This window comes from Sesamum indicum, linkage group LG4 (genome assembly GCF_026168435.1).
Source record: "Sesamum indicum cultivar Baizhima isolate 11 linkage group LG4, ASM2616843v1, whole genome shotgun sequence".
Lineage (NCBI taxonomy): Eukaryota > Viridiplantae > Streptophyta > Magnoliopsida > Lamiales > Pedaliaceae > Sesamum > Sesamum indicum.
Window position 1 is genome coordinate 21,111,386 of NC_142660.1, and position 107,234 is coordinate 21,218,619.

The 107,234-nt window shown below is 37.7% G+C and overlaps 10 protein-coding genes across 25 annotated transcripts; 5 read left to right on the forward strand and 5 right to left on the reverse strand.

Annotated features, from left to right (window-relative positions):
- Nucleotides 1-1,693: 1,693 nt before the first annotated feature.
- On the reverse strand, nt 1,694-6,031 carry CSLD4 (cellulose synthase like D4). The gene is made up of 5 exons (XM_011078881.3): nt 5,365-6,031; nt 3,951-5,157; nt 3,459-3,863; nt 2,988-3,322; nt 1,694-2,830 (listed from the first exon to the last, which is right to left on the reverse strand). The coding sequence occupies exons 1-5, from the start codon at nt 5,817-5,819 to the stop codon at nt 1,870-1,872; spliced, it is 3,363 nt and encodes a 1,120-aa protein (XP_011077183.1). The 5' UTR covers nt 5,820-6,031; the 3' UTR covers nt 1,694-1,869.
- A 6,007-nt stretch (nt 6,032-12,038) lies between these two features.
- Nucleotides 12,039-23,960, forward strand: LOC105161251 (zinc finger CCCH domain-containing protein ZFN-like). 11 transcript variants are annotated; one of them, XM_088879307.1, is made up of 11 exons: nt 12,040-12,435; nt 14,373-14,530; nt 14,957-15,019; nt 15,510-15,629; nt 16,287-16,556; nt 17,610-17,915; nt 19,308-19,768; nt 19,889-19,965; nt 20,931-21,084; nt 21,742-21,978; nt 23,409-23,960. In XM_088879307.1, exons 1-7 carry the CDS (start codon nt 12,381-12,383, stop codon nt 19,587-19,589), a joined length of 1,254 nt encoding a protein of 417 aa, XP_088735433.1. In that variant the 5' UTR covers nt 12,040-12,380; the 3' UTR covers nt 19,590-19,768; nt 19,889-19,965; nt 20,931-21,084; nt 21,742-21,978; nt 23,409-23,960. The 11 variants fall into 11 exon arrangements, with proteins under 11 accessions (XP_088735436.1, XP_088735433.1, XP_088735435.1 ...); XM_088879309.1 differs by having other exon boundaries at nt 19,889-19,947; XM_088879305.1 differs by adding an exon at nt 22,978-23,015 and having other exon boundaries at nt 19,308-21,084.
- Nucleotides 23,961-24,927: 967 nt separating this feature from the next.
- On the forward strand, nt 24,928-26,284 carry LOC105161253 (ubiquitin carboxyl-terminal hydrolase). Its single transcript, XM_011078887.3, has 2 exons — nt 24,928-25,379; nt 25,521-26,284. The coding sequence occupies exons 1-2, from the start codon at nt 25,293-25,295 to the stop codon at nt 25,776-25,778; spliced, it is 345 nt and encodes a 114-aa protein (XP_011077189.1). The 5' UTR covers nt 24,928-25,292; the 3' UTR covers nt 25,779-26,284.
- Nucleotides 26,285-27,043: 759 nt separating this feature from the next.
- On the reverse strand, nt 27,044-42,649 carry LOC105161254 (uncharacterized). The gene is made up of 17 exons (XM_088879312.1): nt 42,190-42,649; nt 40,957-41,526; nt 32,680-40,883; nt 32,254-32,376; nt 32,014-32,097; nt 31,624-31,713; nt 30,882-30,959; nt 30,681-30,799; nt 30,400-30,501; nt 29,823-29,939; nt 29,012-29,080; nt 28,737-28,803; nt 28,249-28,302; nt 28,071-28,154; nt 27,698-27,730; nt 27,560-27,598; nt 27,044-27,468 (listed from the first exon to the last, which is right to left on the reverse strand). The coding sequence occupies exons 4-17, from the start codon at nt 32,374-32,376 to the stop codon at nt 27,334-27,336; spliced, it is 1,194 nt and encodes a 397-aa protein (XP_088735438.1). The 5' UTR covers nt 32,680-40,883; nt 40,957-41,526; nt 42,190-42,649; the 3' UTR covers nt 27,044-27,333.
- Nucleotides 42,650-43,252: 603 nt separating this feature from the next.
- EMB1692 (Ubiquitin carboxyl-terminal hydrolase family protein) lies at nt 43,253-45,314 on the forward strand. Its single transcript, XM_011078891.3, has one exon. The coding sequence runs from the start codon at nt 43,681-43,683 to the stop codon at nt 45,148-45,150; it is 1,470 nt and encodes a 489-aa protein (XP_011077193.1). The 5' UTR covers nt 43,253-43,680; the 3' UTR covers nt 45,151-45,314.
- Nucleotides 45,315-45,404: 90 nt separating this feature from the next.
- On the reverse strand, nt 45,405-47,489 carry LOC105161255 (auxin efflux carrier component 5). Its single transcript, XM_011078890.3, has 5 exons — nt 46,434-47,489; nt 46,208-46,293; nt 45,983-46,140; nt 45,771-45,847; nt 45,405-45,694 (listed from the first exon to the last, which is right to left on the reverse strand). Exons 1-5 carry the CDS (start codon nt 47,291-47,293, stop codon nt 45,622-45,624), a joined length of 1,254 nt encoding a protein of 417 aa, XP_011077192.1. The 5' UTR covers nt 47,294-47,489; the 3' UTR covers nt 45,405-45,621.
- Nucleotides 47,490-57,028: 9,539 nt separating this feature from the next.
- On the reverse strand, nt 57,029-59,180 carry LOC105161257 (auxin efflux carrier component 5). The gene is made up of 4 exons (XM_011078892.3): nt 58,103-59,180; nt 57,855-57,940; nt 57,508-57,742; nt 57,029-57,356 (listed from the first exon to the last, which is right to left on the reverse strand). The coding sequence occupies exons 1-4, from the start codon at nt 58,891-58,893 to the stop codon at nt 57,284-57,286; spliced, it is 1,185 nt and encodes a 394-aa protein (XP_011077194.1). The 5' UTR covers nt 58,894-59,180; the 3' UTR covers nt 57,029-57,283.
- A 1,255-nt stretch (nt 59,181-60,435) lies between these two features.
- On the reverse strand, nt 60,436-65,356 carry CBSX6 (Cystathionine beta-synthase (CBS) family protein). 2 transcript variants are annotated; one of them, XM_020693268.2, is made up of 3 exons: nt 65,016-65,355; nt 64,614-64,929; nt 60,436-61,501 (listed from the first exon to the last, which is right to left on the reverse strand). In XM_020693268.2, exons 2-3 carry the CDS (start codon nt 64,790-64,792, stop codon nt 60,589-60,591), a joined length of 1,092 nt encoding a protein of 363 aa, XP_020548927.1. In that variant the 5' UTR covers nt 64,793-64,929; nt 65,016-65,355; the 3' UTR covers nt 60,436-60,588. The 2 variants fall into 2 exon arrangements, with proteins under 2 accessions (XP_020548927.1, XP_011077195.1); XM_011078893.3 differs by having other exon boundaries at nt 64,614-65,356.
- Nucleotides 65,357-81,088: 15,732 nt separating this feature from the next.
- Nucleotides 81,089-90,579, forward strand: FHY1 (Haloacid dehalogenase-like hydrolase (HAD) superfamily protein). 2 transcript variants are annotated; one of them, XM_011078894.3, is made up of 8 exons: nt 81,089-81,417; nt 82,719-82,794; nt 84,842-84,893; nt 86,371-86,485; nt 86,567-86,637; nt 87,443-87,530; nt 88,179-88,223; nt 90,300-90,579. In XM_011078894.3, exons 1-8 carry the CDS (start codon nt 81,158-81,160, stop codon nt 90,412-90,414), a joined length of 822 nt encoding a protein of 273 aa, XP_011077196.1. In that variant the 5' UTR covers nt 81,089-81,157; the 3' UTR covers nt 90,415-90,579. The 2 variants fall into 2 exon arrangements, with proteins under 2 accessions (XP_011077196.1, XP_011077197.1); XM_011078895.3 differs by lacking the exon at nt 88,179-88,223 and having other exon boundaries at nt 81,092-81,417.
- A 7,582-nt stretch (nt 90,580-98,161) lies between these two features.
- LOC105161261 (uncharacterized) lies at nt 98,162-103,441 on the forward strand. Of its 4 annotated transcripts, none has more exons than XM_011078897.3 (6): nt 98,163-98,395; nt 99,810-99,910; nt 100,466-100,543; nt 100,677-100,748; nt 101,481-101,575; nt 102,479-103,441. In XM_011078897.3, exons 1-6 carry the CDS (start codon nt 98,372-98,374, stop codon nt 103,057-103,059), a joined length of 951 nt encoding a protein of 316 aa, XP_011077199.1. In that variant the 5' UTR covers nt 98,163-98,371; the 3' UTR covers nt 103,060-103,441. The 4 variants fall into 4 exon arrangements, with proteins under 4 accessions (XP_011077200.1, XP_011077199.1, XP_088736300.1 ...); XM_088880173.1 differs by lacking the exon at nt 98,163-98,395 and adding an exon at nt 98,449-99,702; XM_011078898.3 differs by lacking the exon at nt 100,466-100,543 and having other exon boundaries at nt 98,162-98,395.
- Nucleotides 103,442-107,234: the final 3,793 nt, after the last annotated feature.

Genomic DNA, 107,234 nt, shown 5'->3' on the forward strand with positions numbered 1-107,234 from the left:
TTTTGTTCATTTATGATGTTTATAAATTTATATTGGATTAGTCACGTATTGATAAGATCAATATTAGTACTTTTGAATTATTTGTGTTTGTGCATTACACTAAATATAATTTTATAGATAAAAATATTGCAAATGATCATCGAGCCTATTATTAACTTTGGTGCCCAAATGTCAAGTGAGGTAGCTTGGGAGTTAATGAGGTGTATATTTTTTTGTTTTTCCATATAATAATAGTAATAATAATTAACTAAAAGACCAAATGGGTTCATCGCTCTATATATATATATATATATATATATATATATATATGATAGGGGTGCTACCTCCCCATAAGATAATTGGACAAAAATACCCTCTCAAGGAAGGAAAATAACAAAAATGACATAGGATCCGCGCACTTTTTATCGGCTCGGGTCATTGGACCGCCCCGCCCTATCTGACCTGAAGTTAAGACCCGAGATATCAACCGTTGGATCTTCCAGTAAGTCTTCTATGAGATATTGACAGGTGGACCTACTGTGTACAGACATTTGGATATATAAATATTGTTGTTTGAAAGCATTTATGGTATGTTGCATTTAATGCTTATTCGACTACATTAAAACCTTCTAGATCGCTTTCAACCTCATCTTATACTGACTTAAGCATTGGAGGGTCTTAATTGGGGACTTCCCAATAAGCCTAACAATCTTCTTTGTTCTTAGGTTCCACATTTCCAAGTGATTTGGGATCTCTTTCGACCGGATCTTTGGATGATGCAGTGCATGGCCCGACCTTACTTAAACGACCTAGATCAGTTTGGCGCCGTCTGTGGGAAAATCTTGAGAACTTATCGAACAATATAGAGGGAGCATTTAGGAGAGAGCACGAATATCAGGAGGAGAACCTTATATAGAGGAGGATCAAATTCTACATCTAACCCGAGCGGATATTCAACATATGATTGAGGAAGAAAGCAGGAAAGCTATTGTAGAATATGAAAGGAGAACAGTAAATCTTGCTCTAAAAGATAACATGAAAAGACAACTATTTAAAGTAAAAAAAAAAAGTAGAGGCTGAGCAGGATAGAGTCACACTTGAAGGACTTGACAAAGGTCATGAAAGAACAATGTCTAGTGAAGTAACTAGCAGAAGGGTGTTAACAAGACAGCCTGGTATTTCCAAGGCATAGGTTGACAACGACAATCTGCAGATTGAGAAGTTAGGCCAACAGATAGTGGAGCTAATGAAATAAGGGGAGATCGTGGCCCAAAATAGAAACTCACAATTTTCCAACAAATTCTGATGGAGCTCGTGGATCATAGCTTTATATTTCCATATTTGCCTAAGTATGATGGAACTAAGAATCTTAAGGAGCATGTGTCTACTTTCGAATTGGTTATGAATCTATATGAGCAGACAGATTCAATCAAGCCAAGATCATTGTGACTATATTTAAAAGGAAAGGCTCAAGAATGGTTTACAAATTTGTCAAGCAGACCAATAGAATCATTTGAGAAATTGGTTCAAAATTTTTCCTTTCACTTTGCTAGTAAGAAAAAAGTGAAAAGATCGGCTACTTACCTATTCACTATCAGACAAAGGGATAATGAGTCATTGAAAAGTTTTATGGGATGGTTTAATAATGAAATGTTAGAAGTGCAGGATCTTAGAATTGACATAATGGTCAATATATTGATTCAAGGCCTTAAGAAGGGACCATTTGCTTCTGCATTGGCCAGAGATCCACCTGAAGGAGTCGAAATTCATTACCCTGAGATACCTACTACCTACACCACTAATTTATTCTCTTCTTATATATATATATATATATAGTTACAAGAAGGAATTAAGCAAGAGAAAATAATGTGCATATATTTATATATTAAATTAAGGGAAAGTAAAACCAGTAGTGAGATTTGAATCCTGATTACTAGCTGGGTTGATAGCCACATACAGTAATGAGAGTGTAATGGCAATGAGTCCTGACCATACAAACACTATGGTCGGTGTCTTCCCCCTTCTCCCCATCAACCCTTTTGCAAACGGATACAGATGCGCCAGCACCCAGAAACTAAAGAATGCGCCTCCTATGAACTTGCTCCACTGTGGCACTTGTTCATATATTGTTCTTGAAAATGCCACCACTATTGCTATTATGTTTATCATCCCAATCACTATTGGTGGTATCATCAACGATGTCCATTTCACCAAGTACAAGTCTGCGTATATGTCATCGACGTCATCTCCAGCTGACTTTGATGTTAATGTGAACGATATCTCTATCCCTGCTATCACCTTCAGCAGTCCTTGTACCACTGCCGCCAAGTGTGCGCTCGTTCCCGAGATCAGCCAAAATTGCTCATTCCTCCACCACTCTTCTAGTCCCACACCTGACCATTTCACTTCCAGCAATGCTAATCCCACCAAGCAAAGCGATATTGTCAACAATAATGCCAGGAAAGCAACGTCCAGTGTTTGCACGATGAATTGTCCCGAGAAGAGTGAGAGAGCTGGTAGGAAACAGTAGACTATAAGGAATATTGATGTGAAGGGATAGATGCCGACGTTGAGATAAGCGAGGCGCTGCAGGACTTTGATCTTCGTAGAACCCAACAACGCGTTGTTTCTGGAGAAGAATATCTCAACAGACCCAGTAGCCCATCTAAGCACCTGGTGCAGCCTATCTGTGAGATTGATTGGAGCTGATCCACGGAACGCATCGCGCTTGGTCACGCAGTAGACGGAGCGCCATCCACGGTTATGCATACGGTACCCTGTCACCACATCTTCTGTCACCGAACCGTAAATCCAACCCACACGGTCACCCCATTCAGTCTTGTCTTCGTACCTAATTGTATTAATTTGTACATTCATCCATCCATCATTAATTAAATATTTGATATCCATAGTTTTTTTTTTTTTTCTTTTTTGAAGAGAACTAATATAGAATCATGAATACAAGTAGGAGATATATATATATATATATATATATATATAGGCCATACCAACAAGATATAACAGAGACAGCTTCAGCTACAGTAGTTGCATCCAGTGGTTCACGAGGGGCCCTAAGAATGCCTGGTGGTCTTCCATACTTGACTGCAGGATGATCCGCAATTGGACGAGCATGATATTCAGCTATGGGAATCGACTCAGCCAGCACTGTGGAGTTCCCAAATCTTTTGGGTAGTAAATTTACATCAAGATCTGGGTCGAAGTCAGTTGTCTTAAGAGCTTCGGTCTCCGAACCCTTTTCATTTATCTTGTCAGCTTTAGGAGGTTCAAACCCGTAAAGAGCAAATCTTCGAAACATGCAGCCTGTCCCGACATAAACTGGGCCCTAAAATCAATGATCACTATATATATAAGCTAGACATTTTTTTAATTCAGCCTCAAGACTAGTAATTAAGAGCATTAAAATATACACAGACATAATAGTATTGAAATTTGCAAGCAAGGTTTGAAATTATATGTACCTGGAGACCATCAAGTGCTCGCATATTACCGTCAAAGAAGACAGTATTGTGGTTCGCATAGCGGTCAGATGGATCAATGCCTTCAAATCTTTGAGGAAACTGAATGTAGCATATATCTTCACCGCCCCTATCCATCATAAAGCACATCCCTTCTCGAACTGCTTTGCAGTTAAAGATGTAATGGTCACAATCAAGGTTGAGCATAAATGGACCATTCGACAGCACAGCTGACGATCGCACAAGAGCGTTCATGGCACCAGCTTTCTTATTATGGTCGTAGCCTGGACGTTTTTCACGCGACATATACACAAACATGGGCAAACGTATGTCCACATCTGTGAAGTCTATAAGCTTGTCCTCAGTACTTCCCATCAATGGGTCACTACTTGGAGGTTTCAACATCACCTAATATTTTATTTATGTATATACACACACAATTAATATTAAGGGTCTCCAAATTAAATGAAATAAAATTATTAGTCATTCATTTACCTGGAGAATTCCTGCGTGGTCACCTTTGGCATGTTCACGGGACGGAGTTGCCCAGGTGCCCGGCCAATGGGTGCCATCAGCCATCCAAGTAGCCTTTTGGACTTTGATTGGCTCCAAAGTGTCAGCCCCACTCTCCCTCATGTGTTTCAACATTTTCATTTCCTCCCTGGCATTGAACGCATCAGATCTTCTCCTAATGGAATCAGGTAATCCATTTATCCTCACTTTGAATTCATCATATTCCCTCTTAAGTCTCCGTCTATCTTTGACAAAGTCTGGCCTGCTCTTGTTCTTGGTGGGATCACCCTTGAGTGCAAAGTAGCTTTCAGGATTACGGGGTTCTATATCGTGTTTCTTACAGAAGGGAACCCATAAATCAGCAAAGCTTGCTGCCTCAGCCATTGCTTCAAAAGTGAGAAGTGCACCCCCATCATCAGAAATGTAACAAGCCAATTTCTCCACAGGGTAGTCAACTGCTAGGATTGACAATATGGTGTTGGCTGTCACGAGGGGTGGTTCTTTCTCTGGATCAGCAGTGGACACAAATACGTCTACCCCTGGAAGGTCGGATCGCCCCGTAGGATTGGATGGCGATGGCATTTCAAATTTGTCACGAAGCACATCTAAGTAGGTCACTCGATTAATTGGATGCACTTTGGGAAGTTGATCAAGAATCCAAGAGAAAGCAAACCATATCTCACAAACAATTGACATCAACCAAAGCCATATGGCTTCATTATTTGGATGTCTTACTCTCCAGGTCAAGAAGAAGCCCAATACAACAAGCCTGACGACAATCAACAACCTGTAAGGGCTGATAATGCTAGCTGGAATATCTATAACTCGGGTAATAGGCCTCCAAGGTTTATCCCCTGATTCTAAGGCGCCTTTTTGAGCTCCCCCATCACCATCGTCCCCATACACATCATCTGGCGGCCAATAGGCATTGCCATATCCGTAAGTGCCTTGTGTTTCAAACAACCATTTGTTGTGGTCGAACTGCTCTCCATTTTGATTTCTCTTCGTCATGGACATATTGTTGTTGCGACCCCTCTTGGCGTCGTCTGGGCCGGGTAGAGAGAGAGCGCTATTGGAGTAGTTTGGTATTTCATCTTCGTAGTCACCAACTTTGTATGGCTCCTTGCATCCTGGACACAAACCAGTGTCCTTTTGGGCATCCATGTAGCAATCTCTGCAGATTTTGAACCTACGCCCGTGTACCATGCACCACCATAAATTAACCAAATATTCTTTTTTAATTCTATTTTTGTCGATTGTGTGTGTATAATTAATGTATGTATAAACTAGCAGCTGGTTACGTATCTTTCAAAATAAACTGAATGTATAAAATCAAAATTAATTATTTAAAGAAGGTGTAATATATGTATGTATACAGACACACAGACACACACACCTGCATTCACAGGGGATGACATCGTTTCCCCTCTCGTCTTTCATGACTTTTCCATCACAAGCGGGCATGGCGCATGAGGAGCCCTTGGATCCTGCCATCTGGGGGTGACTGACCTCAGAATCGATAACCTTGTCCATGAGATGAGCGCGGGTGACGCTGTTGAACCCCCCAGTGAAGAGAGAATTGGAGACGTATTGCTCCTCAGCTTTGGTAGCAACGGATGTATCCATGGGCTGATTATCGGGGGTGGGAGGGATGTGAACGGTGTAGTTCATGTAGTCACCGGAGAATTCTCCGGACATGTCAAGGTCTTCTCTGGAAAGGCTGACGTATCTGCCGCTGGAAGTTCTTCGAGCGAATTTCACAGTTTGGCCGACGGAGCCTTTGCTGGCCTGAGACCCACCGCCGGGGGCTTTCATTGATTTCTTGGATGACTGATTTGTCAAGCTCGCCATTTAATTTGGAATAGGATAACTAAATCCTATTTCTTTCGCTAGTTATAATTGTATGATAATAATAACTGAAAATGAATTATGATGATCATGATGAAGAATAAAATTGATTGATGATGAAGCATATCATGTGTTGTGATGATCAAAATATTAATTATTCCAGTTTTGTTGGATGAAGAGGAGAAATGTGGATGTACGTATGTTGATTCAACTCCTCTTCCTACTGCTGCGGATAAATGTATGAATCAAATTGGAGTTCTTTTACTTTTATTATACCCATTCCCTTCTTTTTCTGCCCACCCTTCTTATTTTCTGCTTACCATCTTATCTCCACACATTTATATAATTATATATTTTCTTCTTTTTTAAGTTCAATATTTTTTTTTCTATAATAATACATCTTTTTATGCACAATAAAATTTTTATTCATAGTACCAAGTTTTAAATAGATTAGATCGACTTTTATATATTATAAAAATAATTAATTAAATGAATTGTTTGTTTATATAATTCATCTTCCTCAAAAACTATATTAAAGTACATAATCTAAAATAATCTTTCTTATAAAAATTAAAATATAAAGTAAGAAAATAAAATACTATACGAAAGCTTAACGTGCCAACAAACGAATGTTTTCAAAAAGAAAACAGATGGAAAGAAAAACTATAATAATAAAAAAGTCTAAAATGCAAAATATGTTGAAATGTATAAATAGGCAATAACTGCTAAATTCTAATGGGGCAAAAAAAAAAAAAAAGGTCATAGTGATATGCTATAAGCTTATAACAACTTGCAAAGTATACTGTTCCCAGTTTAAATATTTAAGAACAATATGACAATATGAAGTATACATAGAGGTATATGATTCAAAGTGACTTTTGAAGGATAAAATATGAAACTTTATCTCCATGAAAACTCAAGTTAATTAATTACTGGCTCATGTTTTGAAGTGAATTAAAAGGTTGAAATGAGATAACTTATTAATTAATATGTAGATCATATTCCCTTTTTTTTTTTTTTAAATAAAGTGAATCCCAAAATAAAAATATTCTCGTTTATCAAAGATATGAGCAAATTCAAGTTAAAAAAATGAGAAATTACTATAATTCTCTTAATATATATACATACACATATATATTATATTTTAAAAAACCTTTTAAATTATCCTTAAATTTAAAATAAAATCATTTCTTCAAATTTTTATTTTCAACTATTAATTCTTGTCCTATTTTAGAATGAAAAACCCTTGCTTTCTTCATTAAAAAATCTCTTATTTATTAATTTTAAAATAAAAAATTAATTTTATTTTCACCATATTAATTTCAATGTAACAAAACTTTTACAATTTTCTTGAACTTTGAAAATTTTGTTTATTTAATTTACTTATTTTGTTTAGATTGACCAATTACAAAAGTAAAAGTGTTGATAACAATATTATTAAATAATGCAGAAAATTATTTTTTCTCCATAAAAAATTGCTTGTTAATTTTGATGAATTTTCATTTATAAAAAATTAAAAACATAAGAAATGATATTCTTTTGAATATTCCGGAATATATTGTATTAGAAGTGATGATTTAATTGTTTAATAGAATGAACTAAACAAAAAAATAAATAAATATCTCAAAGTTCAAAATTTGTTTTATAAAAATTTTACTAGACATAAATGAATGTAGTTAAAAATAAATCAATAATTTTTTTTGAATAAAATTAAACGGGACATGTACCTATTAATATTAAATAAATATGTTAAAAAACTAAATAAGTATGTCCCTTTTTTCTAGGTTGACCTCAATTCCTTTCTCCATAACCATGTATTTTAGGAACTTGCCACTTCACACTCTAAGTGCGCATTTGGCTGGATTTAGTTTCATGTGATATTTTCTTAATGTATCGAATGTCTCAACTAGATCAAGTGTTGGTCCATCCGCCTGCTATTTACCAGCATGTCATCAATGTATACCTCTACGTTATGTCCTAATTGTTCTCGAAATATGCGGTCCACTAAGTGTTGATACATAGCCTCTATATTTTTTAATCCAAAAGGCATAACAACATAGCAATAGGTTCCTCCTGATATGATAAAGCTAACTCGCTTTTGGCCATCAGGCTTGAGCATTATTTGGTGGTAACCCTGCTTAGCATCCTTTAAGCTCAATAATTCATGGCCAGAGGTGGAATCCACCAGTTGGTCTATGCAAGGTAAAGGGTAGAAATCTCTAGGGCATGCCTAGTTAACATCTGGAAAGTCAAGACACATGCGCTACTTGTTACCTGGTATGGGCACTAACACCACATTGGATAACCACTCCAAAAATTGAATTTTCGTGATATGCCCTGCTGACAACAACTTAACCTACCTCTTCCTGTAAAATTTTATCTTTCGCATGCCCGAAATGCCTCTTCTTTACTTTATTGGGAGGAAGGCTAGATCTAAGTTCAAGTTGTGTACAACTATGCTAGGATCAATACCTATGAGGTCACTGTTTGTCCAGGCAAAGACGTCAACATTCTACTATAAAATGATGATTAGTTGCCCTACTAGTGCGGGACTCAATTGGGAACCAACTTGGTAATTTTGCCTGGCTCTCCAGGCACCAGCTAGATGCTTAGTAGCTCTTCAATCAGATGGACACGAGCGGGAACGATATCCTTCTGGCCATCCTATTTGGATAGAACCTCGACTATTTTCCTTGTTAGGAGGTTCTACCTCTATCCTTCTATTGTTTCTCTTTATTGCTTCCACATAGCATTTTCGTGTTGTGTATTGATCGCCTTTCACTTCTTCCACCTTATCTCCAACAGGAAATTTCAGCTTCATATGTTACGTAAAGATAACTGCCTGGAAAGTGTTCAGAGTAGGTCATCAAAATCAGGTGGTATGTTGACGGCATATCCACAACAAGGAAGCGAATAGGACATCCACAGAGCTATCTGAATCCAAAAAGATACATTGAACAGTATAGTTAACCATTGTGGTATAAATAATAAGTACATCATTATGGGGTAAATGTACTCCCTAGGTGTCAGTAGGGCCAAAATGGATCATTGGTCTCCCTGCTGGTGCCTTGACGTCTATCTCTATAACGTTTCTGGCAACCCTTGCATGGGTACGTCTAGCTTATCCTGAGTCCCGTCCGTAGGTCCTCCTGGTATTATATAGATTATTCCTTTAGCAGGTACATTTTTCTGGGCTCATTTCTTAAGTTGGGGCTTCCTTCTTTTTATGTTCCCTTTTTTAAGGATCCTCGTATTGTTGCTCAGCTCTTTGGGAGCTCTGGTGATAGGAACATTTTTCCTTCTATTCACGCATTTTCTCTTATCTAGATAGCCCTTTAGGTAACCGACTTGAATGAGTCTTTCTACCTCTTGGTTGCGCTGACGGTAGTGAATGGTATCATACCCATACTCTCTATGGTACATGCAAAAATATTTAGATTTTGGGAGTTGAGGACCTTCCTCTAGGCCTTTAGGCTATTGCAAAACAAGAAGTCGGTCAATTTTCATAAGCATCCTTGCAGGACTAGTCCATTCTTCTTACCAACCAGGTGTCTTCCAAATTTATATATTTTTTTGCTTGAGCTAGTATGTTTAAAAAGTCAATAGCTGGTTCTTAGCTAATGATTCGAATATGGGCCCTCCACGAAGTCCCTGATTGAACGCACTGACTAGCACCTCTTGGTAGCTGTAGGGACCTCTAGTATGACTGTGTTTAACATTGCACGTATGCCCTTAGGGTTTTCTTCTCTTCCTACTTGATCTCGAAAAGGCTAATGGCTGATTTTTTTTATTTCTTACTGCTAGCGAATTGGTGTTGGAAGAGGGAGCTAAATTCTGCAAAAGATCTAACTGATCCAGCAGGAAGCTAGATGAACCACTGTTGGGCAAAGTTAGTTAGTGTAGTAGGTAAAACACGACATTTGATACCATTAGTATACCTGTGGAGCAAGGCTGCATTTTCAAACTTACGAATATGTTTAGCTGGATCAGTGGTACCGTCATAAGCTGGTAGATGTGAAGGTGCCCGGAAGTGAGTAGGATGTTCTTCCCCCATGATGTACTCGATGAAAGGAATGCCACGCTCAACAGGGATGGTTTTTTTTATCACCTACTAGTGGAGTTCTACCATCTCCTTCTTCAGAGACTGTCAGATACCAGGGGGTTGATGCCCAACTGCTTCGTTGCCCACAAAATCAGTAGGGGTGGATCTGTCCTACTGAAGCTCAGCAGGAATTTGGTCGTCCATACCTTGACTTTCTGGTGTTCGTCCTCTTTCCAGCTGGGAAGAGGGTCCCGCTCCGCTGGCTTGAGAACCATCAAAGGGTTGAGTTGATGGTTCCATGATGAATTGACGAAACTACTCGCAGAAGAGCGGATCCAAAACAATAGGTCCAGTTGCTTGGTCAAGAGCTGGGGCCGGGACTGGAGCATTAACTCCTACTGCTGGATGTGGACCAGGGATGTTAACATCTCCCAAAGTGGAGTCCACAGGTGGACAACAAGTCCAGATGTGGGAAGAGTCTCCCTCGTAAGATCCGTGGTCACCTCGATTGTTGGAATTTGTCATTTTTCATACCAAAGCTCAAGTGTTCCCACAGATGGCACCACTAGAAATTTGGTTACACCACAAGGGTCGAATGATCTTCAAGAAAATTTTAATATTATCGGGGATTAACTCTACAAATAAAAGTTAACACTCTGATGCTTAAGTCAGTTAACGAATTAAATAAGGAATTAAAAGAAAACCTTGAAATAAAGTGAAAATAATGGTAAAATATGATTAAAGATTACAATTATTCGTGGAGAGTAAAAATTATAAGCTGAGAATTGGTTCAAATCCAAGAGAGAGTAATGCAAGGAAGTAAGAGCTTGAGGATAAGAGAGATGTTACTGAATAATTCAAGGAAGTAAGAGCTTGAAGAATAAGAGAGATGTTACTAAATGACTGCACAAGCCCTTTATTTATAGACGTGTACAGAGCTGGATCTGAGGTAAATTACTGAATTCCATATGTCATTAGAAAGCTTTTCAAGTTGGTTATCGTCCAAAACCAACCGTTTACAATTTGGATAAATATTGACTAAGATCTACCAACTGGATGAAATCTTGGCAAATTTGCCTAAAAATCCGGGGGTCTGTTATTCGTAGATTTTCCAGCTCATTTGCTATCGGTTTAATTGCAACCACCTAAAAATATATTTTAGGGTGATGTGTAAAAATGTGTTGCAAGCTACATGACGTGTCCATCCAGCTATATGATGACGTGTCAAACTGAAATAGGCTTATTTCTTGGGCATACCAATTTAGTAAAGTGTCATGTAAGGTTGTGGGGCTTTCTTCCCTGCCGATGGACTTTACCTGTCCTATTAGCTGGCCCTTATCCATCCTGCTGGTGAGCCAACTAGGCTCTTAGCCGATTGAGCTAGTATGCCTAACTCGTGGGTTTGACTCAATTACTTTAGAGGGCATCAAATACTAAATTAAATATAAAAAAATTATATAAATAAATATTAAAAATTATAAACATATTAACACCAAATAAATTTATATCTTCCTCTACAAAAATTAAATCAAGCAATCATCATAAAAATCTAAAAGAACTAACACCATAAGAGAAATAAATATTAAAACTTAATAAAGAAAACATAGAAAAAGATAGAGATTATTACCTCAATAAATTTAAGTATATATCATGAAAAATAATATGTAAAAAATAAAAAAGTATTATGATAAATATCAAAATAATAGTCACCACACCGAGAATGAGTGTAAAATATAAATAAATATTAAAATTTAAGAAGGGTGGAGACTATTAATTAATTGAATAAGCATGAAAAAATATCATGAAAAAGTGTGATATGCCCATTGCAGCATACAAAAGCAATAAAAATTGAACGTATAGAGTGTTAAGTTTTAAAACTGTTTAACGGAGAAAATTGATAGAATTGAGTGTATCTAGAAAATGGAGAGATGCATAATAGGTTTCTTTCTATTTAAATACAAAATATGATGGAGACATGAGAATTAGGTAAATACTTAAGATAAATTCAAATTAAATTAGTATCATAATCTTATAGATAAAAAAGTAAAAAATAAATATTTAAAATAGATGATGTTTCTAACAAATTTAAAGAGTTTATTTAGTTTAAGGAAGGCTACTATTTAGTTTATGAAATAAAAGAAATATTGAATTGGGGATAAATGAGATGTATCAAACCATGGTTGAGTGGGTGTGGGTGTCGGTGTGGGTGTGGGTCATAGTGTGTGTGAAAATGGTGCTTCCCTCTCTCACTCTTCTCCATCTAATGTAATGTATTTGTCTTTGTGTGGGGAGTGGAGAGGACACAACGCCATATTTCATACCAATATAAGACATACCATTAACGCCCCTCAACCACCACCCCCACCGCCACCACCCTTTCTGCTTTTCCATAAAGTAGTATTGTAATAGGTGTTGCGGCGGCCCAACTCTGGCGTCATTGGAGCGGTGACTGATGGATTATTAGACGCTTAATTGCTTCTACTACTACTGAATCACTTGTGATATGTGGCTGCTTCCTTCCAATGTCGCTCATTGCCTTTGCTTCTTCCGCTTCCTCATCTTCCTCCTCCCATCAAGGTCTTCTTCTTCCCTTCTACTTTTTCATTTTTTGTTATCGCCTTTGCTCTTATGCAATTTCCTGCATCTGCTCCCCTTCCACTGCCCCGCCTCAATTTCCCTATCAATTTTTTTCTTTTTCACCTTTTATTTATCTAACACAATCAGATGTCTGCATGCTGCTGTTTTTTCCTTTACCCATTACTTAATTATATAATGCAACTACTTCCCCTTTTTTCTTGCTGCATTTTTTCTCTCTTCTTGTTTTCTTTTGCACGATCATTTCTTTGAACTAATTATATGTACTGTCTTTGATTTTTATTATCACCATGTGATCGTTACCACTCTTTCGTGCCTAAATTTGATGCTTTGTAAATGAAATTTCAAGGGTCACTTTCAGTTTCCCTGCTATTTCTTCTCTTCTGATTCTTGTTTGTTCAAACTGCTATTTTTTCTTCTCTTCTTGTTTTCTTATCCATCTAGCAGGCAATTAATGATTTTAGCATCTCAGTTCCTCTCTCCCCCACCAACTTAATTTTTGCATCATCCTTCTTTAGAATCTCTTGGATGGGATTATTTCAAGCGTGCAAGTCAAAGTGGATGGTGAAAATGTATAGGGGTTTTTGAAATATATGATCCTTTTGTATAAGCTCAAAATGTTAAACTGGTAAATGAAATTTTGAGACATGGGAGCCTCACCATGTAAGAGAATTGGAACTTTAGCTTGTGAACTTTTGGAGAATTTGGTGCTAAGATTTACAACTTTTTCCAAGTCTGGTACTTCTTTCCAGCTGTTTTATAAAAGGACAGCTTCATTTAGGAAATAAAACGCCAAATCAGTTAGGTCCTGAAAATACTCTTTTGGTGGTTTTGGTTCCGATGTAGACGCCAGGGTGGTGGTCGCACTTCATGATAAACTGCATTGGGGTTTCAAACTAATGTCAGCTGATAGTTTCATATGCTTTCTGCCATAAGAACTAAGATCAAGAAAATAAATAGATTTTGGGAGTTACTAAAATATTGATATTTTGGTTGGGTTTTTCTTCTTTTTTTGGTTTATGATGGAGCTTGCATTACAATTTTTTTCCCCCCAAGCATTAGCTTTCTTATCGGTTGTTGATGTCTGCATAATACCGCTGGTAATAACTCATGATGGTAAACTACCATCTATTTGTGAATTCATCCAAATCCTGAGCTATTCATAATCAGGTTTTCTTTTTTATGATCATTATTTGGAATTTCTTACAGCATATCACCATTTATGATCCTTATCCATTGATTCCATGCATAAATTTTGGCTTCATTGAATATCATAAATCAACTGTCTGGCTTTGTTTATTCTTCTTTAGGCTTTGTTTATTCTTCTTTAGGTTTTGTTAGCTCAGTTTTCCAGAGAAACACAAAGAGCCATTGTAGAGATACACACAGAGCATCTTTAATGCATTTTTACCTTTTTTCCCTTTCCCATTTCCTTTTTCAGGAAATTTACTAATTTTTAGCATCTCAAGATCTTCCAAGTCATTCTTCCAGCATGTAGGAGGAGAATTTCTGTGATGACGTCACAATTATAGTTTTTCACATATGCAATTGAAGTATAGGAGTTGGAATTGGAGGACTCAAATCCATCCTCCTAAATATGTTTGAAATCTTGACGAATTTTATTTGTTGAATAATATTATGGCCTTGAAGAATGGGAAAAGCGGACATCTCAATTTGTTAGCATTTTTTGTGTTATGAACCATTTATTTTGAGAATTTGGTTTATTTCCAAGTTGGACACTCTTCTTTCCAGCTGTTTTATAAAGGATAGAATTATTTCGAAAATCAAATATCAAATTCATGGGTCCTTGGCAAAAAATATATGGTAAGTAGGTTTGGTAAGTATGATAGAGACAGGCAATGATGGTTCACATTAAGTTACCTTGCCGTTCACAAACTGACGAGATATAATTCTTTCAGATGCTTTGTTGCAAATGAACATGAGACCAATGGAACAAATGGAGTCTGGACCTTATCCTGTGCGTGAAGGTGAACCAGATTGTTCTTACTACATTCGGACTGGTCTATGCAGATTTGGTGCTACATGCCGATTTAATCATCCACTCAACAGGACACTGGTAAGAGAGTACCGTTTTTACTTTCAGTGGCTGATGAATCTTTTTATCTAATGGACTTAAACAGAAATGTCTTTACATGTCCAATTTTATTTATGATAACTCTTTTAGTTGCTGAGCATGCTCTGCTCCTAACACCAATCTGATGGAAGGAGGGATAAAAAAAGGAAAAACACTTTCAAGTTTGCATCTCCTCAAATTGGAGTGTAGGTGGTTTGATCTGGAAATGGTGAATGATAAAACTAAATGAGTATTTACATCCATGTACCACCTGATATTGACCGGAACTTAAAACTAATGAAACAACTGAACTGGAAACCTACTGCATACTTGTTGAAGTAGATTTGCATCTTCAGGTTTTCCTTCACATGCTATTCTATTTAGATCTATCCAACTCAATTTGATAACTTTCTGGACTCTCAACTGTAGGCTATTGCCACAGCAAGGATGAAAAGCGAGTATCCAGAAAGAATAGGACAACCTGAATGTCAGGTATGCATCCATACTGCACTTGTCTCTGTTTTTGGTGCTACAGGAATCAGCTATATTCCGGCCGTCTATCGTCTAGGCTAACTCTTTTGATGTTTGTTTAGGTTTTCTAGTAAAAAGTCATTCTTGTTCCCTTGATGTTAAGAGTTCCTGGATGATAGCTTGCACGTCAAGGCATTTCTCATATATTCAACTCACCAAGATTTCATAAATACTGCTGCTACTCGCCCAAAATGCAAAATCTCATGCAGAGTCTAAAAAACTTGTTGCAATTCTCCTATCTGAATTGTCTATTACCAAGTCTGTTATCTACAGATTCAGTGTGTCATAAAATCCTTTTGCAGTCATGAATCTAATTTGGGCCTTGGAGGATTCACATTTTATGTATTGCTATCTTTTATTGCTTCAACTAAAGAATTTGACCGAGGGCTCTATTTGTTTCTGATCAGTTTCTTGTGTATTTTTCCAATTGAATATTTGATATCTTCTCCAGTACTACTTAAAAACGGGAACCTGCAAATTTGGAGCAACATGCAAATTTCATCATCCTAGGGACGAACTTGGTATTGCTGGAAGAGTTGCTCTAAATGTTTTGGGTTATCCACTTCGCCCGGTTCGGATATTTTGCTTTCTCTTAGTCATTTTTGTCAATTTTATTTCTATCCAGTTTTAGTTTTGGTCAACCATGACACATTCTGATTAAAGTCTTTCTTATTTTATATCTTATTTTCTTATAACATTATGCTTTGCTTTTCTAGATCATGTATTAGATAACCTTATGTTAGTTTATGTGTAATGTTGCTCCTTTGTGATTGAGTGATATCCAGGGAGATAACACTTTCTCGTAATATGTTGTAAAAAGAAATAATTCACAATGGTGAAAAGAGATTGTAGTTTTAGTCTATGGAATATGAACCAGGTACGGTTGCATTTCACAAACATTAGTCTGAAGCATGATAAAGAAAGCAATTTGAACAAATAACTCCTACAGACAAATGGTCCAGACATTGTGAGCTGGGTACTTTCCAGCCATGACTGTACCAGCGGAGGTGGGGAAGAAAGCGGAATATGTAAAGTACTAGGAAAATTAGGTTGTGCTTTGCCAAAGAATGTGTTTGCGTGAGGATACATTGTAGAGTTTGTAGGACATTTTTATTGTCTGCTTTAGATCACTGCAAGTATATCATTTTAAACAAACTTCACTTCATTGTATCATTGTTAGGTGAATTTGTAGTTATTAATTTTACTTTGCTTATGTGGTTCCGTACAGAATGAGATCAATTGTGCATATTATATTAGAAATGGACTCTGCAAATTTGGGAGGACTTGTAAATTCCACCATCCTCAGCCATCTAATAATATGATGGTCCCTTTACGTGATTCTGCTCTACATCCTCCTATTCAGTCTCCAACAACCGGTCAGCTGTCATTTCACAGAGCTCATTTATTGCCCAATCCACAGTGGCAAACCCCTTCAAGTTATGCACCTCTGTTTATGTCTCAGGGAGTAGCATCCGCTCCAGGATGGAACACATACAGTGTAATCTTTCTGATGTTTAATAATCCTCCTTATGCCTGTTGTTTCTTCATTTTTCCTAGAGTGTTTTGAGCACTGTCTTACAATAGATATCTTTCACTGATTAGTGGAGAGCTGAATGCATATCAGGGGCCAAACCCTGATATACTTGTCTTCATATGGGCAAACCAAAAGAAAAATGTGAATTATAAGAGCGAAGGCAGAGTCTGTGGACCAGAAGTCAGTGTAAAAAGAAGTTAGTCTGGAGAATCACGAGTAGAACGTGATGGTTGACAGGAAGGACATGCAGAGAACTATTACTTAAGAGGGAAGATGGTTAGAGGATAGTACTAGAGCATTATGGCCTATATAACCATGTGTAATGCAAGAGTATGAGCTTAGCTTGTTGTTCCTGTTTAGATGGCTTCATTCTAGAGTATGCATTCAGTTTGTCATTGTTCCATTAGGTATGGCTGTGATTTTGTCAAAATTCTATTGCTCTAGGGCATCTTCTTCTCTTGAGTGCCTCCAAAAGTTATTACAATTATTCCTTTGTTGCGGGTCGGTTGCCTATAAGATTCAGATCACATGGGCTGTGTGGTTGAGTAGGCATTTTTCCATATGCTTACCTTGCTAGAGTATGCTGTTAATTGGCAGCAAAGGTGTATTTGAGCAAAACCAAAGGTGTGATTGGTTGCATAATTTTGGCCTACATTGTGTTTGTACTGATGTCTCTCTCATACACTGGAAGCTGAGAGCTTTTTAAAGAGTGCAAGTTCCTTCCAAGTGGATTGTAGTGTGACTTGACATAGTGTGGCTGATGAATCTCACCTCTTTATAGCAGATTAAAGTTATTTCACATAGAAATGGGCAATTTTGTGTAGGATGGATGGCAGGAGAACTCTAATATTAGTTCAAAACTATCATGATGCAGTTAGATGTTCTTTCCATAGATATCCAGTTTGCTCACAATTCAATCTCCCTATTAGGACAACTCTAATGTGCTCTGACCTTACCTGGATTGATTAAACATATATCTGTGAAGTCTTAATTTGCTAGGAAATGGCTTTTTCCCAGGGCCAGGTTGAACCAGTTTCTCCTTCAGAAAATCAACAAGGAAACATCCAGAATGATGGCACATCATACCAGGTTGAAGGCTTAAATGTGGGATCACAATTCGGTTCTAATACTCTGCCCATTGGATATTACGCATTTAAGAGAGACAATGTGTTTCCTGAGAGACCAGGTCAGCCACAATGCCAGTTCTATATGAAGACCGGGGACTGCAAATTCGGAGCAGTATGCAAATTTCACCATCCCAGGGAAAGACTCATCCCTCTTCCTGACTGTGTGTTGAGTCCGATTGGACTCCCTTTAAGGCCGGTAAGTGAAGTTGGATTTTTGTCCTGAAAGTTAACTTCTTGTTTGCTCTATATGGACTGCAGCTGCACTTTTCCTACTTAAAATATCTTACTGCATACATGAGTTGTGCCTGCATTTTTAGTTGTTCTTTTTCTCCTTTTCTTGCTTTACTAGTTGGGTTATTGGCATTATTAGTGAAAGATCACCAGTTAACTTCAGTTTAGTTTCCTTGATTGTTTTTGTTTCTCAGGGTGCTTCATCTTTATCTATAATCTGACATCAATGTATATGAGTGGATTTGTGAGTCTTGTACTGATTTTCTCTGTGTTGTACTAAATCAGATCTTTTATAGACTGCAATATGGTAATAGCTATACTTTTAATACAGTCAACTTGAATTGTTTTTGGTGGTTATCCTTTTTGCGTTATTAAACTCTAGTCCCTGGAATGAATTAATAGAAGAATCTCATTTCAGGATATCAGATTCTTTATCGAGATCAAGTACACCCCTAATTTGCTACCTGAAGAAAATTATGGAAATGCAACCATCAATTTAAATTTACATATGACAAATTAGGAACTATCTATTAAAATTTTTACAGCACCTGCTAAATTGTAATTTCTTTGTTCTGGGTGATTTTGGTACTTTCGCCTTTCTTCCCGACATGTGATCGAGTATCACCAAGAAATAAATAGTTAAACTCATTTGCGAGGAAACTTTTCCTTGCTCTAGGTGAATTTGTTGAGTGCTTAGTCACTGGTTTAGGGAATCACATATTTCATCAGGTGCAATTTTTTGTCAACTGTTATCGTCTCTATTAGTTCATGCCCCAGTTCTCTCTTTTCTTTTTTATGTTTATTTGATCAAGTCTTCCCCATTCTTTACCCCATATAGAGCTCTCCAATGTTCTTTTGTTTCCTTCTATTTTTTTCGTCTTATTTATGGTTGTCTGGGTTGAGGATAGGGGTTTGAGGTGACGTGGACCAAGAGGAATCAAGAAACACGAATAACGTGCAGCTTTGAAAAAAGTTGTGTTTGGTTATGTTTAATTCTATGAAGATGATCTCTATGGCAAAGTATGACAAGATGAATGGTGAAAATGGTGAAAATAGATATAAACTTCATTTGTGTTGAAGGCTATTTTACTCTTTGATGATTCAGATGGACAATCTTTAAAATAATGTGATTCTGCGCTATGTAAAACAGAAATGTATCTCATACTGTGTCCATGGAGAGACAGAAATTGGAAAAAATAATGAGGCATGGAAATATGAAGAATAAGTTAAAAGAAACAACTAGAGGGCAGGAGAAAGAGGCCTGTTAGTTTCTTTATTTGTCTTGTTACTCGACCTATTTGACTATTTACAGGAATCAATTGAACAGCTCTTAGTCATATATTTTTCTTCGTTCTAGGGAGAGCCTCTTTGTGTTTTCTACTCCCGATATGGAATATGCAAGTTTGGTCCAAGCTGCAAGTTTGACCATCCAATGAGAGTTTTTGCACATAATGCTGCGGCATCAGCATCAACTGACGGCAATGCTGTTCGTGATTTTATAGCTCCATCACCAGGAACTCTTGCAATAAGTTTTTCTCCAGATGGGCTTGTGGGTGCTGGCTCCACAAACAATCAACGGTTATCTTTCTCAGAGTCTAGACAGAAACCCTCTGGCGATAATAACATCGTCACGGAGTGATGCAATATTCTTCCAGATGCTATTAAGTTATCACCTTTTTGAAACTTTTGGAAGATATGACATTTTCCTGTAAATTCATTTCCATGGCTGGAGATGTACTGGATTCAGTTCTAAGTAAATCTGCTCTTCTGAAGACGCAGTCCGGTCGACAAGATTGATTTCTTTAAACTTGCCGCGATGTATAAATCAGCAGATGTTTTCGCATTTGTTAGAGCCGATAGTGAACGTTTAATCTTTCCTGACCGCTTTCTGACTATTATCAATCACTTTGACACTTCTGAACATTTGTTTTCAAGCAGGGTTCATCTGGCTCGGTGTTGGTCTTCTCAAACACCAGGATTATTTCTCATCCGGACACGTATTTCTGATAACTATGGTTGATTTTCTGCTTGTCTGCCATGCGATGTTATTGTTCTGTTCTCATGGTCATCTTAGGATTTCTTTTCATATGAATCACTCTTTGTCATCAGTTTCTAATTCTTATCACATCATGACTGATTACTTGCTACTTCAGTTTGCTATTAGAAATCTGGAGGGATCTTCTTTATAAATTGCTTTATTTGGTCAAATTATTGGATCTCTTATTTATTTATTTATTTTTGTATAAATTGTAATATAATGTGCTATAGTTGAGTAATTAAGCAATAGAAATCTAGAGGGAGCTTCTTCATAAACTGATTCCTGTTTGGTTTAGGTTTCTTTGCCGCTTCTTGGTGTATGAACAAAATTAGAGAATCCCTACGAAATCAGCTGCCAGACATTAAGAAATATCAAAGTACCCTACAGATCCTACTATTAGTCTTTTCCTTCAACCAGAAAGCTGAATTTTATGAATCAGATCGGAACTGCATTCAACTTAAAACTGTAACATCATTTGCTACTTGTTGAAGATACGACCCAGCAGAAGTGTATTTTGTATCAGATGTTAGTTTGAAGCGTTTTCTTAGAGACTAGTAATTTCTGTTGAGAAATGTCTGAACGCATTACTATTTTGATCATAGAAATCTGGAGAAAAATTGAGATGTATATCTGACTATTATGCCACAGAGAAGGATTATAGTATGCAAGCTGTCCTGCAATTGAAGCGTACTAGAATCCTAAAATGACAAGACACATATTTGTCTCCGTAAGCTAATTATATATTTTTGGTCATTGGCGTCAGAAATCATAACTAATTTGGAAGGAAGAAATATATATTGTCGCATAATGAAATATATTGTCCGTCAGTTGAGCAAGCCGAAAAATAAATCAGATAATTAATTCCCTGGTGATTTTTTTATCTTTTTTCCGTTCTCTTTAATTGTTGATACCTTGGTACTCATCTCTATTTCAATTCTGTAGGTAGCACCATAGCACCATGTAGTAAAATTCAGCTTCTTTCTGCTGTTGAATGTGCCCTGGATTCTGAAAGAGAAATATTCACTTTAGCCAGGAAAGCTCAGTACGCCACATGTCACCTATACCTTGCAACAAGTACTCTGAGAGATTATGGCAGGTATGCTGTAGAACTGAGACAAATGGCTTTATGGTGAAATCAACCCTAATTATTTCTGTCTTCTAAAGGATCGTAGGAAGATAGAGTTCAACTTTGTATGTCATAAGTATGACAAATTTCAATTGTTGTGGGTCTTTGGTCTTATTTGTAACATAGGTGGAATTGAATCTCCGCAACAGGAAAATTGCAAATGAACTAAAGCTTCCAGTAACATAATTCAATTGGTTTTGAGTAGCTTCACGGTATCTGAAGCTAATAAGAGCTTGTTTGTCCATCTATATCGCCAATCTACTATTTACTCCTCCAGAAATGACTAATTCTTAAATGATTTGGAAAATTCATCATAGCTACAGAAGAACAAACTCAGAGGCAGATAGACTTCCAAATCTCTTTCTGTAATTAACGTGGATTGGGATCTCAAAGAAATTGTGGCTAGAAAGAAGCACATCTCTGAGTTCCTCTTCTCAAACCTTACCGAACCTCAACGAGAAGATGATACGTTCTTTATTTTTCATACAAGTTTTGCCGGGAGATCAGTGTTTTACTGAAGAATTCTATTATAAATGTCGTTTGTCTGTCTTTCCGCTTCTCTCCTTCCTCACCTAGAAGTGACCATGCTTCGTGGTAACAGTGCTGTCAATTGCCGTGCAAATTTAGGGTAGGAACTCGGAAGGGTATGGCGCGAAGATGCTTAAAGAGAGAGAATGATGCATGTCTACCTCCCTATGTACTGAGTATCTGCATCAAAAGTAGCTAATGAGGAAGCAAGTCTCTTTGTCTTGATGGAGCAAGAGTTATAATTATTTAAAAGCTCGTATAGTAGCTACTAACCGGAGAAGGGAATTAGACAAATTAAGTCTGGAGGCTGAACGCTCATTACCTGAAAGCTAAAAGGTACAATTTAGTTCTACAGATCTCTGATTAATTCTCCCTCCTTCCTAAACTTAGGGGGTTCGTATTTGACCCGGTTTCTGGTTTACATGAGTTGAATAAATTTCATATACATTTAGACAATTGCACTTAAAAGTAATGGTTGAGGGGTAGTGGTCTCATATCATGTCTTTGGTTCATACGATAGTTTCGGGAAAAAAAGGTTCCTTTTAGGAAATGGCATCTTATTCTGGAACATCCTAAAAGGGAAATGAGGACAATAAATTTGGGGGAGGGAAGATTTGGCTCTGACAATTGCATTTATTTCCATAGCATCACATGTAATTTATTTCATTGAATGTTGCATGCCCCAAAAAAAGGTATTAGTTTGTTTCCGTTTTACGTGAAAAAGTTGGTTTTGAGAATGATCTGTGCTGTTGAAAATGAATTTTTGGATTAGACTTTGGTGGAACTGGAGGCGACTTTGTTCGAATTAAGGAAAATATGTATGAGTTACCATTCTTTAAATGCAAATTTTCATTGGGATATATGAGAAAGTCTAATGTGAAATGACAGAACAACTTAAGAATACCTTTGAGATGTTCTAAAAACTGGGCCAATTTGTCCAATTGTTCCTGGAAACAAAAATAAAAATGAAAATTATTCGGTGAAGAAACATAGGATCTTCCATCTGACACTCCCCAGGCTAATTTATCTCATGCAAGCTTGTGGTACGAGCAGAGTGGGAAGTAATTAGTTTTAAATAAGTAAAGGAAGCAAGGTCGAGTCTTAGCCTTTTTGGCTTATTTCATTGGCTGTTTGAGTTATTTGCTGCTCTTATTCCAATAATCTCCTTGCATGGAAAACTTTATTGGTCTCTTAGAGTGAATGTAATGTTTATTCATGCACTTCGATTTTTGTTTAAGCTATATATGCCTTGCTGTTTGTAAAAGATAAACTTTTTACATTTCCATTTTTCCCTTGTGGTTGGAACTCATATTGGATTTTCTATTTCCTGAGCAGTTTATGCTGGCCTGCTGGGCACTTTAATTGCATTGATAGTACGTCTCATTTTTCATGATTCTTGTACTTACGATTTTATGTAGTGTATTGACTTACGAAGAAATTGTTTGACATTTGATTTAGCTCCACCTAACAAGATAATTATAGTCGTTCCACTGCTTATAACCATATACATATACTATCACTTTTCTTAGGTGTGGGGAAGTTCAGGAATACATATTAGTAATATATACCTTCTGGCATGGGATCGCGTAGCTGCTTTCTGGCCTTCTGTCAGTTAACTTATAGATTGCATGTGGTAGCCTAGGGTTTTTAAGTTTGAATTGCCTTATATTTTGGTCCTTTTTCCCTGTGACGTACTTTCCCTCTTTTGAATCTAATATTTGGTGTTCCACTACTCTAAACAACGTGTTTTTGTTGCTTTCTTTCAGATGTATATAATTTGTGGGTAACTCAAGTCCAGGAGCTCATTTTCTTCTGTCTTCGAGTCTCTGAAGTCTGCTATTTCCATGAACAAACTACCTGTAATCTACTGGAGAAGCTAATAAAGATGGGAACTGTGAATGCTGTAATCAATGGCAAAGCTGCAGAGATGGAAACTACAAATATGCAAAAAGGGGTTTGAGTGCATGGATTTGTCCTGCACCAACTTCTTTTGAGCAAATATGTGAATAACGGTGTTTATATCGTCCTCCCCACATCTAAGGGTACCTAATTGCATCTCAGGGTTTATCATGGTGTACCTGAAAACAAGTGACTTGTTTAAAAAATATGCGCGCTTGTTAGCTTCCAGTTTGCATCTATAGAAGTTGATATATTGTTATTTAAATATGTGGACTATGTCCAGTTAATTTTGAGTTCCTGTGGACTTAATTAAGAAATCAAGACGAGCCATGCTAGCAGGCTTTGTTTCTTGTTTGCTTTTCGAGTGATTAAAAACTATTGGTTGAGTTTTGGTATGATAATTGAACATTGTGAATCCAGCCTGACTGCTGTCCATATGATTTTCTGATATATGATGATTAGTTCATGTATTGGATGTTCGGAGTCTGAAATTTGTCGCTGTTTTGGGGAGCAGCTTATATACTGCAGTGGACATATTCTTGGAACATTTATTATACTCCCAGAGATGTAATGCGAGTGAGTGCCTCATGTTTTTGAACACACAAAATGCGAGGGCAATCAGTGCCTCTCAATGAATAAGCGCTTGCTAATGGCAATATGAATGCACGGTATAATGGAGCATAAGCGTAAAGATTACTGAAACTGAAAGCTATTATTAATTTAGAACTCCCGAATTTGTGGCAAATCAAATTAGCAGTATCAGGATTTGTCCAGAATAGATATAGAATCATCACATTAAATGAGCCATGGATTAGTATTTCTTGATCAAGATAAGATAATTAAAAAAATGGGAAAAAGGCATGTATTAGTAAGAGAAGAGTACAAGCTACAGCAAGCAGTGTGCACGTCAGAGCCAAGAATTAGGAGCAGCATGTGGCAATAGGACTCAAAAGAGAAGACTACACCTCTTCTGCCTCTGTCTGTCTGTATTATGTGTATAGCATCATCTTTCATTCACACACCACCACTACCACCACCACCCATGCATATTGCATATTGCATATATATACTTGATACTGCAATAACGCTCTCCTCCTAAGTCCTATCCTATTATCTTATTCTTCTTTTTTTAATTGCGCTATAAAGACACTGACTGCTGTCTCCTCCTACTCCTGCACTACACTACTATCCTTTTCCTTTTTTTTTTTTTATTTTTTGGTGCAAGGGCAATTTTGGCCCAGTTGCACTTCCCACCCCCACAGCCAACTTTTTCTCTTTTTCCTGTTTCCTATCTCCATTTTCTTCATTTTTCATCATCTAAGATAATTAAGAAAATAAACAAAAGCGGAGAAAAGGAAAATATAAAAGAAATTATAAGTGGAAATTAAATGCAGAATCCATTTCCAAAAATAAAAGAGCTTCTTCTTGACAGTTGAATTCCATTAAACCCCACCTTTCCTTCTTCCTATCCGTTCCAAACTACTTTATTTATTATTAGAGATAGATGGGTGGGTTGATGCTCACACTCACAGTAGCACTACTTAATTAACACACACACACACACACACACACACACACCTCTTTCATTCTAAAAATCTCACTTCCTCTCACCACATACCAGCTACTTTCTCACCTGCCCTTCCCTGCCCATCACCATTTCCCGGAATTTCTTGCAGATTATTTTTATTCTATTATTTTGGTTCATCTCTTCTCAGGGATCTTTGGAAAAGAAAATAGTTACAAGAAGAGAGATGCGTACAAGTGTTTGTGGGATTTTTTGGTCTATTTTGCTTGTGGGTTTGTTCACTTATAGTCTAAGTGGAGTTAGATTTTGCCTGGTGAGTTTCTTCCAATTCCTCACCCTCTACTTATATATTTTTTAGAACATAGATCCATGAATATTCTTGTGGAAAAAAGGAGTCTTGATTCCATTTGTTGCTGTGTTTTCATTCAAAACTTGGGTCTTGATGATTTTGCAGGCAACTGAGAATGTGGAGGAGATGGTGCCAGTAGTGGAGCCTGGAAAGGTGGAGATGATGGTGATGGTGAATGAGAGCAGGAGGAAACTGGGAAGCTTTCAGATTTGTGCTTTATGCACTTGCTGTGGAGGTGCAAGCAAAAGTTACTGTTTGGCATCTCCATGTTGCTACGCAATCAATTGCAACATCCCAAACAGGCCCTTTGGATTTTGTTCCTTCACTCCCAAGACTTGTAATTGCTTCGGATGCCATCTTTAGATTTTTCATTTGTTTTTATTTAAATAAAAAAAAAAAGGAAAAAAAGAAATCTCTTTTGATTTAGTTTGAGAGTTTGGGAGTGTGTGAAGGAAGGAAAGGAGGAAGAGAATATCTGTTTTTTCTAGCTGTAATGTAATAGTATTTGTTTATAATTGTTTAAGAGGGAAGGACAGCTATTTCCAGGTAAGCCTTTGGTAGTGAATTGACTTATGTCCCCCCCCTTTTTTTCTCTTGCTATCACTCTCCCTACATTTATGGCGGCATTGAAGAAAGCAAAGCTTAGTTAGAATATGGATTAATGGAAGCAGAAGCAGCAGCAGTCATGAACAAGTGCAGCTGATTAATGGAGATGAAGCATGACTGATTGATTGATTATGTGTCACTTATTAGTATTTTAGGTTGAGAGTAAGTCAGTATTTTTTGGTTAAAAATGTGTTGTTATTATCACATATAGATATATTAGATGGAATATAAACTAATGTGGCTTAGAAGTCACTTGTTGTTGATGTTGTTGTTATTATGGGTATGGGGGTAATGGGAGTGTGATTTTGGATTAAGATAATGGCCATTGTTTGTTTATTACGACAGTATTTGTTTATTGTGATATGTTGGATATAATTAAGATGGGAGGGGTAAGGTAATTACTCCATCATTCTTTCTAGTTCTAGTATAGATGTTGGTTGGGCCAAGGGCTGCAAACTGCAAACCATGGAGCTCATTAGGAAGGGGGAAATGAAATGGAACAAGCCCCACTCCTCTGGTGGTCCTTAAATTTATTTGACCTTTGAACACACCCCCACCCCCACACCCCTCCCCTACTACAGCTGTATTTTGTACTCTTTTTAACATTGGAGGAAAATTTGCCAAAATACAATTAACATTTTGTTTTCATGAACCCAAAAATGAATTTATTCACAACAATGGAAAGGTGAAGGTGGTGGGTCATGGCCCTCATGGCATGGGTGGCTGCTGTGCTTCAGCAGAGGAAGTTGTATAGAGCCCACACCTACCAATACCTTTACCATCTCCCACAACAATACAATCAATCAAATTCCATTTTGTGATTTGTTATGATTTATGATCATCCCATTGCTCTGCTCTTACCAATGCTCATCACTTGAAAGTCAGTCAGATTGACTCTTTATTGCTCGAAGCAATGCATTATTATTATTAGTATTCAGCTAAAGAATAATAATGCTTAGCAGACCTACGCTACCAGTAATTGAAATTCAAGATATATGTACGGCCGCGATCAGATAAATTCAATGAAATGATAACGGCATTAACAACGAGTAAACAAAAGTTGGTGCCTCCTACTGTGAATAATATCTCCATCCTTGACAGACAAACAGAAAGCCATATATAAAACTGAAGATGGAAAATAAAGAGAAGGGTGAAGGTTGGTTTTCAGTATCCACATATCACAGCCTCAGCTGAGACACCCTTGCGTTTCTCAACTCACTTTTTGTACAACAATGCCTCTATAATGTATGATTTAAGCTGCTGCATATCTTCTGTATAAACCCTCTGTTTTCATATATGGGAGTTGCCAAAATCACATGAGAGGCCAAAGAATGCTCTGCTTGAGTTCATCATCTGGATATAGATCAGTCCAACACTTGTCCATCTCCGCCGCTTTCTTCCATCTCCGTTTGAATACCTTGTACTCATTGTAAGACTGTCTCCTCACCTAACAAAATTTATGCATCTAAAATTACTTAACTCTTCTTTGCTTCAACCTATACACACAAGTAATTCAAACTTTTCTCATCACGACTTACTTCAAGTCTCTGGTTAATTGCATTGGGCTGGGCTGGTTCCTGCAACCATAGATTTTATACAACTTCTTAGTTAAGACCTTTAGTTAAACATGCATATATTTTCATGATTGATGACAAAGACGTCCCCTTGCTTGTCACCTTCTTTTCTTCTCTGCTGGATGCTAATTTGCCCTGCACAACACGGAATATGAAAATTCAAGTTCAAGAAACATGCATAACAACACGCACAAGAATCATAACATTCCTAGGAAAATTAATTAAATCTAGCATCTAAATTAGATAAACAAAGGGCTCATAAGTAACATAAAAGCACCAAAGAATTCTATCTCCATGTTTGCTTTGCCACCTTCTATGTTTCTGAATTTTTGTTTATCAGAAGACGCGTACTCTACTTTTTTTTTTTTTTCGAAGAAAGTGTGGAGGGATGATGTCATAAAGACCAAACTATTTAAAAGAAATCAACAAGATAGATCATAGAAATTAAAAGCAACACAAGGATTTTAAGAATGACCTTATCAGGTTCCCCTAGTGTTGGGAAGCCATAGTGAACAACGTATTCAGCATCCACTACTCCTATATTTTTTGTTCTATCTCCCTGTACAAGCAAGTGAAGCTGTTGGAATAATGCAGTGAAATAGAGAGAATCAAAGAGGAAACGCGCAACAAAGTAGAGGGAATTGCCTGCGCACCTGCGCACAATAACCAAGCCGCATGTCTAGTCCCCAAGCATGGATCAAATCATTCTGTAACAAATACAACATGAAAATTGTCATCCTAGAAATAAAAAACAACTAGTCCAGTGAGGCCAATTAAGTCATTGATGAAACAAGAAGGGGAAATGCATCTCAATGTTTTCCAACTGAGAGCTCATGTTCGCCAGATATTACAACTTGACCTTCTTGACGAGGCTAAAATGATATTATCTGATCTAGATGTGCAACAATGAAAGGTTACATTTTCCAAGATGCCAAGTGTGCTAACAACTAACAGAAATGCTTGTCTATATTGCACTATCTATCCAGATAAAACTTTCTCCTGTTTTCTCATGCGCAAAACTTCTTTAATGGATATTTGACAAAATTATTACAACAGTGAGATATATGTTGTAAACATGATGATACATTTGATGGCTTGTAGGCATTTTCTCACAATACCAATGCAGAATCAATGAGAATACCTGGATCATGTACCATACACAACGCCAGGCAGCTTTGGAGAATACAGGGGCCATCACTTCTATCCACCTGTAAAATAACTTTTGCATATCAATGTAGTCGTAAAATGAAGTAAATACCTTTTCAACCCGTGATGATAAAATACATCTAATTTGAATTTCTGATCAGCCTGACGCATCAGGGTCAAATTTCCCTTTACATCAGCAGATAAGTATCAATCTACAGCCCCGAATTAAATTAATAAGAAAGTTCAAGTTGTTTAACTGTAAAATTCTACCCTGTGCATGGAGGAGTGGAGCTTGTATTATCGCATCGAATGCCCTTACCATCAAGTTTATAAGCCCGTCTGCAATATGAAAAAAGAGTTGGTTTTATCTATAGAAACAACAGAAGAGTTTCTTAGTTGATAACTTAGCATGATACTTAATCATTCGAATAACTGAGTTTCTACACCAAAGAGGAGAAATAGGATGACTGTTGTATACTTACCTAGTCGTCATTGATATATTCAGAACAAAAAGTGGGGCCTGTAATTGAAGCTCAAATCGTGTTGGATATTTATATTTGAGGTTACTAATTCGAAAGGCAGCTCAGGTTAGAGACAAGAAATCAAAACAGTTCAAACAGCATAGTTTTGTAATTTTAGATTAGTTATTTGGTCCAGTAACAACTTGCCTCAGATGTATGATAAACCATGAATCCTGCAGAATTAACCTCAATTTCCAAATTCAAACATAGTCTGGCTCTTCTATCTATAGGCTGAACTGGCCTCAAAGGTATTTTCGGTTCCCTGTGTAACTGGTCATCCATAATATCAAATATATCATTTTCGTCTTTGTTACATTTGCTCTGGTCCATAGACATATTGAGCTCTAATTTAACTATTTCGACCATGTTCCAAGCCCATAAATATATTTTCAGGTTATCATTTCTCCTTGACTGCCCCTTCGAATGGGTATTCAATTTTGATACGAAAGTTCTGTATCCTTGTACGTCTCCATTAGAAAATCCAATGTCAGGTACTGCCTAGAAAGAGCTACTTCTGAATCCTGGTGGCACTATGAGTATGAACTATGATATGGACAAACCTGTGCACATTTGCTCTCCTCCACCGTGCAGTGATAAGATGATGCACCTCAGATTCTCCAATTTCGAGTGCTGGTTGTGATATCTCAAGCCCTTCATCTTTCACAATGGATAAGTATCTAAATAAAGCACACAGGTCGTGAGAGATGAAAAGTTAGTAGGGTACATCTGTTTACGTACAAATTGAGTCAATCTCTATTTGGAAGCAATTTTCATAAGGTAATATAACTTCCTTGGAAAAGTAGAAAATTTCAGTTTCATCCAATTCTTGGGAGGACATGACATATACTTGCTATAGGTATTTCGGGTTGTGGATGATTGAAATATATGAGAACGAAAGAGCAAGACTACGAAAACAAAAGAATGGGTGTTCAGGATAAACTCTGAGGCTCTATTGTAGCTGTTAAATCAAGCATTAATATACTCTATATTAGATGATCTCATCAATACCTTCTATTACGAATTAAATTAGGCCGAGCGCTGAAATGCAAAACCTGGTAATTTTTTGAGAAAACTAAAGTTCAGATCACCCTTTTCTCAGATTAACTCCTACTCTATGAACAATTCAGGTCCGCATACCGTTCAGGATGGAAGTTTTCAACACCAAGATCTTCATCCCACAAGAAAATATAATCGTATGCTGCTACAATATCTGGATGTAAGAATCTTTTTGCGAACCACCTAGTGAATGAGTACTCATCAGAAGCGTGGCAATAAATTGTTGTCTAAGTAGAGCAACCATCAAGAAAGAGGCTATTAATTAAGCTTTCACATATTCATCGAATAAGAACCAAATGATAACCAACTACTTATAAAAGAGAATATTAAAACAAACATAATACCATATCTATCATGCTCACCATTTAGTTTGATTATCAGCAGATACATGTATGACAGTACTGCTCCATTCAAAAGCCTTCCACTCATCAACAACACCATCATAATGGAAGAGCATCACAACAAAGTTGCTTCCTAGGAACTGAAATTTAATGTGGTAAATGTTATTAACATGAGAACGACTGAAGGTATCATTTTCATATAGTGAGCAGTAGAAACTTTACCTTTTGTACCATCTTATCTACATTTTCCTTCTGCTTGATTCCAACAGCAATAGCAAGTAGACTGGAAGTATTTGTCTTCTGCTTGCACAATTGTAAAGTCAATGGTTATGACCTGACTCTGTTAAACAGAGCTCAGTACTGAAGTATTAATGAAATATTTTTCCCATCATAAACTTTGAGCGTATGCCAAGGTTTACCAAGTTTGCACAAACCCCTCACTTTTGTAACGGGGCCTGATGGTCCAAAATTGCAACAATTTCACAGTCAAATTACTTTTAGCGAAGTGTTATATTGCAGGTTAAAGTCCTCACTTCTGTAAATGAGGACTGATAATCATTGGTCGTAACCTAACCAAAGGGAATTGTTCATCAGCCTGAGACAACATATATAAGGTGGGGAACTAATTTTCAACTAACTGTTTCCTACACTGCGATTTCTCTTCTAAACTGCCTTTTGCTTCCTGTTAAACAAGGAACAAGAAGTAGTTTAAAATGATTGGGACAAACTAATGATAACATTTTCTCAAACTACTGCTAGTAGTCCACAGTTAATTTTTCTAAGAAAGTAAATAACGGGAATCATGTAAGTTTATTTAATCAACTTTTGCTTGCTAACCAGTCAGCCAGAGAATTTTTCCACTTTTAGCAGTTAAAGAATTTTGAATCATGATGCTTATAACTCAAAGAAAAGAATAAAGAAGATAAGGCGTCATCTTTGAATATGCTATTTGACTCAGTAGTACCTTTGGTAAACCCCATAACGGTCGTCTTTCCAAGTTAGAGGTTTCGGCAACTATTCCTCTAGGTAGTGTCTCTCTTCCAGGAGGCCTCCGCTGGTTCCAGAAAAGATAACAGGAATTATGCGTTGAATAGTTGAGCATTATGTAGAATTTGTATCCACAAAAATATAGACTGTGCATCATATTAGTTGAATTTCAATAATAATCCTAAAGTGCTCTCCCAACTTCTAATTCTTTCATTGTTTAAGTGAAATTTACTCAGACTTCTGCTCTTCCACACATAATCAGAAGCATATCAGTTGAAAAGAAGGTTGAAATCATGAGAATGTCCAATGTGCTTAAACTGAAAAAGTAAGAAGAATAATCAGCAAAGAGTTCGAGAGGAACACATACCCGACAAGCAGTATTTTTGGAGGTGTTCCTTTCTAGACTCAAACTCCCTTTGAACTGTTTCTGCTGTAAAGGTCTAAGAGTTACCTATATGAAAATCCAATTATTTCATGTTTATCAGTGTAAATATCAATATTACAAAGGAAAATGAAGCTGTCAAAAGTGATCCAACACATAAAACTTGGGCAAAAGAAAATTCAGGTCCCAAGGTGCATATAATATATAATGGAGCATAACAACAACCTCTTTACTGGGTTGTGAGATTACTGGGCTCCATATAAAGAGTACTACAAAGAGTAGAGAAGCTGCAGGAAAGAGGGTACGGAAACATGTTCTCCAACCTTTACAATCTCTGGATATCGGCATCTGAGGAAGGCAATTCAAGGATTAAATATGTTGCATTGTACTTTGATTGATTATTAAAAAGAAAACTTTTTGCAGTTTTCATGCATGAGGTGCTGAAAAAGAAGAGTTAACATAAGTTATACATGATCAATTCTTTACTATGAGAGTTTAGCTTATTATCCAAGAGTAATAAGAATTCGTGAGAATTGTGTCACTACTCCCACCAGAGTGAGAGCCTCATAATGATGAGCAAAGCAAACAAAAAATCAATAATGATACAAGATTACGATATACATTTGGAAGAGAAGCTAGGCAGCTAATTACATTTCTTGATCTCCTCTTAGTCAATTAACTTTCCGTTTTTCGTATGACGACTGACAGATTGCATCCCCTTTTCATCCTGAAGCTAGATAAAGCAATGGAGATGATGTGTTGTTATTGAATGAATTAATGGCAATGAGGATCGAGAGAGCACAAGATGAGAACTGGATCATATATATATATATATATATAATCAGGAAAGACAAAGAGTACAACACCATGTATTGCATTCACAATGATCGTAAGTATGTATATGATGATGCAAGAAGTGATTGAAATGGGAATTATACAGAGGTGACGGGTTATATATATATACATATATATATATATATGCATTAGTGTTGCATGCACAATTAGAAATATATTATACATAAGTTAGATGAGCGCCCCATCATATCCTCCAAACAATTAATTAACGCTCATCAATATCACTATACAACTCATCACAAACTAATTAATTAATACCTTTTTCGGGGCGCCCTCCCCAAAACACCATCACACTACTGTTCCACAATTCATATCATATATATCTATCTCACTCTCTCTCCTTTTTTCCATCTGTAATATACACACATATATATATATATATATGGTATATGTGGATTATCACATTTTGCTTCTAATCAATAATTCTTCGACGTCAAACTAATAAATTAATTGACATGATTGTTTACGATGGAGGACGACGACATGCAAATTAAACATTAATGGCTTAAATTAACTATATATATTAATTAATAATAATGAGGAGGAGGAAAGACAGACATACACACATCCATCCATCCATCAATCCAACACATACATTCATAGATTGCCCGCCGACCACAAAAATGCAAAAAGAGAGAGAGAAGAGAAAGAGAAGAATAGAGAAGAAGAAGAATAAGAAGAGTAGCGAAGAAGATGGCCAATAATTGAACAAAATGCGTTTCCCACCACTCCCTTCCCATTTCCTCGAACTATATATATATATGGCCCTACTACTACCTTGTTATTCAAAAATAAAATATTCTTTTTATTAAATTATATTGTTGATTATATATCATGCAAATTCAGAATTTAATCCAATACAAGATAAATTTAATCACTTTCATGAAAAACAACAAGAACATTTACAAAAACATGAATCTATAAAATAGATGTAAATATATAGGTAAGTTCGAGTGGATTCAAATTTACTGTCACTTTTGGTTCGACAACGATGCCGTTTATTTGTATTTAATCCCAAAAATATTTACATTTAGATAATTATTTAAATAATAACTTAATTATATTAAATATTTATATAATTTGATCAATGACATATTTAATACGACCAATTTACTATCTAAATAATGTCACAAGCTATTAGATAATAACTTGATAATATTAAATATTTAAATAACTTGATTAACGACATATTTAATATAATTAAATTATTATTTAAATAATTGTCCAAAAATAAATATTTTCTGATGCATATGGCCCAAGGAGGTCTACCCCAAAGTACAATAAAGAGTTTAAGGCCACCCAATACCTTAATCCCAACGGCCCAATAAGCCAAATCGCCCATGAAGAAGGGTAGCAGCCCAAGATATCCATGGATTCAGCCCAAGAACATGGCCCGATAAAATTGACTTGCCCAAGGCCTACACTTAGTTACCTGCGTGGCATATGCTTGATCTGCCAAGTGTACCTCTTCGCCATCATGGAAGACATGGTTTAAGGGAAGTCCCCCCAAAATCCTGGACTCCCTGGTGATTATGACTCCTCTCGGCTAGGAGTACTCGCTAGTGAAGGGTCTCCAACAACTCGGACCCATGCTATTTCTGTATGCATCAATTGGCGGCGTCTATGGGAAACACAGAGTTGAAGAGGTGAGTAACAATGAAAACCCCCAGTAACACCGCAAGCAAGCTGAAAACCATGGAGGCATCTGGTAACACCCTGTCCTTGCAAGTTGTTGCAGGAGAGTCCCTAGCCCCCACCAGTGGAGTACCAGTTCCAACACCCTTGACACTACTACCACCACCTCCCAAACCTGTAGATCCCATGGCTGATCCTCCAAGATGCAGCACTTCTTCGAATACAACCTCGAGAGAGCTGTCTCAGCCCTCTTAGGAGCCATCCAACGGATGATTTCGATATCATTCTAGAACAGGTGGTCGTGTTGGTCCCCGCTTGCACAACCACTCCGTTTGATGTGGACACCACAGAAGAAGACGTTGAGGGAAGCATCCCTGCCCTTGCACCTCCGGCGCTAGGAGGACAGGAGCCTCCCCCATTAGCCCAACAGGAGGTTCTTCTACAATGGCTTGCGCATTTGGAATGCCTACAACAAGACCTCCAAGACGTCCAATACCAAATTGTAGGGACTTCCATAGAAGAGTAGCAGGGTGTCCCCTTCACAGAGGCGGTGATGGCAGATGAACTCCCAGCAAATTGCCGTACCCCAGTCATCGCTGAGTGCAATGGTACCACTGACCCTCAGGAGCATCTCTCGCCCTTTGAGAATGCAACCTTCCTACATAGATATACAGATGGGATCAAATGCTATGTCTTCATCACCACATTCACCAGGGAGACTCAACACTGGTTCAACCAATTGCCCTTGGGAGCAATAAGAAGTTTATAGGAGTTTCGATCTCTCTTTTTACACCAATTTTCCAACAGTTGAAAGCTTCAAAAGATAGAACTTAGCCTCTTTGTTGTGCGATAGAAGAAAAACGAACCTTTAAAGTAGTACCTACAAAGTTTCAATGCAGCACCACTGGAGGTGCCCTCAGCTATCCAGGAAGTAAAAGCTAGTGCTTTCTCTCACGAGTTCTCAGATGGAGACTTCTTTAAGTCTTTAGCTAAGAAGCCCATTTCCAAGTGATGCTCTTCTAGCCCGTGCTGCAAACTGCATCAATATGAGGACTCCTAGGCCTCCAAAAGGGATAGTCGTGGAGAGAAGATGAACGAAACAAAGGAAGAACCCCCTCCAAGAAACCCCGAACTGATTTCAGGACAAGAAACCACCCCACCCTTCCAGAAATTGAATGTGGTGTATACCCAGTTGACTGAGCCCATTTCTAAGTTCTCATGGTACTCGAGAGAAAAGGTCTGCTAGCTCGTCCAAGGTCGTGGAAGGATGGCTCTCATCGCCCCAAATCTGATAAGTCTGCTATTTTCACAATGACTATGGTCATACTACCGAGGAATGCTGACTCCTAAAGAATAAGATTGAATGACTTATCCAAAATGGATATATGCAATAATGCGTGTGTTGTGAAAAGGCGCAAGGGATAGGACCCTATCAAAAGCTAGAGGCTGATAAATCAAAGGAGACAAAAACTTCTAGTCCTGAATTTTTCCCGAGGAAAGGGCACAAGATTGTGTCCGGGGGTAGGGCCGAGACTAATGACCCCCCTGTAAAGGAGTCATACGAATGATAGCAGGAGGATCTATTGGAGGTAATTGTCACCACCCTAAAAAAACGCAAGTAAGAGAAGTATATGATGTAACTATGAGGGGGATATTAGATGTGGAGGCAATGGAGGACATCCCCCTCATCCAGTTCGGGCGAGCAGAACGATTGGGACCTAAAACTTTCCACAATGACGCTCTAGTCATCACTTCATTATTTGCCAACTATGAAGTAGGGCGAATTTTATAGATTCGGGAAGCTCAACGGATGTATTATTTGGAGAAGCCTATGACCAGATGCAGTTGGGGAACATACCCCTAGAAAAGGTGAATACCTCTCAGTATGGCTTTGCGGGAGAAGTAGTCCATGCTCGGGGAATGATCTCACTTCCCTTGACCTTGGGAACTAGGTCTACTTCAGAAACTTGCCTATTGAAATTCTTGGTGGTGGACATACCATCTGCTTACAACAACATCTTGGGGAGGTCCATCCTTAACGATTTCCAAGCTGTAATCTCTACATTTGAAGATAAAATTCCTTGCACCCAGTGGCGTAGGAGAGGTGCAGGGGGACCCCCAATAGTCACACAAATATTATATAGAAGTTGTGCGCAAAGGCCAAAAAAGGGATATGGATGAAGCATCTGGGAAGGTGCCCCCGAGTAAGCGAGGGAAAGACATCGAACTGGCGAAGGAGGCTAATGATGGAAAAGGGACACCCACCGAAGTTCAAGCAGCTGAAGAATTGTTGAATACTGAGCTTATACCTAAAAATCTAGATAAAGTTACTCGGATTGGTTCCCAAATGGAGGGTACTATTCGAAGAAATAAACTAATGCTTACGACACAATATAGATATCTTCGTCTAGAACCCATAAGATCTGGAGGGGATCGACCCAAATATTATTACTCATCACCTCGACATAGATCCTAACATCAAGCTGGTGAAGTAAAAGAAAAGATACTCTGAACATAAGAAAGACAAGATAATTAAAGCTGAGGTAGACAAACTGATGGAAGCAGGATACATCAAGGAGATACAGTTCCCTGAGTGTTTGTCCAACGTGGTCTGGGTAACTAAATCGGGAGGAAAGTGGAGAATGTGCCTTGACTTTAAGGATCTCAACAAAACATGTCCCAAGAATTTTTATGATTAACCTCGAACCAGTCAATTGGTTGATTCCACATTTGGATGTGAACTGTTGAGAATGTTTCGCAAGGATATAATCAGTTTATGCTGGCTCCTGAAAATCGGAAGAAGGTTAGTTTTATCAGTTATGTTGGCACATTCTGTTATGCCATTCGGACGCAGGAACCACGTACCAACGTCTGGTAGACTAAATATTTCGTCCACAGTTGAGAAGGAACATTGAAGTCTATGTGGATGACATGCTAGTAAAGAGTAAGAAAGTCGGATACCACATTGCAGAGCTGGAGGAAACGCTTTCCGTCTTGAGAAATTATCAACTCAAGCTCAATCCAGAAAAATGCGCATCCAAAGTACGGGGAGGGCGCTTCCTCAGATTCATGATAGCTCAAAAAGGAATTGAAGCTGACCCCCTTAAGATTAAAGCCATCTTCGACATGAAGGCACCAACTAATATTAACGAAGTACAACGGTTGACTGGGAGGATTGCCACACTTAGTCGCTTTTTTTTTTTTTTTGATGAATTGTAAGTTTTCATTCATCCAGTAATATTTACAAGGTACTCCGGGCATACCCGGAGAGATACAAAAGGACCCATACTAAAGTTTTAGTTGCTTTCTCTTTAAAGCTATAGAGAAGAGTTTACCTTTCTTTAATGTATTGAGGAAGGCAAAGAATTTTGAATGGAATGCCGTGTGTTAGCAAGCCTTCGAGGAACTCAAAAAGTATCTGGCTGTGCTCCCCCTGTTAGTAAAGCTATCCCCGGGGGACACCCTTTACCTGTATCTCTCTGCTACTTCTCAGGCTGTTAGCTTTGTCCTTATTCGAGAGGATGGAGGAAAACATGTGCCTATCAATGGCTCTAGCACTAGTAATCACAGTTAGAAGATTGCGTCCCCTACTTTCTTTCATAACCTATTGGGGTGAAGACAAACCTACCATTGAAACAAACTTTGTGTAAGCCAGATACTTCCGAATGATTGGTGAAGTAGGCGGTGGAATTAAGTTAATACGATATCTCATACTTACCATGAAACAACTATCAAAGCTCAAGCTTTGGCTGATTTCGTCTCCAAGATGGCGGGGGCACTTGCAGAGGACACCTCCAAGGTAAAAAAATAGTTGCTTCATGTAGACGGATCATCCAAGACCTAAGGTATTGGTGCGAGCATAGTCATCACCTCACCTCATGGGGAGGATTTGGAGTTCGTTGTCATGTTAGATTCAAGGCCTCCAACAATGAAGCTAAGTACAGAGCACTTGTAGTAAGCATGAAGATGGCTCATGAGGTAGGAGCCAGACATCTTATTACTTATTCAGATTCCTAGCTAATAGTCAAATAAGTAGAGGGCACTTATGAAACCAAAGAGGAGAGTATGGTAAAATATTTACAATAGATAGTAGAATTAAGAACAGGATTTGAAAGTTTTCAGCTTGTTCAAATCACGAGAGGAGAAAATGTTATGACTGATTTTCTCTCCAAGCTCGCAAGTACCTTGGAGGATTGCAAGACTAGGCACATTACTATACAACACTTTCCTAAACTGAGGTCTCCCTTGAACATTAAAGTGATATCTCTGATAGAATATTGGAGGACACCCATAATTTGATGGTTAGAAGAGGGACACCTTCCTGAGAATAGATGGGACGCTGCCAAACTCAAGGCTCGCACCACCCGCTTCTTATTGCTGGGAGGAGTCCTATATAAAAAATCATTTACACACCCTTTACTCTGGTGCTTATCCCAGCAAGAAGGAGTACATGTTCTCAAAGAAATAGATAGTGGATGTAGCGGAGCACATGTTGGAACATTGATGTTAGCTAATAACGCCTTGCAAATAGGATATTTTTGGCACACTTTGAAACAATATACTAAACAATTGGTGAATAAATGCGAAAATTGTCAGAAACATTATTCTCTTATACATCAGTGAACAGAACCCCTCACCACCATGCTGTCACCTTGTCCTTTCTCACAATGGGGGATAGATATAATGGGGCCATTCCCTTGGCTCCTGGTCAAAGTAAATTTCTCTTAATAACCATTGATTACTTCACAAATTGGGTGGAGGCAGAACCACTTGCTTGCATCACAGAAGGTGAAGTGATGAAATTTGTATGGAAGAATATTATTTGCCGCTTCAGGCTTCCTAGAGAAATAATTTTGGACAATGGACGATAGTTTCAAGGTCGAAAAATACAGGACTAGTGTAAGGGTTTACAGATCAAACAAAGGTTTATAGTGGCACACCCCTAGTCCAATGGACAGGTAGAGGTCACCAATCCTATTCTAGTACAAGGGATTAAAAGGAGATTATAACAAGTCGGCGAAAACTGAATGGAGGAACTAACAAACGTTTTATGGGCTTATAGAACAACCACTCAAGGATCTACTAAGGGGAAAATTCCTTCACTTTGGTTTATGGAACTGAGGCCATCATCCCAACTGAGTTAGGGATGCATTCTCATAGAATCTTACATTTTTCTAAAAAATATAATACTGAGCTCCTGAAAGAAAACTTGTACCTCATTGAAGAATCGAGAGAGAAGGCTTTTATTCGCATACAAAGATATAAAAACACCATGATTAATGCCCATAATAAAAGGGTAAAGTCTGTCTGGTGCGTCGAAGGGTAGACACCTTAAATCGGTAGGAAAATTAGACCTTTACCCGGGATGGTCCTTACAAAGTCACAAGAGTAATAGGTCGAGGAGCCTATGAATTAGAGGACCATGAAAGACATCTCCTATCTCATTCTTGGAACTTACACAATCTTAAAAAATTCTATGCGTAATGAGGTACATCCCCCTTACAATACAAGCCCTGCTAAAGGATATCTTCTTAAAAAAATGGGTCCTCTTGAATAACATCCCTCATCACCAGACAGGCCCCCTCTTGGGGGCATCCCTCATAAAGGTATGACATTTTTCACGCTTTTACCTAGAATAATGTGAGACATAAAATAAAATAGGAGTAAGCCTGCTAAAAATCATACAGACATTCGTCATCAGGGGAACCCCGGGTCCCTATTCAAAGCCCTCACATGCCCTTCGTTCATCTGTAAATACATACGCTTTGCAAGATAACATGAATGTTAACCCTGTTCCGGAGAACATAGGGGATCGAGGAGAAATGGTATCCCTCACAACATACGGACGGCCCCCTCCTCAAGCAGGATGCAAGCATTTTATCAGTCAAAAAGCAAGCAAAGAGTATAACACAAGTAATATAACTGAATGAGGTAAAGCAAGGACTACGAGCCATCGCATTACGCCATCCCGGCCTAAAAACATGGTCGATTGGGGGGGGGGGGGGGAAGCAGAATCAATATTCAAAGAAAAAGAGAAGTTTTGTCTCATCCCTATTCAAGATGGGGGGAAGGAAAAACGGAACAGAAAAAAAATTATTTTCAGAGCAAGAGGGGGGGGGGGAGTAGATATATTCTTTCATTCTTTTTCCCCATAGATGGGGTCTTCGTTCTCCTTCTCAACCTAGTGGTGGCATCTTCAGGGGGCATTTAGGGGTCCTCCATCAACAGGCAGGGGGCAATCCTCCTCATTCGATTCGTGAGGCTCCTTCACTCAAGGTGTCCCCTACTACATGGATCCGTGCAGCTTTAGGGGAGACCTCTCACCTCAGCCTCGACCTCTCCCAAAATATGATCTAAGTCCTCTTCTACAACAACCCCCTTTGAATCAGTTTGAAATAAGACAGAATTATGGTTAATTAAAGGAAAGAAAGAAGTAACCTGATTCGAGGGGCAGAGTCTTGGTCACAGGAACCGAAGGATCGACAAAAGGGTCTGGAGCGCTATCCATTGCAGCTTTGAGGTTAAGGAATGAAGGCTCCTCTCTAGAACCTTAAGCCAGGAATTACTCCTTCCAAGCCATGAAACCGTATTCCAAGAAGAACCCAGCTATCTTCGCCACAGCCCGCTGGTAGTCCATAGATTTCTTGAACTTCAAGAGACGACTGAACCAATAAGCTTCCAAATATCGCTGGCCCTCCTCAGTATTAGGAAAATCAAGACGGGCTTACTTAGTTGCCTTCCTAATTGCCTTCGCCTGACCAACAACCTCCTTTTGCAGTTTCTTCAAGTATTTCTCTACTTGCTGGTAGTAACTTACAACCTCCTTCGTTGCCTCCTTTAACTTGGCATTCTCAGTGCTCAAATGCTCCACCTGGTGTGGGCAAAGCAGGACGTTTTTCTTTGGACTCGCTAGAGGCAGGAGTCCCCTTAGGTGATTTGGAGGGAAGGGTCTCTATTGCACGCCCCTCGAAGCATGATCATGCATCAACTTACTAAACATAATATCTTCTGTCAAAGAAAAGAATGAAACAAAATTATGATCAAACCAAAACAAAACAAGTAAGAACTAAAAGGAATATAAAATACCCTGGGGATCCCCCAAAGGTTCCACCCAGGGACTTAAGCCAAAATGTCCTAAAAGCCTTTCATCGATCAAGGACCGACAATCATAAGGCTTCTCATTCAAATCCTCCAACAAGGAGGAGAAGGAAACTGTTTTTTTCACCAACTTTTACAGCCAAAGGAGGGGTGTGTATCCAATGATCTGGGAAGGTTCAAGGGCAAGGATACAACACACAGAAGAAGCTATTCTTCCAGTGTTTTGGGAGATGTGGAGCATGTAAGAAGGACACCCCCGACGAGGGTAAAAATGAAAAAAGCTTGTTTCAACTGAAAGCACTGGGCAACAGCTTTTTTCGTGACAGGGGCCCCATGAAAATGAAAGATCATTAAAAAAACTAGACAAAATCCTAAAGGAGTTGGGGGCCAACTGATTTAAGGGCACCTTGAAAAGACGAGCGACCTCAGCATAAAAGGAGGGGATAGGAGATCTCAAACCTAACCTCAATTGTACAGAAAAGAAACACAAGCAATTTGAAGGGGGGGAATAGGGGGGTCTGATAGGGAGGGAACATAAATAGCAAAAGATGGAGAGACATGGAATTCATCTACCTATTGTTGAATAACAGGAAGTTTGAGACACAAGGGCCCCCAGTCTAGTGGCGACTAAGGCACCTCCCTCTCTTCCTTATCTAGAGAAGACCCTTCCTCCTCATTACTCTCATCTTCTTCCTCCTCGGAAGCCTCATTCATTAAACGACAAGCAATCATTGCCACCTATCTCAAGCTCTACCTGCTGTCACTTAAGGGTTCGGATGAGCCAGGGTCCATTCTCCTCGAAGTTGGCTCAGAGGGATCATCAACTAGGATAGTCTCCCTCATAAACTTGACGACTTATCTAAGGACACCATAAAAGGATTCAAATATAAAAAGATACGAAAGGATAAAATTGCAGAGAAAGGAGGAGATACTTACAGTTTTTTTGGAGGAAACCCTTGCTCTTCAAAAGTACGTAGAAGAAGGAAGGAGATGGGGGGAGTTATGCCTCAGTTAAGGACGTGTGGGGGGGGGGGGGGGGGAGTTAAGCGCACGTCCCCTTGTAGCCATTCCCTATTGGGTGGTTACTGGACACGTCCGGCGCATGGTGTGGGGCGTTATCAAACGCCCTCCTCCCGCCCCCCCCCCCCCCCCATTTAAAATTTAAAATTTTATATGCAAGGGAACAAATGCAATTAAAAATAAAAAGCGAGGAATTAAAATAATTTTATGTAGAAAAAAAAGTTCTATATTGGTGATATAGGAAAACTACCCATTGGAGGGACTAATCTAAAATGAATTGAAAAAACAAGGATTATTTGAAATTAATCACATGTGGGGACTAAAATAAATTTTATATAAATATATATTAAGGAATGTATGTGGTGGAGTAATAATGCCATCAATTCTAATGCATTTTAATTTTTAATTTTTTTTAAAAATATTTAATTAGTTTTAACGAATATTTTAACGATAAAAATTGAATTTGATGAAATCTTTAAATGTCACAGATTAAATCCAAACATAAGAAACCAAATGTAAATAATAGTATAAGTGAGAGACGAAAAGTAATATTTAACCGCATTTATATAATGCAAATAAAATAATATTAAGATCAAATGATGGAGTCCATACTAATATCTGCTACTTCATAATAATGTTATGTTTTGATATGTACATATTTAATAAAAATGTTGAATTTTTGCTATATATGTATATAAGAGAAGAAAACAACAATTAATATATATATATATATATATGGATTATAAGTGTGAAATAGAGGGAGTCTTTCTTTCACAGCTTCTAATACATTGCAATCACTCGATTAGTAGCAATTACTCTGACTTTCTCTCCCTTTCTTGTAATTTTTTCATCCATAAACTCTCTTCCTTCCCTCCCTCCCTCGCTCCCTCCTGCTTTCCTTCTTCTTGTCCTGTGGTGATCATGATATTCAAACCCATTTCTATTTGTTATTAGAGCATCTCCCCCAACCCTTTTTATTTCTGCACCCCACCTGTTTGATTAAATGCCTACTCAACCATCTTCCAAGCACTCAGACTGAGAGCAATGGCCCTCCTATTTCCTCACCTCATCTCTACTCCATCCCATGTTTCTGCCCTTCCATCCCATTTTATCCCCACTCTGCCTACCCTTAGAGTTTGTGTCAGCACCAGAACCAGCACAAAACACGAGCCCCTCCTCCCACCTTTAATTACGTGCTCTTCCTCTCCTCACAAACTAGTCCGTGATCCCAGATTGGATAAGCATGTGCTGAAACAAAACAAGATACGCTTTGTTCAAAAGCTCAAAACTCTCCTGCTTTCCAAACCAAAACACTTCATGCCCATTCAACTTCTCTACAAATGCCGCTCTTACTTATCTTTACCCAAACCACGCTCTCTCTTATCAATGATCCGTCGTTATCCCACCATTTTCGAGCTCTTCACTATTCCAACCCCACCTACACCATTCCATGCCTCTGGTCCGCTTTCTCAACTTTGTGTCCGTCTCACTCCAGCTGCTGAGGCCCTTGCGAGAAAGGAAACTGATCTTAAGAAATGCATGTCTAACTCTTTGGCTGCAAAACTACAGAAACTTTTAATGCTTGCCTCCCCATATCACAGGCTTCTCTTGTCCAAGCTTGTGCATTTGGGTCCTGACCTTGGTCTGCCCATTAACTTCCGCTCGCGCCTTTGCAATGACCACCCAGATAAGTTTAAGGTTGTCGACACTTCTTATGGACGTGCACTTGAGCTTGTCAACTGGGATCCAAATTTGGCTAACATCTTACCATCACGTGATGAAAATGAATCTGTTGGGCTGATAGTCGACAGGCCATTGAAATTCAAACATCTACGGCTGAGGAAGGGGCTTAATTTGAAGAGGCAACATCGTGATTATCTCATAAAGTTCAGGGAACTTCCGAATGTTTGCCCGTACAATACTAACGTGACAGATTTGGTGAAAGAGTCAATTGAGGCCGAGAAGAGAGCTTGTGCCGTGGTGAGAGAGGTTTTAGGGATGACAATAGAGAAGAGGACTTTGGTGGACCATTTAACGCATTTTAGGAAGGAGTTTGGATTGCCAAACAAGCTGAGAGGAATGCTGGTGAGGCACCCTGAGATGTTTTATGTTAGCTTAAAGGGTCAAAGAGATTCTGTCTTTCTGGTGGAGGGATATAATGATAAGGGTGTACTTGTGGAGAAGGATGAAATTTCGGCCATAAAAGATGAGCTGATGGAGCTAGTACGAGAAGGGAAGAGGATGAGAAGAGAGAGAAGAAAAGAAAACATTTATGGTGATGTCAATAAAAGCAACACTCAACCGTTGGACAATCAAGTTGATGATGGATATTATGACGACTTTGCAGATGATTTAGATGATTTGTTCCAACTAGAAGATTACAGTTCTGAGGATGATGTGGACGATGATGAAAATGAAGAGCTAATGAGGTTGCAAGAGAAAGGGGAGTTTTGGATGGCTGAGAGAAATGCTTCTTCAATAAACCAGAATGACTGTGGTTCAGGTCCCTGGTAGTATGCTGTATTATTAACATAATTCCTTACGAGTAGTTTGTTTTTCATATAGGGATTTAGAAAATTGGGATACATGCACAGATGTTTAATTATAGTAAAATGCTGCTGTAGTAGAGTTTGACAAATTGGTGAGCATTAATATAAAAAGAAACCATGTAGCTAGTAGTGTGATGTTATTTCTCCGTTCAATTATTAATCTTTACATGACTTATTGACTGCACTTCAGTTCCTCAGCAAAATAGACAAGTCCTGAGATGAAAGTACTACTAATTGTCTATATAGTGATACTGAAGAGTCAAAGTTAAACACTGACACTGCCCAGCACAATTAATTAGCAAGTATATATATTTGAGAGATTACAAGTTAATACTTCACCAAAGTTCTAGAGCTGGCAAAACCCAATATTTAATTAATCCTATTTGGTTAGAGACTTTTCTTAACTAACTAGCTAGCTATATCTCAATATAGCTAGCTAATGGACGACATCTAAAACAACATAGTATGCAATCAAGAGAGGAAGGGATATAATGGTGCCGAAAATGACCCTGAAAAAAACGGAAAAAGAAACAATTAAGATTTTTCATATGTTATAACAAAAATAAGACAGAGTTAGGGACTTACGCAGTGCTGAGCACGTTTGCATGTAAGCCATACTCTTGAGCAAAGACGAAGGAGGCTATTGCTTGTGGTAGAGCGGCCTGAATGGTCAAATTAATTGATTCATCATGATATATTTAAAATTAATTAATAGATGATGTTGTTCGTGGAGAAATATGGATGGAGGTATAATATTGATTTATGAATTAGGTTATGCATGTATATAGATAGAATACCTGGATAACAGCGATTCGGAGGACATTGGATCGCAGTCCCAAAGCCAGAGAGCCAACAGCCACAGTAAGTGGTCCGCTCACGAACCTCAGAAACATACCATATACGGTCAACCTCACCCCACAGGCTATCACCTTCTCTTGTAGTGCCATGAATAAACCTGCATGCACTTCCAATTCATTACATATATATATCATGTACGCTTGGCTAAGCAAACAGTTACTTACCCATAGTGAACATGGCTACCCCACTTCCTGCTTTGGCCATTATCATAACCGATCCGTCCACTATGCTTGGCATTTCAAAATCCCACCTATTTAATATTAAAACAAACAATTATTATTTAACAAATATGATGAACTAAAGTTATCAATACAAGTATGTGTGTGTGTGTATATATATAGATATGCAGTCAGAATTGATATTGGCTCATTAGTACTAGTGCATATCTACCTCTTTGCTAATAGTGCCCAAATGAGGCCAATGGCACAAGCATAACAGTTGGGATTCTTCCCAAGTTTTGCACAAACTTTCTTCATGGTTGGTCCCAGATTATTTGAAGATGCAGATTTTCCACTCTCCTTTGTTGTCGTACCAATAACATTAATAACAGGAGCAGGAGGAGTATTACTGTTGTAATTTGGATCTTTGGGGGGCACCTGTTGTAGTAGCTGATGGTCACTATAATTAGTAGCATCTGGCGTTGCTCCCTGCTGCTGCACAACTATTTCGATATTGGAACAATTTTGCGTGGAGGTGGGACCGTAGTTATGAATACTAGTGTTGGTGGAATTATTAGTATTAGCAGCAGCAGCAGCAGCATTGTTATAAATCAAGCGACTGGTGCGCCAGAACTGGAGCAGGAATAAGAGAATAGGAAACCAGAGTAGAGACTGAAGGACGGAGGATTGGACCACCAAATCCTGGCCCACAGGACCGTACATGGCCTCTAATAAGGGCACCCCCACCACCAGAGTGTTGTTGAGGCTGGAGAGAGAGAATGAGGTTATTGCCCATGACAAGTCCCCTTTTCTGCACAAATTAGCCCACAGGGCTAATACGGAACCCGCAATTGCTTTAGCTATGACATCAGCGGCCAGGAATCGATAATTCATGTGGTAGGGGTCGACACCGGCGGTGAAATGGAAGGTGAAGAAAGGGATGATGAAATAGCAATTGAAGCGGTTGATGGCGTCGCATTGGTCAGGTTTGAACATCCGCCACCATTTCACTGACCCATAACCCAATGCCAGTGCCACGTACAGCGGCGCCATACAGGCCACCACTTTGTACACATCTCCCCACCCAATCATAATGGATCCCTATTGACTACTACTATTCCCCTTCCTTCTGATGGTCCTTAATTTTGCAATCTACGTACGTACGTACGCTTAATCCTCTCAAGGGGTCGATGAAGAAGAAACATGCAAGCAAAGTGAAAGAGGTGCAGTGCAGGCTGCCTGAATTTATAGATGTGTTGGGGAATAGTAATTACATTAATTGGGCCTCTCTATTGAGATCACGTACAACAACCATCAATTATATAAAATTCAAATGCCCCTCTACAATTTCAAAGAAAAATAATAATTAATGAGGGTAACCACTCGGCCACTACGCAACAAGAAATTTAACAACCCCTGAGAATCTAAAACTTGTGAGGCCCGCCTTATAAGGGATTAGGTTTTCTATTGCAAATCTTATAGCATTCTACACTGTATTTGAATTACACACGCCACACAGATAAAATTATTCTTAATAAAATACATAATGTCATTTTTATACACGTGACGTGTGTATATTAAACGAAACAGAAGATGCAATAGTCCGTCTTGTGTACCATTTGGCGCTCCTCATTCTCTTAGTGTGAACGTTCTCTATGAATCGTCCCAAACACAACAACTGTTGAAGATTCAGTGCCCAACGACATTCTGATTCGGACTAAATTTTATCAATTTTAAAATTTGTAAAACTTAAAAAAAAATAAGTATAGTTGTCAGACTAAAATTAAATATTTTTTTTACAGAAACTAAAATTAATATTAAGAATATTTAGTAGACTAAAAAAATATTTTTTTCGATATTATTACCATTGCAATTTTGATTAAGTACTATCTCGAGGAATCCAATTTACATCAATTACTATTAAAGAAAAATAAGATCAATTGTCTTGTTTATACATTATTTAATTTTAATTATCAACAATTAATATATACTAATTATGAATATTAGTATATTATAATTAATCAATAAATATTATTAAAATTGATCAATATCAAATATAGATGAGGCTCGATTTTATGACTTTTTTTATTATGCTTCGTCAATTAAGTTAGGTCTTTGCCTACTAAATTAATTATACCAAAGGGCTTTCAAAACCTATATGAAAATGGGCTTGGTATTGGCCCAAATATTTGGTAAAGACAACTTTGAGTTGGATGCGCTAATATTACATTATAACAATTAACCCTCTATATATATGAGAGATGGATGCGCTAATATTAATTACTCATTAAAAGTTACACGCCGATCTCATAAAATGAATGGATTTAATGTAACTTACCTATTTGTGATATTAAAAATGAATAAATTATTCTATATAAAAAAATAATAGCAATTTATCCTACTGTGTTTTTTAAAATGAAGTTAATTACCTCTCGAGTTAAGGAGGTAAATTGGTTCATTTTAAAAAAGCACATAGGGATCGATAAATTGTTGCATTTTTAAAATTATATATGAAGATAAATTGCTATTTTTTTCATAAAAAAGTAATTTACTCATTTTGAAAAGATGATATCAAGAATGGAATAAGTAGTATGGTGGAGGTGGGTAATGGAGCAAGCATTAAATGTGCTGTTGCGTCCATCGTCGACTTAAGAAGAATTGAATTCCAAATTTAATAAGATTTTCCACTTACTTTTGTCTCTCTTTTAATTTGCTACTTTAACTGCGTCGTCTCACATCATCTTCATTGCCTGCAACTCGAATTTGAATATTCTCATCAAAACAATACATAGAAAGCATATGCACTACTACTACTTGACATCATCTCATCACCAATAATTAATACATATCAATATCACATATTCCATGTCTGTGCACACATTTAATTAAATTTTTTTATTACAGATAAAATAAAAATAATTATAATAAAAAATTATTTTAAAAGAGAATATCTGGAGTAGAAGACAGAGAAAAATAGTCATTAAAAATAAATAACTATTATTATTATTATATTTTACCACTTATAGATAGTGGAGGAAATGTGGAAGTTAGTGGATGAGGGGAAAAAATGACCAAAAATAAGAATAACATCAAACAAGTGCTCTCCCTTATATATATGTATAGATTAAATAATGACGTCTTCTTCTTCTTCTTTTTCCACACACACACATACATATGTATATGTGTGTGTATGGAATTCCTACATATATACATGCATTATGTATATATATATATATATACTAATAAAAATAATTTATTTTTACTCACAAATAACGATTCTTTACAATTCGACGTCAATATATATTTCAAATTAGCCAAAAGTAACCCTTATGTACTTTTCAACCATCCTACTCAATTTTTTCTTCCCATCTATATGTCTTTCAAATATAAGAAAAAGAAGATTTTTGTTCACTCACAAACGATGGTTTGTGGCTCTACGACATCAATTTTTTTTAGTAGATAATATCCCTAAGTTAGTTTTTATTTATTTATTTTTTAAAATGTGATATGTTGATTTATATATTTTATTATTATGTATGATATATTTAAAAAAATAAAAATTTATTTATTATATGTACGCAGAAATTGTGTGCCACAACTGCTAGCATATATATATATAATTAAAAGAGTAGTTAATTAATGAATAATAATAATATGATATAGTTTTGCCTCCAAAACAAGGTGCTAAGTAAGAAAACAAACCAGGGGCACATATTATACATATAGATATATGGGAGCCAACCAAGTGATAAAGCCTACTAAACTTTATTAAAGCTTAACTGCACCACCCATCTATTTATATATTAACTAATAAAGTAAAAAGGATATAATGAATCAAAATATTCATGCTAAATTTAACATCATATTTGTATATATCTTTAATTAGTGTTCATGCTTCAATATTAATGGTGTCCACTTGTTAATGACGTACACCTCACTGCACTCCCCCCCCCCCCTCCCTTGCATATATATAATACAGGTCGTCTTTATTTGAAAAGGTTGTTAGATTAGTCAATGCGACCACTAAGCAAGTTTATTTAATTATAGTGCAATTCATTGCAAATGGATTCTATATATATATATGCATGTGTGTCTGAATATGTCACCCAACACACACACGCACATACATGTATATATATTAATTAATCATTAATGGTTTTAGCTGAGTAGGTAGTAACAGCAGGCTACCTACACAGACATGCACCATGCCAGTAACCAAACAACACTTGGATTCACTATTTATATTATTAGTTAGATGGATTCGAGTCTAATTAAATAGTATTGTGTCCCATTCTTGATATTAATTAGCCTAAATTACAATCATTTTTTTTTAAATTTGGTAAAGTATAAATATTTATTTTTGCTTAAAAAATTACAAAATACTCCTTTGATTTGAACGTCCGTCTAACAATGACCTCATTTCATTAAGTTTTTTTCATCTAATTTTTGTGGTGAACTGCCTAAAATAACATTTTGAATTATGTATTTTACAATTTTATACACATTTTAAAATTTGTAAAATACTTTTATGAACTAATTCTCAATGGACTATTTACCTCCCCAAACCTCATTTTTTTATATTTTTAAATATTTTATTTTATTTAAAAAAATAAAAGTAAGGGTAAAATAATAATTTTTATCTTATTGTCTAATAACTACATAATTATTTTTAATTTGAAAGAGATTTATATTTTTTTAAATAATGACACGTTCATAATTATACCAAATATCATATAATGAGAAATAACTATAATTTTCCTTATTAATTATTATTAATAGGTTTGAGCTTGGATATTGCCCATCCATTAATAGTACTACCTCCTCCAGTCAATCAAATATTATATATATATATTTATGCATCAGTAGTAATTAGAATATTAATTAATGGTTATTGTGGAAATGTTTAACAAATTAAAGCATATAGGCATTTATTCACATTCTCTCATCACCTATATCTCATCATCTCCACCAATCAATCAAAAATTATTCCCATGCTTGTTTGCACCCTAGCTCATTTTGTGTATAAACTATATATATATATGATGTACGCAAATGAGATTACTTAAATTTTTATTAATTGGGGTGCAATTTAACCTCACAATACTAGAATTTAGTATAAATTTATTTTTATTTCCCTTTTTCCTCCCTCCCTTTCACTTTCTTCAAGTAGAGCTTATATAGTGATTGGTCATTCATTGTTGTATTAATTAAAGGTTTGAATTGTGTTACATTGTCTTCTTGAACCTGAACTCTTTTCTTAGCTTCATTCATTGAAGTCATTCGGCTAATAACCGCCACATTATCCTTTTAAATTTGGGCCGATTTCTAGTTTCATGTATTATCTCCTTGAATGTGGATATTTTCAGAAATGTAAACATTTTCTCTTATAGGTTGATTTTTTTCTCCATCAATTGCCCCGATTCATGAATATCCTTAGGATATTTAAGAATTAAAAAGGATCATAGATTCTTTTGCAGGCCCGTGCCTTAAAATGGTGATGATAAAAGTTTAGAAGCTAAATATAAAAATAATGGGTTAATCTGGTCGTAATAACTATATCCATTTATAGAACAGTACAAAGAATTTGTGTTCTCTAATTTTAGAAACCATTTGATTTTAGCAAGAGCACAATTGCAGTGCTGATGATATTTTTAATACCAAGTTATATAAATGTTTTGGACACATTGTCGGCCTTATTTTGGGCTTCAACTTTAATATTCATACAAGACTTATTTTGTAATTTGTTCATGAATTTTTTTTTTCTTCTCCCCACATGCTTTATTATTTTAGTCATTCAATTAGTGTGGTTATTTCTTTTCTGAAAAAGCTTTAGGAATGTTCGTATTTCTTCCTGGCTTCAGCGCACTCTGTTATCATCAATCGGTCATAGTGTACAATATCGGGTCGCTGGTCTTGAGATCACATTGGTTTTCACACATCGCGAGGTCGCACATGATGAGGTCGTCTACAATTATGTTACAGTCTTATTTGATACAGGATAGATACAACATAATCGTTTTGTTCTTTTTTATAATAATATTTGTTAGTTTGTTAAGGAAGGTTATGCCACACTATATATATATCCTTTGTATTTCTTCATAAGTGAGTTTTGCAGTATATACAGAAAAATAGAGCTTATTTTTGCTCTGCAATGCTGCCTATTATTTTCCTTCACTTGTAGACTACACACAATTCAACATATTATTGCATCCTTTCTTCTCCACAAGGGAAATTCATAATTTTGTCATTTTACGATTTTGCATTCAATAAGACAAAATTAATTATCAAATGTCAATATTTTCTATTTTTTTAGCAATTTTTTAGCAAAAATTTGTTTTTTTAAGCAATTTTCCGGCAAACCAAATCTTTTTTTTAAACATTTTTTCAGATAAATAATTCTTTTTCCTTAGAAATTTTTCAAAAAAAAAAAAAAAAACTTCGTTTTCTATTACCAATTTCATATGATTTTTTTAGGCCTTATTTCTTTTTTCTTTCTAAAAATTAGCTTTCCAAAAGAATAATTAAAAATAGAAAATAGAAAATAGAACCAGACTTCCCATAGAATTGGACGTTTTTTGGGGGAAAATAGAATCAGTTTCTATTATTTTTTGAGGAAAAAATTACAGACAAATCAATGGCTTTCCCAAATGCAAACTTACTTTTCTCGTTTCGTTTTTTATCAATCATGTTCAAAACAATTTGCCGTTGCCACGAACCCAGTTTCAAAGTTGGCCGATGTGTTGTACCTCGGCCTTGCCGCCAGAAAAAAGCAAAACAATCTCAAGTATAAGGGGAAAAAAATTGAATTCAACTTCTAAAGTTGTTTATCATCCCAAACATGTTATATAAAGAATTTGTTTATCCCTTGCAAACCACAAAAGTTATAATCGTTCGAGTGAACAAATTTTGCAAAGGACATATTAACATCGTTTCTAATTTTTTGATAATTTTTTCTTGAGATAATTACTTTTACACCCTGATGTATATGGCCCAAGGAGACTTGGGTCAACAATAAGTAACAAGGCCTAGAGCCCCCACAAATGAATATAGTAGCCCATGAAGGAGATGTGCACTCAATGTAGCCCAACAACATAGCCCAACTAGCAATAACCGGCCTAGAACCTATGTCGACACACCTTTCCAGAGCACACGTGGCATGTATCTGGTCCCCCCCAGGTATACCCTTTATCCAGCGTAGAGGGTGCGTGTTGAGGGACATTCCCCCCAAGAACTCGGACTCTTGAGTCAGCCAGACTCCCTACAGACCAGAAATCCTCCACAGTCAAGAACTCTCTTTCTCACCTGAATGAAAACATTAATTGCGAGATTAATTGAAGATAAGGATGATTCATGTCTTATCTTAACTGTTTCTATCCACTTTACCCCAGAAATAGGCTGCACGTATAATTCCTTGATGAAGTGGGACACTTCTTTATAAATAGAGGTTTGATCCCCCAGGCGGGGGGACACCTTCTGAACTGAAACTTTGGTTATTATTTTGCTGTATTTTTTATGCGCTTTTGAATACGAATTCCACTTTTACATTCAGTCATTATACTTCGATCCTTTAGTACGCTCTATCATTTAAACATATTATTTCTTAAATTCGATAATAACTTGAGCTTCAGAGTGTTAACGTGTTGGTTTGCAGGTTTCGTTTTTCAAGTTCATTATTGGAAAATCCAAATTCATCGTCAAAATTCCAAGCTTGTTGGACCAGTGGTAAAATCGCACACATCAAGTGGCGCAGTCTGTGGATAACTTTTTGAGTTGAAGACATGAGTTACTATGGAAACCCTCAGCAATCCCACAATCAAGCAAAAAGCCGTGCAAACACCTAGCAACAATCAGCCTCTGCAGGTCATTGCAACAACTTCTCTGACTCCAATTAGTGGAGAATCCGCCCAGCTCTTCCTGCTCCAATGCCACCCCCAATAGTGGTGCACCCTATAGTTATCCTCCAAGATGAAGTACCTCTTCAGACACCACCTTAAGTGAAATCTCTTCCACTTTGTTAGGCGTTATCCAGCAGGTGATCGCGACAACAATCCAAGAGTAGATGGCAGTGTTTGTGCCTGCCTGCCTAGCTCCCTTGATGGAAGTAGGTATCCTTAAAAAAGGAATAGAAGGAGGCCTAGTTGAAGGAAACACCCTCTTATCCAGTACCCAATTGATTGAGATATAGAGACCCTCTCCAGCGGTTCTCCAGGAGTTCCCCCAACAATGGCTGGCACAATTGGAATGCTTCCAGAAAGGTCCCCAAGATGTTCAACACCAGATTACAGGGGCCTTGGAAGATGAGCAGCAAGGTGTTCCCTCCACGGAAGCAGTGATGACAGACGAATTTTCAGCAAATTGCCATACCTCGACTATCGCTGGATATTATGGGACGACCAGTCCTCAGGAGCACCTCTCACAATGTAGATAACTTTGCATGGATCCCACAAGATATAGAAGGGATTGACCCTAACGTCGTAAAACAACATCTTAATATAGCTCCCAACGTTAAACCAATACAGCAAAAGAAGAGGCATTTTGGGCCTGAAAAAAATAAAATAATCCAGGCTGAAGTCGACAAATTATTGACGATAGGACACATCGAAGAAATAGAGTTCTCCGAGTGGCTACCCAATGTCGTATTAGTACCCAAGCCAGGAGGACATTGGAGGATGTGTATTGATTTCAACGACCTCAACAAGGCAAACCCTAAGGTTTTTTATCCCTTACCTCGTATTGATCAACTGGTGAGTTCCACTTCAGGATGTAGTTTGCTAAGTATAATGGATGCATCTCAAGGGTATCACCAAATAATGCTGGCCCTAGAAGATCGCAAAACAGTTAGTTTCATAACGTCCACTAAAACATTCTGTTATGTATCCATGTTATTTAGTTTGTAGAACACAGGGGCCACCTACAAATGTTTGGTAAATAAAATTTTTCGCCCACAAATTGAAAAGAATGTCGAAGCATACGAGGACGATATGCTAGTAAAGAAAGGAGACCAAAGACAATATTGCAGACTTAGAAAAAACATTATCTGTTTTGAGGAACTATCGACTAAAGGTCAATCCGAGAAAAATGTGCCTTTGGAGTGAAAGGGTGACACTTTCTAGGATTTCTGGTAACCCAAAGAGGGATCGAGGCTAACCTCCTCAAGATTAAACCCATTCTGGACATGAAGACACCCTCCAACATTAATGAAGTACAAAGACTAACTGGGAGAGGGCAGCACCCAACCATTTTATCTCCAAGTCGGCAGAGAAAGCCTACCCTTTTTCAAAGTCCTGTGGAAAGCGAAGAATTTTTTGAGTAGGATCATTCATATCAACAATCCTTTGAAGAGCTCAAATGATATTTACGAGACTTCCTCTACTGGTGAAACCATCTCTAGGGGATACCCTTTATGTGTATTTATCGACCACCCCCCAAGCTATCAGCTCCATCCTCATTCGTGAAGATACTGGAAAATAGATGTTGATTTATTATGTCAGCAAAGTACTCAATGGAGCATAACCAATATACCCTCACTGATAAAATGGCCCTCGAGCTTGACTTCATTGCTAGAAGATTACGCCCTTATTTTCTCTCGCATCCAATTGGAGTAAAAACTAATCTACCTCTGAAGCAAACACTGGGTAAGCCAGATACATCCGTGCGACTGGTAAAATGGGTTGTAGAACTAAGTGATTATGATATCTCTTACCTACCCTAGATTACCATCAAGGCTCAGGCTTTAGCCGACTTCATCTAAAAAACAGCAGGGATATCTAAAGAAGACACCCTCCAAGCCTCTAAGGAATCATCGTTCAGGAAGGTTTCGCCAACAAAACGCATGTTGAGGGACATTCCCTCAAGAATTCGAACTCTTTAGCCAGCCAGACTCCCTACAGACCAAGAGTCCTCCTCAGTTTGAATGAAAACTTTAATTGCGAGACTAATTGAAGATAAGGACTAATCATAGCTTATCTTAATCTATCCACTTTACCCTAGATATAGGGCGCACATACAATTCCTTGATGAAGAGGAACACTTCTCTATAAATAGAGGTTTGATCCCCCAGGCGGGAGGACACCTTCTGAACTGAAACTTTGACAATTATTTTGCTATATTTTTTCTGCGCTTTTGAATATGAATTCCACTTTCACATTCAGTCGTTATACTTCGATCCTTTATTACGCTCTATCATTTAAACTTATTATTTCTTAAATTCGATACTAATTTGAACGTTGGAGCACTAGCACGTTATTTTGCAGGTTCCGTTTCTCAAGTTCTTTATTGGAAAGTCTAAGTCAATCGTCAAAAGTCCAAGCTTTGTCGGACTGGTGCTAGAATTACATACATCGCACCCCTTGATATATGATCTGTTTACACAAATTACCCCTATCTTTTAGATAATTATACATACACCCACCATATTATTATTTACACAAACCATCCCTTACTTTTTTAAAAAATCACATACACACTCCCTAAAAATATTAGCATCATTACACAAACTAGTCCTATTTTTGGTTGTCAGAGATATTTCATAATTATGTAAAAGATAGAGGTTATGTGTGTATATAGATTATAGATCAGGGGGTGCAAATATAATTACGCCTTTTCCTTTCATGTCGCAAATATTTTCCGACACTACCTATTATGACAGGTCTTTTCCCGTCACAAAAAATGGACCCGTCAGAATTCTATAATTTTTTTATCAATATCAAATCGCATAAACGGCTTTTTGCAGTGTATATTTTTCTATATATATAAATATATTCAGCTGTAATTAATTAAGGTATGTGCGTACGTAAACGGACATTGTAATTACAAATAAGTCCATAGATAGACCGGATGTCACTCTATAAGTATATATAAACTCATGATATGTATCTCTTTGATGGTAAAAATACTTGTGAAGATTCTTATTAATTATTAATTCAAAACTAAGTTATTATATATCATCACCAGAAATTCATATATATATATATATATATATATATACACACACTTCAAATGAAGTACGTTGATGAGATCTCTAAGTTATGACCAGTTTGGGTAGTTGTGTAGTGTATGTAAAGAAGGGGCGGGCAGGCGCGGTCAGTGTACAAATTCCAGAAGCGCATAATAACCGATCAATACTGGAAGAGACACAATCATGCCGAAGATAACCCTGCATGCATGCACAAAACAACAAATTAATTAATTATTACTAATAATTAAAACTATATATATGTGTGTGTATATGTACGTACTTGCATGCACCTATGTATAAATTAAATTAAATAAATAGAAGAAATGAATTAGCTAGTAGTAGTACTGACGCAGTGCTGAGAACCTCTGCATGCAATCCATATTCTTTTGCAAAGATAAAGGATGTGATGGATTGTGGTAATGCTGCCTGGATGATAGCTACACGCAAGACGTCCCCATGCAAACCTACAGCAACTGAACCTAAAGCCATGGCCAGCGGCCCAGCTATAAATCTTAAGGCCATCCCAAATACAGTTAGACTTGCTCCACAAGCGATCACTTTCTCTTGCAACGCCATGAACAATCCTACATGCATGCAACATGATGAATATTAATATTGTTTGATCATCCATCATGACTTATTATTCATATATATATATATGAATCATGTGATGATCTCACGTAGTACGATACGTACCCATGCTAAACATAGCAGTCCCAGTACCAGCTCTTGACATGATCAGGATTGATCCTTCCATTATGTTTGGCATCTTAAAATTCCACCTATACATATATTAATTCATTAAAAAGATCACATAATTACATATATATATATATACATGCATCATTCAGCTGCCACAATAAGAATATATACATATGTATAGTAATTAGTACTATCAATCATATACATTATAAAATTAATCTATACGTTACGTATGTACGTACCTGTTGGATAAAAATGCCCATGCGATTCCAATTATACAGGCATAGGAGTTTGGATTCTTGGCCAGTTTGAGCCACACCCTTTTCATCAAACTCCAGAAAGATGGCTGCCGGTTGCTACTGGTGGACGTCGTTGACTTTGAGTCACAAATATTATTATTATTAATATCGTTACTCAGCTGGTTTTCCAAATTATTACCCTCATCAGTAGTGGTAGTAGTAGCAGCAGCAACAACATGAACATCAGTGGTCTGATCATGAATAATAATAATATTATTATCATGATGATGATCATCATCATCAAAACAATGTAATTGGTTCCTTGTTCGCCTGAGTTCCAAGACGAACAAGAGGATGCTGAGCCAGACAAGTGCTTGAAAGACGGATGACTGAACCACAAGATCCACAGCCATTGGACCGTACATGGACTTCAAGAGGGGCACACCCACCACCAGAGAACTGGTGAGCGTGGAAAGAGAGAAGCTGGTTATGGACCAGCAATAGCTCCCCTTGCTGCTGCACTTAGCCCAGCAAGCCAGTGCTGTTACAATGATGAGTTTGGATATGGCGTCGGCAGCCATGAATAAATAGTTCATCTTGAAAGGATCAACGCTGGCTGTGAACTCGAACACGAACAATGGATAAGTGAAGTAGCAGACTAAGCGGTTTATGGCTTCGCACTGGTCGGGAGTGAACATGCGCCACCATTTCACCGAACAGTAACCTAATATCAGAGCCACGTACAGTGGTGCAATGCCCACCAATACCTTGTATACATCTTCCCATCCAATCATTTTTCAAGAATGCCTCCTCCTCGATTAATTATAATTTTATCAAAAGCACACTTGCATATATGTATATATATATATATATATAATGCTCTCTCTCTCTCTCTCACTCTTTCTCTCTCTGCAGGCATATAATATATGTATCATTATCTGATTTATATATATATTTATAGGCATATATGCATATGATCGATCATGTAGAGATGTACATTAGATCAGCAACAAATTGAACTTAATATTCCATATTGATTGATGAGGTAAATTAATAGCAATTACATTGAATTAAGGTTATGGATGGGGGCAGCTGAACACGCAATTGTATATATGTGGTGAAGGCAAATTTGTGCGTGATGAATGGAGTAAAGGGTCATGCAACTTTCAGGGTCCACTGGGATTGATTTTTGTGGTTAGAAATTAAATGTGTCAGAATATGGAATCAGGATTTTCTTCCATCATATACACATATATATATATATATTCCCCCTTGCACTATACCTGCATGCATGCCCTTACCTCACTCAATAAATTACATATAATTATACCTACATAATTATAAAAGTTCCTGTCCTCAAAAATATATATAGGTTTGAATTCGATTTCAACAATTAAGTACATTACTCATTAACTCTATATATATATCCCTCTTTTGGTCAATATATTATATATTCATGCACGCGCCAAGATATTCCATCCAACCTCAAAAAAAATATATCAAGTCCATCAATCAAAGTATTTTTTAGTGCAAGAATAATATATAACTAAGATCACGAGTTTTGCAAGAATTAATATATGAATGAACTAAAAGATGTTGATGGATCACAAAGTCACAAGATAAGCTCCATCTGTTTCAATTTTTTTACTAAATGCATCTCACAGTATTATCATTATTATTAGAGGCACGCAAAAGTAAAAATGTAAAGCAACTTGAAATAGGAGAGTAGGTACTATTTTAGAATTGTTGAGATAGATGATAGCAATAAAGGAATAAGTTCCCTGCCACAATAATGAATGATATATCTATCTATCTATATATACATATGTCCGAGTTATCTTTTCCAGGATCTATTCTGCAGATATGTGAAAACCTATCATCCGCTAGAATGTTATATTCCTAATGAGTGGTGTTTGTTTTGACTGAAGAAGATGACATGACTCGTCTCTTACGTACCTACCCTTCCTGCTCTTCACCAATTTCTACTTTTACTCTGTTTCTTCACAACATTCTCTTCTCATCCATCATTTATTTTTGTCCACAGAATATTAATAATACAACTATGCCAATGCGGTGTTAGCTGGTAGTATATTTTTATTCTCCCTCTCCGTGGAACCCCAAATATTTTTGTCTATAGTATATGTCTCCTCTACATTCTCAAATATATTCTTCTTCCACCAATTTACAAATCAAATATTATGCTCTTCCTTCTCATTTTCGCATAATATAATGCTTTCCTGCCTCCAAACTTGTTTTCTTTTCCCAAATTGACGGCAAATGCTACACTTACGTCTGACTCAAAACTTACTTGCATGCCATGCACATCTTTTTCCACCTTCCACAAACAAATCAAATCATACGATACCAGGGACTCAAAAGACCAGTATGCCAAAATTCTGCTCAACCAAAGTATACGACACACACATGCTTATTGCAACATATATTTCAAATTTACAAAAGTAAGGCGAAAACAAACAAAAAGATGCTGCTCAGGATGAGTGGCTTTCAGAAATGGCTGCCCCAGGTTGCCTGGTCACTGCCGCTAAGATATCAGCATATCCTACAACACCAACTAAATTGTCATCTTTCTCGGCCTCAGTTACCCACACGTGGGTTGCCCGGTGTGACAGCATCTGTGCCATGACAGCAGCCAGTGAACTTGTGACTTTACAGGTCAAGGGGGCGCTTCTACCGCGATACATGCTTCTAGCAACTCCAAAATTTGGATTTGCTGGATTTCCAAAGAACCCAATACTTCTACTACTGAATTTTCTAGCCCTAGTTGGCCCTCCACCATTAGCCAAATTGGCCTCTCCAACCACTTCATCAAGCGCAATATCAGGAAATGATCTTGCAGTCATGTTGTCTTCAACCCCCATAACAAACTGTCCAGCTGATAAATTAGCCAGAGCCCATGCAGCACCCAAGTAATCACACTTCCGTAGCTTCGCCGATGATATTTCACCTACGATCTTATACTGGCCATCTGAAGTTGACTCAACAACAGCAACCGCACATGGATCCTGGGGGCGCTTTTTGGTGACATCAACGGCTGGGCAGGAAGCATCGATGCAACAATAGTTCGGATTGATGGCACCCAAGGAGGCAATAGAAGAAAGCGGTATAGGGGCCAAAGCACCAAGGCAACCAATAAGAAACCGAAGGACATCTTCTCTTGACAGACAGCAAAATTTGTCCTGGATGGAAGAAGTGGAAGATGACGATGGCCGATTAGCATTAGCAGTAGCTTTCGTGCTATTGCCTCCAGAGGAGTCAACATTTTTTAGCCACTTTCCATTATAAAGAATTGAAAAGCGCTTGCTCATTCCTCTCCAAACCAAACTCTTAGGAACAAGAACCCGCTTGACACCTTGTTTCATCAGCTCCAAAGCATCTATCAATCTTGCTTACAGGATTACGGAATTTAATGTTAGTACAGAAAGTCCTAGAAGGAATTTGCCGCAACAATATCTAAACTTCAGTATGAAGAATTTGACATGAATAGATTAAAAACAATTTAATTTGTCCCCATCATTTCTCACTCTACCATAAAATCATGAGAAGTCAGTTTACGATAATAGCACTTGAACATAGCAACCAACGTTTTTTAGCTAATCATTACACTGTTCGTGATAGAGAACCTGGTCTTGGGTCAAGCTAGAGGATAATTACACCCAACTTCCTTCTGAAACAGCTCAATACCAACCCTTCCTCTCCCTTTTTCACAGTGAGACAATTGGGAAAGAAGGGACGTTAATTATTACTCTAACAAAATTAAGTGTAGTAATTTCTCAAAGGAACCTTTTTTCCTGTAAATTAAATCCTACAGAAACAAAATGTCCTTGAGGAGTCCTTTTTCTTCATACATTGAACAAGGATTGCTCATCTACCACTACCATATATATTAGGTAGGCCCGAAAACAAACTCAAATGCTAATCTTTTCACATCAGACAAGTACACTACTAAAATTTTCAACATAAAGGCTCCATTTCTAGAACAATTTTCAACGGATTTTGCTTCTTTTTATGTATCAAATCTTACTAAGAGTATATTAGCAAATTGCAAGGATAGTTCTGCTAAGGGAAAAAGTTAACTAAATCATTTTGCTAATATCATTATTTTCTGACCAAACAAGAGAAGAAGTTTCATAAAATCAGAATAATATCATGAAAGAAAGTAGGACAGAGTTGGTAATTTAGCTATCGCAGATGGAAGGTGAGTGTAATTAACCCTCAAGACAAATACACTGTACTATTTCTTATTACCTGTGTGTTCTTTTGAAAAGTTCAAGCAAATAGAAACTACAACATACCATATCAAAAAAAGAATCTCAAAGATCAGAATGCACGCAGCTAATAATTCCATAGTCACGATCAAGGATAACGTTCAAAGACCTTAAGGTCCCATGTAGCAACAGGAAGATATTTAAACAACAGAGTTAGTCCAGCATGGTAAATGTCAACAGCCATAGAAATCCTTCCCTACTTTCCTTAATTTGTACAAATATACTGTACCATTTCTTGTTACCTGTGTGTTCTTTTGAAAAGTTCAAGCAAATAGAAACTACAACAAACCATATCAAGAAACAAAATCACAAAGATCAGAATTGCAGGCAGCTAATAATTCCATAGTGACACGATCAAGGATAAAGTTCAAAGACCTTAAGGTCCCATGTAGCAACAGGAAGATATTTAAACAACAGAGTTAGTCCAGCATGGAAAATGTCAACGGCCACAGAAATCCTTCCCCACTTTCCTTAATTTCACAAAGGTGAGGACAAAGCATCTTAAAATATAGTCAGTGTCATGCATGCCATCTGTATAACAATCTTTCATGCACTGAGGTCACATGCAAGTTTAGACGATACATTAACCACGCATGAGATTTAGTTCCACAAGTCTGCTGCATCCCATGTTATCAATATACACATGTTATCCCAATTGTTAAGTAATCATTCCATATTTAGCATATAAAAAGCTTGAGGCAATATGCGACTTTATGAATACATAAGAGCAACTATGTATATATATCCCAGAACTTCCACCAGAAACCTGATCTACCAACATGTGCATGGTAAGTGATTTCACATATTCATGTGATTGGTTCATTGTCCAACCCAAGACAAGTGAACTCTCATTGTCGAATGAGTACTGAAGTTTGACTAGAGAAGAAGCTTTTGTGTGTTTTTTTTTTCTTTCCCAACATTGTTTCTCATGTGAGAACAAACAAGATATGTGAAATCAGGATAAGAAGGGTTCTATTAGTTAGTGGTATAATTACTCAAGAAAGAAAAGAACACACTATAGACCATCCGCATCACTGCATTTGCTGTTTAAGAAAGGATAACTTGCGCACACTTATACGTGCTTATTTGGTACACAGTATATAAGGCACTTTCAGGTCACCTGTAAGTGTTTTGGTTTCATTTCTACATAACCACCCTCCAAGTTACTAGCCTCAACTCCCACCAACTTAAGTTTGCCTTTTGCGACCAGTCACTGGCCAGTCAAGGACTTACATTTACTCTGTATCCAAAAGCATCAAACGAGATATCCAGAACCGAAGTACTCATTTCTTTATTTTCCTTCAGCTAAAGAAGAAAAGAAAAGAAAAATAGATTAAAGGGTAACAAGAACTGCTAATATGACTCTAATTTACAAAGGCTTCATCTTGGGAGCTCCAAGGACAAGGTTTCTGGTGATGGATACATATAGTATCTCTCTGCTAGCAATATTTTGTTTGATGCTGTGCATGTACTTTTTATGATATTGGATTTCCTTATCTATTAGTCAGAAGGAATCACTGCAGACACTGCATAGAAAACAATAGTTCACAGCATTCTGTAAGTATTCTTAGCATCCAAGAAACATAGAGTTTTACTAGAAACTGGTTAGAACACTGTGATTAGGAAAACGAATGCCTTGGAACCTTTTGCAATAATGTTTCCACCAATCGAGACTAATGCCATATTTTCATGTGTAGCAAAATAAATAGCAAAAATGTATTTGTAGGGCTACTGGATTTTATGCCCATCATTAATTGGCACAATCATTGGTAGCTCAGGTAATCTTAGCATTACAGAAAACCTTGGGAGTCTTATTAAGTTCTAGACTGAGAAACTGAACTTTCCCAATGAAGTAAGAATCATATGATTCAGTAGTCAGTACTGTGAGAGCATAGTACATGATTCTTTTGAATACACCATAGGACATTGTGAAAACAGAGTTGAAATGTGATGCCACTAGCCAGTTCGCTTGTAAGTTATGTGCATATAATGATGTAATAAAACGAAATGTTAATATCAATGACAAATGAACGGCATCTCATGATCCCATTTGGAATAGACATTTCACAGCTTTCAGGCCTTTAGCAGTAATGCCTATGAGATCTCAGCTACATGCTTAATTCCCTAAGCTTTCACTTAGATTATGTACTTGAGAATAAAGATGAATGCATAAGGCAAGCAAAAACTAACAGGAAGTTAAAGATAGCTATAAGGGAGTGGCTGCCAACCTTGTGCCAGGGTCAACGACCTTAAGGGCCGAATTATTTGGAACAACGACCTCGGAAACAGGGGTATTGATGGCTTTATTCTGATCAGCCAAAGAATCCTCTCTGGCCAAGAATGCCACAACATCCAGCGCATTGAGTATGCCCACGAACCTCTGCTGTCTGGTTTCAGCATTCTCCATCACACTCTTTTGGGATCTATTCTTCCAGACGGGAATCCCTCCTTCGGAGGAATCCGCGATGGCCCGAATGGCAGCTTCAACTGTCTCAGTCTCAGCAAACTCCGAGAGCTCAGGCTTCCCCACTGTCAGATCCCCAACTACATGGTACAAAAATACCGATGCCATCAACAGTCGATCCAAACTTGTCAGTAATCCTAGAACAACTCAATCGCCTCTATCTTACTTGTGTTGTATGTTGTTGTTGATGGGCTGAGCAGAGCAGGGGTGCTTGAATTATAAAAGAAAGATGCAACTTTCGTAATATTCAGTCTTGTTGAAGAGTAGTAATGGAGAGTAGCAGGAAAGGGAGTGAAGGAAGAGGAAGAGGAGAAGAATTGGGTGGCAGATATGAATAATAATAATAATAAACCTACAATTATTTAGAAAGATCGGGAGGGCCATGAGGGAGAGAGGAGGGGTGGGGATCAGCCCCAGGGACTGGATTGTGCGACTTAAACTTTTTATACAGTTTTCTTTTTAGGGGTAGCTCAGCTCAGCGCTCCTGCTTTTTAAGTTCTCTATGCTCTTCTTGGAGCTCAAAAGAGTTGAGAGGATAAGATTGCAATATATAAAAAATTAATAATAATTGAAGGAGTGAAGAGATATAATAATAATAATAAAATGAAATGTTGATATCTTGCGTTCATTTTCAAAACCCACCGCCCATTGGCCAAAACTAAAAGGGGGAGGGTCCAGCTCCAGCTAATGAACCCTATCATACAAAAATAATACACAACTCACTGTTATTACTTTACTGTTACTTATATACTTATTATACACAGGGAAGAGGCAGACAGCCACACAGGCACACGGACACGGACACGGACACGGAAACGCAAATGGACCAATGATTGTTATTCAAAATTATAATTTCAGCTGTACAGTCCGTCAACTATACATATGCTCAATTCGGACTTTACATCATTTAATTTTGTTTCATCAGTCCTTCATATCATTTTTAAATACAGTACTTTTGTCAACGACATTATTGGATAAGTTTTATATACAGTCCGCTCCTCATGTTTAAGTTATAATTACGAGAATAAGTTGTGTTGCAGTAAATAGCTGAATTATACAACCACTGTAATTAACGGATCTCCAAAAATAATTTATGATACTCATGTCATCATCTTGACTTAGATTATATTTGATCAAGGTGAAAAATGAAACTAGCATAGTTGGGAATGGAGTTACTTCGATCGTTTGTACAAATTTTTTTAATTTCACTGATTACTACTATTCTAGATACGTCTGGTATGGGATCTTTTGAACTACAAAATCATATCAGATTTTAGAGCAAAATTTGATAAGTAATAGTCAACAAATTGGAATTCATTTATCAACAGATTTTTTTCTTTCATTTGAACTCATTTCAATAATTCGTTTAGTCGCTTTAATAGGTACAACTGCTATAGCTCATCAATAAATAATAAATCTTTAAAATGAGTAAGGCAAATAGAATCAACAGAAAAAGAATGTTATAATCCTTTATATAATTTAAATTCCTGTCTAAAATGAAAATAGAATAGAAAAACTTTAGTTTTCTATCGATCTATTCCCTTAATTTGTTCTATACTTGTTAGAGAAGTGAAAGTACAAAGAATTTATAAGAGACAGTTTGGTGTTTGGATAGGAGGAAGAGATAGAACAAAAGTAAAACTCAATGTATATGAAACATTTTTTGGTCCAATTTTGTTTGCATCCAATATAGGCGAAAATGTAAAAGTATAAAACTAAAAAGACAAAAAAAGTATATAATATTTTATTTTTATTTATTTTATTGCCCACATATATAATTCTTTTATTTCTTTTTCTCCTTTCTAATTGACAATACGGTATATAATCGTCAGCGAAAAGATAATAAAATCGCTGAAAAACTATTATATCAAAGTCAACAATGGATATTTTTATTAATAAAAATATTCTTGTTCTTATTTAATAAATATTTTTATTAATAAAGTTTTTAAATTTTTGATATACTAAAATTATATTAGTATAACATTAATTAATTTATTTTCTCATACAAATAGTATTTTCTTCTCAATCTATTTTGTTTTTCTACAAAGTTCGGTACTTTCATTTCAAAAAAGATAATCTAAAAGAATTAAGCTAAGAAATAGTTCTAGTAAGTAGCTAACCTGAGGGGGAAAAAGAAAATCTCCCCGGATAAAAATAACAAAAAAAATTGAAACATCACCTTGAATCTTCCAAACACCTACTGTCATCTAGCATAATCTAGCAACGAGTTATATCGACCACCTTCTTTGCTTGCATATGTTACCTTAAAACACCTTCAAGTTCCTGTTGTACCACACACTCCAGCAACCGTAGTAGCCATCTCAAAATCTCTCCATTCAGCCTGTTGATTAATCCCTTATAACCAAGCCATAGGCATCCCTTGAATTTGGTTCCACCAACTTCCACGCAATGCCAGACACCGCCTACAAAAGCCTCGCAATGGGCATACTGCAAGAACGTGCATAATATCCTCTTCATATATCTCGCATAACTGACAACTGCTATCTAGTTGGACACCCCTACCTCTGAGATTCATCATAGTCGACAACGCCTTAAGACACACCCTCTAGATGACACATCCAGATATTTGGTGCAAGGTGTATCTTCCAAATGAATCCCAGTTCTTCGGTGCGCCCAACGGAGTGGCAACTAATAACAACTGACAAGCTAAAGTGTATGCACTTTGCACTGAGAATTTTCCTTGTTTTCCAAAGTTCTAGATAACCTCATCTTGTCTTCTCTCGCGAGGCAATGTAATGGAGAGAATGCATTCAGAGTTGATCTGTGCAAACTCCTCTCTCACTAGTTGTTTGCTCTATCTTGATTCATCTAGCAGGGCAACGACCTTTGTGGGTACTTGGAGTGACTTCAGTTGGACGATCAGTTGGGAATAAAAAGGGCTAGGAACCCAAAGGACTCCCACAATCAATACCGATTCTCAATTCCAATGCGCCACCTCAAACCTACCACCAGTACGTCCCTCGTTTGCAAGAGAGATCGCCAGGTGAATGAAGGGGGCTCACCACTTGCGGCTTCAAAAAAATTCGTGTTAGTATTTATGCTTAAGGATCTGTTAGAGTAGGCAATTCGACTTGCATTGCCTCCCAACAGGTTTGTTTAGCCAATATTGAGCTATTTGATTCCTTCAATGAACGAAATCCCAATCTCCCCTCCTCCTTGAGGCAACAAAGCTTATGCCACGTGACCTAGTGGATTTTGGCGTCCCCGCCCCCATACCAGGAAAAATTAGCCACATCCATTGAAGTTCCTTTAGTACCCCTTCCAGAATTTCAAAGAAATTCATGCTGTATGAAGGTTCCACTTGGAGAACAATCTTGATTAATAATGCAAGACTGGCTTGAGAGAACTTCTTTGTAGCCCACTCATTGAATTTCTTCCAAAACCGACTTAAGCTCCTTGAAGACATCGCGCTTCGAACCTTCCTATCATCATGGGTAGTCTTAGATACTTATCATGTTTGTCTTTGATTTCCACTCCAAGAATATCAGTTAGATCCTCTTTGGTCAGGATGGGAACATTTCTACTAAAGACCAATACTGATTTCTTGAGGTTGATTTTCAGCCTCAATGCTTCCTCAAATGTGCCCAAGAGCCACTTGATGTAGTGCATTGCGTTTGGCGTAGCTTGGTAGAAAATCATTGTGTCATCTGCAAAAAGGAGGTGGGAGACACGAGGTGCATTTTGGGAGACTGATACACCTTGGATACCTCCCTTGGATTCTGCACGACTCACAAGGTTACTAAGAGCCTCTGCGCAAAACAGAAAAAAAGATATGGAGACAAAAGATCATACTGATAATGGCTAATTATGGTCACCATTTCAAAGAAAAGAAAAAGAAATCGTGATGACACACATCATAATGAGAGATACAAAGTTAGGTTGAAAACCTACTTTAAGCAATACCCTCTCAAGAAAGTTCCACTCCACCCGATCATAAGTCTTACTGATGTCAAGCTTTAACGAAACATAATCAGTCTGCCCATGTTCTTTTATGTAATAGAAATTGATTAAAAATCATAGGCTACTAGTACATTGTCCATAATTAAACAACTCTGAATAAAAGAGGACTGAGAGGCCGAGACCAATGAGCCAAGGAAAGATTTAATACGATTAGCCAAAATTTTGGACACTAACTTGTAAATCACGTTACACTGGCTAAGTGGTTAGAACTGAGTTATGTTATCTGGATTGGGGCACTTCAAAATGAGCATAATATAAGTGAAATTAAGTGAGGGATTTAATGAACAATTATTAAGAATGTCAAGATTGCATGTAGAGACCGAGGGGCTGATGATATGCCAGCATTTTTGAAAAAAGAGTGGGGATATACCCTCAAGTCCTAGCGATCTTAGGGGATGCATCTGTTTCAGTGCCAAGATAATGTCTTCTACAGCAAACGCCAGATAAGTGCTTCATTCATGGCTTCGATCACTCGAACTTCTATTGAATCCGCTACTTCACGTATCACATAATCTGGGGGTCGTATGGATTGGAATATTTCTATGAAATAGCGGTGCACTATTAATCTAATAGCTTTCGACTCCGTCTCTAATGTTCCTATTTCATCCCTCAAAGCTTTGACCTCCTTCCTAAGTTTCCTTTAATTAGCTTTGGCGTGAAAGAAAGTCGTAATCTATCTCCCTCATTCAGCCACAGCGCTCTAGCCCTCTATTTTTGTAGTATTTCGTCCTTGGTGGAAAGTTCCTCCAATCTAGTCTTCAGTCTCGCCATTTGCATACCTAACACCCCCGTAATCTCTTATTTTTTCAGCCCGAAAATCTATTCACCATTTCTCAATGAAATTCTCTTGTGCCCCGCATATCGAATCCATTTTCCAACATTGCTTGATGACTTCATTGCATTCCTCAGATTTAGTCCAATCGCCTAAAGCGAAATCATCTCTTCTTCGGGAAAAGGTTTGCCCAACTCTGACTGCAACACACTCGATCAAGCCGTGCATGAACCATGTTTGGTGCTTCCCTACCATTACACTAAGTGAAGGTATCCCCTCTATAGCCTATATCCTGTAGACCACAATCGTCCAAGAACCTTCGTGAAGTCTGATATCTGCTACTTCGCTCGTGGAGGGATCCCCTCCTTTTCATGTTGGTGTAATATTTCATTAAATCTCCTAATGTCGCAAAATAAAAAGAGAAGAGCTATGATGTGATATAAAAAGTGATATAATGCGATATAAAAAGAGCTATGATGCGAATTAAAAGAGTTATGATCCGCAATGAGATTGATGAGCCTGTGTGGCATGTTAAGAGGATTCATTTAAACATTATTTAACAAATGGTGAGGTTGAGTTGGTGCAAAAAAACAGTATTTCATCTTCTGGTTAATAGACTAGAAAAAGAGGAGTTTAATTGATTGTCTTATTATGAGTTGGTTATGTTATGTAATAAAGTTAGTTATGTTGGAGTTAAATTAATTATATTCCATATATGTTGCTCATTTTATCTTGTTTGGATTACACTTGATGTACATATATAGATACAGTTATTTGCTTATTGATTGAGATGCAAACTCATCCCTCTGCTCATACTTTTCAAGAGTAGATCTTGAGGTCTCTACATATTGAGAGTTAGGTCCAAACCTTACATTATGTCATATCAGGCCAATATGCAGTTTTCTCTTCGTTCGTCAGTTAGAATACAAATCATATTTTGGATGTACAAAGAGGAATTAAAAATGCGGACGGTATGTGAACTACTTGTGATGGTTTACCTTATGCTGTTTGATATGTGTATATATATATATATATATATATAATCTTGTGGGTTGATTGTATCTGTTGTGACGTTGGGATAACGTATACGTATTGTCCCTGGCTTATGTGTATATTTATGTACATGAGCATGATTTACTTTAAGGATGATATTTAGGGAAAATATAGTTCTAGTGCTGTTAGAGAGTGCTACAAATTTACCCTTGTATTATAAAAATAGAGCAAACTATCCCCTAGGCTCAACTGTGCGCTACACGCTCCCCTCTTGTATTTGGACATAAATTTTTATCAATAAAAATATTATAAATATATTTAATTTAATATAATAATACATATACATTTTTATAAAAACAACATTTACCAGCATTATGTGTGCATAAAAATGTTTGATTTATTTATAGTGTGTTTACTTCAAATTATTCCATGTTGCATTACAAGAATACTTTACCTTTTTGTCCTAAAAAAGACAAAGTGAGAAGTCTTTTATCATATGTCTATAATTCACCTTTTTCTCTTCCGTCAGATCCATTTGAGAGGAGTATTTTACCTAGACTTCCTCTAATAGCTTCCCCTCCACATATAAATGCTATTGTACATTGGTTCTTCTTTAGAATAGTTGTACGTGGAGTCAGGAATACATAACCCAATACAATTGATTCGCACTTGGGAAGAGTGAAAAGATGACAATGATTTAAACATTTTGTTAGAAACATCGAAAAAATTATCATAGTCGGCCATTGCTCATCTGCTTCTGTAGCTTCTAGAAGATTTCCCTACTCCAAGGTCTTGACAACTACTGAGCTAAGAAAACAAACACAGAACCTAATGGAAACTTTAGTTTCTCCCAAAGAAAAATAGGGACAAAATTAAAGTACTTGTTAAGGAGAGATATCACACTAGCGTTCACAGGAAGATGAAAATGGCTTTCTACAAGAGAGGATACTGCCATGATATTTGTGCAAAAGTTGTCAAATCATTTATTACTTGTCACCCAAAAAAGATGGAATTTGTGAGAAAGTCGGGGGTCAATTGGCCATTTTCATATCATTTACCAAGAACAAATTTGGAAGACAAAGTTAGTATGTAAATCAACGGGGCCTACTAATTACAATACCACCAACATTGGCAAAATTATAATCAATTGCTATATGGACCAATAGCTGGTCAGGGCACAAATCACAGGCTGACGAATTGTGTGGTAAACGAAGTGCTAGCCTGGATTAAGCACTATATATGACCTAATACAAAGATGTAAACATGGGCTTAATATATTAAATATTATATGTTAGTTATAAAAATAATATATATATATATATTTCCTTTCTTGTTCATCTCATTGTTTTTTTTTTATAATGGTAAATTTCATTAAGTAAAGGAAAAGTACAGAGTGTACAAATTAAATGGCAATTTAAGTAGGCCATGGTATCCGTTATACTCTATACAAGGCGATAGTACTAATGCTATGATGTAGTTCAGCACTAAGTATATGGAGTCTAAGCTCATCAAGAATAATCCGAGCAAGGGACACTGCATCGCGAACCAGCTGTTGGTACCTCCGTTGATTCCGTTCTTGCCAAATATGATACACAAGGGATGCCAAAAGATTACGATAGGCAGCATTGATAACATGTTTCTCCCTCCATCTTCGTGCGGCAATCAATACATCAATGGTCCATCTTCTAGTGGTCCAAGAGGAGTAGACCTTACGTCGCAACAGTTGAAGACACTGTTTATCACAAGGGCAACAAAAGAACAAGTGTTGGTGAGTCTCAATGGTGCCACTGGAATATAATACACACTCACCATGGAGATGCTCAAGCACGGATGATCCATGGTGGACAGCCTCTCATTCAATGCTAACCATAGTATAAAAGTATTTCGGGGGATCTCGAAAGGGCCCACAAGCAGTGAAAATCAGCCTACCTTCGGGCCCAAATGCCGAAAAATATCATAGATGCTTTTATTAGCATAAGAACCGCCATCAAGGGAAACAGAATTTCGACCGCCTCTAATTGAAGGTAAAAGTAGCATGACATCGAGCATGAAAGTATTCCTCATCCTAGGCCAATGCCACTCCCCATCCTAGATGACCATCCGAAGTAAATCATCCCCGCACGTGCGAGTAAGTGAGGGGCCGTAAGGGACATGCTGAATAAGCGCCCTAGGGGATGCCATGGGTCATGCCATAGCAATATCCTCTCACCATCTCCAACCATATAATGTATATGCAACTACAACGTACTAAGTAATCGAAGGAACTTCTTCCAACCCCAAGCTTCAAATGTAGCGTCAACCGTCCATATAAATTTACTACGCAGTTGCACCGAGTTAATCCACGAAACCCAAACAGTGTCAAGGTTCAAATTGATCACGTTCCATATATGCCGAGTCATAAGGGCCAAGATAAGTCCAGTAAGATCCTTAAGTCCTTGGTCACCCTCCTGAATCGGTCAACACACTTGTGTCCAAGTAATCTTAGGGTAACCCGTGGTCGATGTTCCTTTCCATAGAAAGTTACAGAGCCGCTCCTCAATTTCCTTGAAAATCCATTTTGAAAAAATAAATGTCATCGCCCAGTAAATCTGAAGAGCCATGAGTACCGATTTAATTAGTTGAGTCCTTGTTGCAAAGGACAACTGAAGGGCGTCCTAACCTCGTAGCCACTTATCTACCTTCAGCAACAATGGTTTACAATTAGTAATTGTAAGCCTAGACGAAGTGAGTGGCAAGCCTAAATAAATGACGGAAAGTGTTTCCTCCTGAAAAGGATGCCAAGGAAGATATCTCGCATTGGATATGCAGAACGTGAGAAGATAATATGACTCTTGGCAGCATTAGTATGAAGCCCAGACAATTGAAGCAAACATCTCCATTCCCTTTTGGAACAACCGGATGGATCCCTGATCCGCTCGGCAAAATAGGAGCAAATCATCAACAAAAGAAGAGTTGGAATAACCCAATCTCACCGCATCTCCAATGGTAAAGGAATCCACCATCATGCTCTATTCTTTGATGATAGATAAGTCCTAACACCTCTATAACCAAAACAAAGAAGTAAGGAGACATGGGATCACTTTGTCTCAGCCATCTAACCCCTACAAAGAAATCATGAATACCCCCATTGAGAGCAATCGAGAAAGAAGGGGTGGTGACACATTCCCGAATCCAACCAATGAATTTCTTTGGGAAATTAAAAAGTCGTAGTGTCACAAATAGGAAATCCCACTTCACCATATCATAAGATTTTCTCAGATCCACCTTCAATGCACACCGGGGTGGAGTGCGTTGTTGGTTATAGCCTGAGAACAGTTCCTGAGCAAGTAATACATTGTCCCTAATGGAGCGGGCCGGTTCAAATGCATTTTGCGTAGGGCTAATCAATTTATTAAGCACCACCCTAATGCATTTCACTAGAATCTTAGTAATTGCTTTATACAGCACATTACAATAGGATATATGACGAAAATTACCAACAGTCAAGGGATTATGTACCTTGGAAATTAAGAAAATGATCGTCGTGTTAACTTGTCTTAGTAGTCACCCATGTTGAAAGAATTCCAAGACGACATTCGTTATTTCTTGTCCTACAATAGGCCATGCAGATTTATAGAAACCTGCAGAATATCCATCGGGGCCTGGTGCTTTCTCCTCCTCAATGTCAAAGATGGCTTCCTTCGCTTTATCTCGAGTAACATATGCTGTGAGTGCATCACCCTCTTCAATCGTCAGCACATGCCTCGCCCACAGCCGTAGGGGTGCAACGTTTATCATCCTATCCCGCCGTTCACCACCTAACAAATGCTGAAAATAAGGAATAAATTCAGCAATAACATCATCTTGATTAGTGAACATATTCCCACATGAGTCCTTAATTTGAAAGATACGCTTTGATGCTCGGAGGACAACCACTTTTTTGAAGAAAATACGCGAGCATTGATCTCCCCCTTTCATCCACTGCATCTTGGCCCGTTGTTGTAGCATGCTTTGTTCTAGTTTTACGGCACGCATATAGAGAAGTTTGCAGCAATGCTCAAGCTAAAGGAGAAGCTCGTCCTGCCGGCTTCTTACCAAGAGCTCTTGGGCATTAGCAAGGAATTCCCTTGCTAACTTAACATTTAATGAAAGATCCCCTTTGCAATGTCGAAGAGCCCTAAAAACACGGAGCTTCCTCGTAACCGCAAACATAGTTGTACCCACAATAGTGTGCCCCCAGACCGAGTGAACTGCATCAAGAAAATCAGGCGAGGAAGCCAAATAATTATCAAATTGGAATACACTTACACAGTTTAACCACGTGCCGCCATGGATTAGGAAAGGAGAATGATCCGAGGTACTTGGAGCAAGGCTCCACTAACAAGCATTTAGCCAATATCGCATGATTGTATCATTGGCCAACACTCTATCAAACCATTTCCATAAACTCCATCCATTCTTGCTACAATTATGCCAAGTTAATGGCTTACCTTGCGCAGGAAGCGTAATAATTCCTACCTCTATAATGCATGCATGGAATTCCTCCATAGCTTGCCTAATATCACCGAAAGCCCCACAAATTTCACTCATATCGAGCACAGCATTGAAATCCCCCATCACAAACCATGATTCATCAGAGATCCCATGAGCAAGTGTACATACGTCTCCCAAAACGTCCTCTTGTTAATCACATCATTCATCCATAGACAACAGTAATCAAATGTTGTTGATGAATTAATCTGTTAGTAACTCGGCAATGTATCGATTGATGACTAACATTAAGAATCTCCACCCCAATCTCATAACTATTCCAAGTTAACCAAATACGATTACTAACAGTAGTATAGTCAAAACCACTGCCACGAAGGACAAATAATTTGTTTGACCCTAGTAATATTGGAGGCTGGTATACGAGTTTCAAGGATACCAAGAAAGAGTAACCTGTAATTCTGAATCAAGTCCTTAACCGCAAGTTGATGATCGCGTCGGTTAAAGCCACAAACATTCCAAACAGCTGCTGGGATCATGTATACTGATATGAAGGGTTGCGTATGTTAGGGCCCTCATACGGTAGTGCCACACTCACATCGTCATCAGTTAAAATTCCAAACATATTAAATAGGACAATTTCCGTACGTTCTCCGATAGGGGAAGGAGGCTCGATCCTCGCTCGGCCTCGAGGCATCTTTGGTACAGCTTCTTGTGGAGGCCCTATCTCCTCCTCTTTTTCCTCCAATCCATGCCTACCGACTGGAGGGTGGGTTACATAGACCTTCACTAGTTGAGGCGGTTGCGGCTTTGTTGATGGACATATCTTGGCGTCATACCCCAAGCTCATACATGTTCGACATTTCATAGGCAACCACTCATATCCCACATCAACCTTGCAAGGAACCTTAGTCCCGTCCTCCGTGGGCATTAACAAGACGAGGTGTTTCGAAAATTTGGAGGACACATCTAGCATTACACATACACGAGCGAAGTCCAGTCTCGTACATGCTTTCGTGATGGCATCAGGGTATAACGGCTTCCCCACCCCACTTGCAACCGCACTAAGACCCTCAAGGGTCCAAAACTCCACTAGAAGGTGTCTCAATCGAATCCACACCGGGACTTGTGTATGTTTATGTTTAAGCAACTCCATCCCTGGTTCCCATCATTGAAAAACAATCGATTGGCCTTGAAATAACCAAGGGCCCCCCTCAATTACTTCCTCCATGCAGCCATCATATTAAATTGGAAGAAATAAAAACGATTCGATGTGGCAATTACATCCTTCATTGTTGGCCAGATTGACCGAACATACCATTCAAATGATGAAAATACGGTTTCTTTTCCAGAAAATATCCCAGAGCCACATGTTTCCAATGTCGAGATCCATCTCGAATCATACTCAAGGACGACCAAATTACAACTTCTCAATTTTGCATCCATGGCTCAATATATTTCAATGTTCTACGACTAGAATTATTAAAAGTGGTAGCGAATTTATCAACAAATGAATCAGCATGACTCGACGCACGAAGAGGGATCATACCTATAAAGATGCCCGTATGATTGCAAACGTCGGCATGCGGCAGCCTTGACTCCATCCGTTCAATCCTTGAGGGTGTGGAAACCCTGTTACATCACATGCCTCCGGCAAGTTGTCTCGAGCACCTCTATTCGCCTCCATCATTGTCGAAACAGTAGCAGCATCAGGTGGAGCAGACAGCGGAGGCGAAACTGCAATTGGCGGAGCAAGTAGCGGAGGTAAAACTGCTATCGCCCATGCACTCGATGAAACCATAGAGCCATCGTCCATCCATGGCCCAGTCACCACAGCATGCGAGCGTGCCTGGCGTGGACCCCGAGCGCCAACGGATTTTCATCTACTGAGTTAACACGATTCGAATGGAAAAAGCCAAACTTTTGTTCCCACTTCATTTTCAAATTGTCCAGCGCTTGAATGGAGGCATGATCGTCATTATCAATCACTTTGTGCACAAAGGTGAGAAATTCCTGAATGTTAAATTGTGACCGAATGTGTTCCAATGAACTCGTCGCATGCGAGTGTCCGTCCTCCTCTATCTGCGCTGTTCGAGCACGATCACCGCCATTCTTGGTAATCACAATTTCAGGGGTTCCCAATTCTTCAGCCCAGCATCAACAGATCTGACACAAAACTCAAAACCGCACAGCCCACAAATTCCTGGAAGAACATCCTGAAATTGATGGTGATTCAGATGACGTAACCAGACCCGGAATCAGCTACTTCGAAACTCCCTACTTTATTTCTCTACAACTGAATTAAATCAGCAGATGAAGATGATGGAGGGATCGCAGCAGCACTCGACAACCCGGAAACAACTTTGATCATTAATTTCCAGTGGATGGAAAATCATTAACTTCCCTTGATTCTTGTTCATCTTATTGTTGTTGGGACACTACTTCTCGCCCCCCACCCCTATCTCTCTCTCCTCGTGTCGTCGCTGTCACTAGTCCCCTCCCCTAGGCTGCCACCGCCCCATCTCGTTTCCATCGTCTTCCCTGTCACCACCTCCTTCAGTGCTGTCGGTGCCTCTTTCTCCTCCCTCTCCTAGCCGCTGCCTACTTCCCTTCCCCTGGCCGTCGCTACAAGCAATAACAGTCATATAAAATTCAATCAACAACTTACACTAATTCCCAAAGAAAACTAACGAAAAAGTTCAACTGAAATTGCATAAATACATTTTGGGCGCAAAAGTTCAACTGAAATTATAGAAATACCAATGGGTGTTATTCGTGAAGCGATTCGAACTACTCACGATCTACAAACAAAAAAAAAAAAAAAAAGAAAATCAACTGCCTAATATGCTCCGCCTCCTCCTCTCCCTCTATCCAAATCCGCTTCCTCTTCCCTTCCCCTATCGCGCTCGTCGCCATCCAATCTCCCTTCCCTGTCCGCCTTCTTCCCCTAAACTCCCCTCTTCCCCAGTGGCATCCACCTCACTGCCGACATCTCTCTCTCTCTCTCTCTATATATATATATATATATTCAAATTTAATTATATATAATATATAATTTTAATTACTATTTTGTTTGAATTACACGATTGATTTGAATTAGATAAAATCTACACTGTTGATTTATTAGTTAAATTTAGACCATAAATTGATCAAAATTCAATAGTTTTTCAATGACGACATAAAATTTATTTTAGATTTTAAATTAAAAATTAAAAATAAAATAAAAAAACAGTGTGTCCTTCACAAAACACGTCAGGAAAGCATTTTGCTCTGTTTTGATAATACAAAAGTATAAATTGCTGCTTTATTTTTTTGGAAAAATTGCATAAACCCCCCTATATTTTTAAAATTTAGCTAAAAACCCCTTGTGTTAAAGGAATAGGCAAAAAAACCCCTATGTTTTTCAAAATATTGCATACTCTCCCTTTTCGTTAGATAAACCCTAACGGCGTTAAATTTTTGCTAAATTGACCGTATACCCTTCTTATAACAACCATTGATCTTTGAGTGTAGAAAATAAACGGTCCAAGTATTAGGTAATTTAAATATATATTTTATTTATATATTTATATATACATTATATATAACGTATATATATTATATATACTATTTCTCCGAAATCTTCTCTCTAAGATTTTGGTATTGTCTGAAAGAATTTTCGGCCATGGCTTAAACCATTGGAATCCTCTCCTTAAGGCGAACATATCCATACCATCAATTTGAACTTTCATTGACCGGAGAGAGTGGGCCCCGAGCATAACCGTCCAAGCTTCTTGGCTACGATTCATCATCGTTTGGATGAATTCCGGCCTGGGACTACCACCACTAGACTCGCTCGACCTGAAGATTCGAACGAGAAACTTTGCTAATTTTCATCAAGTTTTGCTAAGATCCAAAAATTTTAAATCTATTTCTACCATGAAGTTTCTTGCTGTCGATTCGCTGCCGTCTGGACAAATCACGGCATGAGATTACCACCGTTTGACTCCTCTCGTCCAGACGATTCCAACAGGGCCAAGCTTGCCCATTTCCATCAGCGATGGCGACTCGTTGGCGACGGAGAAGACGATGGATAAACAAAAAATGAGTAAAATTATTTAATTTAACAAAATCTAAAAATAAATAAAAAATATTAAATATTTAATTTAAATATATATTAATAATTTAAATATAATATTTTATATACGTGAAAAAATTGATATAATTTTTAAGTATTTTTATATTTATTAGTATAATTTATAAATAAATTAAAATATATTTAAATTAAATAAATATTTAGTAAAAGTATTTAATTTAATAACATTTAAAAATTATAAAAAAAGTATTAAATATTTAAGTTAAATATATACTAATAGTTTTAATATAATTATTTGATTTAATTAGTACTATATAATATTGTAAGTGATTTTTATTTATATTCAAACAAAACTACTTAATTTAGCAAAGTTTAAAAATAATAAAAATATTAAATGTTTAATATAAATATATATTAATAATTTTAATATAACATTTTAATAAGTTAAAGAAATTGATATAATTTTTAGGTATTGTTATATTGATTAGCATATTTTATAAATAATATTATAAGTGATTTTTATTTATATTCAAACAAAAGGGAAAAATTGGACATTTGCTCACTTAAAATCCTATTTTTGCATTGTATGCTTGTGGGAGGATGTTAAGTGTATATGTAGTGGAAGAGAAGTGTATTTTAGATCATTGCACTACCAAAAAAGTTGAAATAGGGTAAAAAAAAGGCCGGTACTCGTCGTGTGTAGCACCTTCCGTCAGTTTTGGATGAAGGGAGTATTTTTTGCATAGTTTCAAAATTTACAAAGTCTTTTATGGCTATTTATTTAACACATGTAAGTTTTGAACAATTTTAACATAACGCAAGAGTATTATGCAATTTTTCCTTATTTTTTAGGACAAAATGCATAAACTCCCCTATGTTTTAGAAAGTATACAAAAACACTATCTTGTTTTTATAATAGGCTAAAACCCCCTCCTATTTGTTTTAGTCAGCAAAAGACCCTCATTTTGTTAGCAACTAACGAGAAGTGGAGGAAACGTGCGTCTGCTGCGTTTGGTAGTCATTTTCTGTGGTTTAAGTTCATATTTAATGACACTTTGGATTAAAGTACTGCTCTATGAGTCTATATAACATACAAAGGGCTTTTTGGTTTGTTTTGTGTCTTTTTTTTGCCATTTCTCACCTTAAAAAGTAAATTAAATTTTGTTATATTAAATTTAAATTGAAATATTAAATTAAATTATATTTAAATTCAAATAATTTTATAATTATTAATTATTAAATCTAAAATTATTTTTAATTAATTAAAATATATATTTAATTATAATAATAATTATTATAATTATTATTAGTCAAACTATTTAATTATTATAATTATTTAAAATATTCTTAATTAACTAAAATATATTTTAATTAATATAATTAAAGTTAATTAAAAAAAAAGAAAAATGATGATTTTCGCCCCTTTTTTGCCGGCGCCGTCCGACGGCCAATGGTACCATTCTAATCCTCTATTCAAGATGAAAATTTCAGTACCTTCAATTTGAGTTTTCATCAATCATAGAGAGTGGGCTCAAGTCACGACCGCCGAACATGTTTGCCGTAAATTCGTCTTCGTTAGGTTGAATCTCGACCTTTTATTTTTTTAAAATCTAACGGTTGAGATTAATTAATTAGATCTAACGATCAGTATTTGATTAAAAAAGATCCAACGATTATTAAAATAATAAATAATATATAATAAGTAAGAGTGTAACGGTCATTTTCTGAAAAATTAATTGGATTTAACGGAGAGGGGGCGGTTGAACTGAGTTTTACAAAATACAAGGGGGTTTTTAGCTCTATTGTCATAACAAGAGAATTTTTTTTACAAATTTTTTAAAACATATGGAAGTTTTATACGTTTTATCCTATTTTTTAATAGGGGTAATTGCTGTTTCCCTTAATTATAGGTTAAATTGCATTTAACCCTAAATAAAAAAACACACAAATTCAATTTCAACTACAAATATTCATCATCACATATTTGCCCGGAATAGAGAGTGGATAGCTGCGGCTGTTCATGGCCGCTCAAAGGTTGGTTGGGAGATTCAGCAGCTCACCGATGGTAAAATTAGAGGGACGATCTCCATCAACAGCTTCTAAATATTCTACGATTAAAAAGGAAATGTCACTCTCCCTCAGCACTACTACCGCCGCCACCGCCGTCGCTTCCAGTGTCAACTCTTCCAAGCCATCCCGTAAGCTGCCGGTACTGCTTTTTGACATCATGGACACCATTGTCCGCGACCCTTTTTACCATGATGTTCCAGCCTTTTTCGGGTACTCTTACATTCTTATTCCCAACCCCCCTTTAGTCGCATTCTGTTACTCTCTACTACTTATCCTCTAATGAATTGATAATTCTTCCGCCCACATTTCAATCCGAACAAGGTTAGCTTTTGCACAGTTCTTGGTATTCTAAGGATTGAACCAATCCAACACAGGATCAGAGTTTCATAGCAAACTCGTTCTAGAGTTAATTTATTTGCTGATAGTAAATTGATTATGCAATTTTAGTGTTCAAAGTCAAAGTTAAAGTCTGTCATCTTTAAGCACACCTACATAAAGAATTACCTTTTTGTTTCAGTTATTTATATCTGAATCTTTGAAGTTGTATTTTAGGTAGCAATCAAATTGTAAACCTCACTACAATTTAGTTGATGCAAATAAACGGGATAAGAATGCACTTACACATGCAATAGGATTGAGCATTTAACTCACAATTCAATAACCAGAACCTTAATTTTACTTCTATAATGATATTGCACAAGTAGTTCAATTCTTATAGCCACCTAAGTAACAAGGGTTCAGGCCTCAGGTTTCTATTTGCCTCCTTACTTTGCTCCAACTTCATGACGCTTCTTACTGGAAATAATCTCTTCTTTCTAATATATCGAATTGCGAACATTTCTCATTCTTAAGTGAGAACTCAGTGAGGGTGTAGGGGCCATTAAATCTGATGGTAACATGATCTTGTTGTGGTGTGAAGAAAGGGACCGGCTTATTATTTTTTTCCCCATACAAATACCTGGTGCTCAATTTTCTGTAAAATTCTGGTATTGGTGTGGTGTGACCCCTGTTTTAATTTGCTACTGGTAACAATAGAGATACTTAAGCTTTGTTTGGCATGGGATAGGTTCTCAGGAGTGTTTTGAAGTTTACTGAAAAAATTGTCAGTTGGACTACGATTGTTGCTTTATTGATCAAAAGGAAGTTTGCTTTTGGGCTGACTTGTTCCTTTCTGTTTAAAAATTTGGTTTGTGAATGACAATAACCTCAAAGTTCACCGAGTCCAAATATAAATATGTTTCATTCTATGAAAACAGATATTGGAAACCGCTCCATATGCCTGTTTACATATATGTTAACAGTCTAGTTAACACCTAAGATTCTGCCCGTGGCATGAGCATCTATTTTAATGTTCTAAAGATAGTTGGATAGTTTCTGCACTGCTTTGGAAAATTGTTGCTGTGCCTATGCCTTCCCCCACCCAGTCTTTAATTTTGTGCACAAATCTTTATCTTTATCACACTGGTTTCTAATCTACTTTCCTCAGTTGACAATTCGTAACATTTGTCCAGAATGTCAATGAAGGAACTCCTAGAGTGCAAGCATCCTACTGCCTGGATTGAGTTTGAAAAGGGTCTTATTAACGAGGTATTTAGGAAACGTATCTATGAAACTTTACCTTCAATGGAATTTCTACTGATAGTGTTTATTTGAACCAATTTTGGCGATCAACGCATGCTCTACGAAAGAAGGTTTCTGCAGAAAATTGAGGTTGTAGTATTAGGCATTAAGCTACAAACACTCAATTTGATCCTGATGACATGTAGAGCGGCACAAGGACACGTAGCAATCCACTTTGTTCCTACACTTGTTCTTTGCCTTTACGTTAGTCCAAAATATGAACGTCTTGTGCAATTTATGGTCCAAGGTTTGTCTCTTGAAATTTAGGGATCCCTGGTACCTATGAAGCTAGTAACTTTGGATTTTAGAATGTGAATGGAGATGATACGACATATTTCTACAAACTTCAAACTAGTGGTTCGGCCCACCACCATTTGCGAGTTGCGAGGAGGTGGGTTTGGTTGTTAGGGGTTATTTCACAGAATAACTGACATTTCCCGCATACGCCCATGACTTGCAAATTAATTGGTGAAAGTCATGTACTGTGACTGGTGAGACTCAAAGTTTTTTTGTTGAGAGGAAGTGGTTTGGATTTGACAAAGAAAAAGGAGAATTAAGACACACGGTGGGGGCTCAGGTGGTACAGGAGTTAGCCATTTGATGCAGTTGGACTTTTAGCAATTCTGGAAATTGTGGGCTAGCCTTTAGGTACTTTGGGCGGTTCTCAAGTGTAGGTGCTTTGGGTGGGTCTGGAACCTCTTTTGGAAGATTTCCGACCCGTTCTTTGCATACTATGTGATGGGAGTTTGTCTTGCAGCAGTACATCAGAAGATAACACTGATGCATCAGTCTCTTGATCCCCTAGGTATTATCTTCTCTTGAGTCTAAAGTACAGGCTTCACTTGCTAAAGATAAGCATATTTTCTCCCGTGTTTTTTCTGTCCTATCCTTCATACCCAGTTTGTTGTATTGTTCCATCCACCAATCTCTGGAATCCTAAAAATCTGACCAGTCTTTCCCCTTTTATGTTGCACTAAATCATTTGTCCACCACCTTTCCACTTGATTTTGTTCACGCATCTTTCAGATATTCTGACCTGCAGACATCGGGAGGCATCATGATCCAGCAAGGCACACCTAAAGTAAACGTTCCTTTGTGACTTCTAAACATCTACATCAAGAAGGTATAGAGGGAATCTTTTAGATGTTAGAGGTGCAGAGAGAGTAACGAGGTACAGAGAGACTAACATTTGAAAGAAGTAGGGTATTTTGGTGCATATGTTGTTGGGCAGGGTGGATTTATTATATATTAAAAAAAAATGGTTAAGCTGAAAGAATGCAAGCTATAACAGAAGAATTGCATGGATAGATGGAAGATGAGGAAAATGCTTTTCCTTGCCAGAATTGATTCAAATCCAGATGAACAATAGATATTCTCAAGACTAGTTACAGATATCGACCAAAAAAGTATCAGAAAATTATTTATTGGAAAATTCTGTCAGCATCCCTGGCATCCATACCCAACCAATCACAAGGCCAGTGTAAATACTTCTACAGTTTGATTGGCCTTGACTTCAAGTATGAACCAATCATATAACAAGTGTAAATCTAGGAAAAAAGCAAAAGAAAACTGTAGATTCAAGCTGTGATTGGCATAAAGAGTTCTACTAACAAAAGGACGTGGACATTGGCTTGGAAAAAGTAATTGAGTGATAATAACTGTAGATCAACAGGAGCCTAATAGGTAAAATATAAATAGAAATCCTAACTAAAAGCTCTTAATAAGAATTTACTGAGAAACTCAAAGTACCCTCTTACACTTATATTAAAGCACTTTTTAGAAGTACAATAATCATTTTAGCTAAATTTTTCCAGGGCTCGAGACCACTGCCCGCCCCATCGCTCTGCCACTGTTCTCATTTTTGTATAAGAAAATCTACATTTGTAAACTGAATCTTTGTGAAACGAAACATTGATCTTTTGCCTTGAGTTTGAGTATTCATAGCTGTCAGATGCTCATGATATGCCTCAGACATATAGCTATATTTTAAATAGTAGAAATTACTTCTTTTCAGATGGAGCTGGCTCGAACATTTTTCAAGGATGGAAGGCCAATTGATTTGGAAGGTTTGTAACCAAAACGAAATAAAATTGTCCTGCAACATTTTTTTTTTTGGAAAACATAATGATGCCAATATGAAAATACACAGTTTCTTTATGAATTTGAGTTCACAAATTTCATGCAGCTGTTGCAACATCTTTTTGCTTGATAATGTGCTTGGGCTGACTTGATTCTCTTCAAAATTTATTAATTCTCTCAAATCTCTAATTGAACTTCAAAAGCAATATTTCCTTTATTGAACCACATTTTTGGTATGCTTGAAATTGGCTTGAGCTGTCTGAAACTGGACGTGATTGTGAGGAATGAGGTTGCTGATTTAGTCATTGGTTTGCTAATTTTCTATTTATTATGTTCTCATCATTATAGGCAACTCTTGATTTTCTATCAAAAATTGATACCAACTGCATAATATTCACGTCACATGATATAAGGTGCTATAACAGATGCTTACTTCTTCAGTCCCTAACTGGTGTATTGTATGTATACAGATTTTGCTTTGTCTATACATGTTAGCACAAGATTTCATTTTCTTCACAAATGTTTGTCTAACAATTGGAAATCCCAAAGAAGCAGAAGTAGGAAAAAGTAAACTCTCAACTCTGTCTCCTCATAGATTAATGAAAATGGCTGTGCAATCAACAGAAATGACATCTAATATATTTCTGAAATCATGGAAGAGAGAAGAATATGGAGCTGGGATTCTTATTGAGCAAGCAACACCTAATTGGTCCTTTGTGTTGAATAAGGCTATAATAGCCTGTTGCTAGTATTTTGTAAGATTGGAAACAACAGTTTTAATTACTCCTATAAGCATTCTTCTTCTTGTGCTTCACAGCTGTAGCCTGTTGCTAGTATTTTGTAAGATTGGAAACAATAGTTTTAATTATTCCTATAAGCATTCTTCTTCTTGTGCTTCACAGCTGCCTCCACTATGAACATACCTCTGTTTCTCCTTCTTACTACTACATATCTTCTGTCTGCCCCATGAAGCATCTAAATTGCATACAACATGATCTCTCCCGTCGCAGCTCTACCTTGCCTCCGCTTAGCCCCGAAATGCCGCCCTCCACCCAACACACCATCAGCACTGCATTTTGTGTTTTTCCTGTATAGATCCCCACATGAACTTGTGCCTGCCTCACCTCTTCCAATGCTACACACTTTGTTGCATCCCTCTTCAGTCATCATGCACCTGCTACCACATGTGGCTACAACTTATTGCAAGGTAGATTGAGAAGGTGAACTTATTTCTTTCCTAAATTATGAGGAGTTTTTTCACCTAATTGCTTCTTAATTTGATGTATTAAATATCTTTTCTTATTATGACAGCTTAGGTTTCTATTTTCTCTCACATGGAGTTATTTGCTCCTTTGATGTTCACAGGGATAATTTGATAGCAATTCACATTGTTTATAAAGTCGAGGTCTTTTCCTTTTCCTTTTTAATTTTAAGAGCATTATAAACAGAGTTCATACTTTGTAGGCCTCAAAAGCTGCATGCAACGAGGTTATTCCTACATCGAAGGAGTTGAAGCATTACTCATTGATCTAAAGAAAAGTGGATATGAAATGCATGCTTTCACTAATTATCCCATCTGGTATGTCTAAATAAACAGGTTTTGGTGGAAGTTCTGGGAAGCATCACGCTCTAGTTTACTTTCTATTTTTTCGTGTTGCAGGTATGAAATCATTGAGGAAAAGCTAAAATTGTCAACTTACTTATCCTGGACATTCTGTTCATGCATAATGGGTACTCTCTGTTCTGACCTTTATAAAGTCTTCCTCATTTGCTGCTCTCAACAATTAGATTACCAAGGAGGTGGATTGGATAGTAATTCGAAATACTGTAAACAATGATGCTCTCTCTTTTGCTAATAAGGATGCTTTTTGGGGAATTGAGCAGATTCTCGCGAATATATATTTTCTGCCAATTTTTGCACTCTAAACAAGCAGTCAAGCACTAGAGGATGGTTGCAGTATCTTATTGTTGTTGTGGGACCAATAGGCATGTGAGCTAGAAGCTGTTAAGCAGTTTACACTAAATGAGTGTATTGGTATCATTTTCTTGTCGACCCCTAAGTTGGGAGGATGTTTGGGTTCATATTTAGATGCATCTTGGTTTTTGTGATTATGGTATGCCTACTCTCAAGTGTTATACCTCATCATTATCACATATTATTTGACTAGTACTAGTTGGAATTTCTGTTTTAATACCCAAATTGACATGTGGACTAATTAGTAGGAACCAATCTGTTACACAGGGAGTGATTAACACGACTGAAATTGCTTCTCTCAGCTGTCCTTTTCTGATCTATTGCCAATTTCTTTCTTGTATATTCTATTTCGAAAAAATGTCTGAATCCCATGATTTCACATTTGCTGATTTAGACAAAAGTTATCCATCTGGACAGGATTTAATTTTTAGTTCTGTTGTATTCTATTTATAAAGTTAAACAACTTCTACAGACATTCATATTTTACATGCTCAGTCAATTTTCTCTGCTCAAGTTTCATAAATTGTAACCATAGCTGTGGTCATGAAATTTGGCCTGCAGGAAAAAGGAAGCCTGATCCCGACCTTTACATGGATACTTTGAATCACTTAAAGATCGAGCCAGCATGCTGTATCTTTATTGATGACAGGTATTCTTATTATCCGGCTGAGAGTATTAGACTTGAAGACTTGCTTTGCTCAACGTAGGGGTTAGCCGATCTTTGCTCACATAATCTTTGATGAACAGGCAAGAGTCTCAAATAAAATTTCTTTCACCTCGTAATAGTTCTAGATGATACATTAAGTACTGACCATCAATGCAACAACATACGGATTTACCCAGATTCCAAATAGACAAAATTAATTAAGATTTAAAGTCCCAAAATGTTGCATATATTAATTTGTGAATATAATGAAACTGAACCATTCAATGGCATAGATGATCAGAACTAACAATAGATATTTTGACATGCCTGTTGAAACTAAAGATTTGGAAGAATATTTCCATTTACTGGCGAAGTGACTGACAAGTTATGGTTTAGTATCAAAGAATACCATTGTTTTCGGCACTAAATCCTATCCTCAAATTGGAAAACATATATCATATGCTCTAAGATTGTTATAAATGAACTTTAACACCCTATTAGACAAATCAGTTATTGGTCACTTGAACTGTTGACCACATGTGCAGTATAAGGTTTTTCCTTCAAGATCATTTCTCACAGAAAACGAGGTAGACATCTTTCTGCCTCATGCATTTTAGACTTTCTCAGGTCACTTTTTATGGTGACAAACAGGTCTATTGGATTTCTACTGAGAACACGGTCAGAGCACTGTTCCATGTACGTTTTCTCTGTCAGTTCAGTTCATAATATGGGCGAACAAACTTATGAACAACCAGATGGTAGGAATCAAGACCAAACAATATAATCTTGGCAACAGTAGAAAATATCTGACTTCAGTCTAAATGATGAACCAAGTGTGTCTTTTAGCAACAAGGTGGCGTTTTCAGTTCAACCGAACTACCTTCCATTGACTTCATATTAGAATTCAATTTACATCAAACTATCTCTCTTACTAGAATTAAGGAAGACAAGTTCCCAATTGAAATTCTAGGCCAAAGCAAATCATCCCATACTCCAGGTGTCGACTTCCAGAGGATGCACTTTGAGATTGCAATAGAGTCCAATAGTATATGTAAAGAAAGATAGGAATACGACTAACAGAGGACAGAGCAGCTACAATGTTAGTTGAGATGGACCCAATTGAGGAAGAATGGTTCCTCCCTTGCCCCCTCGCCCCTACTAGACACTCTTGATAGTAGAAGGTAATTGGGAATTCCTATAACCCTCTCACCTCCTGGGTGTAACAAGTTACCGTTGCCTGCGAGCCACTTTTCCTTCTGCCGAGCTCCTAAATAACATTGGATTTGCATGTATTTAGCATATAACTAGGTTATCATAACACAAATTTGGAAACAGGATTTGAGCTGCATGACTGTTTTACAGTGTGGCAGCAAAAGGAATTCCCGGCATGGGATGGTCAAAATATGGAGACATCAAAGGTGTGGGGTAACTCAAAAGAACACTTGTAGCTTGAGCGTGAAATTTGTCAATGCTGGGAGTTACTGATAAAGAAAGCATGTACAGCCAAAGGTAGGAGGAGGTAAAAGAATCGAACGTTTTGATCTACTCTTAAGGATGAAACATAGCATACTATTAATCAATCTAACTTAAAAATTATATACTGATTTTTGCACATTGTCTGCTGATTAGAGTCTACCTTAAACTTTGGAAAATGAATCCAAAATCTTGACAGCAAACTGGCGATAGGCTGCTTCAAAGTGGTAGCGCCTCTAGACCCACACCCACTTCCAATTTCCATCTTGATGTGAAACTCTTGAATGATAATGAATTATGGAAAATTGTCATTTTAGTCGCTTAGTTAAATGATGCACAGACATAAGATTTTAAGAGAAATGTGAAACATATAATCCTGTAACCCCCGCTGCAGATTGGGACCATCAAACGTAGTAACTTATAGAAATGTTTGTGACACTGAAAAATTGAGAAAAGTGATATGTGTACCCTCATATGCTAAGTTGCACCGGTATAGATTATTAAATGGTTGAATCTGGAACTGTACAAGAAACACGCAATTGGTCCACCTAGTTGAGCTAGGATCGTCTTGGAAAGGGAGGCTGTTGTACAGTATGGTTGAAGCTTTGGCTTTCATCTTCTGGAATAATCAAAGTTCTGTGGAGGCACTAGTTTCAGTTGCCCCCAAAGACCGGCATTAATAAATGAGGTGGTCACCCAACTAAGGGAAGAAATTTGGGATGTCTAAAGAAGTGGCTATGCATTGAATATCATGTTACAACTGATCAATCAATTATCTCATCTGAACATGTATTGTACATTCGTCATATAATCTAGCCTGTACTAACGTTTAGCATGTGACTTCAGAGCATGTAAGATGATGCATTGTGTCTTATTACTTAAATTAAAGTGTTATAAAGTCATCCAGATGTGATCCCAGGTAGGATAATTATGTAATGGTTATGTGAAATGTGAAGTTACAATAGTTTTATTAAAAGAAAGTGAAAGCAATTTTGAGAATTGGCCTTAGGCACAAATTACCATCTTCTACCTATTTAAAAAGGACTTGCATACAATGGTTTAGGAAGAGGGGAATAGTTGCAACTTCAGACCATTTATTCTTACTGAAGCCAATTGATTGACAGTCGGCCAACTTGATGCAGGGCGTGAGGCAAAGGTTTTGTTTATATAGTATGACATAATATCATGAGAGACATGAACGTTGATATTTTTCCAGAAGAAGATATATATCTATTTGCAAGGATGTTTCATTCTGTTTGGTCATTTATCACTAACATATATCTTGTTTAACTGTTCCAGGATGAAAAATGTTGAGGCCGCAATTGATGCTGGCTTCATTGGCATTCAATTCAAGAACGTGGATTCATTGCGCAGTGATCTTGGTCGTCTAGGCATTGTGATGGAGATAATCTGATAGACTGAAAACACTACTGCTTTATCTACATCTCTTTAGAAATTTTGTGCATGTACGGCGGTTCGTCCTTTCCTTTACAAAAACGACAGATTACACGTACTTTAAAATTCTGAAACCCTTTTTTGTCAAAGTTAATGATTTTATTGATGATTCATTACTCAGTTATTTTTGTTGTACTCGGACTAAGAATTTAATTAGATTAAACGATTTGTGAGGCATAAACTTAACTTAGACGACTATGCCTTGGAAATTCGGGTTCAGTAAGCTGTGGAGAAGGGGCAGTCGGACTCTCTTGTCACGCAGCGGAATATGTTTTTCGCCCGTGCGGCGTCTCAGGTTTCACCCAACCTTCGACCAGCCTTTGCACATCTCAGAGTTTACCGACTGCTCGTCGCGTGTCTTCAACACTGAAGCTCGCTAGCACGACATCTGAACGCCTCCCTGCGCGGCACCGCGTGCCCTGGCGCTCGCCTATCCAAAATGCCCATGTTCGTCGAGGCTCTCGGCACGCACGCATTAGCGTCTCTTAGCGGCCGGCCCCGACTAGCTAGTCTGCCGCCATGCGTCTCGCCCACAATCTCGGAACCCGCCGACTCATCCCTCGATGGCAAGGAGCATCCTCGCTCCGCCTCGGCATTACGGCGCTCCGCATGCGCCCGCAACGCCCGTCTCATGTCCAACGCACACTCGGGGCACCTTGGCGCACGCCTTCGTCGTGGCCGTCTTTTATGCCTCGCCCGAGTAGGACCGCACCTTAAGTCCGAGGCCCACATGATATGCCGACATCCTGCCTTGATCCCGCATGGCATGCCCGACATGCCTTCTTGCCTTTCGACGTGGCTACATAATTTGCCCACAGTGCGGCGTCGCCCCACGACCGCTCATCTTGGCCAACGGAACCCCATGGACGGCTAGAACCCGATAGCGCGTGCCATGAGTTGGATCACGAGGTCTTGGAGTGCTTGCCTCGATCACCCATTCGCACGAGAGGTGTTGCCCCAAATATCTCGCAGCCCGCGGAGCAACCTTGCACGTCACACGGAACCTCTCGGCCGCATTTGTGCCCAACGTAGGCCGTCCTGGCCCTACGCCGCCCGTCCGGTTCCGATGCCTTTCGGGGACTCTAAACACTCCTTTGAGATGCTTAGAGTCGGCCCTTGGAGGCCCCCAACATGCCCCCAAGAGATGCTCATTTAGTGCCGACGTTGCCTACCGCCACTGCCGTCGTGCACGGGGAGGGCCGGCTGGAGCTCACCGCATCATACCCCCCTTATAATAGGTTTAAGAAAGTTTTTTCTATTTCCAGCAGTAGACATTGAAAGGGGTTGAGGAGCGCACCTTTTTCCGCATCTCCCTCAACCGACGTCCAAATCACATGCCGCTTGAACCGTAGCGTAGCCTACGACTTCCACATCATAACTTTTGAATTTCAGCCCCATCCGATCATCCATCGCTGAGGAATTGCCCATACAATATTCTGAAATTACAGTCTCGCCACTGCACTGGCAGACTCTGAAGATCATCGTCGTTTCCTACCCAAACGGAACCGTCTACCTCTGAAACATCTTGGAAGTGTTCCCAACACTCCAAGGATCTCGCCATAGAAACAGTTTTCCAAATCTCGAAAGATAAAGCACTCTGCTTCATGCATTTCTCTCCTGCTCGCGTGCAGAGTGCCTGATCGTCGCCCTTATATCTCCTTGCCCAAACGTCCTCGGAATGACTTCATACTTGGCGGATAGCATCCCCACACATCAAGAAAGTTCCCATACGGACAGTTTTGCAATCCCCAATCGGTAAGAGTCTCTGCTCGAAGGCCGTTTGCGCACCTGCGTGCCGGCCGGCATCCCCTAGCCGCCCGCACGTCCTCCGCAAGTCACTGCCGACCGTCTTGCCCAAGGAGCGGCCAGTGACACCTTATCGAGGCAGGCAGCCAACAATTTGCCCCCCCAGTTGGATGTAGTTTCAGCGCAAAATAAGAAAAAGGAGGAGAAATGGGATTCAAGATGCGCTGTGGGCCGAGCTGAGTCAGTCTTACTCAAAATTCAATTGAACCAATAAAGTTGGTTTAGGCCGGTTTGGGATTGGGCCGGTCCTGCATTGGTCCCAAGTTTGAAACCTAGGACCAGCTCAGCCCAGTGGCCCAAGACCATTTGGTCCTGAGCTGGGCCATTTTTTTTTTATAATAACTAGTTGTTGTATGTGGTGTGCATATAAAAAATTATAGTGTGATAAAGAAAAAAAATTATCAAAAGAAACAAAAAATAGTAAGGTGATGAGAAGAAACAAAGAAGTATATGAGGAAAAAGAAATGTGGGTAAAGTTAAAAAGAAAGAAAAGTTATAATTGTGAGTTTATTAAAAATATGGAAGCTTGTAAAAAAAAATTTGGAGAATGTGAAAGATTAACAAATAATTGTAATAGGGTTTATTATATGAAAATTTGTGAGGGCAAAAAATATGGAGAACATGAGAGAAAAATGGGCTAGTAGGTTGAGAGGGAAACAAATATAATTTAAAAATAATTATAAAAAAATAAAATTACTATTATGGACAATCTTTTTGAATGAATATAATTAATGAAAGAGTAAAATGTTACAATAAAAAATTGGTACCATCAATGAATTTTCTTTTATAATAGTATAGATAATGCATATATAAGTTTTATTTTATTCTTCTAAATTAATTATTCTAGCAGCTTTTATTTATACTTTTGAAACTCAAAAAATTATTATCATTATTGTTCTACTTCTAAATTTTTAGTTTTTTAATTCATTCATATTATTTATTTATTTTTTTCAAAGTTTATAAATTTTTTTTGAATTTATTATTGATGCGTGCGATTTTAGCATGGGTCCAAAGTTTTTGGATCTTTATTGTTGGATTTGGGTTAACTCAGTGAAAGTTCTTGAGAAAGAGGACCTGCAAAATAGAAGGTTAGCAGTTTGATGCTTAAATTAGTTTCGCATTTAAAAATAAATAAGTATAAAAATGAATTATGAAGAGAAATTATGATAAAAGTGATAATTCCGTATGTAAGAGCACGAAATTAGAGCAATAGAGTAGCAGCAAGTAGAGTTCTAGAATGTGTCAGAGCATGCTTACCGAGGGGTACCTTCCCTATTCTAGAGGAGGAGTTCCCCTGTAATAGGAGTTTTGCTAAAGAGAATCCTGTCACGCTTTTAACAGGAAATGCGACTTCATTGGATGATCGTCAGATGAGAAGGAGAACCAGAACCGTATGATCAAGGGTGAGCTGAATTTGAAAGAAAAATTGGGAATTAAAGACATAAACGACGGTGTTTCTACTGAATTAGGGCAACTGGGCGAATTAGGCATTAGGACCAAAAGCGATGTCGTTTCAAGTGCGGCCGAGAGCCTGAAGGATGGACATGTGGAGGTTGTTGAAGCAGGCGTGGGTGGCTTAGCCTAACCACTGGAGCTGAAGTTTCTGAAAGAGGAAAGAACTAGTGCTGGGTTCCATGTTTCTACAATTCTGGATGTAATTTTTTTGAGAATTGTAATCGCAATTATGAGGATTTCAAACTAGTTCTATATGTAATGGGGAAGATCATTTTCAGAAGACAAGTGGCTGAAAAACAAACTCATGCACGTTTAGACCAATTAACAGAAGCACAAGATGATTTACATTCTGCAGTAATGAACATTGAACATACGTTAGTGACAGTCCAACAACAGCTTCAGAGTGTGGTTGAGCAACTACAAAACTATAATAGAAATAAATCCATCCTTGGGGAAGGATTGACTACAACAATGGAAAGAGGTTCAACCTCACGAATAGCTCCACAACATACTGTGGGAGGAGAAAACACAAATTTGACTAATGCAACAGGATATAACTCCATCCACAAGATGGAGTTTCCACTCTTTAATGGGGAGGATGCTAGTGCTTGGATTAGGAGGTGTACACGCAATTTTCAAATAATTCCTATTCCTGAAAGTCAGACAGTGGCCTTAGCTTTTATTCATATGCAGGGCAAAGCTAAGTTATGGTACCAAGGGCATGTGGAGAAGAGAGGGGAACCTACATGATAAGAGCTAACTGTAAATGTGTTAGAGAGATTCGAGGACTTGGACTATGAAAGAGTAATAACAGAATTTAACAAACTTCATCAAGAAATCGCTGTAAATGCCTGTTTGGAGAGGTTTGAGGAGCTAGAGGCACAAATGCTGATCTTTAACAAGCAACTAGGTGAAGAGTTTTTCATGATGAAGTTCATCAGTGGCTTGAAGGAAAAGATAAAAGGTTATGTAGCCACTTTGAGACCTGCCACACTCAACCAAAGCCATTATGCTTGCAAGGAAACAAGAGTAAATTGTGGATACCATAAAAAAAAAGACACAACAACCATTGAAGAACAATCCACTGAGGAACCCCTACATACTTGTAAGCAAGGCCTCTGCCTACAAACCTTCTTACAAACTCGCTTACAAGGCCAGAAATGAAAATAGCCAACCTAGAAGGTTTCTCAATGAAGCTGAAATGAGATCAAGAAGGGAGAGAAACTTATACTATAATTGTGATGAGGTTTTTGTACCTGGGCATGTCTTTAACTCAAGCTTCTCACAGACGGCGCCAATCGATGCTTGCAGTTTTAGAACGAGACCAATGGTCTTGGATCTCGAGGATGGACTTGGGTTTGATTAAGCAAAAGAACTTGAAAAATAGGACCTGCAAAACAACATGTTAGCACTCCGACGCCCAAGTTAGTTCTGAATTTAGGAATAAGTAATTATAGAAATAAATCATAATAAGAAATTAAAATAAAAATAAGAATTTCGTGAATAAAATATGTTAGAACACGAGTTTAGAGTTGCAGTAAGAGCAACAAAACAATTTTTAGATGCTTCCTGTATTTATAGAGGGGCGTCCCCCTTCATAGGGACTCTATACGTTACCTGCATTTCTAGAAAATGGCAATATACCTACGGATAAAGCATGGTTCTATCTTATCCTTGGCTTAATCCGTACATTTTTACTTAGAGGAGGATTCCTTATACGTGAGGACTCCTATTCTCATGGAATCCTTCTAGGTCAGGAGTTCTGAGCTTTGGGGACGTCCTCTTTCTCTTGGGTTGGATTTGAAAGGCAGGCTCGTAATCTGGCAAGCCTTCTACTGGGCTTCGCTCTTGGGCCGAGTTTGGTAATCTTCCTGTGGGTCGCCTTCATCATGGGCTGATGGGCTTTGTTTGGACTTTGTGACCTCTTCGGGACCAAGTACTTTTGAGCCATACACATCAAAATCGTAATGAGAGATTGAGATATAAGTAAGAAATTCTTGAGAAAATTATGTTTAGAATGCAAGTTGACAGCTACAACAAGAATAGAAAGAAATGGGGACTGTACCTGTATCTGTAGAGGGGGCGTCCCGCTTCGTTGGGACTCTACATACTACCTTTATTTTCGAAAATAGGGGCAAGATACATGTGGATATAACATGATTTAATCTTATCTTTAGTTGATCAACACACAACAACACGTCTTTACTTGGGAGAGGACTCCTCTTCTGCAGGAAGTCCTTTTAGATTAAGGAGTCTTGAGTCTTGGGGGCGCCTCCCTTCTCCTGGGCTGCTTTAACTAAGCATTGAAGGCGAGCCTGTGATTGGGCAAGCACTTTATTGGGCCCCCTTCTTTGGCCGAGCTTGAAAATCTTCTGGTGGGCTACCTTCCTTATGGCCTGATGGGCTTGGCTTGGGTTCATAACCTCTTTTGGGCCAAGTGTTCTTGGACCGCTCACATCAGTATCGAGTGATATTTTTGCACATAGTAATATTATAGTCTTTTGATGGTCAAATTGATCCTTTTAGCTCTTCCAGAGTTGAAAAAGACTTTTGATTGTTAAATATTGAGACTTCAAGCTCTCATGTAGATGATGACGAAACAAAATCATCGCTTTAGCATAATTTTGCTCGGAAGCAGTAGTTTTTTATTTTATTATTTCTCCTAATTTGCTACTTGCCAAATACATTTGATATTAAGGACCCATGATGGATAATTTATTGCAAAAACATCAAGAGCAATGAAGTCCAATTTTTTGAGATTGACCATTAAACTACAAGAAGTTAATATGCACTTTTAGAATAATATTCGACCTATGTATTCAACCTATACATGTAAGTATAATCAAATGGTATTACACATGAATATAAAGTAAAAGTAGCATAAAAGTATAACTAACAATAAGGAATATATAAGTTACTATGTAATTGAATCGAATTATTATGACATGCATAACTAGAACTAAATATATTTAAGTTTGGCTTAAATCATATAATATTAAAAATGGTAATTAAATGGTACTCATGTCAAATTTATTTTGTTAATAATTAAATGTTATTACATATAAATGTGTTAGCAAAACATTTAAAATACATAAATAGGCATATGAAACAAAACTATGTAGGTAAAGTAAATTAATTACATTAATTTCAAGTTAGTCATATTATAATCACAATATATATTATGACATCAAAAAATTATCATGAATCAATTAAATAAACAAAGAAGCTTCGGACTTGTTGATCAAGTCGTTATCTCAAAACACTTTAGGTGGTGAGAAAATCAAATGTTATACTTAACATCGCTTCAGAGATGATTGCAAATAATTGATATAAAGTAGTTTACCTACTGCTAGAGGTAATTTAACTCATTACTTTTTTCAAGAAACAATGATATTTTACAGAATACATCCACTTCAGGGAATTGTATGCCGACTTCTAGAGGCAATATGAATATATAACTAACTTATTTAACTTCTAAATTTTATATAAGCTGATAAATTAATTTTCTTTCTTTTTTTCTTGTTTTTTTTAATGTAATATATTGATCTCTATATTTTACTCTTATTTGTAATAATTATTTGAAAGCACAAAAAATTATTCATTATATGAACTCAGGAACGACGTGCCACAACAACTAGTTTATAATATATTTTAAAGCATGAAAGGATTTATTACGTACAGACGACATGCCACAACAACTTTATAAAAAGAAAAGTCCCTCCATACTTATAAACGGCGGTTAATGACACCACCATACCAGTTTTCTATAATGTCAAAATGCCCTTCATGACAAAATAACTAACTTATTAATTTTTCAAAATGTACATTAGTTGATAATTCTTTTGTTTCTTTATTTTATTAATGTAAATATATTGGTTTATATATTTTACTCTTATTTGTAATATATTTTAAGATATAAAAAATTATTTATTATATGCACGCAGGAACGACTTGCCACAACGGCTAGTATATTAAGGCAGAACACTTATTTGGCGTCTTTCCTTTTTTTGGTTTGCTTTTCTTACATTTAATTTATTTCTTTTTAAATTTTCATCTAACTTCTCATTCTTATTATTTTTTAATAGTTATTTTTTTAAATTTTCTTTTATTTTTATTATTATTTTTTATAAATTTAAGTATATAATACATATAAAAATATATATATATACTTATTATTTTATATATATTTTATTAAATAATAAAATTTTATAAATATTTTATTTTAAACGATACTTATAAAAATTATACACAAGAAATCTATTACAAATGACTGATATTAAGAATGGGTAAATTGCAATTTCCTTGCCTATGCTATGAAAAATAGGTAAATAGTCCTCTTATAAAAAAATAGCAATTAAGAATGAATAAATTGTTATGTTTTCAAAAAAAAGAATAAGGAATAAATTACTATTTAAGATTGTAGATAATTTGGTAATTTTAATACCACCGAGAATAAGTTAAACCCTGTTAAGAATAGAAGCTTTCGAGCGAGAGAGAGAGAGCAAGGGAATTGAAAGCAGAGTTGGTCGGCAGCTGCAGCACGAGTTCGATTTCGGGTTCGAGTTCTGCACTGATAGAGAGAGCAGGGAATTGAAAGCAGAGTTGGTCGGCAACTGCAGTACGATTTCGAGTTCGAGTTCTGCACTTCAAATTCAATGAGTACCACCCAATTTGCCATGGTTACTACCTTTTTACTTCTGTTACTGCTCATGTACGATTATGATTTTAATTAACCTGCAACTGTTGCTGCTTCCCTTTCTTTTCATCTTTGTGGATTTCCATGTTTAGATGATATTTACACCACCTGTTCAATTGATCTTTACTTCTAGTAAAAATTTTGTCATTTGGATTGTTTGAACACTCTTTCAAGACCTCAATTGTGGCCTACCTTTCGCTGGTGTACCTTGGGAAGTTTGTCGTTCTTGGTCAGCCAAAGTGTTTACTTTATTTATCCCATGGAATCTTATGGCAAGGATTTTGAAAAAGTTGCAGACGGCTTTGAAACCTTTTAGACTGATGCACTCTGGTTGAGTGGCAACGTCTTGGAGGTAGCAAGATGAATCAAGGTTTCTTGGAGAAAGAGGCAAGAGGGATGACAATATTTCAGTTGCCTTTGCACATGCATAAACATGGCATTCATTGCTATGGAAAATTACTATGAAGCAAGAACAGAATGATAAAGTTACCAGATCTGGCTGAATGTTGGGGGGTGCATACTGGCCTAGAAGTTCTATGCATCTGAGAAGGATATGGTATAATAGGAACGATATCCTGTCAAAATGAGGAAACCTATCCCAGGTTTAGTGTAGGACCAAAGAGTTGTCCATGTAGAAAACAAGTGTTGTGTGATTTCATTGATGTGGTGAGTCTTGGGAGGAAATCACTAGCTGAGAATTGGTGGTGCGCCAAATATCTTATAAAGTCTGATTTTAAACGAAACACTCTATAATCCAAAAAATTCAGACTTCATAATCCAAATTACTTCTCTTTCTCTTCAGCTTACTAGTTTCTATGATTTCCCTTCTTCTTTTGCCTTCTTTCGCTATATCAGCATATCAAGTGCATAGATTTCATTTAACCTACCTTCTTACCTTTTAAGTAATTTGATTTGTTCACAGGACGCCCTCAGTGCTTCCTCACTGTAATGTAGGTTGCCTGTGCAAATCTTAAACATGACCAAAAATTGGAAGAGCAAAAGTGCTTTCATTACGCCTTGTTATTTATCTAGTACAGATGCATATTGTAGTACATGTCGAGTATGTATGAAACACACAAACTTTTCTCATAGAAAAATGTGAAGCACTAGCTTTGAGTTGCACTCCTATTATCAGAGCATGTAATCGAGATTGTATGGTAGCTTACCAGGTTCAAGACACTAAAAAGTTGACCCATGCCGCATTGTTAAGATCTTATCTATCCAAAGGAGCTTGTTTAGTGCTGTAGCATGACATTGAATGGAAATAATTGCTTTTGCTGCTGGGGCTTGGTAAATACATCTCTGGCAGCAACTTTGTATTCTAACTTTGGTGAAAACATATTTGAAATTTGGTTCTCCCTCTTGGTTGATTCTTATCTATAATAGCACATTTGCAGGTCGAGGAGTTGGCTTTTCTTGTTAAAGACAACATTCCTTGCAAGCATCTCATTTTGTCAATCGAACAGGTGTTAGTTAATTTTCTTCACAATGATACAAGGTAAGTTGGGTAAATTCCAGTAGACACAAGTTACTGCACAGTTCATATGTGAATCCAGCTACTTTAGCAGTTTGTAAGAAGATGGTTTCTATGACCCCTTTGAACTGAAAGAAACTATAATTTTCGACAATGTATAACCTTCTTAAATTAAAGGGAAAAAAATTCACGTGCGTCATTGGTAGAATTTTCTTAGCAAGTCGTGTACTGCTTTACTCCCTGGTCCTCTCCCTCCAAACGGGAATCCACAATCATCAGAACCTTCAGGTTCTGTCAATAATTATTTATTGTTCAAGCTGTTGTGTTTCAACCAAGCATTTTGTGAGCACCTCATTTTTCAAAAACACTTTACACTCCCCCATAATGGGATGAAACTGCTGACTTTTGAAAGTTTTGTTCTTTCTGCAGTTTGGCCAAAATGGTGCATGCATCTAGTACACTTGCTACTTCATACGTTTTACATGCAATGGTGCATTTGGCTAGATTTCTTTGACTTGACTTGAAGAGAACTTTTAAGTTTCATTCAAAAAATTTAGGGGGTAAAAATGTTTTATGCAGTTTAAATGGGGTGCTTGAGCTGGAACCAATGAATCCTTATAACCGCTTGCTCATACATCGTCTTGCTGACATCTTTGGGTATTTTCTCTTCTAAGGTTCTTATGTTTGCAATGATATCCTTCTGTATTTTCAAAACTTTAAGCAGTAGAATGTTAAACTGTGACCACTCCACTATTTTTAAACATATATAATGTTTGTGTTACAAGGATAGGTTTTCTCATCAGTCTGTTGGTGAAGGAGAGGACAGGCACTTAATCTTGGAGCGCTGTCCAGAGACATCAATGTACGTAAACTGTTGACAATCATTCTTTATTTGGTAAAATTACAACGACCTCTCCTAAAATTTGATATAATTACAAATACCTTATCGTTGTTGGAAAAGTTACCACTACGCCCCTGGTTTTAATGGCCGGCCATTAACTAGCCAGTTCGTTAATCTCCGTTAGATTTCCATCTATTTTTTGTGATGGACTGACCAAAAATACACTTTGTGAAATACTTAAATTTTAAATTTTCTAAAACTTTTTGTGGACTAATTGGATAATATTTTTATGATTTTTTTAAAGTTTTTCCATCCATCTCATCCAATTCTTCCTCTTCTTCTTCTTTTTTTCTTTTTTTAGTTTTTCATTTTTTTGAGAAAAGAAAAAGATACAAGAAAGGTGAAATTGACAATCCCAAGTCTTCATTCAAGAATTATATAATTTCATCAAATATCAGGGGGTTGGGGGGGTATTGGTAATTTCTGAACCAACAAGGGGGTATTCGTAGTATGCCAAATCTCGGGGGAGCTCAATGTAATTACCCTTCTTTATTTACACATACCTTAATTTGTGTTGGACCAGATTATGTTGTTGTTTTCAGAATTTTTTGCTTTTTAAATTTGTTTATTGGGTTAATATGATTTGGCATTCAATAAAGACCGTTCTCTCATTTTGATGTCTGAATTCGGAAATGACATTGATTGGATAACCTTTTGAATTCTTATCTTCCACTTTATTCAATTAAATTGCAGACCTCCCATCCTTGTGACTGATTTATTGTGGCAGTCTGGTGAGATGCAGTCTCCAGTATCTTTTGATGTATTAAGCCGAGAGAAAGTTATACCAGGTGAGGTATAGCCTCCAGGACAGCAAAAGTTAAGAAATTTTCCTTGATAAAAGTACCCTTTCCGTTTGATTGATACTGTTTTTAATTTTTGTTGTATGGAATATATCAATTTGCTTAAATTAGATCTAAAGACACCATTCAATGGGTGCAAGCTGTTGGATTTTAAATAAGTGGAGCAGCATTCCTGGTGAGGCTTCCAATAATCAGCAATAATTTATGCTTATACACCACCTTATTGGTTATGGAAGAGAGACTAAGAGGAGATATGGCGTAACTTAGACAACTTTATTTGGGCACATAATGCAATTAATGCCCTCAGTTTCTATCATTGATTCTTATTATGTATCAGTGGAATTGATCAAGTCATAATGCGTAAGTGGATAATCATTTCCTCGAAGAATAACATGGTAAAGGATGAAGTGGCTACTCCCATCTTTCCTTAAATTGCGAGCTGATTGTGACATCTAAGTTTGGGTTTTTAGTTTTCATGGTAACCTGGCACTCAACACAGTATTGAGATGAAGTTTGAGAAGTGTGCATGCTTGTTAATGGATATCTCCTTAGATCATGCAAACCTCTTTAATAATCAAAGTGCATTGAAAACAAGCTACGCTAAATGGAAATTTCGAAGGACAAAGGGAACAACGAGAAGAGATGCTTTTGCTCTGAAATACTCAATCTGAAAGCTTCCATATACTTTGTAATACGTTATATAGTATGTCTGACACATTCTTTCTGTCTCGTTTCTAATTTTCTGAGGTGGTTATATGATTTATATTGGATTAGAACTCCCTTAGTGCTTATTGATTTTCCGGACTTAGAATCCATTGCTTCAGTAATGCACTGTCGTTTGCTCTGCATTATTTTCATTGCCTGAAGAAGTCTGTTTCCATGGTTCTCTAGGCCAGAGGGATAATTCTGCAAGGGAATGTTCACTGGAGGAGAGAGAGACAACTTATCTTGCTGCACGGCAGAGAATCTTTTCGGCAGAATTATATCAAACTGAACTGGTAAAGCAGAGGCCAAGAAATGACCCTGTTGTTGCCCGTCGTATGATAACTCGTGCGCTTGGCAAAACCAATAAGGTGGTCTGTCATGAGTTCAGTTCAAGTGATACTAAGGAATATGGACCGACAGCAAAAGATTGGAACATTCAACAAGTGGATGAGGCGACCATCTGTTCTAGCAACAAATTGGAGAGGAAGTCCCTGTCTACCAAACATCCAATAACATGTACATTGTCAGAAGTCCACAAATCCAATGGATCTGAATTATCTTCCTTGAGTAAGGAAGCCAAGCAGAAAAACGTAGTACCATCCAAGGGAGGTCCTGCATCAGAGCGAAAGGAGAATAGCATTGACGAAAACCATTTGCGAAAGGAACATATGGGCGCTGCAAAAAGGTTGTTTGCTAATGCCTTGAGAATACATCAAAGAGATATCAATCAATCCAAGTGCAACATAACAAAGAAAACTGATATTTGAATTTGAGAATTCAACTTTAAGGACCATCCGTTGTCGCCTGTAGTGGTGTTTGTCTGGTATTTGTGGCAGAGAGACAAGTATTGAAATTTTTTTGGCACATGGGGAACCAAACTGGAATTGTGTTGTGGAAAGTGGTCAAGTTGCACGAAGGATTTGATCACCGTTTCCTACTCATCTCACAGATCTAAGGTCAAGATGAAAGCCATGGTATGAGGTGTGAAGTTGCTTGGAATTCTTAATCGCATTGGTATTAGAATGCTTTTCCAGAACATGGTTTCATGTTACAATATTTTTCTTCCTAAGAAGATACTTGGTGTAGAGCTTGTACTTGATCATTTCTTCATCGCATGACGTTATCAATGCATACAACTATTTATTATAATTGGGATCCTTGCCATTTTCGTGGTAAAGACTGCTGTTGCTTCTTTTCGTTTTCCTTGAAGGCAGTGCACTCTCTTGGAAACCAAGTCCTTCGTACTAGTGTCATATTCTCATCTTGTACCTGCGGACGAGAGTATTAATTCGTAAGAAAATAACATGAGCCAATATAATTCGCTTTTTTCAAGGAACTCGACCGCTTAGGATCCTGTAGGGGATGGATGGCAGTCTAATTCTAATAAGCATTGTTGGGTACAATGTTCTATAGCGCAATGGTGACGTCAAAAGTTCATCAAGATAAAATCCGTAATGGAAAAGATGAATATACAGTATCCACAAAGAATTTACACAGAAATGAGAAAATATTGAATATTAAGTATGTGTCAAATGAATGATAGAGTGGTATTTATAAACCACAAAATTTTTTATTACAAACTATACTGATCCATATGACCCAAGGAAGCCTGGTCCAAGAAGAGCAATAAAGGTTGGGGCCACCTAATGCACTAGCCCCAAGGTCCCCATCCCATCTTCATTAAAAAGTAAATAACTGATATCTTACAAAACACTTAAGAAACAAGAGGAGTACTACTCCAAAACATTGTGAAACAGAAAAAAGTTAAAAGTTTCTACGTGGTTGTAGTGATCCAATGCGTGCAACGATGTCTGTATTTTCGTGGCGGTGTTGGAGAAGCAAAGTACTGTTCTCTTTCCTCGATCTCAGCCGGATTACTGTTCAGCGAGCAAGCTGGATTCTGGATCTTCACCGGCCGTGGGCTACCCAGGTTAACATCATCGTCTTCCCCGTCTGATTCATCAGTTTCATCCCATTCCTCTAGTGGTGGAGTAATCATTCCAAAAAGTTTCAGATTTTTGAACAGTTTAGAGGCCTGCGGAAGGGTAACCCTTTTCTTCCTCATTTGGATTTCCACCCCCCCAATCGGAGGATACACAGCACCAACAACCAGATTAGGCAAATTAGTCTCCATAATATTTTTCACAGAACTAACAACAAGATTATCTGCAGACAAATCACCCATTTTTCCAGCCTCACAGGGAATATTAACTTCATCAGCAGGAACAGAAAATTCATTGACGCTAGTCATAGTTTCAGTTTGGTGCTCAGCGTGGTACCTGGTGTCCTTAGCAGGATGAAGCTGTTTTGGCTGCTCCCTCGTTTTTGAACTCTCACCAACTTCATGAACAACTGCTTTGCCTCGCTCCACTTCCACAGCAGCCCTCTTCCTTTGCTTCCGGGGAGGTGGCTTGGGAGCATCACCTTTTGAATAGCAATCTGAGTCTCAGTGTCCGACATGTTTGCATAAGGAGCAGAAGTTTGGGATATCCTCGTACTCAATACGCTGAACAATAGTTGCCCAACAAATCTGGATTTGGAAATCCTCAAGGCGCGGTTTGAGAAGATCCAATTCAATGCATGCCCTTGCCTTGGAGAGCTTGGACTGATTGAGTGTGGCATCGTCAATCTGCAGAGGAGTTCCAATTATGCTCGCCACCGTGAGTAGAACTTCCTTGCGGAACAGATGTGCTGGTAGCTCCGGGAAACTAACCCACACCGGTACAATTGATGACTCCTGAGACGGTGTGAAAGTAGGAGTCCACTTGAAAACGCGCATTGGGTACCCCTAGATATACCAAATACATCGCAGCCACAAGTGAGTATAATCTGATTCACAGGATAGGGAAATTAAGACATGCCTGTTGTTCAGCATACTAACCGTGAATCTGTTTTTGATGCCAGTTCCCGCTATCAGTTTGTGCAGCATGCTGTACGAAGGTGCTCCATGCGAAAATTTTCCAACGAGCGCAAATCTAAATGGAGCTGCAAGGATTTCGGTCTCGGCGTCTGTAAATTGCAATGTTGGACCATTGTCTCCTGTCAAAATTGTTCCGAAAGCGACCGGTGGCGAGTCCGTAGGGAAATATTTGTGATGTGCCGATTTTGCAGTTTTTGAGGCCTGTGGAGGTGCCACAACTTCAGCAAATGATTTCTTCGGAAGGATCGGCGTCGGGATCAAGGAAGCATGCTGCTGGAATTGTTGGGTTGACTGGGTTGACCGAGTCAACTCGGTCAACGAGTCAAACGCAGTCAACGGCGGGTCAACTTTCGGTGGCGGAGATTCTGGCCGTTCGCCGGTGGCCGTTGACTGCAAAATGTTTAGGGTTTGGGGTTTGGGGTTTAGGGTTTAGGGTTTAGGGTTTAGGTTTAGGGTTTTAGGGTTTAGGATTTAGGGTTTAGGGTTTTTAGGGTTTAGGATTTAGGGTTTAGGATTTTTTTTTTTTAGTCAGAACACCCGAAGGTGGGGGATGCTTATTGGGGTCCCCATCCCATCTTCATTAAAAATAAAGCACAGTCAGAATTACAACATAGACTCAACAAAAGATAAATGGAGGAGTACTACTCATTTACATTGTGATACGACATCAAATTTTTTGTTTCTTTCATTTTTTCTTGATTCGATCTGTCTTAATTCTTGGACCGCACGAGCCACTCTGTTTCATAACTCGGATTTTCTCCTCCTTGTGCCTGACCAGGTACTCCGGTATCTCGTTTACGCGAAATTGATTCCTAGGCAGTCTGGCCAGAGAGGCCAGTTCTTGTAGCAGCTGCTCTGCCGAATCTGTATCGACAGGGTTGCGATTGGTCGAGCAAATCGGGTCGCAGATCTTTAATGGTTTGGCACTACTGACCAAACTCTCGCCCTCATCTTGATTCTGTTGGAGAAGCATGGTAGCATTTCCCACTTGTATCCAATTTCCTTCAGCCATTCTATTTTCCGAATTCTCATCACCCATTTTCCCTCCTCACATGTGGTGTTAGCAATATCAACAGAAACAATATTTTCATCCACGCTAGCCATAGAATCAGTTTTGTGTTCAGTTTGGTACCTGGGGTCCTTTGCAGGCTGGTCCATCATCTTTGAGCTCTTACCAGTTTCCTTTACAACTGCTTTGCCTCGCCCTACCTCTTCAGCAACCTTCTTTCCAGCACGATTGCTCGGCTTCCAGGGGGGGTGGTTTGGGAGCATTGCCTTCCGTATAGCAGTCTGAGTCTCGATGCCCAACATGTTTGCACAAAGAGCAGTAGTGCGGGATATCCTCGTACTCAATACGTTGCACAATAGTTGCCCCACAAATCTGGATTTGAAAGTTTTCAAGGCGCGGTTTGAGAAGATCCAATTCAATGCATGCCCTTGTCTTGGAGAGCTTGGACTGATTGAGTGTCGCATCGTCAATTTGCAGAGGAGTTCCAATCATGCTCGCCACCGTGAATAGAACTTCCTTGCGGAACAGATGTGCTGGTAGCTCCGGAAAACTAACCCACACCGGTACAATTGATGACTCCTTAGACGGTGTGAAAGTAGGAGTCCACTTGAAGACGCGCATTGGGTACCCCTGAATATACCAAATACGCCGCAGCCACAGACGAGAAAAATCCGCTTCACAAGATAGGGAAATTAAGACATGTCTGGTGTTGAGCATACTAACCGTGAATTTGTTTTTGATGCCCGTTCCAGCGATTAGTTTGTGAAGGATGCTGTATGAGGGTGCTCCATGCGAAAATTTGCCCACGAGTGCAAATTTGAATGGAGCTGCAAGGACTTCGATCTCAGCATCTGTGAATAGCAATGTTGGACCTTTGTCGCCTGTCAAAACTGTACCGATACCGGCCGATGGCAAGTCCGTAGGGAAGTATTTGTGCGGTGCCGGTGTTGCAGGTTTCGAGGCCCGTGTCGGTGCAAGGACTTCAGCAAATGTTTTCTTCAGAAGATTCGGCG

Excerpts from the sequence above, each read along its gene's own strand:
- CSLD4 (XM_011078881.3), bottom strand. The coding sequence starts at position 5,819 with ATGGCGAGCTTGACAAATCAGTCATCCAAGAAATCAATGAAAGCCCCC. Across the intron at positions 5,158-5,364 it reads GTCATCCCCTGTGAATGCAG|GTTCAAAATCTGCAGAGATT; the intron begins GTGTGTGTGTCT and ends ACACGGGCGTAG. Across the intron at positions 2,831-2,987 it reads GTCTCTGTTATATCTTGTTG|GTACGAAGACAAGACTGAAT; the intron begins GTATGGCCTATA and ends TAATACAATTAG.
- LOC105161251 (XM_088879304.1), top strand. The coding sequence starts at position 12,381 with ATGTCGCTCATTGCCTTTGCTTCTTCCGCTTCCTCATCTTCCTCCTCC. Across the intron at positions 12,436-14,372 it reads ATCTTCCTCCTCCCATCAAG|ATGCTTTGTTGCAAATGAAC; the intron begins GTCTTCTTCTTC and ends TAATTCTTTCAG. Across the intron at positions 15,020-15,509 it reads TAGGACAACCTGAATGTCAG|TACTACTTAAAAACGGGAAC; the intron begins GTATGCATCCAT and ends TATCTTCTCCAG.
- LOC105161253 (XM_011078887.3), top strand. The coding sequence starts at position 25,293 with ATGCGTACAAGTGTTTGTGGGATTTTTTGGTCTATTTTGCTTGTGGGT. Across the intron at positions 25,380-25,520 it reads GTGGAGTTAGATTTTGCCTG|GCAACTGAGAATGTGGAGGA; the intron begins GTGAGTTTCTTC and ends ATGATTTTGCAG.
- LOC105161254 (XM_088879312.1), bottom strand. The coding sequence starts at position 32,376 with ATGCCGATATCCAGAGATTGTAAAGGTTGGAGAACATGTTTCCGTACC. Across the intron at positions 28,303-28,736 it reads GTGTATGGTACATGATCCAG|AATGATTTGATCCATGCTTG; the intron begins GTATTCTCATTG and ends TATTTGTTACAG. Across the intron at positions 27,469-27,559 it reads CAATTAACCAGAGACTTGAA|GTGAGGAGACAGTCTTACAA; the intron begins GTAAGTCGTGAT and ends AAATTTTGTTAG.
- EMB1692 (XM_011078891.3), top strand. The coding sequence starts at position 43,681 with ATGGCCCTCCTATTTCCTCACCTCATCTCTACTCCATCCCATGTTTCT.
- LOC105161255 (XM_011078890.3), bottom strand. The coding sequence starts at position 47,293 with ATGATTGGGTGGGGAGATGTGTACAAAGTGGTGGCCTGTATGGCGCCG. Across the intron at positions 46,141-46,207 it reads GGTAGCCATGTTCACTATGG|GTTTATTCATGGCACTACAA; the intron begins GTAAGTAACTGT and ends AAGTGCATGCAG. Across the intron at positions 45,695-45,770 it reads GCAAACGTGCTCAGCACTGC|GGTCATTTTCGGCACCATTA; the intron begins GTAAGTCCCTAA and ends CGTTTTTTTCAG.
- LOC105161257 (XM_011078892.3), bottom strand. The coding sequence starts at position 58,893 with ATGATTGGATGGGAAGATGTATACAAGGTATTGGTGGGCATTGCACCA. Across the intron at positions 57,941-58,102 it reads TGGGCATTTTTATCCAACAG|GTGGAATTTTAAGATGCCAA; the intron begins GTACGTACATAC and ends ATATATGTATAG. Across the intron at positions 57,743-57,854 it reads GACTGCTATGTTTAGCATGG|GATTGTTCATGGCGTTGCAA; the intron begins GTACGTATCGTA and ends GCATGCATGTAG.
- CBSX6 (XM_011078893.3), bottom strand. The coding sequence starts at position 64,957 with ATGGCATCGGTATTTTTGTACCATGTAGTTGGGGATCTGACAGTGGGG. Across the intron at positions 61,502-64,613 it reads GTCGTTGACCCTGGCACAAG|ATTGATAGATGCTTTGGAGC; the intron begins GTTGGCAGCCAC and ends CCTGTAAGCAAG.
- FHY1 (XM_011078894.3), top strand. The coding sequence starts at position 81,158 with ATGGCCGCTCAAAGGTTGGTTGGGAGATTCAGCAGCTCACCGATGGTA. Across the intron at positions 86,638-87,442 it reads ATTCTGTTCATGCATAATGG|GAAAAAGGAAGCCTGATCCC; the intron begins GTACTCTCTGTT and ends TTTGGCCTGCAG. Across the intron at positions 87,531-88,178 it reads TGTATCTTTATTGATGACAG|GTCTATTGGATTTCTACTGA; the intron begins GTATTCTTATTA and ends GGTGACAAACAG.
- LOC105161261 (XM_088880173.1), top strand. The coding sequence starts at position 99,661 with ATGACATTGAATGGAAATAATTGCTTTTGCTGCTGGGGCTTG. Across the intron at positions 99,911-100,465 it reads TTTCTTCACAATGATACAAG|TTTAAATGGGGTGCTTGAGC; the intron begins GTAAGTTGGGTA and ends TGTTTTATGCAG. Across the intron at positions 100,544-100,676 it reads CGTCTTGCTGACATCTTTGG|GTTTTCTCATCAGTCTGTTG; the intron begins GTATTTTCTCTT and ends TTACAAGGATAG.